This window comes from Arabidopsis lyrata (genome assembly GCF_000004255.2).
Source record: "Arabidopsis lyrata subsp. lyrata unplaced genomic scaffold ARALYscaffold_5, whole genome shotgun sequence".
Classification (NCBI taxonomy): Eukaryota; Viridiplantae; Streptophyta; class Magnoliopsida; order Brassicales; family Brassicaceae; genus Arabidopsis; species Arabidopsis lyrata.
The window spans coordinates 11515278-11621821 of NW_003302551.1; the positions used below are offsets into that span (position 1 = coordinate 11515278).

General features: G+C 36.0%; 12 protein-coding genes, 2 long non-coding RNA genes, 1 other non-coding gene and 1 pseudogene across 21 annotated transcripts; 9 read left to right on the forward strand and 7 right to left on the reverse strand.

The window, feature by feature from the left end:
- The first annotated feature begins 24405 nt into the window (after positions 1 to 24405).
- Positions 24406 to 24828, forward strand: LOC110228058. Its single transcript, XR_002331664.1, has 3 exons — positions 24406 to 24495; positions 24558 to 24650; positions 24735 to 24828. It is a non-coding gene; the product is annotated as an uncharacterized LOC110228058 (long non-coding RNA).
- Positions 24829 to 25252: 424 nt separating this feature from the next.
- Positions 25253 to 25886, forward strand: LOC110228746. Its single transcript, XR_002332286.1, has 3 exons — positions 25253 to 25353; positions 25585 to 25668; positions 25767 to 25886. It is a non-coding gene; the product is annotated as an uncharacterized LOC110228746 (long non-coding RNA).
- A 5142-nt stretch (positions 25887 to 31028) lies between these two features.
- Positions 31029 to 34972, forward strand: LOC9313438 (putative phospholipid:diacylglycerol acyltransferase 2). Of its 2 annotated transcripts, none has more exons than XM_002875652.2 (6): positions 31029 to 31658; positions 32361 to 32583; positions 32785 to 33071; positions 33228 to 33567; positions 33658 to 33923; positions 34325 to 34972. In XM_002875652.2, the coding sequence occupies exons 1-6, from the start codon at positions 31264 to 31266 to the stop codon at positions 34809 to 34811; spliced, it is 1998 nt and encodes a 665-aa protein (XP_002875698.1). In that variant the 5' UTR covers positions 31029 to 31263; the 3' UTR covers positions 34812 to 34972. The 2 variants fall into 2 exon arrangements, with proteins under 2 accessions (XP_002875698.1, XP_020882597.1); XM_021026938.1 differs by lacking the exon at positions 31029 to 31658 and adding an exon at positions 32165 to 32283 and having other exon boundaries at positions 32314 to 32583.
- LOC9311767 (probable S-adenosylmethionine-dependent methyltransferase At5g38780) lies at positions 34953 to 35633 on the reverse strand. The gene is made up of 2 exons (XM_021026169.1): positions 35567 to 35633; positions 34953 to 35458 (listed from the first exon to the last, which is right to left on the reverse strand). The coding sequence occupies exons 1-2, from the start codon at positions 35631 to 35633 to the stop codon at positions 34953 to 34955; spliced, it is 573 nt and encodes a 190-aa protein (XP_020881828.1).
- Positions 35634 to 36115: 482 nt separating this feature from the next.
- Positions 36116 to 39286, reverse strand: LOC9313439 (serine/threonine-protein kinase SRPK). The gene is made up of 4 exons (XM_002877325.2): positions 38810 to 39286; positions 37100 to 38071; positions 36954 to 37001; positions 36116 to 36753 (listed from the first exon to the last, which is right to left on the reverse strand). Exons 1-4 carry the CDS (start codon positions 39011 to 39013, stop codon positions 36331 to 36333), a joined length of 1647 nt encoding a protein of 548 aa, XP_002877371.1. The 5' UTR covers positions 39014 to 39286; the 3' UTR covers positions 36116 to 36330.
- A 3412-nt stretch (positions 39287 to 42698) lies between these two features.
- LOC9313440 (probable S-adenosylmethionine-dependent methyltransferase At5g38780) lies at positions 42699 to 44208 on the forward strand. Its single transcript, XM_002875653.2, has 3 exons — positions 42699 to 42881; positions 42979 to 43623; positions 43729 to 44208. The coding sequence occupies exons 1-3, from the start codon at positions 42813 to 42815 to the stop codon at positions 44059 to 44061; spliced, it is 1047 nt and encodes a 348-aa protein (XP_002875699.1). The 5' UTR covers positions 42699 to 42812; the 3' UTR covers positions 44062 to 44208.
- Positions 44209 to 44936: 728 nt separating this feature from the next.
- Positions 44937 to 47425, forward strand: LOC9311768 (pheophorbide a oxygenase, chloroplastic). Its single transcript, XM_002875654.2, has 7 exons — positions 44937 to 45461; positions 45717 to 45952; positions 46039 to 46165; positions 46250 to 46386; positions 46479 to 46638; positions 46710 to 46994; positions 47080 to 47425. The coding sequence occupies exons 1-7, from the start codon at positions 45048 to 45050 to the stop codon at positions 47332 to 47334; spliced, it is 1614 nt and encodes a 537-aa protein (XP_002875700.1). The 5' UTR covers positions 44937 to 45047; the 3' UTR covers positions 47335 to 47425.
- A 249-nt stretch (positions 47426 to 47674) lies between these two features.
- LOC9311769 (50S ribosomal protein L9, chloroplastic) lies at positions 47675 to 49582 on the forward strand. Of its 3 annotated transcripts, none has more exons than XM_021026467.1 (7): positions 47675 to 47899; positions 48155 to 48282; positions 48442 to 48487; positions 48625 to 48722; positions 48805 to 48852; positions 48989 to 49145; positions 49361 to 49561. In XM_021026467.1, exons 1-6 carry the CDS (start codon positions 47747 to 47749, stop codon positions 49107 to 49109), a joined length of 594 nt encoding a protein of 197 aa, XP_020882126.1. In that variant the 5' UTR covers positions 47675 to 47746; the 3' UTR covers positions 49110 to 49145; positions 49361 to 49561. The 3 variants fall into 3 exon arrangements, with proteins under 3 accessions (XP_020882126.1, XP_020882128.1, XP_020882127.1); XM_021026469.1 differs by lacking the exon at positions 49361 to 49561 and adding an exon at positions 49231 to 49324; XM_021026468.1 differs by having other exon boundaries at positions 47676 to 47899; positions 49368 to 49582.
- Positions 49583 to 49677: 95 nt separating this feature from the next.
- Positions 49678 to 52806, forward strand: LOC9311770 (cation/H(+) antiporter 4). The gene is made up of 3 exons (XM_002875656.2): positions 49678 to 50133; positions 50284 to 51342; positions 51459 to 52806. The coding sequence occupies exons 1-3, from the start codon at positions 49870 to 49872 to the stop codon at positions 52587 to 52589; spliced, it is 2454 nt and encodes an 817-aa protein (XP_002875702.1). The 5' UTR covers positions 49678 to 49869; the 3' UTR covers positions 52590 to 52806.
- Positions 52807 to 54484: 1678 nt separating this feature from the next.
- LOC9311771 (cation/H(+) antiporter 12) lies at positions 54485 to 57055 on the reverse strand. Its single transcript, XM_021026037.1, has 2 exons — positions 56788 to 57055; positions 54485 to 56660 (listed from the first exon to the last, which is right to left on the reverse strand). Exons 1-2 carry the CDS (start codon positions 56998 to 57000, stop codon positions 54489 to 54491), a joined length of 2385 nt encoding a protein of 794 aa, XP_020881696.1. The 5' UTR covers positions 57001 to 57055; the 3' UTR covers positions 54485 to 54488.
- An 11031-nt stretch (positions 57056 to 68086) lies between these two features.
- On the reverse strand, positions 68087 to 70843 carry LOC9313441 (annotated as a pseudogene).
- A 2951-nt stretch (positions 70844 to 73794) lies between these two features.
- LOC9313442 (cation/H(+) antiporter 11) lies at positions 73795 to 76602 on the reverse strand. The gene is made up of 3 exons (XM_002877328.2): positions 76300 to 76602; positions 75098 to 76123; positions 73795 to 75009 (listed from the first exon to the last, which is right to left on the reverse strand). Exons 1-3 carry the CDS (start codon positions 76510 to 76512, stop codon positions 73897 to 73899), a joined length of 2352 nt encoding a protein of 783 aa, XP_002877374.1. The 5' UTR covers positions 76513 to 76602; the 3' UTR covers positions 73795 to 73896.
- A 918-nt stretch (positions 76603 to 77520) lies between these two features.
- On the forward strand, positions 77521 to 79469 carry LOC9313443 (cell division cycle 20.1, cofactor of APC complex). 2 transcript variants are annotated; one of them, XM_021025963.1, is made up of 3 exons: positions 77731 to 77827; positions 78094 to 78189; positions 78276 to 79469. In XM_021025963.1, exons 2-3 carry the CDS (start codon positions 78137 to 78139, stop codon positions 79354 to 79356), a joined length of 1134 nt encoding a protein of 377 aa, XP_020881622.1. In that variant the 5' UTR covers positions 77731 to 77827; positions 78094 to 78136; the 3' UTR covers positions 79357 to 79469. The 2 variants fall into 2 exon arrangements, with proteins under 2 accessions (XP_002875703.1, XP_020881622.1); XM_002875657.2 differs by having other exon boundaries at positions 77521 to 77827; positions 78094 to 79469.
- A 2921-nt stretch (positions 79470 to 82390) lies between these two features.
- LOC9311772 lies at positions 82391 to 84322 on the reverse strand. Its single transcript, XM_021024026.1, has 2 exons — positions 84079 to 84322; positions 82391 to 83495 (listed from the first exon to the last, which is right to left on the reverse strand). Exons 1-2 carry the CDS (start codon positions 84127 to 84129, stop codon positions 82800 to 82802), a joined length of 747 nt encoding a protein of 248 aa, XP_020879685.1. The 5' UTR covers positions 84130 to 84322; the 3' UTR covers positions 82391 to 82799.
- Positions 84323 to 97218: 12896 nt separating this feature from the next.
- TRNAG-UCC lies at positions 97219 to 97290 on the reverse strand. The gene has a single exon. It is a non-coding gene; the product is annotated as a tRNA-Gly (tRNA).
- A 605-nt stretch (positions 97291 to 97895) lies between these two features.
- Positions 97896 to 99642, forward strand: LOC9311773 (SHUGOSHIN 2). Of its 3 annotated transcripts, none has more exons than XM_021024125.1 (8): positions 97896 to 98210; positions 98280 to 98317; positions 98404 to 98512; positions 98592 to 98615; positions 98685 to 98753; positions 98885 to 99008; positions 99090 to 99150; positions 99223 to 99642. In XM_021024125.1, the coding sequence occupies exons 1-8, from the start codon at positions 98076 to 98078 to the stop codon at positions 99500 to 99502; spliced, it is 840 nt and encodes a 279-aa protein (XP_020879784.1). In that variant the 5' UTR covers positions 97896 to 98075; the 3' UTR covers positions 99503 to 99642. The 3 variants fall into 3 exon arrangements, with proteins under 3 accessions (XP_020879784.1, XP_020879785.1, XP_020879783.1); XM_021024126.1 differs by having other exon boundaries at positions 99235 to 99642; XM_021024124.1 differs by having other exon boundaries at positions 97897 to 98210; positions 99238 to 99642.
- The last annotated feature ends 6902 nt before the right edge of the window (positions 99643 to 106544 follow it).

A 106544-nucleotide genomic window follows, 5' to 3' on the forward strand; every position in this document is an offset into this window, starting at 1 on the left:
CCCTAACAGTTTTTTCCACTACTAACGTATTTTCTCTCGACATTAGATATAGAGATATATATATATATATATATAGAGATATATATAATGTTGTATTTTCGCTCATCATATTGTTAAAAATGGTTGACTCAACTTACTTCTCAACATGAGATATTCAGACATTTATGTTCTCGTAACATGTACTTTACTGTGGTAGAAAAAAATAATAACACAAAATTAAACGTATACTAAAGATTGACCCGCGTACACCGTGGGACGATATTTTCTAAAAAAAATTTAAATTTAAATTTTAAGTTGCATTTGGTTTGTTAATATTGTTTGTTTTGTTTAGTGTTTAAGATTTTATAATTTTATTTTGATTGTTATTTCTAGAATTTCACCCGTGGTATACCGTTCCGTATTAATATCGATCCAAACCTGTCTAGACTTTTTTGTTTTAAATCAAAATTTAATTTTGTTAAAGGTTATTTATAGATATAAACTATTGTTCAATTTTTTGTTTTTAAATATATATATATATATATATATATATATTTGATATAGTGTACGATTAGTATGTTTTAGATTTCAAATTTCAAATATAGAAACTAAAACATACAGTTCATTAAGTAAAGATGTACATTTTAATTTAAATTTGAATATTTTATGTTTTTGTATTTTAATATCATATTTTTGAAATTATATATAAAAATTGTATATATACTATATTATATATCAAAAAATGATTATTTGTGTTTGTAAACTTTATTTTGAATAAATAAATAGTAAAACAATTCAATATAACTTTAGTTTTTTGTGCAAAGAAAATAAATCTGGTGAAAATGATTAATTATTAATGAATTATATTTATATTTTTTTGTATATGAGTGTTCTTATATATTTGGGCCAAATATGTGTGTCTTAAAATTTAAACAAATGAAAAAAAGAGAATCAATAATAAGAGACATATAATTTTTATATTTATACTAGATAAGGATCCGTTCGATGGACTGGTTTAATTTTTAAAAATTAAAATCAAATTTAACAAAAAATTAATTAACAACATTGTAAGTACAAATTTCTTTCAAAAGTAAAAAAAAAATATTTACTTTTCACAGTTGCATTGTTTCTTTAACCACTAAAATTATTAATTCAAAATTATTTCGAATGAAATATATATTACATAGCAATAACTCATGGTATAGTTATATGAAGAACTAAAATTAAAAACATTCATCATAAAGTTGGCGAATGAAACCAATGCTTTTTAATTAGACACGTTACAAATATAAAGATGATATATCGACTAAATCTTTTAGTCTTCCAAGCTAACGTTGCGGGTTCGATTCCTATATACTCGATTGCAATGACATTATGATCAATCAATTAAAATTGATAAATTCAAAAAATTATAACCACGAATATATATGGTTCTTATATAATTCAAATATGAACATAGAAATTTAGATAAATTTTTTTGAAATATTATAATTAAAATCAAAATATCAAAAAAGAAGAAGCATATATGGTTCTTACATATTCAAGAATTTCAAATAAAGAATATAAAACTTTACTTAAAATCATCACATATTTCTAATTCGAAAATAAAATTGATATAAAGAATGTAAATTTGTAATTTAAATCATGACACATGTCGCTGTCTAAAATCATTAGAACTATGATATATTGTAAATCCTATATAATTTAAACTAAACGTAGAAACTAAAATAAATAATTTGATGATACAACAGTTAAACTAAAATAAAAAATTATAAACATGATGATATATGAATCTTTGATAATTTAAATATAAAAAGAAAAATTAAAAGAAACAATCTAACAATACTACAATCATAATTGAGAACAAACAAAAAACACAGTTAAGTAAAAAATTATTACAAAAAAGAAAAAAAATTGATCTCTCATATTTCTAATTGAAAAAATAAACTCAAATAGTTAATATGAGGATTAGTTTAATTAAATCATTACATATTTCTTATTGGAAAAAAAATTGAGATAAATAATATCAAATTTTAAAATAAATCATGACAAATGATCAAATCTTTGACTGATAACAGTCTAACAGGTCAAGATAATATTAATTACTAACTTTGAGAAACAAAAATATATCATATTAGTTATATAATAAGATATATATATATATATATATATATATATATATATATATATATATTTTTAATAAATTTGTCTGATTTTTTTCTTGTTTTAGTTGAAATATGTATATTTTTAGTTATAAAAAACGTGTATTAGTTACTTAAAACTATCCTTATAATTATATTTTACATTTTTAAAATTGTTTAAATTTATAATTACTTACAATTATCTTTTTATATTTTAAAAAGGAAAATATATCTAATATAAAAACGTATAATTTCCTTATTATTATCTTTTGACATTTTTTAAATTGTTTACAACTATCCTTATAATTATCTTTTACATTTTTAAAATTATTTAAATTTATAATTACTTACAATTATCTTTTTTTATTCTTAAAAGAAAATTTTTGTTTTACATGTGTCAAAATCTAAGATCGATAGATTTGCTACGTTTCACGATCCTATGAGTTATTAACTTTGAAAATCATACTTTATATAATAAGATTTTGTGTAAAAGGCAAGATAATGACCCGCGGCACAATATTTTAGACTAAAAATTAAAAATTTAAGTTGTATTTATTTATTAATTTTGTTTGTTTTGTTTAAGGTTTGAGATTGTGTAATTGTGTTTTGATTTTTAATTCAACTTTGTCAATGTTTCAGGCTTGCACTCACCCTTTTGTATGTTCCTACGATAAATTTTTTGGTCTTATGAGTATACAAAATTTTTCTTCAAAAGAGGCGAGCTAGTATTCTTAAAAAAGCGGCGAGTATATATTATAAGTTAATGCCAGAAATTTGACAATGAAGGGAGGATTACTAGATGGAACACTGATTGCGATAAAGAAGCTATCTTCCAAATCATGTCAAGGCAACAAAGATTTGTAAACGAGATCAGTATGACCACTTGCCCCTGCAGGCTGCAGCACCCGAATCTAAGGCTAGCTAGAAGTAGTGTTCGATGTGATGATCATCTCCAACGCAGGTGATGACTTGCGATTCAAGCAATCATCTTTGTCTTCTGATTATGTGGTGTCGATTGTTACGTCATCCTCTGAATCTGCTTATGATCTGTAGTCCATTGTTTTTACTAGACAGTAGCCTAAAGCCATTGATTATATCTACACTAGTGTTTCTCTCGTTGTGGGCTATATTCGATTCCAGATCAAGTGTGAATTTATGGCTCATTTTGTCGTATAATACATAGTATATCCTTGAACATGAATTTAAATGCTTTCTTTGTAGTATAAGAACGAGTGGTGCGTTTACTTGGACTCTTTCTAGTTTCTACGTTTCATAAATGCTTTTTCTTTCTAGTATACGAACGAGTGGTGGTGCCAAACAAATCTTTCTACTCTCTTGACTCTATAAAAGTGAAATATCAACAATATTTTCCGCATATTATATAAATCTTTTGTTGAGGATAACATTGTGATTAACCAAATATGGTGTGATTAACCTTATGATTTTTCGATTTTTTTTTTTTCATCTAAGAAATTATAGAAAACGTATTCTAAACATCCTCAGATCATAATCTAAACAATAAAAACATAATATTTAATAAATATTCAGTTTCTTTTTTGAAAGATTCACTTTCTATATTTAAGAATTCTAAAGATTTCAAAAATTGAAATCTATATTATTTTAGAAAATGTATTCTAAAATAATAATACATTTTCTAAGGTAGAATGTATTTTCCGACAAAAATAAGAACATGGAGAAAAGCGTAGAATACATGTTCTAAGAATTTTAGGAAATTGTATTCCGATCTTCTGAATATGTTAGAACAGAAATCTAATCTAAAACTCGTAGAATATGTAGAAAAGTTTAGAACAAAAAACTCTGATTTTCGTAGAACATGTACAAAAGTTTAGAATAGAAACTCTAATATTCGTTGAACACTAGAAAACGTATTATAATAATATTAGACAAAAATTTATCCATAAAAAATCAATTTTTTTCAACTAAATAACCAATTTTTTTTACAAAACATCTATAATCTACATGTTTTTTTTTTGGTAAAACCATTCAAAAAATGCTTAAAAGAGGGAGTATGAGTATTTTGGTCCAAAATGACATTGTAAAAAAAAGGTGTATATGGTCAAACTTTTTTTTAGCCTCCTTTATTTCTAATTTTTCCTATTTTTATTCAGTCACATAAGGCGAACAAGTTAGTGACAACGGGATCAAAAGAAAAACCAATTTTTGGAAATACTCAAATGAATCTCTGGTTAATGCGATGTTGATCTCGCGTGATGAGTGTTGTTGGATGAACTTCTTAACCTTGATTTGAGGAACTTCAATATCATTTTAACATATCGTTCTAAAACTGCTTCACGAACGTTAATTAAAAACAATATTATCTGGAAACACTACAAGAGAAATGCTTGTTTACGTCGACTTATTAAAGTCATATATTTAACCGACTTTAAACTTTTGGAAAGAAATAAATTTAATTTCATTCTGTAAACCGACGTAACTCTTTTGATGTTAAATATTTGGCTCTTTACATATTAAATAATGATAAAAAAATGACAAGGTGCTAAAATTTTTTAACATACTTTCTTTTAAAGTTTCGTTTGCAACGCCTATTTATGTCATCTAAAACTGATAAGGATATGAGGTGGCATGTTGATTTTGAAAACAAGGATGGTAAGTTAAGACATCCAAGAGATGGGATAGCTTGGAAGACATTCAATCAACAATTTCCTGAATTCTCATTAGAGCCAAGAAATGTTAGGTTAGGATTAGCAACTGATGGATTTTTGGTACAATGAGTACAAGTTACAGTGTTTGGCCTGTGTTTCTATTTTCTTACAACTTCCCTCCATGGATGTCAATGAAGCAATCATCAACAATTCTTTCAATGATTATTCCTGGCAAACATGTTGGGGTCGGATTCCATCCTTTAGCGCCGAGCCAGACTTAGAACACTTCGGGAGTCTTTCAGCGATCACCTCGGGGCATCGCATCATTCACCTCGGGATATCCATCTAATCGATTTAGTATACCCGAGTCCATCGCCTCGAGGATACTTTAACAAGACGTTTCAAGCACCCGAGCCCATCGCCTCGGGCATACCTTTAACAAGTAGTTTCAAGCACCCGAGCCCTTCGCCTCGGGGATACTTGAACAAGACGTCTCAAGCACCCGAGCCCAATTGCCTCGGGGATACTTGAACAAGACGTCTCAAGCACCCGAGCCCAATTGCCTCGGGAGTTTCTGAGCCCATCGCCTCGGGGACACCCAAACAAGCCATCCTAGAGTGCCCGAGCCAGTCTTTCCTGTGTACCCGAGCCGATTGCACAAGTTTCTCCGAGGTGAAGTCTTCATCATCGCCCGAGGTAAAGACTTGGTAAATATTCGCTTTCAAAGTACCATTTCCAAGCAAGGTATCATTTCTGAACAAGAAGAATCATTTCCGATATACCCGGAAATGATAAGAGAGAATCTAGAAGGATCGACTCAAAATCAGGAAATCTCCCAAAGACTCCGAAAAATAAGGAAACTATCCTAATCCGCGATATTCTGAGCCGACTTCAAGATAAATGGAAATCTTCCGAGAATATCGCTGGAGAGGCGGTTTATCACCCCTATATAAAGAGACTCAAGGCTCAAGCAAAGCTAAGCAACATCGCTCTAGAATTTACACTACGCAAAGCTCTCACAGCACAAACATCTTTTTCCTTTTACGATCAAACTCTTGTACGATCAAAGTCATCTTTTTCTTAATAATATCAAGAACACCATCTTTGGTTACAATCGTTTATGTTGTTCTTTGAGAATTCACGATTATCGTATCCCTAAAATAAAACCCTAGACAAATCTTGATTGTGTTAGTTTCGACTTCCACAGTTTGGCGCCGCCTGTGGGGATTACTTTAGAATTCTCTTACTCTAAGACGCAGAACTCGATTACCGAAAAGGACGATGAACGAAGACGATCGTCAGACACCACCAGCCGGAGGAGGGAACCCGAACCCTCCTTCTAGTGCCACTCAAGCCGATCCGACGATTATAGCAACTCTAGCCGAACTAAAAGATCTAATGGTTAAATTCCAGAAGAAAGCTGACGACCAAGAGAAAGCTAACAAAACCTTGGCGCAGCGAGTCGACTAAATCGCAACACGTGGGCAACAAAAAACCACACGTTTCCAGACTCGGCCGCCACGAGCTCGGAGGGACTTGCCTGGCATCAACCCAACGAGACTCACGTTCGCGACACCAACCGGAAACACCAGAGTCGCAGTCCGAGCCAACCCTGCCAGACGCGAGAACCAAGATGATCCCATCGAGCCAGACGCAGTGGACTTGACGGACGAGCCAGATGATCTGCAAGATGAGCGTACCCAAGCCGGAGCTAACTCCGCCGAGCGAACAGATCTCACTGACGATGAAGAAACTGAGGAGAACATAAGGTGGGCCGAAGAATCCGAAAGAGAAGACGAGCTAAGCAAGATCCGAGCCTCCCTAGCCAAGGCGGAAGCCGATATGAAGCTCGTCAAAACCCAGATACATAGCGTCTCATCCTCCGCACCGAACATCGACCGAATTTTGGAAGAATCTCGGAATACGCCTTTCACCAAAAGAATTTCTGAGACGACGATGTCTAACCTGGGAAAGTTCAAAATCGACTCCTATAACGGATCAACCAACCCGAAGTGCCACATTAAATCGTTCGTGATATCTGTGGCCCGAGCCAGGTTCAAGCCCGGGGAAAAGGATGCGGGTCTGTGCTTACTGTTCGTGGAACACCTCAAAGGACCCGCATTAGAGTGGTTTTCAAGATTGGAACGAAACTCGATTGATAGTTTCGACGAGCTGTCGACATTGTTCCTCAAACAATACTCCGTGCTCATCGACCCCGGAACTTCCGACGCGGATCTGTGGTCTTTGTCCCAACAGCCCACCGAGCCATTGAGGGATTTCCTCAAGACCTTCAAATCGACGCTAGCCAAGGTCGAAGGAATTACAGATGTAGCAGCTCTCTCGGCTTTGAAGAAAGCTCTCTGGTACAAGTCAGAATTCAGGAAAGAGTTGAACCTATCTAAACCAACAACAATTCGCGACGCGCTGCATCGAGCCTCGGATTTCGTCGCCCACGAAGAAGAAATGGCGCTACTAGCAAAGAGGCACGAGCCAACAAAACAGGCACCCCGAACCGAGAAAACCGAGAAAGCCCAAGCGACACCTCCGGTCCAGAAGAAAACGCGTGAGAGCGGTACGTATACGCATCACGAAGGGCGCAATTTCTCAGGATACCATAGCTACCAGATTGACACGCCCCGAGGCCGTGGCCGTGGTAGAGGCCGAGGCTGTGGGCGTGGAAGAGAGTCCTTCACTTGGACGAGGGATCAGCCACCGAGCAATGATCAAGAATATTGCGAACACCACAAAATTTTCGGCCATCATACCTCGAGATGCCGAAGCCTCGGAGCCAAGTTAGCAACCAAATTCCTAGCTGGAGAGCTCGGGACAAACATTACTCTTAAGGACCTCGAGCCAGAACCAGAGCCCGAGCAGACCAACCCAGGAAGAGACCCCGAACCAAGGAACCAGGAGTCTCAGAAAAGAACCCGGGGGTCGGAAGACGAAGACCGAGATGGTACGCGGCAGAAGGTTCTTACCATAATGGGTGGATCGCCATACTGTCCTGACACCGTAGCGGCAATCAAAGCTTATCAACGCCGAGCCGAGACGCCTAGCAACTGGACAAGACGCTTCGATCGACCTAACGACGTGATCACATTCGAAGAAAGCGAGACAAACAGGCTCGACATGCCTCATAACGATCCAATCGTCGTCACATTAGCAATAGGAGACCATGATATTTACCGAGTATTAATTGACACCGGCAGCACCATTGACGTGATCTTTCGCGAAACGCTCCAACGAATGAACATCGACATGTCACAGGTGATTCCGACACCGAGGCCTGTCCTCGGATTTTCAGGGGAAACTTTGATGACGCTTGGAACCATCCAACTACCAGTCCGAGCTGGCGGGGTAACAAAGATAGTCAACTTCTCAGTCACCGATCGACCAACCATCTACAACGTCATAATGGGAACTCCGTGGTTAAATCTAATGCGAGCTGTCGCATCAACATATCATCTGTGTGTCAAATTCCCGACCCCTAATGGCGTGAAAACGATCTGGGGTAGTCAGAAAAATTCTCGGATGTGTTTCATGGCAGCACACAAACTCCGAAACCCTGTCACTGAAGCGAAGGCTGAAACTGATCACAAGAAATCAAAACTTGGCCGGAGTGAAGAGAAGGCTATATCTAAACAGTTATAGCAATTACAGATCGAGGAGGCGCGCGAGGAGAAGAAGCCTACCTCGGATGCTGTAATCTCCATTAGCCTCGACGACGAACGGCCTGAACGATGCGTGGAAATTGGCAGCGACTTAACCGAAGAAATCAAGACCAAGCTCATCTCATTCCTCAAAGAGAACATCGACACCTTCGCCTGGTCGGCTGAAGATCTACCTGGGGTAAGCATCGACGTGATCTGCCACAAGCTGAATCTTGACCCATCCTTCAAGCCCATCAAGCAGAAGCGAAGAAAATTGGGTCGGGATCGCGCAGATGCAGTGAACGCCGAAGTAGAAAAGCTCCTGAAGATCGGCTCGATCTCTAAAGCAAGATATCCGGACTGGTTAGCAAATTCTGTCGTGGTTAAAAAGAAGAACGGCAAATGGAGAGTCTGCGTCGATTTCACCGATCTGAACAAAGCTTGCCCTAAAGACAGTTTTCCGCTCCCACATATCGATCGTTTAGTGGAAGCAACCGCGGGAAATAAGTTGCTATCATTCATGGATGCTTTCGCAGGATACAATCAGATTCTCATGCATCCCGACGATCGCGAGAAGACAGCATTCATCACAGACCGAGGTATCTACTGTTACAAAGTCATGCCCTTCGGACTCAAGAATGCTGGCGCAACGTATCAACGGCTCGTCAACAGGATGTTCTCCGAGCAGCTCGGGAAGACGATGGAAGTTTATATCGACGACATGTTAGTCAAATCCCTTGAGGAAAGCGATCACATAGCCCATCTACGCGACTGTTTTCGCCAGCTCAACAAGCACAACATGAAGCTCAACCCGACAAAATGTTGTTTCGCGGTAAAGTCGGGAGAATTCTTGGGATATCTCGTAACTCACCGAGGCATCGAAGCAAACCCGAAGCAAATCGATGCTCTACTGAACATGCCCTCACCACAGAACAAGCGCGAAGTCCAACGTCTCACCGGGAGAGTCGCAGCCTTGAACCGATTCATCTCGCGGTCCACTGACAAATGCCTTGCTTTCTACGATACTCTGCGCGGGAACAAGAAATTCGAATGGACCGATCGCTGCGAAGAAGCTTTCCAGGAACTGAAGAAGTATTTGGCCAATCCACCGGTGTTAGCGAAACCAGTCCCGGGCGAGCCATTATTCCTGTACATTGCAGTCTCTAATACGGTTATAAGTGGAGTCATAGTCAGGGAAGACAGAGGGGAGCAGAAGCCGATATTTTATGTCTCGCAAACTTTCACCGACGCGGAAACACGCTACCCGTAAACTGAAAAGCTCGCACTCGCCGTAGTAATGTCAGCTCGGAAGCTACGGCCATATTTCCAGTCTCACTCAATTGTCGTCATGGCGCCCGTATCACTCCGAACCGTCCTGCACAGTCCGAGCCAATCGGGACGCTTGGCCAAGTGGGCGGTAGAACTCAGCGAGTATGACATCGAATACAGAAACAAAACATGCGCGAAATCTCAAGTCCTGGCCGATTTCATCATCGAGCTGCCAACAGAGAACGTCCGAGAAGAGTCATCCAACGCTTTTTGGATCCTCCACGTCGACGGCTCATCCTCAAAACAAGGTTCTGGCGTCGGAATCCGCCTCGCATCACCAGAGGGTGAAATCCTTGAACAATCCTTTCGGCTAAATTTCGACGCGACTAACAACGTGGCTGAGTACGAAACGCTAAGAAGCTTGGTTAGCGTTTTTAGAGTCAAATATGACGAGATCTCGTGTGTATGATTTGGTATAAGAACTAGAACCGCTGGAGAATACGCGGCTCGCGACGAACGAATGGAAGCGTATCTTGCTCTCACGCAAGACTTGGCGAAACAGTTCGGAGAGTTTGAGTTAGAAGAATCCCACGAGGTGAGAACACATCGGCCGATGCCTTAGCGGCTCTAGCTTCAACCTCAGACCCAAATCTGAAGAGGATCATACCGGTTGAGTTCATCGAAAAGCCGAGCATTGAAGATAATAGCAAGGATCAAGTTCTAACAGCTCGGGAGACAGAAGAACCGGAAGAAATGGACATCGAACAGCTAGACCAGCAAACTACGGACGCAACCGAGCCCGAATACAGAAGCGACGCCAAATGGATCGGAGCCATCCGAAGCTACATCGCCGATGGAGAAGTTCCTACTGAAAAGTGGGCAGCTCGGAAGCTTAAGGCCAAAGCGGCTCGGTATACTTTGATCAACGGAGAGCTCTTTAAATGGCGATTTTCTGGCCCCCTCCTTATCTGTGTCGAAGGAAATGAAGCTCGGAGAGCCATGGAAGAAGTACACGGCGGATCTTGTGGAAACCATTCTGGCGGAAGAGCCCTGGCTATAAAGATCAAACGCCACGGATGTTTTTGGCCGACGATGGTTAAGGACTGCGAGAAGTTTTCTCAACGATGTGATAAATGCCAGAGGCACGCACCAACCATTCATCAACCCGCCGAGCTCCTCTCTTCCATCACTTCGCCTTATCCATTCATGCGATGGTCCATGGACATCATCGGACCTCTACACAACTCCAAGCAGAAGAAACTTGTCCTCGTACTGACAGACTACTTCTCCAAATGGATCGAGGCGGACTCCTACGCCAGCATCAAAGATGCGCAGGTCGAGAACTTTGTCTGGAAGAACATCATATGCCGCCATGGGATACCTTACGAGATCGTCACAGACAACGGATCGCAGTTTATTTCGGCTCGGTTCGAAGGATTCTGCGAGAAATGGGGAATTTGCCTCAGCAAGTCTACGCCTCGGTACCCTCAGGGAAATGGACAGGCCGAGGCGGCAAACAAGACGATTCTCGACGGAATAAAAAAGCGCCTCGACGTGAAGAAAGGCCGCTGGGCCGACGAATTGGAAGGAGTATTATGGTCACACAGAACCACGCCGCGGCGGGCTACGGGAGAAACACCTTTCGCCCTTGTCTACGGCACGGAGTGTGTGATTCCCACCGAAGCCGAGATCCCAGGACTGAGAAGACGTTTTCTCCCCGAGCAGGAAAATTCCAACACTCAGATGATGCTGGACGAGCTGGACTTAATTGACGAGAGAAGAGATTCAGCTTTGATCCGTATGCAGAACTATCAGAATGCAACGGCTCGGTACTACAATTCTCACGTGAAGCATCGCCGCTTCCACGAAGGAGAGCTCGTACTGCGCAAAGTTTTCCAGAATACCGCTGAACAGAACGCAGGTAAGCTCAGTACGAATTGGGAGGGACCTTACACGATCGCAAAGGTAATCCGTCCCGGCGTCTACGAACTCATCAACATGAACGGCAAAGCGGTACCTAGATCCTGGAACGCAATGCATCTAAGGAAATATTACCGCTAAAAACCTAAGGTACGCATGTACTTGAACTACGGGGTGGCTTGATCCCTGAAAAGGGTACGTAGGCAGCTCGTCCTCGGACGAGTTCAGCTACCCCCCCTAATTAAAAAAGGGGGGAGTGGGTCCGTATACATATATACTCCCACTAAATTTTTCAAATTCTCTAAGTTTTTACCCTTCGAATTATCAATCTTATCCACCTCGGAGATTTTAACGGTCATCTTATCGACCTATAAAGCTAAAAGTTCGTTCGGACGACGGCCACGTCCTCGGACAGAAAAAGCTCTTTTCACCGCCTCGGTTACAGCGCGCTATATAAACAGTCAAGACGATTCGGTCGGAGATATCTTGCCATAAAGAAATTGTCTTCAGAAAACCTAGTTGACTTCGACACTGGTACCCCAGTTCGCTTCTAAGCACTGGCTTCGACTATATCAGCTCGGGTCGCAACCGATAAAGATTAGTCCTACTTAACCAAAACCCAGTTATCCTAACACTGGTGCACGATCCATTTCACTTTCGGCTCGAAAGTTAAGACGTTTGGATTTACCTTCTCAACAAGCAAATCTTAAACCCGGTTAACTTAACACCGGTGCATGATTCTTTTCGCTCTCGGCTCGAAAGATAAATCCAGATATTTGACATTAGTTTTGGATTCAGTTCGGAAAAATTTTTAAGAAAAATACTTGACATAATATTCAAGGGATAAAGCCGTCCAGGCATGTCTTACAAAAAAGAGAATAAAAAGACATCTCGGGATCAGATCGAATCTTGGTTAACCGGCGAAACTTGAGCTACCTCGGTACCTCGGTTCGAACCCGACTGGTCGGCAACGCCTATCGCAGCCGCGGCACCCTCGATCGAACGATTCCCGAAGCTATCGTCGACAGAGTCCGGGGAAACCGGAGGAAGCTTCAAGTCCTCTCGCAGCTCGGTCCCGAGACGGACGTACTCATCCTCGGCGTCTCCATATTCAGTCGTCCATTGAAGGACCTCGGCCTTCTCATCCTCCACCTTTTTCCCTTCCTCCAACTCGACTATCAGCTCGGCATTGGTGTAATGCCCGCGATCCTCAATAGGATCGTCGGATGAGACTTGGTCCGAGAAAAGGAGGAGAAAGTCGGACAAGTCTAGATTGGAGCTGCCCATCAGCTCGGATAAGGAGAATAATGAACGTTAAGTAGCCAAACCAGCTCCCGTATAGCTCAACTAAGCTCGAAGTACTTCCGGGTAGCTTAGCTAAGCTCGGGTAACTGTCGAGTAGCTCAGCTAGCTCGACCAGCTGCCGGGTAGCTCAGCTAAGCTTGGGTAACTGTCCGATGGTTGGACGGTTAGACGGTTACAGAAGGACGGTTGGGCGGTTACGGAAGAGCGGTTGGGCGGTTACGGATGACGGTTACCAACGGGCGGTTACGGACCGAATGGGCGCCTTCTAGAGAACGGTTAGAGAAACGGTTTCTGAACGAAACTCTATAAATACAAAGCGTTTGGGACGATTTCAGACACGGAAAAACTTAGGGAAAAATACAGAAACTCTCGGAGAACATCTTGAGAGAAAACACTTAAGAGAGAGTTACGATCGGTGCGAACGAAGGTGAGACGGTTCTAGACTTTGTGTCCGAACCTAAGGAGATTTGATACGTACGATCTAGCCTAGGGATTGTTCCGATGACTTAGAAGAAGTCCGGAACGATTAGGGTGATATTGTAGTATCGGGGAATCATTCATATCATGCATAAAACTTGGTTCGAACGGCGGATCGGTTGAAATGGGGATGCGGCTCGGCGGAGGATCGGCGGATCTGTGAAGATGTACCCCGGGTCTAATAAGATGTACCAAGACCTAAAAAGGTATTACCATTGGGTGGGAATGAAGAAGGATGTAGCCGAATGGGTTGCAAAGTGTTCGACGTGCCAACTTGTCAAGGCGGAACATCAAGTACCAAGTGGGTTAGTACAGAACTTACCCATGCCTGAATGGAAATGGGACCATGTAACGATGGACTTTGTTACCGGGTTGCCTACGGGGATAAAGTCTAAGCACAATGCGGTTTGGGTGGTGGTGGACAGATTGACTAAGTCCGCACACTTCATAGCAATTTCCGAAACGGATGGAGCCGAAGATATAGCCGCAAGGTATATCGAGGAGATAGTACGATTACACGGAGTGCCGGTAAGCATTGTGTCGGATCGTGATACACGGTTCACATCGCATTTCTGGAAGGCTTTTCAAAAAGCCTTAGGAACGTGGGTGAACTTAAGTACTGCTTACCACCCGCAAACGGATGGGCAATCTGAACGGACGATTCAAACCCTTGAAGACATGTTGCGTGCATGTGTCTTAGATTGGGGTGGGAATTGGGAGAAGTACTTAAAGTTGGTGGAGTTTGCCTATAACAATAGCTATCAAGCTAGTATTGGCATGTCACCTTACGAGGCGTTATACGGACGAGCATGTCGGACACCGCTATGTTGGACACCAGTAGGAGAACGCATGTTGTTCGGTCCGAAGATTATGGATGAAACCACCGAAAAGATGAAGTTCCTAAAGATCAAACTAAAGGAAGCACAAGATCGACAGAAAAGCTATGCGGATAAGCGTCGTAAGGAGTTGGAATTCCAAGTAGGAGACTTGGTGTATCTTAAGGCCGTAACGTATAAGGGCAAAGGACGATTTTCAACAAGGAAAAAGTTGAGTCCAAGGTACGTTGGCCCATACAAGGTGATCGAACAAGTAGGGGCTGTGGCATACAAACTCAAACTTCCGCCGAAGTTAGATGCGTTTCACAAGGTGTTCCACGTTTCACAACTAAGGAAATGCCTAAGTGAACACGAGGAGCGAGTAGAAGATGTTCCTTCGGAGTTAAAAGAAAACTTAACGGTGGAAGCAAATCCAATTCGGATCGTTGATCGAATGGAAAAGGGGACAAGGCGGAAAAAGACAAGCATGATAAAAGTGTTATGGGATTGTGGAGGCCGCGAAGAAACTACTTGGGAAACCAAAAATAAAATGATGGCTGATTTTCCTAAGTGGTTTAGAGAGATGGGTAAAGATCAACTTGAGTCGGATTCGGGGACGAATCCCATTCAAGGGGGGGAGACTTGTAATGCCCGCGATCCTCAATAGGATCGTCGGATGAGACTTGGTCTGAGAAAAGGAGGAGAAACTCGGACAAGTCTAGATTGGAGCTGCCCATCAGCTCGGATAAGGAGAATAATGAACGTTAAGTAGCCAAACCAGCTCCCGTATAGCTCAACTAAGCTCGAAGTACTTCCGGGTAGCTTAGCTAAGCTCGGGTAACTGTCGAGTAGCTCAGCTAGCTCGACCAGCTGCCAGGTAGCTCAGCTAAGCTTGGGTAACTGTCCGACGGTTGGACGGTTAGGCGGTTACGGAAGGACGGTTGGGCGGTTACGGAAGAGCGGTTGGGCGGTTACGGATGACGGTTACCAACGTGCGGTTATGGACCGAATGGGCGCCTTCTAGAGAACGGTTAGAGAAACGGTTTCTGAACGAAACTCTATAAATACAAGGCGTTTGGGACGATTTCAGACACGGAAAAACTTAGGGAAAAATACAGAAACTCTCGGAGAACATCTTGAGATAAAACACTTAAGAGAGAGTTACGATCGGTGCGAACGAAGGTGAGACGGTTCTAGACTTTGTGTCCGAACCTAAGGAGATTTGATACGTACGATCTAGCCTAGGGATTGTTCCGATGACTTAGAAGAAGTCCGGAACGATTAGGGTGATATTGTAGTATCGGGGAATCATTCATATCATGCATAAAACTTGGTTCGAACGGCGGATCGGTTGAAATGGGGATGCGGCTCGGCGGAGGATCGGCGGATCTGTGAAGATCTACCGTGAATCGGCCGAACTGATGCGCATACTTCCACTCTCCGATCTGTTCTTTGTTCCGGGTGGTTAAAAGGCCTAGAGAGCATTGCATGGACTTGCATATAATAAGTAAAACGGATACTTATGCCTCTTTGACTTTCAGGAAAGGATGGTGATCGTGGGAAGGACTTGGCTTAGGCGTGAGAGACTCAAGGCCGGGAAGATGGGTGGTGATGAATCGGGTAGAATAGGATCGATTATATGACTTGTAATAGCTTATATGCAAACTCATAAGTTGTATCGAATCCTTTTAAGTATCTAATAAAGTATCCGATTCTTTGTTTACTCTATAATCGCATATTGACTCTAAGTAATGAATCTCAGAATATCGTAAATCGGACTGTCTTAAGGAAATGGCCCTAAAATTTGACCAAGGATCGGATCACTTAATTATTTGATCGGAGAGAACCTCTACGGACTTAGGCAGTCCGGATCGGGGTCTTTCAATTGGCCCGCGCTTGCACCAAGTACATATAGCGCGTAGACACCTTCCCGTACTGGTCCATCTTCGCCTTGATAGCCTTGACCTTCTCGGCAAACTCCCTTTTGGCTGCCCTCCGCTCTCTGATAATCTCCTTCTCCCGGAGAGCCTTCTCTTCGGTAAATAACCGATGAAGGCGTGCAATCTCGGCCTCGAGCTTTCTCTGAGTTCGCAGGCTATCCTCCGAAGCCTTCAACCGCTCCACCTTCTCGGTCTTGGCCGATGCCTCGGCCTCTTGTTTAGCCGCAATCGCCTCAGAAATCCTAGCCTCTACTTCGGCTCGGGAGATCTCCGACTTTTCACGAGCAAGCTCGGATTTCCGAGCTCCAGAATCGTAGGCTCGAACCATGGAATTCATCGAGTTGAAGGCCTGCAATAGAACGAGAATCGTCAGCAAACACGTATGGAAACGATAGAAAAATACGCAAGGAACGAATCTATACCTTCAGAAATCCAGCAGCGGTCTCACGGTAGTTTTGTGCCTCCAGCAAGGCCTCGGGAGCGGAAAGCGGCGGACCCGAATAAGAAGCGATAAGATTAGCCGAAGCTATCTTATCCTTGTAGATGGGAACCTCACTACGGCTCCTCTTCTCCCTTCTGCGTCCTCCCGAGCTATCACCTCGGGGCCTCTTCCCTTTCGCTTTAGCCTTCGCCTCGGTGCCCAGAGCTACAATCGCCAAAGCCCCTACTGCGGCGGGAACTCCCACATCCGGCCGAACATCACCAGAGGCCTCGGGTCTGGACAAATCTGCAGCGACCCAAACCTCCTCAGTCGCCTCGGCACCATCGGCAACCTGCGGATCAATGTTAACCTCAGGCGGAGTTGACGGTCCGAAAGTCGCCTCGGAAACCCTTTTTTCCTCGGCCGCCTTTCTTTCGGCAGCTTTCTTCGCCCTCAAAGATTGCGCAGCTCCTTGCATTTCAATGAGGTGATCTAGACGGTGGTCGGATGATTCTGAAGAAGACTGGCAGGGAGCTCCGTGCAACAAACGCAAGGCTCTCTCAATCCTTTCCTGGGAGAAGTGCTTCGTCCAATCGCACTTCCGAGCTATTAGTTCGTCGTGGAGGTCTAGAAAGCCTTCGGGAACGTCTTCGAGAAATGACGGGTTCCGATCTGCATAGACAAGAAAGCACTCAGTGAAAAGTTTAAAGCAAAACAAAACGGCAAATACGGCTTCGGGCGTAGTACCAATTTTTCTCCATTTTCCAACAACTCTCCCTAAGTAGTCCTCGTGGACACTATACTCATTCAAGGCTACGAAGAAGAAATGGTCGGTGTATTTCTCATCCTTGCTCGGAAAACCACCGATAACCCTCCTATTTGGCCTCGGAGATATGTAAAATCTCTCAACAGGGCCTGGTATGCGCCGGATCTCTAGGAGATTCCTTAAGTGGCTAAGGTCGACAAGGTTAACCGTCTCAATACTTTGGACTAGAATCCCTATAAGATGGCGCAAGCCTCGGGTTGTAATCTGAGACAAAGCGATCTTGTACGACCATAGGAACGCTAAAATCGGCCTCGGGATCGGAAGCCAAAGGTAGCAATGGTAGAAGAACCCCTCGTAGAGGGTGAAAAACCCCTCGGGCGGATCATCTGCTCGCTCGTTCGGAGTTGGAAGTCTTAGCTCAATTCCCTTGCTAAAACCGAACCGGGCCTTGAGATCCCGAAGGGAGTCCTCCGTGCATAAGGTAGAACCCGGGGGATCGGGTTTCCTAGCTTTCTTGGCTCGTTTTCTCTTATGTTGACCCTTTGCCGCTTGGACTTTAGCTTGGAGCAACCTAGCCGCCTCGTCAGAATCGTAGTGAACCTCCTCGACCTTAATAGGAAGTAGAGGCGCCTCGGGGGCATTTCGCCAGCACGAGACTCCAGCTTCACCAGCTGCCGGTGGATGGATCCTCCTTCTACTCAAAATCGCCTCGGGATCATTAGGCAAATCCTGATCCCGAGCCATGTTTGCAATCGCGTCTTCCCGAACGATGAAACGGCTCGGGTCTTCTTCCCGTGAAGCCGACTCTGCATCACTACCACGGTACAACACGATCTGATGGTCCGTGGTATCCGCCTCGGGGTCGCTCGAGGAACTCCAGACCATCTTTCTCTTGTAGACAGGGAGATGAGTGTCACCTCGGGGCGAATCGCTGCAATCAGATAGAGACATTTTCTGGCCTCGGGAGATTGAAGAAGTTGATCGGAGGAACAAAGCTCGACAGATCGGAGAAATCAACCTAGATCTAATGACGGTGGCGCTACGACGGAAGTATAACGGAAAAAGTAGAGAAAATGCAAGAACTCAAGATCAGAGAAAGAAGAGAACGAACCTTGAAAATTTTCCTTAGCAGTTGCGAAATGAGAGAATGAGTCGGAGACTTAACATTTATAGGGACTTAAGGCGCGTCGGGTACGAACGAGCCAAATAAAAAACATCGCGTCCGCGTCTAAGGCGCGTCGGGCACGCATAAATCAAATAAGATACTTCGCATCCGCACGAATCTCGGGAATCAGCGAAAGGACCTTTCCGCTTCTCGAGAAGGAATCCCAACCGTCACACGCCAAGAGAAGATGAAACGACAGAGGAATTCAAATCGCCAAAAACTTTAAAGGGACCGAACTGTTCAAAGTAAACGGCTCGGCCTAATTGTCATGAAGCTCGTCACGCTTGGTTCTCCAAACTAACGAGCTGGGAGGCTAACTGTTGGGGTCGGATTCCATCCTTTAGCGCCGAGCCAGACTTAGAACACTTCGGGAGTCTTTCAGCGATCACCTCGGGGCATCGCATCATTCACCTCGGGATATCCATCTAATCGATTTAGTATACCCGAGCCCATCGCCTCAAGGATACTTTAACAAGACGTTTCAAGCACCCGAGCCCATCGCCTCGGGCATACCTTTAACAAGTAGTTTCAAGCACCCGAGCCCTTCGCCTCGGGGATACTTGAACAAGACGTCTCAAGCACCCGAGCCCAATTGCCTCGGGGATACTTGAACAAGACGTCTCAAGCACCCGAGCCCAATTGCCTCGGGAGTTTCTGAGCCCATCGCCTCGGGGACACCCGAACAAGCCATCCTAGAGTGCCCGAGCCAGTCCTTCCTGTGTACCCGAGCCGATTGCACAAGTTTCTCCGAGGTGAAGTCTTCATCATCGCCCGAGGTAAAGACTTGGTAAATATTCGCTTTCAAAGTACCATTTCCAAGCAAGGTATCATTTCCGAACAAGAAGGATCATTTCCGATATACCCGAAAATGATAAGAGAGAATCTAGAAGGATCGACTCAAAATCAGGAAATCTCCCAAAGACTCCGAAAAATAAGGAAACTATCCTAATCCGCGATATTCTGAGCCGACTTCAAGATAAATGGAAATCTTCCGAGAATATCGCTGGAGAGGCGGTTTATCACCCCTATATAAAGAGACTCAAGGCTCAAGCAAAGCTAAGCAACATCGCTCTAGAATTTACACTACGCAAAGCTCTCACAGCACAAACATCTTTTTCCTTTTACGATCAAACTCTTGTACGATCAAAGTCATCTTTTTCTTAATAATATCAAGAACATCATCTTTGGTTACAATCGTTTCTGTTGTTCTTTGAGAATTCACGATTATCGTATCCCTAAAATAAAACCCTAGACAAATCTTGATTGTGTTAGTTTCGACTTCCACAAAACACATGCTTAGTAATGATATTGACATATATCTTCAACCTTTTATTGAAGAACTAAAAGACTTGTGATATAACGGTGTACCAACTTTTGATGCCTCAAAGAAAGAGACCTTCTGTATGCGGGCAGCTCTGTTATGGACCATCAGCGATTTTTCAGGATTTGAAAATTTGTCAGGTTGGAACATATATACTACAAAGATTCGTTTACATAATAGAAAGAAAAACTGCTTCATGGGACATCGCCTGTTTCTTCCTCCTGACCATAAATTTAGAAAAGATAAGCAACATTTTAATGGTTGTATCGAATCTAGGCTTCCTCCGATCACACAATCAGGCTCCATTATTTTCCAACATATTGAAAATGTCAATGTTACATTGGGAAAGATTAAACATAGTGGAAGAAAAAGAGGACGACAAGATGCTGGAAGTAGTGAAGTACAACAGTGGAGGAAGAAAAGCATATTTTTTAAATTGCCTTACTAGAAACATCTTCTCTTGCGACATAATCTGGATTTTATGCATATAGAGAAGAATGTATTTGATAATCTTGTCTTTACATTTTTGGATAACAAAAGCAAGTCAAAAGAAAATCTTAGCGAGAGAAAAGATCTTCAAAAACTTGGTATACGTGAAGTACTGACAGTACTGTACTGTCGCCTGATGGAAATGAGAGATATCTCTCTGCCTGTTTTACAATGACCACCAATAAAAAAGATATTGTTCTAACATTTCTAGATGTGTTGATATAAATCAGAGAAAGATGATGAGATTAGAGAGTCATGATTGTCACATCTTGATGAGTCAATTATTGTCTATCGCAATACGTAATGTGTTACCTCCTGAGGTTGCATTTTTTGTAGTTGAGCTATGTAACTTTTTCCGAGAAATATCTTCTAAAGTACTTGATGTCAACAATCTGGATAAGTTGCAACAGCATATCACTATCACTTTATGCCATTTAGAGATGGTATTTCCTCCCTCTTTTTTCACAGTAATGGTGCATTTGACTGTTCATTTAACAGAATAGGTAAAATTAGGAGGACCAGTCCAATATCGATGGATGTACCCTGTTGAGAGGATGCTTGGACATTTTAAATCTTATGTTCGAAATCGAGCAAGACCAGAAGGTTCAATCTGTGAGCAATTTATTGCTGAAGAATTTTTAACATTTAGTTCCATGTATCTTTGTGGAATTGAAACACGATTTAACCGTGTTGGGAGGACGGATGATCGTCAAATGTTTGAGCATGTATTAGGTTCAGATTCACAGATTCCACTAATATTTCCTTCGATTAGGAAATTTGTTGGTGCTTCTACGTTGGATACTCTTAGTCATGTAGAGTGGCAGCAAGCGCATCGATATATCTTATTCAATTGTCCTTTCTTGGATGAATATCGCGAGTAAGAGTTAGACTTATTTTTTTTAAAAATCCATGGTCTTTAAGATATTATAACTGATTTTTGTTTATTGGAATAATGTATAGGAGATTTAAGACTGAGTTAAGAAGTTCATAGTTAAGACGTCAAAAAAGAGTAATGTTATAGATATTTATCGACATGTGCATCTCTATTTTGGTAAAAGGCTGAAAGATAAAGTAAAGAAAAATGATATTAACAATATATCTGAGGATATTCGCTGTCTTGCCCATGGTCCATCTGAAAAAGTGTTAAGTTTTCTGCATTTAATATTAATAATTTTAAGTTCAGAACTACAGAAAGAAATCAAGAGCTAAAAACTCAGAATAATGGAGTGTTTGTCTTTGCTGAAACTATTAGTTATTGATGTGCGTAGAATTTCACTTCACAACTTTTACCAGAAAGACTACACGTTAAACTGCAAGTAATCAGAATAGTATTTAAGGATCGATCCCACAGAGAGTGTAGCTACGGGTTATTGAATTCAAACAAGAAGATTTAGCTAAGACAAAACTAAACTTTGGGGGTTTGGTTTCAGGTTTCCTAATAACTAATGTAATGTAAACTAATGAAAGCTAAGATGATAAACACTTGTAAGCTAATATGACTAAGGCGTTGGGCCTTCTAGGGTTTCTCCGAGGATCATGATTTTCGACTAACTAGGGTTTAGCTTTCTAGGGTTTTTATGTTTTCGTTCTAGCTCATAACTACGAAAGGCGAATGAACGAGTTATCCTAGGTCATAGAATAAGCCGGCAAATCTCTCTATACTCTGTTACTCAACTGACGCAGGCAACGACGCATAATTCGTTGCATTAGGGTTGGATTCGCTAAGTACTGTAAGTACTGTAAGTCCTGTTATCAACTTACGCAGGCAACAACACGAAGGATTGGTAACACTTATGTCCGAGATTAGGTTTACCCGATTAGAGCTCCTAACCTCTTAAATCAGCGTTTGGTGATCAATCCAAACACATGCATTAAGTAAAAGATTTCCTAAAAATCTAAGTATAAACGAAATAATAGATCTATAAACATAATATGATTTGAACCATAAATCCTCTTTGAATCACCCCATAAAACCCAACAAAGAAAACTACTCGCTCATGATGCTAAGATACGACATGGAGATGAAGTAGAAAAACATAATAAATGAATTCGATAAAACAAAGGGGGTTCAAAGAAGTCTTCTCTAGTATCACAGAAGATACTTGTCTCCCCAAAATTCTTGAAAGAAAGAGTATAAGAAAGAGTAGAAGAAAAAACAATGAAGAACAAAGGAGAGAGCTTCAAAGGACGACTTCTTCGATGGCAATAGCTTCAACGAGGTGGAGCTAGGAGAGCTGAGAGTCTCATCGATGGAGGCTGCGGGATCTAGGTTTAGGAGATGGTGAGGAAGCTGTGAAGAGGCCGTAGGGTTTCTTCAACTTGTCTCAGTATTTATAGGCTTCGATTAGGTCAAGGGGCAAAACCGTTATTTCCCACGAATTAGGTTAAGTGAGGCTCGAGCTTCTGGATAGGGCATGACTAGGTATGACCGGGGTGAGGTGTGAAGGCCAGCCCGGGCTCGGGCTCCATGACCGGGGGCCCCAAGAGGCGCCGGACCGGGCGCAAGGCTGTTTGGCTGGTCCGGGACATGTCTTCACTCCTCGGGTCATAAATTCCGAATGGATTAATGAAATGGTTTGATTCCATTTTGAGGCGAATCATGACTCTGCTAGATTTCCACAGCCACCAATATCTCTTGATTTGGTAATCGGGAAAGCCTCGAACGGATGCCATACTTCTGAGGTACAGAAACTGTCTTAAAACGGGATTTGATCGACTTTTACTCCTTTTTGCTTGAAAACACATTATTCATCCTTGAAACATAAATACTTGGAAACATCCTTGAAATATCCAATATCTCTTGTTTTCTTCATGAAAAACCTAAATAAAACATAGTTAAAGTCGGGTAAAATACGATTTTATCAGTTATGCAAGTTCAAGTGATACCAACCCAAGAGCTGGAGATGTTTCTTATCATGGGAAACTAGTTGAAATAGTGGAGTTGAATTATTATGATTATTTTAGAGTTATATTGTTTAAATGCATATGGGCTGATACCCGTGATTTCAAAGGCTATAAGAAGGATGGTTTTGGTCATGAAGCTGTAAATTTTTGTCGTCCAATTCATATAGTGGAGATGGTGAAGAAGATGAGCTGTATGTATTGGCTTCTCAAGCAAGATTAGTTTATTTTGTGGAAGATCCGCAAGAAGAAGGATGGAATGTAGTAGTACGAGTCCAACCAAAAGATTTTTATGATATGGGTGATCAAGATCCTCAAAATATCATCATTGAAGATTCTGATATTCAAAGTTCGATGTTGATTTCCGATAATGCACCTAATATTACATTAGTGAGACAAGTGGAAGATCTTTACAATTCTTATGCTCTAAATGATTTAGATGATACTATAGAGGTATGTTCATTAGATTATAACGTTGGTTTGAGTTTGTATGATTTTAACGTTGAGTTTTGACACTTGAGTGTTCTGGTTTTTTTTTTTTTTTTTAAGTTTCTACTTTAGTTGTCTGTATTTTGAGTCCAGAGTTAATACTAATGTCTTGTGTTTCTAATTTTAGGTCTAAATTCTACAGATGGAAAATCTCTTTGCTCCACCTCCTCTTGAACCAAAATTAGCAAGTGGGAAGTGGAAAGTTCATGTTAGAAGTTTGTATAATGATACATTTGTAAGAAACTACTTGTATGTATATATGGGATGTTCTTATAATTAACATGATCCTGGATTTTAGATCTACATGGGTATATTACAGAAGAAAATGTCTCAGGAAAGCAAGTGTGGAGCATGCAAAATCGTCGTGTTATAGTTGATTTCAATAGAAAAGGACTACCTATCAAAGATTTAGGTGGCTTGTTGGGTTCATGGTTGAGATCACTCAGCTATGATTGTAATAGCTTATCTATAAATTACACTGATTGGAGAATAGTTCCTCACTATAGGAAGGAGATGGCATTGAAAGTGATTCAGGTATTGTAGAATAGATTATTTCATATAAATAAGATGGTTTTCATTATACTTTTCTTTTAACCAATAGTTTTTTGTTTGAATATAGAGAAAAATCTGGTTCGATGACCCAATTATGAGAAAAAAATATGTGATATCTACTTTAGGAAACCGATGTAAAGATTTAAAGCAGCGTCTTTGGAGGAGGTATAGAAAAAATAAACTCGAAGAATCACTTGTGGCTCGGCCAGCCTTGGTTCCAGAAGATCAATGGAGAGATTTCGTTCATGATCAATTCAGTGATAAAGCAAAGGTAAATATGTACAATATTTATTAAGAAAATTGTAACATTTTTGTTATATTATCTAACTACAGAAAATGAGAGAGCGTAATATTAAGAGTCGAAGCAAACTAAAGATACCACATGCCCTTGGAAAAAAGAGTTTGGCAAGAAAAGCTCATGAAATAGTAAGCTTACATAAGTAGCTTTATGGTTGTTCTCATTCCCAAGTTTCAGTGCTGGTTATAAATAACTCTTTATATCTGTTTCAGGAAGAAGAGACTGGTATTGAACCAAGTCGAGCAGAAATATTTATTGCATCACGTATAAGAGTAGATGGAAGTATGATTTGTGAGGAGCAACAATTTGTGCGGTCAGTTCTTTGTTTCTTTGAAACTATGTTGTTAAATTGGTTTCTTATTCTATATTATTAGTTTATTGTGTTATAGCTTTTTGCATGTTACAGGATAAACTTAAAGAAGTTATGAGCCAGAAACTGTCAAGCGATATGCCAAGTAATGATGTTGTTGCACAAGGTTTTGGTCCTGAGCACTCTAGACGAGTTCGATGCGTAGGACGTGGCCCGACACCATCCAAGTACTTCGCAAGCTTTGAATCTACATCAAGTAATCTAGAGATGGTCGAGATGAAGTCCAAAATTAAAATACCTGAAGACAAATTGATATTGTTGCTAGTGCTCTTCAGGTTTTTATTAAATCCAGAGACATCCGATTCCTAGTAAGTGAATCTATTCTTATAAGATTAGCAACGTTAAGAGTACTATAATTTTAAAATACATTACTTATATAGGAGAATGAGAATGGTGGAAACATAAAGCTTGCTAGTTCTCTTGAAGTTCTTCTTGAAGCTTGCAGAGACATTCAATTCCATGTAAGTAAATGAATGTTCTAAGAATGAGAATTGTAGTGGTGGAGTATATATGATTAACAGTTCTAAGATAATGAGAATTGTAGTGGTGGAGTATATATGGTTAAGAGTTCTTATAGAATGAGAATTGTAGTGATGGAGTATAGTGATGGAGTATAAAAATGAAAATTATAGTGGTGGAGTATAAGAATGAGAATGTCTTATATTAATATGTTCATTAATTAATTGTTATAGGAGAATGAGAATGGTGGAGACATAAACCTTGTTACTGCTATTAACATATGGCATCAAGTATCATCTAGTATATCAAGTGACAAGGTAACAATCTAATTTAACTCTGTTTTGGAAATCTATGACTCTGAAACTTTTATGATAATTTCAAATTGTATAATTTTTGAACTTGTCTCTAATTTCAGGCAAGATGAAGTGTGTATTACAAAAGCAGCAATTTGAGAACTATGGAGAGCCATAGATGAAGATAAATTTGTATCTATCATATTGATTTTGTGACATTTATATTCTATGTAAAACAAATTCTTTTGGTTAATTGAATTTTTATACAGATTATCATTTGAAATTGTAATTGACTAGAGTATTATATATAAAATAATAGCATAAGTGATAATTGATAGCATAAAATAATTGAAAAATATTAGTTATTAATTTATTATATACGTCGGTTGTATAAGTGATTCAAAGAGGAAAAGAGATTTTAACTTTGTGAAAAATGTCGTTAAAATCCCCGACTTATTCAAAACGTTGATTTAAATCCTCAACTCATGACGAAACGAAATAAATATCAAACTTATGTTGACTTTCCAAATAAATATCAAACTTCTGTTGAATTTCCAAATAAATATCAAACTTCCGTTGACCTGGCCATATTAGGTACGACGTTAAGTGGGTTAATAGATCTTGTTAACGGAGTTAATTTTCTGTTAACATACATGTTAATTGATAACAATATCGTTTCATATAACAACAAAATGACGTCGTTTTGTTGTAACGATTGAATTAAATCCCTAAAGTCAATCTTAGATCCCCAAATTGAGCAAAATCCCTAACCCTAAATCTTCATATGATATGAAACTCGGGATTTTATTGAGCAGTTACGACAAAACAACGTCGTTTTATGTTTAGAAGGAAGACTGTCATTTTTAATTAGCGGGTCTGTTAACAGAAAATTAATCCTGTTAACATGGTCTGTTAACTCACTTAACGTCATGCCTAATATGGCCAAGTCAATGAAATTTTGGTGTTTATTTGAAAAGTCAACATAAGTTTAATATTTATTTGGAAAGTCAACATAATTTTGATATTTATTTCGTTTTGTCGTGAGTTGAGGATTTAAATCAACGTTTTGAATAAGTTGGGGATTTTAATGACATTTTTCCCTTTTAACTTTGAAGTCACAAAAACCGATGTTATAATTTATAAAACTGACGCAAAGATTCGAACGTTAAAATACATGTCGGTTGTGTAACTAATGTTAACATTTTTTTGGCGTCGAAGGTTATTAAGTCGGTTTAATAACCGTTGTCAATCGTAAGTGTCATAATAAACCGATGTAAAGTACCGTATCTCTTGTAGTGAAAGAAGCAGTTTAAAAGAAAAACTTTTGTACTTTGTATCTTTACCCGCTGCGTTTAAAGTTATAAACGTGTTGAGCCCTTAGTTTTTACAAGTGTTGGCGCTTAGTAATTGAACAAAACGTATGGACCCGGATTAAATTTCTGAGATGAAACAATGATGTCTTCCTTTTTGGCTAATAATTTAATCTAATATTAATATAATTTTTTTAAATAGACATTGATTTCCAAATAGTTGATAAAAACGGATACATGAGCTTCTTGAATCCGTTCAAACGAGAGCTTATTATTATTCATATATCTTCTAATACAATTAACACTATCTTTAGAGTCTCTCCCGATTGGAAAACTGCTGAAATGTTTTTTTAATGTAACAAAAAAAGTTTATTTAGCAAATAAACGTACGCATGTATAATGACGTACAGAAGCCTTTATCAGAAATTATATTTTGTTAGCACAAACGTTAACATTTCATGTCGTATGCATGATAATATCTTCTTGTAGTATGCGATATGCCCCAATGATTGACTAAAGAGACGTAGCACAATCTTTTCGATGATCTCATTTTTGGCCTTTGGATTCTCTGACTAGTGACTACCAAATATCAAATTGTTAAAACTTCTGCAGCACCTCTTTGAATCACTATTTTAATGTAGGGACAAACTGAACAAAACAAAAAAAAATATCAAAAAGGCCAAAATATGTTTTGTTAAATACATACTAAAATAATGGCAGCAAGAAACCTGATTGAACGGTGAACAAAAAGAAAAAGGTGGAGAAGTTTTGGTGGCAAGTGATCTGCGAAAATGGGTTTACGTGTTTGGATCAGTTTCCCACTTTGTCTACGTGCTCCACTACTCATCACGCGTCTTCGTGCCTCACGATGCCAATCTATAGTTTTGACGGCGAAAAATAATCTCTTATTAACTTTAAAATATCAATATGATCAATCACAAAAATGTTATGATCCATTGAGAATAAGTTCTGCATTTATTTTAGAGTTGTATTACAGAAATGCACAGTATTTACATGCATAGAGTTCGATCTAGCATAACAAAAAAGTAGCAACCAAGTGGTCGTGGTCTAGTGGCTTTCACTTGAAGAGGAGTCGCCCTGTTGGTCTAGGCCAGAGATCGATTCCTCTCAAGCGCGAAAGTGCTAGTCATTTCCATTTGGCCAGGGGCTTTCACCTGGTCTTCCCCGGACCCTGGGGGGATTAAGGGCTTCGGCGCCGAACCTCCTGGTTATCAAAAAAAAAAAAAAAAAAAGTAGCTAGTAGTAACCAGTTAACTATGGATCCTAAAATGGTCTAGTAATAACTATTAACCCATCACTGATTTAATTCAGTGTATAGAGTTTACTTGGTACTTTTTACAAAATATACATATATATATATATATGTTTTAAAAAGCTTAGTTATTGGTGACATATAATGTGTAATTAACAATTTGATTGTTCCAACTTCCAAGGTTATAAATTATAAATTTATAAGTAAAATATGTATTTTTTCTGAGTAAAATTTGTATATATAGATAATAATTTCTATTAAAGTGATTCAAAGTAAAACTCCCTCTGGTTCAATTTATTTGTAGTTAGGGAATTTTTTTTTTGTAAAATAAGTAATGTTCTTATTATCCTATGCAAAGAAATATTACTTTTTTATATATTATTTGTATTCTACAGAGTATTTTCTTATTTGTTGAATATGTTATTTATTGGGAGACTCACAAAAATGCCCCTTTTTCAATACCTATTTTCAAAAATGCCCCATTTGGCTGTCCATTTTTAAAAATACCTCTTTATATGTACAAAATGACTAAATTACCCTTCTTTTAATAAAAGATATCACAAATATATAAGGAAATATAACAAAATTAGGTCCACAAAAATATTTTTTTGGCGGGAAAAGTGATCCCGCAATTTTTCCCGCCAAAACACTTGTAAAAACTTGTAAAACCATTAAAATACCTTGTAAAATTTTCCAGTAAAATTTTTTCCCGCCAAAAAATTTTCAATCCAAAAAAATTTTTTTGCGGGAAAAGTGATTCCGCAATATTATTGGCGGGAAAATTTTTGGCGAGAAAAATTTACAATGTATTTTAAAGGTTTTTTACAGGGTATTCATAAGGTTTTAAAATGTATTTTAAAAAGTTTTACAACGTATTTATAAGGTATTTATAAGATATTATAAGATTTTACAAACTATTTTATAAGGTTTTACAAGTTATAAATACCTTATAAAACCTTATAAGTACCTTGTAAAACCTTTTAAAATACATTGTAAAACCTTACAAAACACTTGTAAATACTCCGTAAAACCTTTAAAATACCTAGTAAATTTTTCCCGTCAAAAATTTTTCGCCAAAAAAATTGCGGAATCACTTTTCCCGCAAAAAAATTTTTTTGGCGGGAAAAATTTTTACGGAAAAATTTTACAAGGTATTTTAAAGGTTTTTACAAGTGTTTTGGCGGGAAAATTGCGGGATCACTTTTCCCGCCAAAAAATATTTTGTATTTTGTGGACCTAATTTTGATTCAAATAAGGGTAAAATGGTCATTAAAAATTAAAAGAGGGCAAACTTAAAAATGGACTCTCAAAAGGGGCATTTTTGAAAAAGAGTACTGAAAAATGGGCATTTTTAACAATTTCTCTTATTTTAAATATAAAAAGAAAAAATATAGAAAAAACTAAAGTATGATATAAGATGACACGTTTAATTTATTTAAAATACTAGTTTACAGCCCGCGCTATGCGCGGACAAATCTATATCTACAAAATAAATGCATAATATAAGAAATAGAATAAGTTAATGAGTTTTATTTGGTCAGACAATTACAGAGTTTTCGATAATATGGTGGCATGTACATTATGTGTATACAATCTCAACAAAATAATATATTAGTTACAACAATAATAAGTGACAAATGAAACGTAGGTAAGAAGAAGAACAATGAACAAAAAAATTGTACCATTAATAGCAAAATAGGTGAAGTAAACAAAGGCTATCAATCTAAACTAAATTCATGTAGTTGGATTAACCAGAATGTAAAACTTCTAAGAAATCACAGAATATCAAAAACATGTAGTTAGCCTAAAATCTCAAATTGATATGACATTTTCGTGATCCAAAATAAAAAACTGAGATTAAAGTTTTTAGTTAAATGTTTAAATACATAGATGTACCTTAATTGTAATATATTCTGAGAATTTCTCCATCTTCTTCTTTTCATTGATCAATCGTTTCATGGAGAAGAAAGTGGAAGTCAGTTGAAAAAAATTGTGAAAGTTTGTTATTATTTTCTTACAAATTTGTGGAATGTATTAATCGAAATTTGAAATGATTGTGGAGTTGAGGATAAAAGAAAACTGTTTTGCCCAAATAAATTATAAAATAAAATATATTATATTAATTTTATTGTTTTGACATGTCAGATTTTGTGCACGTATTAATCAGAAAATGATCTCTTTTTATTTTTGTGAAATACTTATTTTTGTTATAAAAGAAAGTAAAAGATAAGAAATTGAGACTTATGACACGTGTCAGATGGAGAGATAATCAGTTATTGTAAAAGTGAATGTTGGTTTAGTAGATATAGATTGTGATCACTTGAAGATGTATCTTAAAATGTGTTGACAAAAAAGAAAATGGTCTAACGAATGGTACAAAATTTTAAAGATTAATCGAAAACCACTAACCACTGAAATCAGTACAGTAATATTTAAGGAAACTAATTACTTTGTATTTGATAGAATATAAAACGAAAGAAAAAAGGAAAGTTATAAAATTAAGTGATTTATAAAGTTCGTAAGCTATGTCACTTGAGTGTGTAGTCTGTAGTGAATAAAATACTTTGGTCTTAAAGTATTCATTTTGTAGTAGCAACTATAAACTGATTACTGTCACTGATTAGTATGGCAATAGAAAAAATTAAACCAAAACTGCATGTAAAAATAAAGACAAGTGTCCTAAAGGCAACACAATCTTCATGCTTTTCAGTTTTCACACACTTCTACTAGCTTACAAGTCACCTCCATCGAATATTCCGCCCATCAACATAATAAATGTTGAAATTTCATACTACTATTAAAACACACAAAAATGGCGGCGTAAGCAGGAACAATATTAACCAAAATCTCATTCTCATTATTTCCATCTTGAAAATTTTTCGTGAAGCTTTTTAAGACCAAAATTGTTCTTTCCTTCTTTGCATTTTCAATATCTATCATTTAATGCCAACAATTTTCTCCTAATGAAATGAAATCTTTATTATTCGTTTTTGAGTTATATAATTTGTTTTAGCTCATAATAAAACACATTGTTCGATGCCTCCACTTCTCCGGTTTAGAAAACTATCGTCCTTCTCTGAAGAGACCATTAGCCCTAAAGCCAAACAATCGGCCACCGTCGAGAAACCAAAACGTCGTCGTTCCGGGAGATGTAGCTGCGTTGACTCATGTTGCTGGTTGATTGGTTATCTCTGTACGGCTTGGTGGCTTCTTTTATTCCTCTATCACTCTGTTCCGGTCCCGGCGATGCTTCAAGCTCCGGAGTCTCCGGGAACTCGGTTGAGTCGAGACGGTGTCAAGGCGCTGCATCCGGTTATTCTTGTTCCGGGGATTGTAACCGGTGGGCTCGAGCTTTGGGAAGGTCGGCCTTGCGCTGAAGGACTCTTTCGTAAACGTCTTTGGGGTGCTAGCTTCACCGAGATTCTTAGAAGGTAACAAATTGGACCGTTATGTATCTCCGGTTCGAGAAATTTGAGACCCGGTTAGGTATTGGTTTGGTTCGTCCGGTTAGGGTGTAACATAATCTCGGTTAAGTTTATTCTTCTTGAATTGGCTTTACGTAGTGTCATGGACTCATGGTCAATGAACTCATGGTCTTTGGATTCTCATTTGGTTATGTTTGAGATGGTTCGTTGGGTTTTCTTATTGTTCCGCAACTAGTTTTGTCAGATTTTGAATATTCAATTCTGAGTTTGATGAATGATTTAAGGAAATTAATAATTATTCGTAATTTTTAGGATATCCTTTTGAATGTCATTGGAAATGGAAACCGTAAGATTTGATTTCTTTATAGTAAGTCGAAAATCGTCCTACAATACTATAGAATATATTATGTCCCAAACATGCAATTACGATAGCTAGATTTCATTGCATTTTAGAACTTACTATATTTAGAATGTCTGTTTTTAACATATTTTTTTAGTATTTTAAAATTTCAGATAGTTATAGTTATGGTTATAGATGGATTGTAAAAGAAAAAAGAAAGAAAGAATCAAAGAAAGAAGAAGATGGATTGTTACGGTTTATTTTGATTTAAATGAGTTTTCTGGTTACCATTTAGATTTTCTCAACTCTGAATAAATCCAGTTTGAAGTGTATACTTGCTCGATTAATTGTTGCAATTTGATTTATAGGCCATTGTGCTGGTTGGAGCACTTATCTCTGGACAGTGAGACTGGTCTCGACCCACCGGGAATCCGAGTCCGAGCAGTCCCAGGACTGGTGGCTGCAGACCATTTCGCACCGTGCTACTTTGCTTGGGCAGTTCTCATAGAGAATTTGGCGAAAATTGGATATGAAGGCAAGAACCTTCATATGGCCTCTTATGATTGGAGACTCTCTTTCCATAACACCGAGGTATGCTCAGATTAACGGAGTTGGTATTGATTCCTATATGATCATTTTGACAACACTGGTCTAGAGAACTATGATAATGATATATAAGACATTGATGATTACTCTTAGCTGCATTAGTATATGTAGTTACAGATTGTTGTATAGATTGGCTTGTGTTTGGACTTTGGACTAATCTATACTTTTTGGATTGGACCTGAGCAGGTACGTGACCAATCGTTAAGTAGACTGAAGAGTAAAATCGAGCTAATGTATGCCACCAATGGGTATAAGAAAGTGGTGGTGGTGCCTCATTCAATGGGGGCTATCTATTTCCTTCACTTCCTTAAGTGGGTGGAAACACCTCTTCATGATGGAGGAGGTGGTGGTGGTCCAGGTTGGTGCGCCAAACACATCAAAGCCGTCGTCAACATTGGACCCGCCTTTTTAGGTGTCCCTAAAGCCGTCAGTAATTTGCTTTCAGCTGAGGGCAAAGACATCGCTTACGCCAGGTTAGGTCCATCAACATTTCGAAGTTACTTCCACTTGTTATATATTAGTATTCATAAGAATTGTAAACCATCGATTTCTTTTAACATTTTTAGGCTGTCTACTGATTACTTGAATTGGCTTAATGGATTTTGACTGGTCATTTTTTTGTGGTTCAGATCGTTAGCACCCGGTCTCCTGGACTCGGAACTTCTCAAGCTGCAAACACTCGAACATCTTATGCGGATGTCACATAGCTGGGATTCAATAGTTTCTTTATTACCAAAGGGGGGTGAGGCAATCTGGGGAGATCTTGACTCGCACGCTGAAGAAGGCCACAATTGTATTTACTCCAAGAGAAAATCATCGCAGCTATTGCTAAGTAATCTCCATAGACAAAACTACAGCGTTAAACCGGAGTCTTGGGTGAAAGAACCCGCAAAATACGGAAGAATTATAGCTTTCGGAAAACGAGCATCTGAACTGCCTTCCTCACAACTCTCTACGCTAAACATCAAGGTTATATTAAAAACATTGCCATGGTTCTGCCTTTTCCGGGTCAGTAGAATCTAACTCCCCTTTGCTCTTTTTATTGTTTATGGTTAACAGGAACTGTCAAGAGTAGACTGCACTTCAAACGACAGTACATCATGTGGAGAATTTTGGTCGGAGTACAATGAAATGAGCCGAGAAAGCATAGTAAAAGTAGCAGAAAACACAGCTTACACGGCCACCACTGTTCTTGATCTTCTCCGATTTATAGCCCCTAAGATGATGAGACGAGCTGAAGCTCATTTCTCTCACGGCATTGCTGATGATCTCGATGACCCTAAGTATGGACATTATAAGTACTGGTCTAATCCACTCGAGACAAAGTAAGTCCAAAACATAGTCCCATTTCCTTTATGTTTACAGCTAGTAGGGATGCTATAATGGCCAAATGGCTTTGCCTCACCCACTTTAAGTCTTTTATTTTAAAATATTTTATCCCGGCCTGTTTTGTGCTGGAGGTTAAACATCAAACAAAGGATAGATATTGGCGTCTTGGCGTGCAAGAAGGGGTAGGTCAGTCCCAATTGTCCTATGTCGGTCTTAGCAACATACTCGGTGGTTGGGATTAACACTGATATTTATGAGACGTGGGTCAGCCTGTTCATGGCTCGTCTGTGGACATCTTTTTCCTGTGACAACATCCCTAATAGCTAGTAAAAGTAAGTACTCAGAGAATAAATCTACAATAGCTGGAATTCTGATACCTTGTTCTTTTCCCTAACAGATTACCGTATGCACCAGAGATGGAAATGTACTGTCTTTATGGAGTAGGGATTCCGACAGAAAGATCTTACATATACAAGCTCGCAACCTCTTCCAATAAATGCAAGAGCAGCATTCCCTTCACGATAGATGGATCTGTGAATGGAGATGACGTTTGTCTTAAAGGAGGAACTCGGTTTGCGGATGGAGACGAGAGTGTACCGGTCATAAGTGCTGGATATATGTGCGCAAAGGGGTGGAGAGGAAAAACACGGTTTAACCCGTCGGGGATGGAGACATTCGTGCGGGAATACAAACATAAGCCGCCGGGAAGTCTACTGGAAAGTCGAGGAACGGAAAGCGGAGCTCATGTAGACATAATGGGTAATGTTGGACTCATTGATGATGTTTTGAGGATAGCTGCCGGAGCTTCAGGCCAGGAGATTGGTGGCGATAGAATTTACTCGGATGTGATGAGGATGTCGGAGAGGATTAGCATCAAGTTGTGAAATAATCAGGAAATTAGCCAATTTTGTGTTGTCTTGTATTAAATAATCAATATAAAGAGTCGTTGAAGATTAATTTGGTTAAGTTTTTTTAGTAGATCCCTTAAATAAAAACATACATCACTGTAATGATCTTGAAACAAATCAAATTCTTCGAAGCACGATAAGATATTGCATCCCTGGTTTGGCATTGGCAAGTTGAGGAATCATTTCTTGTGTATGTCCAGTGCAGTGTATGTCCTTGTTCCATACATGAGAATCACGGTCTTTAATTTCTTTGGAAATCTTGGATACGAAATGGAGTGAATAAGAAGAAACTCCGACATGAAGACTTCTCCTAGGAAGAACACGGCCAAAGAAAGAACCCGGAACTCCAGTTACAAAATATTTTCTAGCCGGAGGAAGTGTCTCGAAGAGAGTGTTGAAATCGTTGTTTGAAGAATCGTTGAAGAAAACTTGGAATTCTGTTTCATGGAGATAATACTTGTGTTCCACGGCATCTATTATGGTTTGTACCGCTCTGAAAGTGTTAGGTCCAGTGGAACAACCAAAATCTGCTATGTTAACAAGATTTGAAGTGAAGACGATGTCGAGTTTCATAGAGATGGCTTCGTTGATCTTCTCCTTTGCTGCTTCAAGCAATCCTCCCTATGAACCATCAATATTTTGCAATCAATATCTTCAAACTGAAAAGGGTAATGTTGATAATAAAAAGTTGAAACTATATTTCTACCCATTCAAACTTTGCTGCTTCAAACTATATTTTGAATGCTTTTGGTAACTCTCGGGACCTTCACCGCCGATCATCGTGAATGAAGTCGACATGACTATTGTTTTGTGATAATTTTTTCGTGTCTTTTTGTTGTTGCTGTTGTGATGATTATATAAGGTAGAAGTGCAAGACTTTGTATTTATGTATGAATTGGTCTTCCTTTAGGGTTTGTTGAATAGAATTTTATTATATGGTTACAAGTTACAATATTAAAACACCGTGTTTGTTACTCCAGTTAAAATATTTTGTGTAAGCAGCCTCTCACTATGGACTTTTCTTCCAACTTTTTTTTCAAAGGTTAACGAACTAACCACAAATTTAATATATCGTAGGAGTTAATGAATAATATTAGGAAGAACTAATCAAGCTATGTGATTGGTACAAGGAATAATTAATAACGAAATATACGTTAAACTAAAGCCAGTCAACACGATTTTTAGTGTCTAGAATTGTGTGATTAAGAAAAAAGGAGTAACATTGAGAAGACTAATGTTATGGGTCTGATTTGTTGTTCTAATGAAGTAGAGAATGTTAATTAGTAAACTGTGTGGATTCTTCATTGAACCCATAATTTGTGTCTCCATGTATTCTCACCACTTCCAATCTCAATTGGTTCGAAGCAACAAAATTCTGAATTTTACCGTCAAACAGCGAAATGAAACACAAAAGTCTGAATCTTTGATTCCCCAAAGAAAGCCAAACCTCAAACAACAAACCGGAACAAATAATTTTCGGGCAGTTTTCTCATTTTTACGTGCGTGGATCCCGTCCATATTGACGTCCTTCTCTTGTTGCCACCTTCGGTTCAGAGCCATCAATAGCGATATTCCCTACACCAGCCTCCATTGCCTCTCTTTCGTCCTTTTCCTTTTCTATGTTCTCATTTGCTGGTCCTTCTCCTTTCGGTTGTTGCGGTTTCAATGATGGTTCCAGTAATCTTGGGCCTGTATTGAACCATGGGTGTGTTAGGCATTGAGCGGCTGTTGGTCTCTTCTCAGGAACAAATTCAAGAATTGGGACTAAGAAATCTGCCATGTCTTTTGCGTCCTGCTCGCTGAAATCATATTTCTCCTTCAAGACTTTGCTGATGGGCCAAAACCGCAACCGCCGGATGTGCCTTAGTTCACCTTGTCGGTTGAAAAAATCCCGAGAGTATCGACCGCCTAATGCAATCTACAGTTGAAAACAAACATAGCTCATCAAAACGAAATTAGGTGCTACTGTTTATCTGAGTTTTAACCATCAAAATTTGCAGTCGAATGTAGCCGAAAAAAACTAATATCCAACTTTAGAAAGGATTCGATACGGGATAAATATGCACATGCAATATTCTTATATGGTCACAACACAACGACTATGTTTACCAGCTTTACCTTTCGTGGCATCATCCCGAGAAGCTCCATCATCAATGCCAGGTGATCCTGAAACAAAGGCAACCAGTTTAAGACTGTGCATAAGAATGATACAACTTAGCTCTGCATACAAAACAGGCATAGAAAGTGAATATATATGAAGATACCTCATCCCGGTCATAGTTTTCACCACTGTGCGGATCAAATAGGACATCTCCGGTGGCCAGCTCGAAGCAGATACAAGCAAAGGACCACATATCTGCAGAGGTTGAGTATTTTGATCCAAGAACAACCTCTGGACATCGGTACTGTCTTGTCTGAATATCGCTTGTGAACTGTTTATACGTCCAACAAGCATTCCCAAAATCTACTAATTTGCATTTGCACTCTATGTCACTCAGTAATTTCTGCCTTGTGGTTCGGCTTCCTCTCCTACTACCCCGACCATTCTTTTTGTTAGCCTTCTCTCTGGCTTCTTCATCTTCCATTAATCTTGTGGAACTTCCTTCCGATCTCTCTACAGTGGAATTGCCATTTGTTCTTGCTTCAGAGTTAGAATCTCTTTCATTTTCTTCTAAAGCTTCCTCTCCACCACAATCTTGAGCCACCACCACCTTCTTCGCTTTCTTACGAATCTTCTTTTTCTGATTCTTTGTCAAATCCCCATCATACGTATAACTCTTAGTTTCAGGTTTAGCAGCAGCCTCAGAAACAATTTTGTCCTTGGCGGTTGGCAGAACAAGTGGAACACCCGACCTCCGAGCATCTCTTGATGGATCAATCGTAGACAAAAGCAGAACATTCTCCGGCTTTAAATCAGTATGAATAATAGAGAGCTCACGATGAAGATAATCCAACCCAACCAAAATATGAAAACAGAGATCTTTAACCATTTGAAGAGGAACCCCTCGGTAATCACTGTACTTAATAACTGACAAAAGGTTATCTCCCAAATACTCAAAGACCATACAAACATGTTTCCCATTAGGACCCGAATGCTTGAAATGATCCAGTAGCTTTACAACACATTTCTTATCACCCGGGTCACCTTCAGCAATCTGTTTCAGAATCTTTATCTCATCCATTGCTGCCTCTGTATAGTGTTGAGCGCTCTTCTGAACTTTCAAAGCTACATAACGCTACACACAAATGAACTTTCAAACCTCACACATGAAACTAATATCCCAAATGATCTATGAATAACCAACCCATCCCAGGAAATCTAACACTAAAGATTCAACTTTCAGCATTTTCCTACGACAACTCGAACAAGCATTACAGTCAATAGAGTCATATACACTGAGAAACCTCATAAAGAAATCATTTTTATGCTCTAAACTGGTTCTCTAGCCTTAAAAACAACTCATCCCGAGTAATCTAAGACTAAAGATTCAACTTTCAGCATTTTCCTACGACAACTCGAACAACTTGCTCAACCACATTACAGCCAAAGAGTTTATATACTGAGAAACCTAATAAAGAAATCACTTGTATGCTCTAAATTGGTTCTCTCGCCCTAAAAACAATTTATTCCGAGTAATCTAAGACTAAAGATTCAACTTTCAGCATTTTCCTACACCAACTCGAACAACTTGCTCAACCAAATTACAGTCAAGGAGTCATATACACTGAGAAACCTAACAAAGAAATCATTTTTATGCTCCAAATTGATTCTCCAGCCCTAAAAACAACTCATCCCGGGTAATCTGAGACTAAAGATTCAACTTTCAGCATTTTCCTACGACAACTCGAACAACATGCTCAACCACAATACAGTCAAAGAGTCATATACACTGAGAAACCTAACAAAGAAATCATTTTTATGGCCTAAATTGGTTCTCTAGCCCTAAAAAACGAAGAGGGTATAAGTCACATACCGATTCTTGAGTGTCCCAAGCAAGCCAAACAGTGGAGAAATGTCCCCAACCAAGCTTACTCTGAATCACATAAGCTCCATTTTTAAAAGTATCACCAACTCTCACGGCATGGTATCCTCCTTTCTTATAATCCTCTGTACCTTCGTCCTCCGATGAGTATTCAGTTTCGTCGTTCACACGTCCGCCGTTTTTTTCCTCCGCCATAGCCCTAACTTAATGGTTTCAGAGAGAGCAAATCTGAATCTCAATTTCAACAAAACCCTAGAAAATTCGTGTATAACGAATTGGAAAATTGGGTGATGATACAAAAAAGAATCTGATGAAATCAATTTCGCTAAATCAAGAAAATAAATTACAATGGAGCAATAAGACAATTTGGTGAATCGATCGAAAATTGGACGAAGGTGATGATTGGAATAGTCCAGAGAGAGGTCGTTGGTGTTGTCTCTCGTTGGTTTGGTAGTTAGGAATTTGGTTTGCAAATTAGGGTTTTTCTTTCTTCGTTTAGTCTCAACTCTCAAGAGAGAAACTGTTTTGGTTGGACCGGTTTAACCGTTAAAGTAGCATATGACTTGGTTTAGTCCACACTCCACACTATGTTAGACCATCTCGAACGGGAGATCTAAATAGGGTGTCTAAACCCAAAAGATCTCAAAATTAAATCAAAAACTGAATAAACACATTAGACTCGTTTCTATAATTAAATTAATTTGATTTTTAGAACTCTTTTAGATATGCATACGTGTCAATTCTTGGTTGATGGGAGTATGTGTATTAGACGGAAATTTTTTTTGGCTCGTGTTTTCTCTCTCTTTATACTTTCTTTCGCGACTCTCTCTCTCTCTTGCTCATCTATCGCCGATGGCGAAATCGGAAAAAACATGTCTGAATCCATTGATTTGAGAGCCGAAATGAGTCTCAAATGGTGTTGTCTAAGTGTATGTTCTACCGTTGTCATCATCTCCACCGACTCCGGTTAAAATCAGAGAGTTTGGTTTCTACCGTTGGAGAGTGGTTCACTAAATCGGGAGATTTGTGTTCAAGGAAGCTCCAATATCTTTCAAATGGAATGAATCTATCTGTTTTGATGTGTAGTTCGTCATAAAATCTTGTATTTTTAGAAAATCAAAATTGTAAGGGTTCTTTGAGTTTAGAAAAATTAGGGTTTTTTATTTATTTTTATTTTAGCGAGATTAGGTTATTTTGAAAGATTAAGCCGCCTCTGTTGGTAGTTCTTAGCCATGATTGAAGACGAATTTAGGCATTGTTGCTTGAATTCGATAAGTAATTGCTTTCGTCCGCATGATTAGTTGGTATATTTGAAGCAAATGTATAATTAAAACATATAATTTGAAGTTTCTTTTAATTTCGGTATATTTGAATCTAGACTTCTTATTTTGGAGATTACCAGTTAATGCATATGAGAGAGGAAAATCTCATTGTTTCCCATGGATTTTATGGTTCTTATGGAAGATAGAAACAAAAAATAGTCTTTAAAAGTCTGCATTATGAACCTTTAAAAATAATAAATCACGTTACGGAAAATATATATAATAAATCATGCCTTAAATGAACAATTATTGTGGAAAGAAGCTCAATTGAATCTGGAGAAACAATTCAAATTAGAAAAACAATGACTAATTCTTCTCACACACTAAGATGTCGGATCGACGGCTCCTGAAAACAATCAGATCCAATAATAAGTTTAGGATGGTGGTGCTTTCGGGGAGACCATCAAACAATACTACTTGGAGCAAAATATCAACGGACGAGTGCCTCTCCTCTTCACGCGGAAATATATGCTCTTTTATTGGCAATGAAAAGTGTTCTCTTAGAAAGGATTGATTAGCAGGTGTTTGAAACAGACAGTATACAGCTAGTGTCAATGATATATGCGCTTGATGAGTAGCATGTTTTCTCCAATCTACTAGATGAGCTTGGTTAGCTTCGTGAATTTTTTTTCCTTTTTCTCGCTTTAATATTCCTCGCTCTTATAATTCTCAGGCCGATTACTTAACTCGTCACTCGAGAAGTTTATTTTTTGAGATTTCATTTGTAAACTCGTTTCCTCGAGATTGCCTACCAATCATGAAGTGATTTTTAAATTAATGTGTGGTTGACAAAAAAAAATAGAAACATAAACACAAATAACAAGATAATGCTTAGTCGAAGGCCTTAAGTCATAGAGATGGTGGTTTTGTATGTTTGATAGGCTTCTATAGAAGATCGTAGACGTTTTGTTCTTCCTAGAAAAATCTTGAATATCTTATGTTTTGTTGGTCTTTCTTTATATTAAAACTCAAAAGCTATATCCAACGAACATCTTTTACTTCATCTACTATAATTTAAATTCTGCAAGAAAAAAAGATAAAAGATTTAAATCTTATCATTTATAAGAACTTATTCCAATGCTATAAAATAAACCAACATTTGAGAATATGTTTAACGTAAATATGTATAATTGCATATGTATAGACTCCGTAGGATAAATTAATGAACGAAGAAATTAGTCCATATGAAAAGTGAAAAGTATAGAGAAAAGCAAGCATGATTTGAAAATATAAAGAAAGTGAAAAACACAAATATAAAGAAAAAAAATTATCTAGAAAGAATGAGAGCAAGAGAGAAAACGAGAACAAGATAAGTTGATCTTTAGAAAACAGAGATGATTTTTCTATTTGATTTTAAATTAGAGTAAACAGTTGTAGAATAAGGTGTTATAGAAGGTGAGGGAAAACAGCATTTTTCAACTCAAACTCCGACCTCCTGTCTTTCACAACACAAACCAAAACAAAATTCAAATTGCAAAACAGACTTTTATGAAATTTAGCCGATTTAAACATATTTCTAAACTGTTTAAGCTTTCAAATTCTATAACTGTTTTTGGAGAAGGAGTGAAGGCTCACTTGATCGAGTCTTATATAATCCTCTTTTGGAGGCTGCTCAACCCTCACGAGTCACGACGAGAACCTCATTCTTGTCACCTCCTCTTTTATCTGCCTTGAATCTCTCTCCCTTTCGTCCTCCGCGGATCCAGCTAGCTTCTTCTTTATTTTCTCCTCTTCTTTCTCTTCTTCTCTTCTAATGATTTTTCTCTCTTTTTCTCTGATCTAGGGGGCTCAGAATTGAGGACATAAAAACCTAGATCCCTTATAATATGTATATATATGTCTCCAATTTTCTCATTAAACTAGGTTTAGCATTCTTGTATATTGAAAGGAAGTTCTTCGTGTTTTTGGTTTAAGCATATATGGTTTTCTGTATGTCTACTCTCTACCAAATTAATTTGTTGATTAGTTATACATTGTGTTCCATGTTTTATGAGTTATGGTTAGTTTATAAGAGCTGAATAGCAAGTCCTTGATGATTTATGTTTATATATAAAACTTGCGGTCTGTTGATTGCGAAAACTACCAATCTCTTTTTTTATGTTTCCAATCGCTAAATTCTCGTTTGTACCTATACAAAATAGGTAATTTTAGAGGTTGATCTTATAGAACTTTTTGGAAGAGATAGATAGATAGACCATACTGAATTACAACTTTGACGATAGAATCAAATAATTGTATAATTTGGTTATATACCATGCTCAACACCATAAAAACCAATACATTATAATCAGTTAATCACACTTTTTATGAACGAAGATCCAGTTTGAAGGAACAAATTACTAGTTTTGTTCTTGTCCGGATATTTTGGCATGTCTTAAACTATATTATATAATAGTATTAGTTTTCTTTTATTGGCACGTTTTCTTGATAAAAAGGTTGGAAGAAAAAGTCAACACCAATCGGCTGCCTCAACAAATGTTTAAATATTATTTATATGATTAGTAAAACGTGACCAATAAGTTTATTGATTAGTCTATTTGGCTATACCCCAAAGCCAGGCTGACCGATGGATACAATAAATAGGCACATACTACATAGTCTTGCAATCAAAACAACAACAACCAAACAAATTAAAAAAGGAATTATCACAAGACAAGAGATACAAGAGAAACATGTCGACTTCTTTCACAATGATCGGCGGTGAAGGTCGCAACAGTTACCAAGAACATTCGAAATACCAGGTTAACTATTACTATATGATATTGTTTCTACTAATTATCATCAAATAAAATAATGTTATAATTTTTATTTGTGTTAAAAATCACTTATGGTTCACAGGGAGCACTGGTTATAGCTGCAAAGGAAAAGGTCAATGAAGCCATTTCCATGAAACTCGATATCGACTTTACTTCAAATCTTGTTAACATAGCAGATTTTGGTTGTTCCTCTGGACCAAACACTTTCACAGCGGTACAAAACATAATTGATGCTGTGGAAAACAAGTATAAGAAAGAAAGTACTATCGATGGAATCGAGTTCCAAGTTTTCTTCAATGATTCTTCGAACAACGATTTCAACACTCTCTTCAAGACACTTCCTCCGGCTAGAAGATATTTCGCAACTGGAGTTCCAGCTTCTTTCTTTGGTCGTGTCCTTCCTAGAAATAGTCTTCATGTGGGAGTTTCTTCTTATTCACTCCACTTCGTTTCCAAGATTCCTAAGGAAATCAAAGACCGCGATTCGCCTGTTTGGAACCAGGACATACATTGCTCCGGATCTTCAAAAGAAGTTACGAAATTGTTTCTCGATCAATACAAGATCGACTTGGGGAGTTTCTTGAACGCGAGAGCTCAAGAGCTCGTGTACGGTGGATTGCTATTGATTCTTGGATCATGTCGTCCAAATGGAGTTCAAATGTTTGAAACGGTCGAAGGCATGATGATTGATTTCATTGGAAGTTCTCTTAATGAAATTGCTAACCAGGTAAACTTCAAAACTCATATAAAACATTAGTTAACTTGTCTATAATATATATTAGTACTAATAATTATTGATGCTAACATGTTCTGTTTTTTTTTCTCTTAAAAGGGTCTAATAGATCAACAAAAGCTTGACACTTTTAAATTGCCTATCTATGCTCCACAAGCGGATGAATTGAAGCAAATCATCGAGGATAACGGGTGTTTCACGATTGAGGTATTCGAAAAAATTAGTCACTCAAAGGGGGAGTATCCTTTAGACCCCGAGTTTTTGACGGTCTCGTTTAAGGTAACGGTTGGAGGATCTGTAGCTTCAATATTTGGCCAAGATGCGATGGAGAAAACATATGAGCTTGTGAAAGAGAAGACGCAAGAAATGCTTCCTCAATTAGCCAAAGCCAAACCCGGAATGCAATACCTCATTGTGCTTCGAAGAAACTGATTTCCATGGTCAATGTAGATCTGTGAAATGAAATAAATCTGAGACTTTAATAATGTGATTACAATGATGTGTTCTTCTCATTTTTAATAGTCTCTATCGTTTTTGTGTATCACATGCTACACATATTACTTTCAAATGTCTTCTTGATTTTTTCTTCAACCACAAAACATTTTACTTACAATTACAAGAAGATCTCACTTCTTTTACCTTACATTAATATAATTATCAATTTTTTTTAATGACTAAATAATGAGAAATACCCATATCACATTAATGTTCAAATGCATAGCATTTTTGAAAATTACCCAATAACACAAATCCAAATACTGAAAACACATTTTTGATCATTTTGATTGCAAGCAAAGTGTATGTGCCAAAAAATTAAAAATCTATGTGCCATTATTAGAAAGTCTCACATTGCTTGGGATTAAGATCTTTGGATAGTATATAAAGGATGTGGCAATCTTTTAACTCTTGAGCTAGCTTTTAGGTTAAGTTAGGCCACATTCCTAATATGGTATCAGAGCTCAAGGTTGGCCCAACAAGAAATTCCCACACAAATGGTTTCTCACCTATGTGGCCCATATAAGTGGCATGTCTTGTTGTATTTCCGAGATGTTGGGCTTGGGCTGTTTCCCGTTGGACCGTTTCCCACCCACATCTCGAGAAGGCCTATTAGAAAGTCCCACATTGCTTGGGATTAAGATCTTTGGATAGTATATAAAGGATGTGGCAATCTTTAACTCTTAGCTAGCTTTTGGATTAAGTTAAGTCACATTCATATTTGCAATGTGCCAAAATCCTCCGCGTGTTAAATCCATTTGTTCACAGTTTCTCGTTAAAAGACAACAAATGGTATCAATGTCCACGGAAAAATTGCATACTTGCACGCAATCTCTTCTTCTTCTTCCTTCTTCTCGTAGCTTCAAATAGATTCATCAAAAAAAGAGTAAACAACATCAAAATCCACATAACCAAATCAGAAAATGTCAGTAGTTTTACTCTCTTCTACTTCTGCAACAATCACAAAATCCCAATCCAAAAAGATTCCCTTTTTATCTCCCACCACAAAATTCCCATTCAAAGTCTCAATTTCTCCATCAAGATCAAAACTTTTCAACAACCCTTTACGCGTGGCGGCGCCACCGTCAATACCCACTTCGGATCCGGCGGAGGAGAAGCGGATCGAAGAAGAGTTCGGCGGAGATACGGAAGAAGAAGAGTCTGAGTTTAAGTGGAGAGATCATTGGTATCCAGTTTCTTTGGTGGAGGATTTGGATCCGAATGTACCAACCCGGTTTCAGCTCTTGGGTCGAGACCTTGTCCTCTGGTTTGATCGGAATGATCAGAAATGGGCCGCCTTTGATGATCTTTGTCCTCACCGGCTCGCTCCTTTATCTGTAATCTCTCTCTTGGAATAAATAGTTTAATTAGTTATTGTGATTTGGATTAGAAGAATAAATTATTAGAGATGATTGTTTATTAGTGTAAAGTTTTGATTTTTATAAGTATATCAATTAGGTCACAGCTTCAATATGAATATAATATTAGGATCAGAATCAGGACAGTTTTGTGTTGTTTATTGTGATGTTATGTAACCAAAGTTTTGAGCTTTAATTTATGGATGTATGTGTTGATGCTTTGTGGTTATGTAGGAAGGAAGGTTGGATGAGAATGGACACTTGCAATGTTCGTATCATGGATGGTCCTTTAGTGGGTGTGGATCTTGCACTAGGATTCCACAAGCTGCTACTTCAGGTCCTGAAGCTCGTGCTGTTAAATCCCCGAGAGCTTGCGCTATTAAGTTTCCGACAATGGTGTCTCAAGGTCTTCTCTTTGTGTGGCCTGATGAAAATGGTTGGGATAGAGCCAATTCAATTGAACCTCCTAGGTAACGAGCGAAATGATTATCTTCTCTGGCTTTCATGAACATAGCAATGTTCGTTACATTAAATGCGGTGGTCTTAAACAATTTAGGTTGCCAGATGATTTTGATAGACCAGAATTTTCGACGGTGACAATTCAGAGGGATCTTTTCTATGGATATGATACTCTCATGGAAAATGTATCTGATCCTTCCCATATCGATTTTGCTCATCACAAGGTGTTTCTCTCTCAAAGCTCCCAATGTGTTTGCATTTTCGCTAAGGAAAATTATCCTTAGGTGATGAGTTCGTGTTGTTAACAGGTTACAGGAAGAAGAGACAGAGCCAAACCATTGCCGTTCAAGGTGGAGTCAAGTGGGCCTTGGGGTTTCCAAGGTGCGAATGATGACAATCCAAGGATAACCGCAAAATTTGTTGCTCCATGCTATTCTTTGAACAAGTGAGTCTTCAGTTTCCTCACAATAGATAATACATGGTTAGGACTTAGGATACAGCTTCATACTTAATGGGGTTTTGTATGGTTGTCTACAGAATTGAGATTGATGCAAAGCTACCAATCTTCGGTAATCAAAAATGGGTAATTTGGATTTGCTCATTTAACATACCAATGGCTCCAGGAAAGACCCGTTCCATTGTTTGCAGCGCCCGTAACTTCTTCCAATTCTCTGTACCAGGACCCGCTTGGTGGCAGGTAAATAAACTTTGATTGTGCCTCTTCATCTGATTTGCCAACATACGTCTTCTGATGCTTTCCCTCGTTAGGTTGTACCGAGATGGTATGAACACTGGACATCAAACTTGGTCTATGACGGAGACATGATCGTACTTCAAGGACAAGAGAAAGTATTCCTCTCTAAATCAATGGAGTCACCGGACTACGACGTGAACAAACAGTACACAAAGCTCACATTCACTCCAACCCAAGCAGACCGTTTCGTTCTAGCCTTCAGAAACTGGCTAAGACGGCATGGCAAGAGTCAGCCTGAATGGTTCGGCTCCACCACAGCTAACCAACCTCTCCCTTCCACTGTCTTAACCAAGCGTCAGGTGAGCCATCAATCATGCCTCCTAACATCATTTTGATCTTTATATATATACAAACACCCGTCTGACTATGTGAAAATTTGAACAGATGCTTGATAGATTTGAGCAGCATACACAAGTGTGTTCCTCCTGCAAAGGGGCTTACAACAGTTTCCAAATCCTCAAGAAGTTTCTTGTTGGCGCGACGGTTTTCTGTGCCGCCACAGCTGGTGTTCCTTCTGATGTCCAGATTCGACTAGTTCTGGCGGGTTTATCACTGATATCAGCTGCTTCTGCATATGCTTTACATGAACAAGAGAAGAACTTTGTGTTTAGAGATTATGTCCATTCTGAAATCGAATAGATGTATATGTATGTATATGTACAATCAAAATCCAGAGAAACTTCTAGCAATTTACATCTACACTTGTATAAGTAAGTAACCTTATCCCGTACCTACATTTCGAAAATGAACATGAAAACGGTCAAAATCAACCCGAACAAAATGCGATGCGTCTTTCATACCCAAATTAGAAAAAACTATCCAACATTTGCTTTTCATACCCAAATTAGAATAAATGATTCAACTGTTAAATGTTGGGTACTCAATTGAACTTTAAGAAACATTTAACAAGAAAACAGAAAAGTAGAATAATTACGGGGTCAAATTCGAAACATAAGAAAAACATTCGTCACTCTTGTTACGCCGATAAGAAGATAACAACACTAAAACTGTGCGCTCTTATCTCTGCTTTGAACTGAAATCAGCATTTGCAATGGCTTCTTCTACAGCTTTGTCTCTCTCATGGAGCTCCTCTCCTTGTTGGTCACACAGCTTCAATAGCGGTGCAAATGAAACCCTAAAAGTATCTGAGCGAAGGTTCAAATTTGAAGTTGTTTCCCAGAAGAAAGCTAAGAAACTTCGCAAGGTAAAGTCATTACCTTTCATGGGTTATCTTCAAGAATTGATTTGGGTTTTAGTTAGTTTTTGATTTGAGTTCGTGTTTTGGGAGAATTTTGGTGGAGATGAAAGCAAAAACTTGAAGATACTTAATTTTATGGGTTTAGTACAAAAAATGTCGTCTTTATTCTTGTATCTTGTATTTTAGTTCTTGATTCCTGGTTTTGGATAAAGAAATGGAGTAAATGAAATGCAAATGGTAATGTTGTTTTGTTTCTTTAAGGTAATCTTGAAAGAGGACGTGACGGATTTGGGTAAGCAAGGGCAATTACTTGATGTGAAAGCTGGATTTTTCAGAAACTTCCTTTTGCCTACGGGAAAGGCTCAGCTTATGACTCCACTTCTGCTTAAGTAAGTCACCTCAACTTCGGAAGTTCCGTTCGCTTACGTATGCTCTTACTATTTGGTTTATAAGGCCTTGTATTTCGAGAGACTTTGCTACAATGTTGTTGTAAGATCGGCCAGAGATGCATCATTATCTGTTTTTTGTGTTGTTTTTTTTCTTAACAGGGAATTGAAAATGGAAGATGAACGGATAGAGGCAGAGAAGCAAAGGGTAATCTGAGATAAATACATTGATTCTTTTATTTGCTCAATTTGTAAAGTTGGGTGTTTGCGTGATTTAAAAAAACTCTTTGGTTATTGAGTTTCACCTATTTGTTGTTTTTCTCTTTGCTTGGAACCTTTTTGCAGGTGAAAGAAGAGGCGCAACAACTGGCACTGGTATTTGAAACCGTTGGTGCTTTCAAGGTTAAACGCAAAGGCGGTAAAGGCAAACAGATATTTGGATCGTAAGTCCTGTTTAAGCAAATCTAGATTTAAGAGTATTGGGAATCATGTCTAGCCTGTACTTAACTTTAAATTTTCCTGCAGTGTCACAGCACAAGACCTCGTCGACATCATCAAAGCGCAGCTCCAAAGGTAACATAACACAGAACATTGTACAGTTCCACATAAAAAGCTACAAGCTTTCTCATGTGGTTTAGTTTTCTGCATTTGGTTTTCACTGTTGTTCGAAGAACCTAATATGGTTTTCTCTGTGGCTGGGGTTTGGCAGAGACATAGACAAACGCCTTGTCTCCCTCCCGGAAATCCGTGAAACCGGAGAATACATAGCCGAACTCAAGCTCCACCCCGATGTCACTGCTCGAGTTAGGATAAACGTTTTCGCCAACTAACCCTTCAACGATTCAAGACTCCTACTGCATCCCAAGGTATTTCTCGATTCTCCATATCATGTGTCTATTTTTTCTTAACTGAAATGAGACATTAGTCTTACCTTAATTCACATGGAAATAGGTAGTTAATCCCATATTCGGACTCTGAACATTGGTCGGGAATCTTGGCCGTCAAATGGCGTTTTGCATTTTAAGGTTTAGCCGCAAACGCAGATGCTAATTGACCATCGCATTGTGTTTGGTGTTTTGAGGTTGCAGGAACATACAGAGAGGGAAAAGAGAGTCGTCTCTTGAGGTTGCAGGATAGTATGTGAAGTTTTTTCTTGTAGATCTTTGATGCATTTGTATTTTTGCTTATTTTTGAATCTGGAAATGTTCAAAAAATATAATATTTTCTTCAAGTTATTATATTTTCTTTAAGTTATATTGTATTCATTTGTCTGTTGAAGTTATTCATTTGTCTGTTGAAGTGATGAGAATGCTTAAATTAACACTAACAAGCTGTTAAAAAAAAACTAACATACAACCAGAAATCTGTAAAACTATGTCGCCGTCTCTTGTTCCCTCAAGATTGACTATTTTTAGAGAGTTGTTGTTCTTTAATGACAAAACCCAGATGTTTTTTGTTTCACTGCTTCTCTCCAATTCAGTTACCAAAACTTGTTTTGTTTAAAACAGTTATAGCTCTTAATTCGATTTTTTATAATCATATAATTGTCTTGTTTCTATCATCTTTGTTCTTGTTAACAAGTTTTGTCCAATGGAGTTGGAAGGTGATAGGAACGTTTACCTGAGAGACACATGGAGAGAAGCAAACATGATCTGCGGTATCTTGCCTATTAACCCGAGCTCGAGCGGGCTATGGCCATCCCCGAAGATCCCAGATCATAGAGCGAACATCAAGTTCTATGATTACATGTTTCCACATGTTCAGATCATTTTCCTTATCGTCACCATTCTCTGGCAATTCTTCCATTTCTTTCTCAAACGTCTCGGCATGATTCGTTTCACCTCTCATATGCTTGTAAGGACTTGAATCTTCAAATCTTTCTTCTTCTTAGTTTGCATTGCATATGTTTGATATTTGATTGTTTCAAAAGTCATACCAAAGTTTGTATCTTTGTATGTGAGTTTTTTCAGGTTTTCTTCTTTTAACTCTGTGTGTTTTTGGCAGACTGGGATTCTCCTAAGCAAGTCGTTTCTGAAGGAGAATACACCCGCGAGGAAATTTTTCTCGACGGAAGACTACAAAGAGACTCTATTTGGTCTGGTGGGTGCGTGTTCCTACATGATGTTTTGGTTCTTGATGGGAGTTAAAATGGACTTGGGTCTGATCCGCAGCACTGGGAAAAAAGCCGTTGCTATCGGTCTTTCCTCAGTGTTACTCTCTATAACGGTTTGCGCCTTTATCTTCTTCTTGATCTTAAGAGATGTAGGGACGAAAAAGGGAGAACCAGTTTTGAATTTCTTTGAAATCATTTTCATCTATTTGATCCAATGCCTTTCGTCGTTTCCCGTAATTGGAAACCTTCTTTTTGAGCTTAAGCTCCAGAATTCAGAGCTTGGCCGTCTTGCTATGTCCTCTGCAGTGATCAGTGACTTCAGCACCTCGATTCTCTCTGCGGTTCTAGTCTTTATAAAGGAACTCAAGGATGAGAAAACTCGGCTAGGATCCGTTTTTATCGGCGATGTTATTGTTGGAAACCGTCCTATGAAGCGTGCGGGCACAGTGGTGTTCTTTGTTTGTTTCGCCATATACATATTCAGGCCATTAATGTTCTTCATTGTCAAGAGAACGCCTTCAGGTCGTCCCGTAAAGAAATTCTATGTATATGCAATCATCATTCTTGTCTTTGGATCTGCCATTCTTGCGGACTGGTGCAAGCAATCTATCTTCATGGGACCTTTCATCTTAGGTTTAGCTGTTCCGCACGGTCCACCTTTGGGCTCTGCAATCGTCCAGAAGTTCGAGTCTGCGGTTTTCGGCACATTCCTTCCCTTCTTTGTGGCTACCTCCGCGGAAGAGATTGATACTTCGATTTTACAGTCTTGGATAGATTTCAAGAGTATTTTCATCATTGTGTCAATATCGTTTGTTGTCAAATTCGCTCTCACGACTCTCCCAGCCTTTTTATACGGTATGCCAGCAAATGACTGCCTTGCTCTCTCTCTTATTATGTCATTCAAAGGCATTTTCGAGTTCGGCGCTTACGGTTATGCGTATCAAAGAGGGGTAAGTACATCTATAGACATATTTCCTTCAAAATGTATCTAACACATTTTGATACACTCTGCCACTGAGCTTAGTATTTATACGGCATGAGACCTTCATTTTCATTTTCATTGCAGACTATTCAGCCGGTGACCTTTACGGTTTTATCTCTGTACATCTTGTTTAACTCTGCAGTCATACCTCCGATCTTGAAACGCATTTACGATCCTTCGAGGATGTACGCAGGATACGAGAAGCGGAACATGCTTCACATGAAACCAAACTCCGAGCTCAGGATTCTATCGTGTATCTACAGAACAGACGATATCCGTCCCATGATTAATCTCCTTGAAGCTACTTGTCCCTCAAGAGAAAACCCGGTAGCTACTTATGTCCTTCACTTGATGGAGTTAGTAGGACAAGCCAGTCCAGTCCTCATCTCTCACCGATTACAAACCCGTAAAAGCGAGAACGCGTCTTATAATTCTGAAAACGTAGTTGTCTCATTCGAACAGTTCCACAAAGATTTTTTCGGCTCTGTTTTCGTCAGCACTTACACGGCTTTATCCGTCCCGAAGATGATGCACGGGGACATCTGTATGCTGGCTCTCAACAACACAACGTCTCTCATCATCCTTCCTTTTCACATAACTTGGTCCGCTGATGGATCAGCCATTGTTTCAGACAGCAAGATGATCCGGAAACTGAACAAGAGTGTCCTCGACCTCTCTCCTTGCTCTGTCGGAATCTTCGTCTACCGAAGCAATAATGGCCGGAGAACAATCAAAGAAACAGCTGCAAACTTCTCATCTTACCAAGTCTGTATGCTCTTCCTCGGAGGTAAAGACGATAGAGAAGCTTTATCACTCGCTAAGAGAATGGCCCGTGACTCAAGAATCAACATCACCGTGGTTTCACTCATCTCTTCCGAACAGAAAGCTAATCAAGCAACCGATTGGGATCGAATGCTCGACTTAGAACTACTCAGAGACGTTAAGAGCCACGTTCTTGCTGGTGCTGACATTTTCTTCTCCGAGGAAGTAGTGAATGACGCAAATCAAACATCACAATTGTTGAAATCAATTGCAAATGAATACGATCTGTTCATAGTCGGAAGAGAGAAAGGAAGGAAGAGTGTTTTCACGGAAGGGCTTGAAGAATGGAGTGAATTCGAGGAACTTGGCGTCATTGGAGATCTCTTGACTTCAGAGGATCTTAATTGTCAAGCTTCTGTGTTGGTAATACAGCAACAACAACAGATGATTTAGGGTTTTAAGAAATCAGGAGATGACGAATCGAACGAGTGTTTCTTGGGGACAGAAACATCGATTGATCAAGCTGGAAATGGCAACGAGACTCCATTAGGACTTGGGGAAGTTGCGTCGGTAGATATACAGAGTTGTGAAGCGCCTGTTGTTACCACTTCATGTTAGGAATTGATTAGAAATAAAGAATTTCTTGAGCTACAAGTAACGATTACAATGTATATATTTCAACCTTTTTCGGTCTGTGGATAATTTGAGAAGTTTCCTTCCGAATTTATGCTAAAAAAGGGTTACTAAGCTTTTTTGGGGGTCAGAGAACATGCAAAGTCAGTTTTGTTCTTAAAATACAAATTTCTATACATTTCAACTAAACAAACCTCTTTAAGTCTAAACTAACTGTATGTATATATATAACTCGTAGTAATTATAATAGAAAATTAAAAATATAGAATATTACGTTTTGTAATCTTTTTAAGATGTTAACGAATATACTTATCAATTTATCATGCATTATATTTCATATATCATTTCAAATTTTAGTTTTGTCTTATATATAAATCGAACACTTTTAAATTATTTTGATTTAGGCTTCGAAGGGTAAAAGTAGTTCAAGCGTTGCAAATCTTGCAGAAGATGCAGGACAAGTGCAAAACATGTAGGACAAGTGCAGATAATGCAGATCAAGCAGTTCAAATATGAGTTCGAGTGGTGAAATAAAATTAATTTAATAAACTTATAAAAGGCAATATAAATTTACTTTTTTAAGCCACCAAGCTGTATTTATTAGAATATTGCAAAGTAAAGATGTAATAACAAATTAGAAAGGTAAAAATATATATTTGGAAGAAATTATATTGATAGGTGAATCTATATATGATTAAAAAATGTTTATTTATATTGTTAGGCTAATATGTTCACTAATATTCTACTTCATGTAAACACAATCTTGATCTCCCTTATTGCAAGAAAAATAAGAAATATTCTATCAATACATTAACATCAAAGAAAATTATAACAAAAAAAACAATGTATACTTGTAGACAAAACTTTATGTGATCTTCAACGTCAATATTTCCACATGAACCAGCACACTGCCACATGAATATTTTATGAGAAATAGTATTTTTACCAATGTAATTATTAATACATAAAAATTCAAAATTAAAAGAAATTCTATGAATTTTTTAAAAATCTTAAAAATATACCAAAATGACATACATAAAACTGATTTACTAATTTTTTTAATCTCTATATTATAATACTTTGAAAAAAATAGACTAGTAATAGAAAGTAGACAATCATAACAATTTATGAGAAAGATAATTTTATACTATATCTAAATAAATAAATACCATAATATTTATTTATAATTTTCTGAAAAAGAAAAAAAAATATTTTCTAAAAAGAGAGAGCAACGTACAAGAGGGAGAAAGCAATTTTTTTTTTTTATGGTTTGTGGTGTGTGAAGTAAGTACAAAGGAGATGTGTTATTTTATAGAGGATAAGAAAGACTATTTAATTAAATTTTCGTTTTAAAAAAAAAAGAAAATTAAAACTGCCGTTGGACCACACCAATTATCTGGTGGGTGAGAACTGCATTGATTCTCCTACTTTTATCACTAAAAAACAAAAATTTATTACTCTGCATGCAGTCAACTCTGCTTTTTATCTTTTTTCTGAATGGCTCATTAAAAGCAGGAGAAACACATTCATTGGTCATCTGCACTTTATCTGCTACGCCATTCAGTGCCTTATTATATGACTATGTTGTTTATGTGTAATGGATTTTGTACTCCTAAAAACTTAAGAATGATAATTTATGAACAATCTTCTAATAAATATATTATACATAACAAACGGAACATTGGTTTACAAAAAAAAAAAGAAACAAACGGAACATTTTCACGTTTGTTGCTGTTGTTGGACTACCAAAACATTAACCCTAGAGTCGAGATCTCTAGCAGCTAGCAAATCTCCGATAACACCTAGCTCGGGTAGTTCTATCCACTCCTTGAGTCCATCAAAGTCTGGTGATGCCATTCCATGATCTCTCCCAACCACCATAAGATCATAATCCTCAGAAAGAGATCGAACGGTAGTGGCTACTTCAGGACCTCCAGCCACAATCCTCTCTGTATATGCAATACAATTTGTGGCATCGGTATCTTTAAGATCCTCTAATACCTCGTGATCAAGAATGTAATCCCAATTAGTCGATTCTATTTCTCTGCTAGAGATGAGTCGAATCACAGTGATATTTACTCTAGGGTTATGCTTCATCTTCTTTACCAACGAGAGTGCTTCACGATCGTCTTTGCCTCCAATGAAGATCACACCAACATTGATCTCGTATCTTCTTGTTCCTCTCAGCGAGAACTGTCCACGGTCCACGAGAATCCCTATAGAACAAGATGCACTCTGGAGTAGTGACTCATTGAGACGTCTAATAGCCTCGTCCTCTGACTCAAACGTCCCATCTATGGTCCATTTCCTTCCCGAGGGGACGATAATAATCGATGCGACTTGTTCCAACGCGAGCTTGCAGATTTCATCGTGCATTAGGTTCTCGTGCGTGAGAGCAGTGAACATGGTCATGGTCACTGACTCCAACTGGCTGAATGCAAGGTGTGCTGTATGGATGTAGGAGTTAGTCACAACACGTTTTGATTTACTGTGGTGTGAGATTACCACGGGGACGATTTTGCCAACAAGCTTCACGAGATGGAGGACTGTGACCACGATGGTGGAGGGTAATAATTGGAGAAATGAAATGGCCGCAGAGATGTTCTCAGGTTTGTGTACACAAGTCAAGATCCGGAGATCAGAATTTGGTTTTAGATTCATGATGTTCTTTTTTTGGTAACCAACGTACTTCCGCTTCGGATCGTACAGTCCGGCCAAGGCCGTTGGGATAATTCCAGAGTTTATTAACGCACAAGCGATCAAGAACGTATATGTTGCCTGCGATATATACTGCAAAAAAACAAACCATATAAATATGTGAAGATCATAGCGAAATGGAGTGTGGATTGGGAGGGAAATTACCGAATCGTCGAATGTTGATTCGTAGAGAAATATCTCGGAGAAACTCTTAGAGCATAAGAGTAGGGAAGCGGCTATTGCCTCCTTGAGTGGTATCTTGCAGTACAAGCAAGGTACCAGCCCGGTCAGCATTTTCAAAACGCCCGTAAATAACATTAAGAAGATGTTGTACCCAATGTCATCATATTGGTAGACGATCTTCATCACGTCGCATCTCATCGTGCTGAATGTAATTGAGATCGGTGTAAGCACGTTCATTGTGAGAGCCTCATACTTGGCTTCCAAGGCGGATCCTATAGGTGGACCTTCGGGTATGATGAGGCCGAGTAAGAATGGTCCCAAAAGGTATTTCATATTGAAAAATGTTGTGTATGCAGCGGAAGCAATTACGCTCAAAACCGCAGCATGTACATACACATCTGCCACAGGTTTTCCTTCTGGTGTGCGTTCTACTATCCATTCTACGACCGGCCTTAAAACGCAAAAGACTACGAGAATCAAAATAATCACCGCTATAAGATCACGGTAGGCTGTCATTGGAGAGATATTCTTGTACGTTCCCGCAAGATAGGCTACTATGCTGACAATAGAAGCGAAGATGTCATTGATAAGGGATGCAGACAACACAAGGCGACCAAGCTCGGAATTGAGGATCTTGAGTTCCGACAGGAAATGAACGACAGTCGGTAAGAGAATCGAGGATTGGCTTGAGATGACCACAGTTCGCTCGGCAAGGACTTTACTCGGCGACAAGTATTGAGGGTCTATATTGTCTGTGTGGAGGTTTCGCACACAGAAGCCACCCAAAAAAGGAACGATGAAGCTCAAAACCCCGATCACGATTGGTAGCCATCCGTTGTTGAATGCTAATCGACGGCTGATTTTGACTGTCATCAAAAATGCAAGCATAATGTTTCCACACACCGAGAGGCCTCTTAGTGGCCCGTTTCCATCCAGTGCAGGATCCCACGATAATTTCCGCGATAATACCTCCCTAAGATTGAACAATTGAGGCCCCAGAATCAGACCAGCCTGAACATAATATACATTTCTTAGCACGCATAATTGTTAAATGTTGCTTAAAACGTTTTCGTGCTAGTCAAGTTACATCTATTTTTCTCTTACGTGACCGTCAAGTTACATGTGCAAGGATACTTACCAACATATAAGAGGGAATCGGGGAAATGCCGAAGCTTCTAAGAAAAATGTGAATCATGATGATGAATACAAATATGAGTAATATCTGAAATTCCATGAGAGGCAATGAATACCCGAAAATCACATCCGGCGATTTTAGGTTTTCCCAAAATCCATAAGAAGAGATGTTGAACACTAAGGGTATGCAACCGCGAATATAGGTCGTTGTATTCATAAATTGTAGAAACTTGGTGTATCAACTCTGGAGAATTAAGAAAACAAACAAAAAAAAAAAACTTCAAAGAACATGTGAAAAATCTATGGATATGAATTTCAGTGGTGATCGTGTCAATTTTGTTGTTTACTTTGTTTTGGTCTTTGATAAGTTTTTGATATTTTTTTCCTAAGAGTTAGTTAGTTAGTCAAAAACAGTTTGGATTTTGATTGGTATGATTTGTTGGAAGAATTACGAGCTGGAAAACCTATAAATATGTCCATATATATAAAAGACACAAAAAGTACAGAGTTTTATTATGTTTAGTTTGCTGACAACAACAAATATTTTCTGTTACTAATGGAACCTCAAATTTAGAAACACTTATCCACACACAAAAGAAAAAACTAGTTCTAAGATTCTATCAATTATTTGTTGAAAAACGTGAATCTACGAATATGGAGAATTTGATTCAGCCGTTAAAAAAAGCAAGCATTAGGTTAGAACTCAATTACTTATCGTTATGTCCAAATTTGAACAAACTGTTCGAGAAATGAAATGAAACTCAATTACTTATCTTGTGTCCAAATTTGAGTTTGATCCAACGGTGGAAATACTTTCACCCAGCACAATCGTTAGTATTCATTTGCATATATCTTTCATCATCGTTTTGCTTAATTTCATAAAAAGATGTCTTTCCGTTAAACGTATTTGAAACAACAACAAAGAACACACCAAAGAAAATCTATATATAATAGCAATCTCAATAAATGTCATTTGCACATCTGAACGGTTACGTCTTTTGATCGCAACCTTTCGTTTAAGTATTGGTGGTTATTTTCGGTTGGGTTTTTTTTTATCGCAACTCTTAGTTAAAATATTGACGGTTACTTTTTTGTTGACGGTTATTTTTCGGTTGTGTATTTTATGGCAACTTTTTGATAAAATATTGGCGGTTACTTTAATTTTTTTGTTTGTCTTTTTATCGTAATTTTCCGTTAACATATTAATGGATAATTTTCCTCAGTTGTGTCTTTTTATCGTAACTTTCCGTTAAAATATTGACGGTTATTTTTTCTAGGTTGTGTCTTTTTATCGCAACTTTTCGGTAAAATATTGACAGTTATTTTTTTTTCGGTTATGTGTTTTTATCGCAATTCTTTGTTAAAATATAAACGGTTACTTTTTTCGTTGACGGATATTTTTTTGGTTGTATCTTTTTTTCGTAACTTACCATTAAAATATTGATGGTTTTTTTTTTTTGTATCTTTTTATCGCAACTTTCCGTTAAATTATTAACGGTTATTTTTCAGCTGTGTTTCTTATCACAACTCTTTGTTAAAATATTGACGGTTAATTTTTTTGTTGATACTTATTTCTTGGTTGTATCTTTTTATCGCAACTTTCAGATAAAATATTGGCGGTTACTGTTTTCGTTTGTGTATTTTATCGTAATTTTCTGTTAAAATATTGACAGTTATTTTTTTGGTTGTATCTTTTTATCGTAACTTTCTGTTAAAATATTGACGGTTACTATTTTCTTTTGTGTCTTTTTATCGCAACTTTCCATTAAAATATTGGCGGTTATTTTTTCTCTGTTGTCTCTTTTTATCGTAACTCTTCGTTAAAATATTAACGGTTACTTTTTTCGTTTGTGTCTTTTTATCGTAACTTTCCATTAAAATATTGACGGTTATTTTTTCTAATTTTGTCTTTTTTATCGCATCTTTCGTTAAAATATTGACGGTTATTTTTTGGGACAGTTCTATTTGTTCAATTAGAGTCGTATTTTTTCAGTTTACGGTTGTATCTTTATAGTTGCATCTATTCATTTAAATACATTTCTTCACTATATTTTATTGCATTTTTTTGTCACAACTTTTTGTATGAATAGTTGTCTATTTAAATGTTAATGACTTTTGAACTCTATATATTTATCCTTCCTAAGTAGTTCCGAAATTTTTGTTCTTCAACATAAATTATTTGTTTCATGATGAATCCAAAAAAAATAATCTGAATTCTTTATTCTCTAAACTATTTCTAACATAGTACTTCATTTTAATGTGAAAGAAATTCTTCTCATTCTTGATATAACCAAAGTTTTTTGGAATGATTATAAAAACGGAAAAGTTTTAATCAACTTTACATATATAATTCTTATGAAGATACCAACAATTTTTTTCTTAGAATTAGACGGATTATATAGTGAATTTTTTTTAATTATTTGATATGGTAACAATGATGCTTTCCATCTTAAGGCAATATATATATGGGTTTTATATAAGGAAATATTGATGTTGCGTTAACACTAATACAATGTCCGAATATGAGAAGACATCCTCATGTGACGCTTGTGATTGGGCGTTTTAAATGTGGTAAGCGTCAAATGAACCGTTTCAAATGGTATAGTAATCCAGAAGTTATCTACATTGTTAGGAAAAAGCAATGATTCCAATTCGGCACATGAATATTCAAGGAAGAAGTTTTTTTACTCAGTTAATTTATCAATATAAATATAAATTTATGAGATCTTGTAAATGTTTATTTTTTTGTTATAGATGTAATTTACGTAATCAAATTTTATATTTTCTCGAATATATATAACAGAATAAATATTAATTTTATATTTAAAGAACAGTGGACAAACAAAAAACAATAGTTTTCGGGCAAAGTTTTTAGTCACCCACAAGTCATTCTGAGTACCGACTCCATCCGATTTTTTAGTTTTTGACCCGCTATAATTTCTCATCTCTATATTATAACTCTTCGTTATGTATTTTATCACTTAGAAATAATTTTATATTCATAAAAAATGTTTCAAAAGTATTTTTAATCATAATTCTTCTTTTTTACATTTTTATTCATAAATTGCTTTAACAGTTTTAGAAAATATTTACGATATAACTTTAAAACATAGTTAATTTTATGTAATAATTCATATATTTGAACATATTATCATAGTAATTTAATACATAAACACAATCAAATATATTTGTTGAAAATGAGTTTCCCCGCGACATCGCGGGGTTCATAACCTAGTAAAGAAAATAACAAAAAGGAAAATAAGAGAGAGAATATGATGATGTGTTAATATGAGTTTAGTAATGGAGTTAGAGTTGTTAAGTTTAGGAATACAGTAAAATAGAGTGAAAATGTTAGAAGCAACTTAATTTAATCTCCTTGACGAAAAACAAAATCTCATAGAAATGGAAATTTAAGACTTGGTGATGAAGAACATTTTTTTTTGTTTGAAGGATCTTTTAGAGTTTTGAAAACTAAAGAAAAATTTAGATTGTAATTTTTTTTAAATATGTCATCGTATAACAATGGAGTGCCGATATATTTTTTTTTTGATAACCGTGGGATCCCAAAGGCTTTCTAGGCCCAAAAACTAATCCACGAGTGCCGATATTGCATGAGATTTGAAAGGTTAAAGACTCAACTGGTGTTTAATTCAGATTTTATTTTTTATTTTTTTGTTAAGTCAACTCATGATTAGTTTATCCCTTAAATTAACATGTTAATGTAGTAGACCGGAAATGTAAATAAGAAAACAGTTTTGTCTGATCTACGTATTTGCAAGTAAACAAATTTTGTCATTCTTTTCTTTTCTATATTTTTTTGTTTCTAACCTCATCCAATATTTCAATATATAGATATATGAATGTATATTGTATTTAAACAAATGACTGACTATATATATATATATATATATATATATATATATATATATATATATATATATATTGATAAAGTAACAGTTGGTGCAAGAATTAGCACCCCTCAACCGAGAACGTTCCAAATTAAACTGAGCAATTCAGGTAAATCGGAGAATCTCGGTTATGCCCGTTACCAGGCTTATGGGCAAAAGCCCACAAAAGTCGCCAGCCGACCTCTCACCAAAAAGGAAAGGTCATCTTCAAACTCTCTATATCCAGAGAATAGGAACTTACCTCTTCAACAATGGCAAACATTTGAAGAAAAAGGCAATTCAAAGATCAAACCCTAAAAACAAAGAAATTTAGCTTATCTTTAGATCGTCTTCATTTCGTATAAATAGAGGAGTTTGTCCCTATTCGGGGGATCCACAATTTTCATATAAAAACCTTAATTCATTCTCTGTTCTTGAGAAAAAACCTTAATTCATCAAGAGATTAAAAACTCCCTTTGTAATCAAGTCTTTGATTGAACTTTTAATAAAGAGAGTTAATCAGATTTGTTTTCCCTCTTAAAACAAATTTATTGTGTGAATTCTAAATTCAACAATAACTATATATTTATACATGTTATTTTTTTCTAAAAACTTGTCCTAAAAAATAAATAGTCATGCAGTCAAAACGTGTCACGTTTGTTGTGTTGTTATTGTTGAACTACTAAACCGAGACCTTAGAGGTGAGATCTCTACCCGCCAGCAAATCCCCGATGACACCTAACTCTGGTAGTTCGACCCACTCCATTAGTCCTGACAAGTCTTGTGATGTCATATCATGATCTCTCCCGACCACCATTAGATCATACTCTTCGGCGAGCAATTGGTCACAAACCTCTATGTATAAACAATATCTTTGGTGTCTTCGGTACTCTTCAAATGCTTTAAGCCTTCGTTATCAAAATTGTAGTCCCAATCTAAATCTATTTCATGGTCGAAGACAAGTCGGATGACGGTTACACGGACCCTCGGGTTATGTTTCATCCTCTTCACCAATTATATTGCATCCCTATCATATCTTTGCCTCCAATGAATAGCAGATCGACATCTATGTTGTACCTATTTTTTCTTGTCACATTGCTTTCCGCGAGAACTGTCCACGGTCTATTAGAATCCCAATAGAACAAGGCGCACGGTCGAGTAATTAATTACTGGCTTAGATGTCTTACAGCATTGTTTTCAGACTCAAACATCACATCTATGCATGGTCCATTTCCTCCCCGATGGGACGATAATCATCGATGTCTAGCCCTGCAAAAAGGAAAAAAAAAACAATATCAGATTAACAAATTATATAAATAATCTCATATATATATCATGAATATTTACGCTCTATCAAAATCTAAATATTGTTTATATTTCCTCTGATATTCGATATTCTCCATGAGCTGTTTTTAGCTTCTGGTAGTCGGAAAACTTTTGCATGTGTCAATAATTGAAAAAGATTATTTGTCATCACTCGTCCGATATCTCGAGTAACATTTCCCACTAAAAATCTTTCCTTCAACAATAAATTTTATATAAAATATCATATGATTTTTTTTAAAATGTATATGCTTAAAAAATTAACATGATTTAAACCTAAATCATCTTTGAGCTGTTTTTCGCGTCCAGTGGTCTGAAAACCTTTGCAAGTGTTAACAATTGAGGAAAAATTATTTGTCTCAATCGTCCGATATTTCGAGGAACATGTTCTCTTAAAACTCCTTCCTTCAACAACAATGTTGGATTTTGAAGACAAAGAGAGCATTCTCTCCCAAATGTATATTGTTGGCTCTAAGAATCTCCAAATTCTTTTCTACATCAAGAGTCTCCACATACTCGACCATATAGGACAAGTACGAGAATTGTGCTTGTGAATAAGAAAAAAAAAAAGTAAAATAAAGCTAAAAACGCTAATTAAAACATGATACATCAATAAGAGAGAATGATGATGATGTGATCAAAATAATAAAGTTTTTCACAACGCTGTGAAAATTCGGGAAGCTCAAAACACAATACGAGAGATTTGCTGTGAGGATGGTACAACTGTTTCAACGCAAGAGGAAATCAAGAGTGAAGCAGAAAGGTTCTTCTCGGAATTTCTTGGTCTGGTACCCAAGGAATTTGAGGGTATAACTGTGGAAGAGTTGGAAACTTTGTTACCTTTTAGATGCAATGGCGATAATCAAAACATGCTAGAAAAGGTGGTAACAGAGGCCGAAATTATGGAAGTGTTATTCTCAATGCCTGCAAATAAAGCTCCCGGTCCGGATGGTTATAGTAGTGAATTCTTTAAAGCAGCTTGGCCGGTAATTGGTAAAGATTTTATAGTGGCAATTCAATCTTTTTTCACTAAGGGTTTCCTTCCAAAGGGAGTAAACACCACTATTCTTGCGCTAATTCCCAAAAAAGAAGATGCAAAGGTAATGAAAGATTATAGACCAATCTCATGTTGCAATGTTCTTTATAAAGTGATATCAAAGATTTTGGCGAATAGACTAAAGGGGCTGCTACCGGAGATTATTTCACCTAACCAAACAGCTTTTGTGCGAGACCGTTTATTGATGGAGAATGTCTTATTAGCTTCAGAATTGGTTAAAGACTATCACAAAGAAGAGATTTCTCCTCGTTGTGCGATGAAGATAGACATTTCGAAAGCTTTTGACTCGGTCCAATAGTCCTTCCTCCTGAACACGCTACATGCTCTTAATTTTCCACAGAAATTTATCCATTGGATTCGATTATGCATTTCCACGGCATCTTTCTCTGTACAAGTAAATGGGGAACTTGCGGGTTTTTTTGGCAGCAAACGTGGGTTGCGACAGGGTTGTGCTCTATCTCCTTATTTGTTCGTGATATGTATGAATGTTTTATCCCATTTGATTAACAAGGCAGCAGTAGAAGGCCGTTTTGGTTATCATCCTAGATGCCAAGCTCTCCTTTTAACGCATTTGTGTTTCGCAGATGATCTAATGGTTTTTGCCGAGGGAAATAAAACATCAATTGAGGGTGTCATCTCGATATTTGATGATTTTGCGAGATGCTCGGGTCTTCAAATCAGTCTGGAGAAGTCAACTCTGTACATGGCAGGAATATCAAACACTGAGCAGGAAGAAATTCGAATCAATTTTCCATTTGAATCAGGAGAGTTACCGGTACGCTACCTTGGGCTACCGTTGATGACCAAATCAATGACAACACGTGATTGCTTACCTCTAATCGAGAAAATAACTCAAACCTCTAGAAGGAGAAATCAACCCAAAAGCCTGGACATTAATTAAGACAGAGAAAGTCACAGTTGAAACAGCTACCATGATCCACTGAACCCATCTATGATGAAACCCAAGAGCTTCCAGCAAAGCCTTAAGATATCCCCATTCAACCCTTTCATAAGCCTCGGACATATCAGACTTAATGGCTATGAACTCTGTAGAAATCTGCTTATGCGTCCTCAACCCATGCACCACTTCATGAGCAATTAGTATGTTATCCGAAATCAGCCTCTCAGACACAAAAGCCGATTGATTAGGAGCCACCAACACATCCAAAAACGGTTGAAGCCTCTTGACCAATATTTTAGAGATAACCTTGTACATCATAGAACACAAACTTATTGGTCTCAAATCTGACATAACTGAGTGTAATTCCACTCCTTAGGCATGATACCAGTCAGAAAAAACTGCTGCACTTCTAAGGTTATCTGATCACCAATAATGTTCCAATACTTCTGAAAGAAGAAACCAGTAAACCCATCACCACCTGGCGCACTTGAACCTCTGATAGAAAAAAACTGCTTCTTTTATTTCCTTTTTTGAAATATCAGCAATCAGCACAGCATTCATCCCATCAGTAACAGTCGGAGGAAAATCACCAAAAAAATCCTGAAAGTTGCCCTGATCCACAGACTTAAACAAATCCGTAAAATAAGCCTCAGCAATAGCTCCCTTAGAAGCTTCAGCTTTATGAAAATTTCCATTAATATCTTTCAGTTTCTCCAAAAACTGCTTCCCCCTGGCAGCTTTCACAGAGGCGTGAAAGAACTTAGAGTTCTTGTCCCCCCCATTCATCCACTTTTGTCTACTCTTTTGACTCCAAAAAGTCTCCTCTTCCTTATAAGCGAGACAAAGATCCCTCTTTAAAGATTTCATCAGATTAAAACGGGGAAAAGAAGAGGATTGTTCCTTTTCCAAACCGACTTGACACTGCTTAATCTTGGACAGAGAATTAAGGTTATTCTCTTTTTTCCATCTACTCAAAGCCTTCCTGCAGGTCTTCAACTTATCAGACACCAAAACCACATCACCACCCTGAGGAGATAACCAAGCACCAGCAATGGCTTCCTTAACCTTAGGTTTATTGAACAGCCTTTTATCAAACCTAAAACAGCCTCTATACTTATCCCTAGTAGTAGTCAGCCTGACAAGAACCGGTCGATGATCAGACTCTCTCTTATCCAAAAACTCTTGATTAGACACAGGAAACTGTCTAAACCAATTCTTATTCCCAAAACAGCGATCCAACTTGCTTTGAATCCACAAATCACATCTTTTCCCTCCCCACGTGAAAGGGTTTCCTTTACTAGGAAGTTCAGAGATTTGACAAGTGTCTAACATATCTTTAAAGGGAAGAAATGAAGCATCACCTCTCCTTGGCCCACCAAGCTTCTCTCCATTATGTAAGATTGCATTAAAGTCACCTAACATACACCAAGGTTCCAGTCTTTGAATGCCAATCCTAACAAGCCTCTCCCACAAAAGATATCTTGAACTGTGATAAGGATCTCCATACACACAAGACACAAAAAATTCCAAAGAACCAAATTGAATGTGAAAGTCAATTAAGTTCTTATCCGCAAACTTGATATTTACAACAATACCTTTCTTCCAAAACACTGCTAATCCTCCACTAAGACCAACTGGATTCACCGTAAACACTTTTTCATACCCAAGCCACTCTTGTAAAACAACCACCACATTACTGCAATTTTTAGTCTCCATTAGAAACAAAACTTCAGGGAAATGCTCTTTCCTCATTTCCTGAAGACGAAGAATCGTCAAGTCTTGAGACCGTCCCAAGCCTTGGCAATTCCAACTGAGGATGCTCATTACAGATTGGACGGTCCCTCATTTGGGACCACCTTTTTGGTGCTGCGCTTGGCAACTTTTGATGGGACTTTAACTTCAGCAGGTGCTTTCCTCTTTGACAAACCCTGTTGAATTCTATCTGAGACAACCTCACTTGGAGACAGAACTACATGCACACTTTTTCTTCTCCTTGATTTAAAGGGCCTCTGTCTTGGTTTACCATTCTTCAGGAAAGAACCGGAAAAACCAGTCTCAGAGAGACCAGCTTTAAATACCGTTGGACTTTCCTGAAGAAAGTTAGACAGTATAGGGGTTCCCAGAACTTCACCTGTAGACAAAACCACATCTCCACAGGGCACACTTGACGAATTCTTCGAAGAACTGGCTTGATCAACTTTACTCCCAGCAGCCAATTGTTCTCCATAACCAAACACAAAACCTTTGTCTTTGTTTAAATTTGAGGAGATGGTAGGAGAAGGTTCTAAACGCAGCATAGTCTTTTCACCTAGAGGATCCTTCCTTAGATCCAAAAGAGATTTTTTTATTCTCTCCTCTCTAGCCAATCTTTCTCCTCCTTCAGCAACCATAAGATATTGCCGCATCCCATCAACCACTTCTTTAGCAATCTTTAATCTCCCCGTCACGGGATTGATTCCAACTTCTTCTTCTGAAATCACTCCAAATAGTGGGTCAGACTCCTTGATGATCTTCTCCTTAGCAACGACACTTGTCGAGCCCGTCCCTTTCGCAGCACTCTTCTTATCTTCTAGCAGCTTGATCCTTAAAGGACAAACCTCTTGTTCATGAGTCAACCTTTGACAAGAAAAGCAACGTTTTTGAATCCTTTCGAAATCAAAAAGAATTTTAGCAGGACCTTCTTTAAAATTCACCACTTTGAATCTTCGCACCGGTTTACAAACATCAAACAACACCTTCACTCTTACGAAGTCGAATTCCTGCGGTTTATCTGGATCAAAGAAGACTTCCATGACCTGCCAAATTATCTCACCCAACAAAGTGATTGCCGGAATGGTATAATGGTTCACTGGAATGTTACGGATCTGAACCCACACCGGAATAAATTGCAGATAATCCGCCGGAGGAAACTCCACCCACCGATCAATAGCAATCGTTCAATCATTAAACGTATGGACACCTTTATTAAGCACAGCTTCCATCTCATGTTGATATTGGAAAATAAACTGAAATCTCTCGAGAGAGAGAGCAACTCCTCTTACTCGTTCATAGATCTGCCACTTCCTTGGAAGATCTTTTATGAGACTCGACATCTTCTGACAGCTTGGAGTAAGCAGCCTACCCATGATACTCATAACATTTCTTTCGCTAGAACAGAACTCAGGAAGATCTGGCATGGTGAAAGGCTCATCTACCTCTTCCAAAGACATCTCCATTAAAGCACGGTCAATACTCGCAGACATCGAACCAAATACTTCAATCTAACCACACCGACCAACGAATCCGAAGGATAAAAGGAAACAGAACCCAGAAAAGCTTTTGAAGAAATTCTCGAAAACTTCAATAAACACCGCCGCTGAAGAAGATTGAGGCCAAATTAGGTTAAAAACACACTAAAGGGGAGTGAAATAACCCACACAAAGTTCTATTCTCCTTAGTTGAAAGCCTCTAAATGAGAAAGAGAGTCTAAAGCCCAAAAAAGAGAAACCTTGTGAAATCCAAATTATCAGAATCTCTCACTAACAAGTATTTCAATTATTAGATTTGAGGAGAAATGTAATAAAAAGAAAAATAAATAAAAGATTAAAAAAAAAATTTGAGATGGAGCAGAGAGAGAGACGATGGTTGGAGAATGAATGTATGGCAATTAGGTAATTGCATATATCCTATTTTTACTCTATTGAAAAAAAAATCGACGGCTGAGAACACGCCACTTCATCGGCTCTCATACAACTCAAAATTTCTTTCAAGAGAGTTGTCTCTCTTAGTTTTGATTTATTTTTGAAGATTTTTTTCAAGAGAACCTGATGTGAGAGCCCAATAAAACATCTATTGGAGATACTCTTAGCCTTTGAGGAGAGCTTCTATTATGAATAGTAAATTAGGGCATTTATAAATTATGAATAGTAAACTGATTATTTTGCTAATCAAGTTTCCAAAACAGACTATTTTGCCAGGTGTTATTGTTCTTGTGGCCGTCATAGTATAACATTCGATTTTAGAGATGTCGAGATTGCAGGAGATTTGTATGGATATATATATATATATTATATATTATATTTAAACAAATGAATGACTATTTATACATGTTAAAAAATTTCTAAAAGTTTGTCCTAAAAGAATGCATAGTCCTAGAATCAAAACATGTCACGTTTGTTGTTGTTGTTGAACTACTAAAACCGAGACCTTAGAGTTGAGATCTCTAGCCGCCAGCAAATCCCCAATGACACCTAACTCTGGAAGTTCGACCCACTCCATTAGTCCTGTCAAGTTTTGTGATGTCATATCATGATCTCTCCCGACCACCATAAGATCGTACTCTTCGGCGAGCAATTGGACAGCGGTGACTACCTCAACACCACTGGTCACAATTCTCTCTATATAAATAATATCTTTGTTGTCTTCTGTACTCTTCAAATCCTTTAAGCCTTCATTATCCAAAATATAATCCCACTCTGACTCTATTATATGGTCGAAGACGAGTCGGATCACGGTTACACGGACCCTCGGGTTATGTTTCATCCTTTTCCCTATCATCTTTGCCTCCAATGAATAGGACACCAATATCAATGTTGTACCTTCTTTTGCTTATTACATTACTTTTCTGCGAGAATTGTCCACGGTCTACTAATATGCCTATAGAACAAGGCGCACGATCTAGTAATGACTGGTTTAGATGTCTAATGGCATTGTCGTCAGACTCAAACATCCCATCTGTGGTCCATTTCCTCCCCGATGGGACTACAATCATCGAAGTCATCCCGTCAAGTGCAAGTGTGCAAATGTCTTCATGCATCAAGTTCTCATGCGAGAACGCGGTGAACGTTGTCACGGTTACAGAGTCTAAGCTTTCTAGCATGAACTGTTTAAAGGCAAGGTTTGCGGTATGGATGTACGAGTTTTTGTTAAGCCGTTTCAACATCTTGTTGTTTGAGACTATGATGGGGTTGATCTGACCAACGAGCTTCACAAGGTGAAGAACTGTGACCACGATAGGGAAGTGAAGGTTTGGTGAGGACAACAATTAGAGAAATGCAATAGTCTCAGAGACATTTTCATATTTGTGCAAACAAGTTAGAATTCGAAGATCTGAGTTTGGTCCTAGATGCAGTATGTCCCTTTTCTGGTAGTTAAGGTACTTTCGTTTCGGATCGTACATGCTCCTTAAGACCATAGGGACACGGACAACCCCGGCATTTAGTAGCGAATAAAGGATTAAGAAGGCGTAAGTGGCCTGTGATATGTACTGCAAAAACAAACCATAAAAATATGTTTAGTTTTGTGACAAAATCAATAATAACAATAATACTCTTTTAGGAGGTTACCTTGTCGTCTAATAAGCAAAACTTTTGTAGCTCAAGATGAGGGAAACAGCCATGGATTCGCTAAGAGGTAACTTGTAGTACAAGCAAGGTGCAAGGCATGCAACCAGTTTTATGACAAGTATAAGAAATGTTAGGAAGATGTTGAAGAAGATGTCAGTGAAATGATTGAGGATCCTTACTCCATCACATCTCATCGCGCTGAATGTGACTGAGATTGGTAAGAACACATTCATCGTGAGCCTCTCAAACTTAGCCTCCAGAGCCGATCCTAACGGTGGACCCTCAGGTATGATGATGCCGATCATTAGTGGTCCTAAAATGTATTTCATGTTGAAAGACACAAAATAAACAGCGGAAGCGAATGCGGTCAGAATCAAGGCATGAATGTATATATCCTCCACCGGCTTGTCTTCCGGTGTGCGGTCTATGACCCATTGCACCATCGGCTTAAAAACAAGAAAGACGACGAGAAAGAAGATGATCACCGCGACAATGTCACGATATGCTGTTGCATGTGAAACATGAATGTAGGTTGCTTGTCTAGAGGCGGCTATCATGGAAAAAATCCCCAAGATGTCGTTGATGACACATGCAGACAATGCAAGGCGACCAAGCTCGGAGTTGATGATCTTGAGCTCTAGCAAGATATATGTAGTGGAAGGCAAAAGTATTGAAGACTGAGTTACGACAATCGCAGTGCGCTCGCCCAGGGCTTTATCTAGAGGCATGTAGTGAGGGTCGATGTTGTCAGAGAAAAGGTTCTGGAAACCGAGACCGAACAGAGGAGCAAAGAAGGACACAATCCCGATTACAACGGGTAGTTTTCCGCTATGGAACGCCACTCGTCTGCTGGTTCTAACAGTCATTAGAAACGTAAACATTAGTGTTCCAAACACCGAGATGCATCTTAACGCCGCAGTTCCATCTAACGCAGGATCCACCGATAGTTTCCCTGAAGATTTCTCCAGTATATCGAAAAGCTGAGGCCTAGAATTATTCCAGCCTGCACACAAATTTTTGTAAATATTATCATTTTTGGAAAAAAGTATCACATTGTCGGCTATATAAAACATTTTACGTACGTGCATGTTAAGTTACATCTACTTTTGTATTCCTAATAATTACAAATCTCTTATGTGTTTGTCAAGTTACATAAGGAAAGCTGCTTACAATCATATATGAAGCAATCTGGGAAATGCCAATGCATCTGAGGAACATGTGAGACATGACAATGCAGAAGAATATAACAATTATTTGAATCTCCAGGAGAGGCAGCGAGTACCCGAAAACTACATCGGGCGATTTTAGGTTCTCCCAAAATCCCTTAGAAGATATGTTGAAGAATGATATTCGGCAATCCCCAATGTAGGTAGTCCTGTTCATGAATATAGGCCAAGAAAGTAGCAAAACTTGGGGATGAAAATGCGTTTTTGGTGTGATAAAGTTTAAGTCTCTTGAAAATTGAAGAAAAAAAGTTCGAGTCTTTGAATTTGGGTTTTGAAAAAAGTCGTGTAGTTTTGTTGTTTAGTTTTATTTTTTCTGGTCTTTGGTAAGTATCTGTCATAATCTCTCTGGAACTAATGGAACTTTCCAAATTAGAAAACAACAAAAAATACCACAGAGAGGAAAAAAAAAAAAAAACAGTTAGTTCTTTCATTTTGTTTGTTGAAAACGTTAATCTAAAACATGGAGAATTTGCTTTGCTAATTAAAATTGCAAGCTTTGAGGTTTGATACACTGCTCCTAAATTAGCACAAAGTGTCTGTTTGGGGACCCAAGTTTTGGTCTAGATAGCTTAAAATCTGAATTTACGTTTATAGTCTAGGTAGAAATTTTTTCCAACTGCTTCGATCTATGATCTATCTAAGTTTATGATGTTTTTTTCCCACCCTGGATAACACTTATAAATTTATTTATTTCGGTCTAATAATACATATAAATTAGATTTTAATATGTGATGTACCGGAGGACGATTTGTTTTTTAAAATTAGTGATTTTTAAAATTTAATGATTATGAATTATATTGCAAATTGTATCATTTTTATAAGATATTTAGTTTTTATAGTTTACAATTGTTATTAAGTAACAGTATACTACATGACAATTTTGTTTATACAATCTTATCAAAATCAGGCTGATTCAATATGTTTAAGATTGGTGATGTTAAAAGATAATAAAATGAAGATTTAACCCGTATTAAAGCGGCGGGTTAAAAATATTTTAAATTTTTATTAATATTGATTCAAACATGTCTCGCCATATAAACTTTGTCATGCAATATAACCCGTCCCATATTATTTTAATTTTTTATATGTTCAAATGTTCATAATATTATAAACTTTTATTGATTTTAAATATATGAATTTTATTATTTCAAACTTTAAAAAATTTAAAATTTAATATTTCCAAATTAAGCAGTTTAACTAAAAATCAAATTAAACCGTATACAAACTTTTAAATTTGGATGCTTGTAAAGTTAAGCTTTTTGCTCATTTGGATCTAACATTTGATCTTATCATTTATCTTATAAATCACAAGTCACATAGCCAATAAAAATCTGCCATATCATCAAACACAATTTTTTAAGATTCCATTTTTATTCAACAAAAAAGAACATGTTTATATATATTTTTAATAAAAAAATTAGCAATTTTCAATCAAAATTAAAACTAATATTTCACGTTCATCTTAACTGCATACCACATTGCCCACTCTTCTATTACAAGCTCCACTACCCCCTCTTTAAAGAAAAAACTACCATTTTTTTTTTATTTCTTTTACACAAACCGTCATCGTATGTATATATATATATACTCACTTGGCCATTTACAAAAGGCAAAATTTTCTACTTCTCATTCATCAATTCGCTCTATTTCTTCAAATGTAAACAAAATTATTTTGTATTTATTTTTTAAAACTTCCAACGTAAATTAATTATAGTGTGAGTTCCAAGGGTATATAGAGAAAGTCAAGAAGCTCTTCAAGAGCCGAATAGTTCAGCCTCCAAGCAAGTCATTGTCCTTCCACACCATTTATATCAGCTAATTTATATTAATTACTCTCCTTCCACACCTGAATTTCAAATTAAGATCTTGCATTGCTTTTTGGATCAATTATGATTGTTAGATTCTGAAATTAAAAAATAAAGAAAAAGATCGTTTTGTTTATAGATCACATTTTAAGTTGAAGCAGAAGGCATAGGGCATAGAGTCATATATCATATATGAATCCAATATATTTTCCAAATCCTTTAAAAATAATCTGACTTTTTTTCTTGAGAAAATTAACATATATGCCAAATTTGGCCCAATTCTTTTTCTTTCTACCACATTGCAGGCCCATTTATCACTCATACCATAATTGAGGTGTGTAATGACCATTTTTCCCTTTCTTTTGTTTGCTCAAACTTCGGGGACAAAATTTATTCTTTGAGCACACAAACTGAAGTTTACATACAGTTTGTCCCCGAAGTTTGAGTCTTCCACAATTTCATCTTATTTTTGCATGTTAGCTGGTTTTTGTCTCTCAATTTTAATTCATTGTTCTTGGATTTTAGTATGTAAACTCTAATTGTGGTTTTTTCATTTTGTTTGATGTTTATATTTCGTTTGATTATTGTCCCCGAATGGGTTTATTGTCCCTCAGATACTTGTTCCTAAATGTTACATTTTATCTGCCACATCAGCTGAGGAAAAAATCGTCTTTTTTATACCACATTCATGTGGTATGAGTGGAAAAAGATTATCAAATGTGGTAGAAATAGAAAGGCTTTGGTCAAATGTGGTAGAGTTGACCAAATTCCCTTTTTTTCTTTTAATCTCCATGATCACCTCTAGGCTCTAACACCATATAAAAAAAATCAAATTAATTTATATGAGAATCAAAACATTTCCAATTATTTCCACGAGATCCTTACAATGATATATCAAACAACCTCATTACCTCAATATTTGGGAGAAAGTTTTTTTTTTCCAATCAAAATTGACTTTATTGCAAAAAATTTGTATTTCAATTTATCTTTTCCGTACGTAGTATGAGTAGAATACTAGTTTATAAGATAACTCTGAAACATTTTAGCCAATGTGGGATGTTGAACACACATTTTTCTATTAATTGAGTAATATATGTCCATTTTTTAAATTTCGAATCACAATATATGTAAAAAAATTGAGATTTTTCTTAATTTTATTTATTATATGATGATTCAAAACAGTTAAAAAATCAAACAAAGATAATATGAGAATCATAATTTTATATCTTAACAAAACCTTCTAAATATCTATATTGTTAGTTATGGATTATCCGGTGTAAGAGTTCGGTTTCTTATAATCCGATCCAAAGAAAAATGTGTGAAGTATATTTTGTAACTCGTCGATACCAAAAATCTCCCATAAATTTTTAAACCACCCGGTACAAAATATACTTCAAAAATTCTAATATAGATTTATTTATTCTGGGTCTAATAATACTTGAAGAGTTGAATAACTTGGCTGAGAAATGTTAAAAATAACTCGGCTGAGAAATGTTAAAAATAATTGTTAAAATGAATGACTATTTTCACATGTTAAAATTTTCTAAAAGTTTCTCCTAAAAGAATGCATAGTCCTGCGATCAAAACATGTCAGGTTTGTTGTTGTTGTTGTTGAACTACTAAAACCGAGATCTTAGAGCTTAGATCTCTAGCCGCCAGCAAATCCCCGATGACACCTAACTCTGGTAGTTCGACCCATTCCATTAGTCCTGATAAGTCTTGTGATGTCATATCATGATCTCTGCCAACCACCATAAGATCGTACTCTTTTGCAAGCAATTGGACAGCTTTGACTACCTCAACACCACTGTTCACTATCCTCTCTGTATAAACAATATCTTTGTTGTCTTCAGTACTCATCAAATCCTTTATGCCTTCGTTATCAAGAATATAGTCCCAATCTGACTCTATTTCATGGTTGAAGATGAGTCGAATCAGGGTTACACGAACCCTCGGGTTATGTTTCATCCTCTTCACCAATGATAGTGCCTCCCTATCGTCTTTGCCTCCAATGAATAGTACACCGACATCAATGTTGTACCTATACTTGCTTGTTACATTGCTTTTCCGCGAGAACTGTCCCCGATCTACTAGAATGCCTATAGAACAAGGCGCACTATCGAGTAATGACTTGTTTATATGTCTTATGGCATTGTCGTCAGACTCAAAGATCCCATCTATGGTCCATTTCCTCCCCGATGGGACGATAATCATCGATGTCGTCCGGTCAAGTGCAAGTGTGCAAATGTCTTCGTGCATCAAGTTCTCATGCGAGAAAGCGGTGAACGTTGTCACGGTTACAGACGCTAAGGTTTCTTCCATGAACTGTCTAAAGGCAAGGTTTGCGGTATGGATGTACGAGTTTTTGTGAAGCCTTTTCAACTTCTTGTCGTGTGAGACTATGATAGGGTTGATCTGACCAACTAGCTTCACAAGGTGGAGAACTGTGACCGTGATAAGGAAGTCAAGGTTCGGTGAGGACAACAATTGAAGGAGTGCAATGGTCTCAGAGACGTTTTCTTGTTTGTACAAACAAGTTAGAATTCGAAGATCTGAGTTTGGTTCTAGATGCAATATGTCCCTTTTCTGGTAATTAACGTACTTTCGTTTCGGATCGTACATGCTCCTTAAGACCATAGGAACAATCCCTGCATTTAATAGTGAATATATGATTAAGAACGCGTAAGTGGCCAGCGATATCAACTGCAAAAACAAACCATAAAAATATGTTTAGATTTACGACAAAATCAATACTAACAATAATAGACTCGTTTGCGGGTTAGGAGGTTACCTTTTCCTCTAATACAGATTCATAGAGAACGAATTCAACAAAACTTTTGTAGCTCAAGATGAGGGAAACAGCCATGGATTCACTAAGAGGTAACTTGTAGTACAAGCAAGGTGTAAGGCATGCGACCAGTTTTATGACAAGTATAAGAAATGTTAGGAAGATGTTGAAGAAGATGTCAGTGAACTGGCTAAAGATCCTTACTACATCACATCTCATTGCGCTGAATGTTATTGAGATTGGTAAGAACACGTTCATCGTGAGCCTCTCAAACTTAGCCTCCAGAGCCGATCCTAACGGTGGACCCTCAGGTATGATGATGCCGATTATTAATGGTCCTAAGATGTATTTCATGTTGAAAAACACAAAATAAGCCGCTGAAGCAAATACAGTCAGAATCACGACATGAATATATATATCCTCCACTGGCTTGTCTTCGGGTGTGCGGTCTATGATCCATTGCACCATCGGCTTAAAAACAAGAAAAACGATGAGAAAGAAGATGATCATTGCGACAATGTCACGATAGGCTGTTGCATGTGAAACATGAATGTAGGTTGCTTGTATAGTGGCGACCATCATGGCAAAAATCCCCAAGATGTCGTTGATAACACATGCAGACAATGCAAGGCGACCAAGCTCGGAGTTGATGATCTTGAGCTCTAGCAATATATATGTAGTGGAAGGCAAAAGTATCGAAGATTGAGTTATGACAATCGCAATGCGCTCGCTCAGGGCTTTATCTAGAGGCATGTAGTGAGGGTCGATGTTGTCAGAGAAAAGGTTCACGAAACCGAGACCAAACAGAGGAGCAAAGAAGGAAACGATCCCAATCACAACGGGCAAATTTCCGCTATGAAACGCCACTCGCCTGCTGGTTCTAACAGTCATTAGAAACGTAAACATTAGTCTTCCAAACACCGAAATGCATCTTAACGCCGCAGTTCCATCCAACGCAGGATCCGCCGATAGTTTCTCTGAAGAATTCTCCAGTAAATCGAAAAGTTGAGGCCCTAGAATTATTCCAGCCTGCACATAAATTTATATATATTATTTATTTTTTGGAAAACTATCTTCAATAGCACGCATTATCTTCTATATGCCTTAAACAATTTACGTGCATGTCAAGTTACATCTACTTTTGTATTTCTATTAGCTACAAATCTCTTATGTGTCTGTCAAGTTAAATATGGAAAGCTGCTTACAATCATATATGAAACGATCTGGGAAATGCCGATGCATCTGAGGAACATGTGAGACATGACAATACAAAAGAATATAAGTATTATTTGAATCTCCAGGAGAGGCAACGAGTACCCAAAAACTACATCGAGCGATTTTAGGTTCTCCCAAAATCCCTTAGAAGATATGTTGAATAATGATATTCGGCAATCCCCAATGTAAGTAGTCGTGTTCATGAATATAAGCCAAGAAATTAGCAAAACTTGTAGATAAAAATGCCTTTTTTTGTGTGATAAAATTTAAGTCTCTTGACAAAAAGACGAAAAAAAAATTCGAGTCTTTGAATTTGGGTTTTGACAAGGAGCGTGTTAGTTTTGTTGTTTTGTTTTGGTCAAGTCTTTGATAAAGTATTTGTCATCATCTCTCTGGAACTAGTGGAACTTTCCAATTTAGAAAAAAAAAAAGTCCACACAGAGGAGAAAAAAAACTGTTAGTAATTCTTTCATTTTGTTTGTTAAAAAAAAAGTAAATTTAGAATTTGCTTTGCTAATTAAAATTGCAAGCTTTGAGATTTGATACACTACTCTAAAATTAGCACAAAATGTCTGTTCAGGAACCCAATTTTAGGTCTAGATATCTTTAAATCCGAATTTACAATCACACTCTACAAATATTTTCCAACTGCTTCAATCTATATAAGTTTACTTATGATGTTTTCTCTTTCGCTGGATAAATACTATTGAAAACATGTATTACTATATCTGTTCTTGTCAGAAATTAATATCACATCAAAGAGTTGTATTGAAAACTTACAAGTATATCACGATCCTCAACTACAATTAATGAAAAAAAAAAAATTCTCTAACATTTCGTTAACAAAATTATTTTTCTGTCTTAAAAAGTTACCATTTTCATTGACGAACTTATAGTCAAAACAAAAATTCATTAAAATTTAGTTGAGATTTAATATGAATTTAGTGTTATTTGAATTATTATTATTTTTTTTATACATCTAAAGAAAATTTATTGAATATCAGAAGTAGCATTTTTACAAACCAGCGTAATTGAAATCTCCGGAAACTGAACCGGTGGAATTGAAATCTCCAAACACTAAACCGGCGGATATAAAAATCCCAAAAAAACAAAGTCGGTGGTAAAAAAAAATTCGAACGGGCCGTGGGCTTCAATTAACATTATCGGCCCATTAAACAACTATATAAATAACCCTAAAGTTAGTAGCTGTTTCACATCAATTTCAATCTTGTGTTGTGTCCTCGTCTCGCATCCATCAGCCACGAAACAACAACTCTTCGCGTCTCTCTCGCTCGAATCTACGAATTTGTTTAGTTACTCTTTGTCTACTAATTCATTCTCTGCAGGATCTTCTAATCTGTTTCGTATTATATATCAATCTCTATCGTTTTTTGTTTTGGATTTTCTCTGTGATTTTGTATAATGGATTCAGGTATCAACACTTCTTCTCGCTTGAACCCTCAAGCTCGATGCCCACTTCAACGAAACTTCCTCCCCAAGAATACTTCCAAAGAAAACGTATGTTTTTTTATTTGCTTATGAATTAGGGTTTCGTTTTTTGGGCTTTGTTCAATTCTTCTGAAATCGATTCCATTATTTGATTCCGTTCTGTTTTTAACAATTAGGGTTTCGATTTTCATCTGTTTAGTGTTTCATACAATTGTTGATTCTTCTGGTTTTGTCATAAAAATCGTTTTTTTTTGGTTATGTCATAAAAATCGTTTCTTTTTGTGATATTGAATGAATTTGTTGTACTGATTGATTTGCTTATGTCTTTCCAACAGCCTGAGAGATTTATACCAAACCGATCAGCCATGGATTTCGACTATGCCCACTTCCAGCTTACGGAAGGAAGAAACGAGAAAGACGAGGCAACAAAGGTAAGATCATCACCATCAAGAGAAGCTTACAGGAAGCAATTAGCTGAGACAATGAATCTGAATCGGACCCGGATTCTCGCCTTCAGGAACAAACCTCAAGCTCCGGTCCAGTTACTTCCCAGAGAGCACTCTGTTTATTCTCTTTACCAACAACCTAAATCCGTAAAGCCGCGAAGATACATCCCTCAGAATTGCGAGAGAGCGTTGGATGCACCTGATATTGTGGATGACTTTTACCTTAACTTGCTTGATTGGGGCAGTGCTAATGTTTTAGCTATAGCTTTGGGTCGTACTGTGTATCTATGGGATGCTTCTAATGGTTCTGTTTCTGAGCTTGTGACTGTTGATGAAGATATGGGACCTGTTACAAGTATTAATTGGGCGCAAGATGGTCTTAATCTCGCGGTTGGGCTTGATAACTCTGAAGTCCAGCTTTGGGATTCTGTAGCTAGTCGTAAAGTGAGAACGTTGAAGGGTGGTCACCAGTCAAGAGTAGGATCATTGGCGTGGAACAATCATATCTTAACAACGGGAGGTATGGATGGGAAGATTATTAACAACGATGTACGGGTTAGATCTCACGTTGTGAAAACTTACAGGGGTCACACTCTTGAGGTTTGTGGGTTGAAGTGGTCAGAGTCTGGACAGCATTTAGCAAGTGGTGGAAACGACAATTTGGTTAACGTATGGGAACATTCTACCAGGCGGTCTTTGCATAGGTTTGAGGAACACACATCTGCGGTAAAAGCTCTGGCTTGGTGCCCTTTTCAATCAGGTTTACTTGCAACTGGTGGTGGTGGAGAAGATAGGACGATAAAGTTCTGGAATACTCGAACAGGAGCTTGCTTGAATTCGGTAGACACTGGCTCACAAGTTTGTTCTTTGATATGGAGCAAGAAGGAAAGAGAGTTGCTTAGCTCACATGGGTTTACTCAGAACCAGCTTACACTTTGGAAGTACCCATCCATGGTGAAAATGGCTGAGCTCAATGGTCATACATCACGCGTTCTATATATGTCACAGAGTCCGGATGGTTGTACCGTAGCTTCAGCAGCAGGGGACGAGACTCTGAGGCTTTGGAATGTTTTTGGAGTACCAGAGGATGCTAAAAAAGCTGCTCCAAAAGCAGTTCCCCAACCATTTTCTAATGTAAATCGTATTCGTTGAAACTGTTGTGAAGCCATTGTATGTGCTATTTTCTAATGTTTATTTTTCTAGGATTCATTCTTCATCAACTGTATTGATTATCCAAGTGCATATATTTACTTAATTACTCTCTTTAATCTTTGTCACTAAGTACAAACACTCTTTTAACTTAAAATCTTGTGAGAGATTTAAGACAATGAGCAAGAAGATGAGAACAATATGCATATCAAGCTAATTAAGGCAACGAATAGTAGAATACTTAGTTAACTAACTTTGGTTCAACGAAACCAACAGCGAACCAAACCCAAATATAGGTTCTTGATTTCTATAAATTTAATTTAATTTTAAAAAGTTATATTTATATATGTATGACTATGTGTATTATTTTTCCTTCAATAAGTTTTGTTAATGTTATTTTTCCATTACAATTACCATATAAAAAGAAGGAATAAGCATGATCATGACTTTGTAGGGTATCAAAAGAAAAGAAAAAAAAAAAAAGATTTTCTCGTACAATCGAATTTTTTCTTGTCTGAAAAAAGATAAAAAAAAGTAATTTAATAGTCTTGAAATAATTTGTAAGCAACACCAAGTATTGGACTTTTGCTTTAAGGAAAAGACCAATTAATAGAGAGTATACAATCTATATATAATCACTCTTAACTTTTCCCTTAAGTATAATAAATTATAACCATTAGTACATGAAAATATATTATTAAATTGCATACGGAAGAGTAAGATTTTGAGTTCTAAGTATCTATACTAGTATTTTTGAAGTAAACTTTTAGCGGATGGGACAAAATGCATTTAGATATAATGAATATCCGACCTGTTTACAAATTTTGGTCATAAAACGTTTGTTGGTCGGATTATATTTAACCCAACTCATACACCGGATATTCCGTATTTAATAATTTAGATATTTAGAAGATTTGATTAAGTTTTAAAATTATGATTCTCCTATCATCTTTGTTTGTTTTGTTTTTAATTGTTTTGAATCATCATATAATACATTAAGTTAAAAAAAATCAATTTTTTTTTGCATATACTGTGATTTGAAATTTAAAAAACGGACATATATTATCCAACTGACGAAAAATGTGTGTTCAACGTTCCACATCGACTAAAATATTTAGACAATGATTCGAAATCATATCATAAATAAAATAAATATTAATAAAATAAATGAGTTTTTTAGGAGGAAGGGTTTGGCGGGATAGGTTTTTGAATCAACAATAATAAAAAAATTAAAATATCATTAATCCGCCGCTTCAATACGGATTTAATTTTTTTTTTTTAATAACACTAATATTAGACATAACAAATTAATCAGTCTCATTTAGAAAAGATTATACAAAACCAAAAATCCCGTGGTATAATGTCTTAGAGAATGATACAATTTGCAAACTTTTAGATATAATAAATAATCGTTAAAATTTTAAAATTACTACTTGTAGAAAAAAAATCAGGGAACGGATTAAAAAATTATAGGACGGATTATATTTCGGAACGGAGTTATATGGTGGACGGATTTGAATCAATATTTATAAAATTATAAGATATCATTAACATGCTGCTTTAATACAGATTAAATCCTCAGTTTATTAAAATATAAATATCGTAGAGAATGATACAATTTGTAAAATTTTATATATTAACATGCTACTTTAATACAGATTAAATCCTCAGTTTATTAAAATATAAATGTCGTAGAGAATCATTAAATTTTAAAGTCACTACTTTTAGAAAACAAATTACGGGACGGGTTATATTTCGGAACGGGTATATATGCCGGACGGGTTTGAATCAATATTTATAAAATTTTAAGATATCATTAACATGCCGTTTTAATACGGATTAAATCCTCAGTTTAATAAAATTTATCCCGTAGACTCATGGTCTATCGTTACTTAATAACAATTGTATACTATTTGCAAAATTTGCAAAATTTTATATATAATAACTTTAAAAAATAAATCATTCTGCGGTATACCGCGGGTTAAAATCTAGTATAATATTACAATTATAGCACAAGTGAAATGACCATCGTAATACTTATGATAGTGCGCATGTAAATGTGCACTTTAGTTACCCTTCAATTTGTCACAAATTATATTCATGTATACTTTTATATATTTTTTGTAAATTTATACCCATCTATGTAATATATGAAAGTAATAAGAGAAACTTAAACAAAATTTCCCCTCCACATCAATTTAGTAAATAATTTTTTTGGTTATAATTGTTTTCCCAGTTCCCACCAAATTTGGGTGTCCATCTACTAATTTGAAAGTCGAAAACACACCATATCATTGTTTCAAAACTATTATTTGTCAATTTACCATCGCAGAATATTATATGTAAAATTTTAATGAAATATGACTATTATTCAAAAAAAAATTGTGTTGTTTTTAAACTTAATAATTTTTTCTCTACTTGTAATTATTTTTGAAAAGATATTTAGATAGAATTTTTTTTAAAAAATTACAAAATTAGTAAAGTCTCTCTATAAATTAATAATTATTAATTTATCGATAAATTAATAATTATTAATTTATCGATAAATTAATACCTCTCTAAATTAATAAAATTTTATAGTCCCAATATTATTAATTTATAGAGGTTTTACTATAAATAAAAAATTCAGGAGGCCCATGCAATAATATTTAGCGTTTAGCAAATAGACAAAAGATCCGGTTTAAGATCTTCAGGACCCACCCGGACTCCAAATACCAAAATAAAACATCAAATCCTTTCCGGTTGTTGGCTTACCCGTCGACTTTCCGGTTCCCACTTCCCACTTCCCACCCATCTCCCCTTGAAAAATAATATTCAATATTGCATTAATATACCTTAAAAAAACTTTTAATCATGAATATACCTTCAAGTTTCCAAATTCAATTAAACACCCCCAAATTATAGACCTCTTTAAGTATTAAATAAATTAAACATTAAACATAGTATTTTTATACATCACATTTCCTTAAAAAAAAATCACATTGCCTTTAGATTTACTATTTTACACCAAGGTGAAAATGGATTACAAAAAAAGAAAGACAAAACACTCCAACAGTTTTACATTCATGGAGCCAAAACATGAATGTGACATTGGGTTTAGAAAACAAAAACAAGAAACCAATAAGCAAAAACAAAAGAAAAGTAAATAGTAAAACTCTCTCACTTGGTAAAAAAACTCATGTTTGAGTATGAGTTAAACCAGGGGGAGTTTCATTCCCATCACTCTCTAAATCTAAACCCTAAATGGATCAGATTCACTCTCCACAACTTTAAATCAAGCTCTATTTACAGAAAACTGACTAAAAAGATCACTCTCACTAGTACCCTAAGTGAGATTAATACTGAAAAAGTGATCTTGTATATGGTATATTGGAAAGACTATATATTAGTATTTTGTTGAGTAAGGATCAAAGATCAGTAGCAGCTCGGGCCGGCTTAATGTTTGGTTAATGGAGAAGAAGTTTCTGATACTTAGTCTCTGAATAAGTTTCATCTGAGATTGAGAATGCCCTTTTCTTGTTGGAGTTCCCACAACCATTGTTCAGAAACTGAAGTGGTGGGATGGTGACAGGAGGAATCTCGGAGGTCTCGAGTGGAGGCGGTGGGTGGCGCCATTGAGGCAGAGGACCGGCTAAGAGGAGTGTTTGAAGCAAAGGACCTGCCTTGATAACAGCTTGTAAGAGTTTTCCCTTTTCAGGCAGTGGCTTTTCAGGCAACAATGTAGCCATCAACTCATCTCCTGAGACTTCAATCTGTTGGTTCATTGTCACCGGATCAATCACTGATGGTGACATGATGCTTTCTTCGGTGTCTGAAGACGAAAAGCTCTTGTTTGAGTTAAGCTGCGGCTGCTGTGGCTGTACTTGCTCGTCTTCAATAATGCTTGAAGCTCCTGATAAAGGAGGAGTGATAAGTTCTTGTTTCTGATTCTGTTGCTGTTTCTGTTGAAGTAAGAGATTGTTTAGGAGGAGATGATGACATTTCTCTAGAGCATCGTCTCTTTCTTTGAGGGTTTTGGTTAATACATCTTCTAGATGGATCAATTGTTCATCTCTCTTCCTTAGTTCATCTTGAGCCACCAGCTTTGTTTGTTCTAGCTCCATTGTTGTGTACACAAGAGTCTGTCTTAGCTCTTCCGTTGTCTGAACAATTCCACAGAAAAAAAAAAAAAAAACAATCAGACACAAGAACAGAGAAACCCCTAAATTTGAGCATTTATTTGCAGATTCATATCAAAATTAGGGTTTTGGTCACAAAACACAACAAATTTCCCCCAAAAGTCTTGTCTTTTCCAGATTAATTTACATACAAAATGCAGATTCAAACAAAGGAACAGAGAAACCCTAAATTTGAGCAGAAATGTCCCCAAAGTCTTGTCTTTACCAGCTAATTAACTTAAAAATGCGAAATTTAGACTAAAATTTTGAGATTAAGAACACCCATTAAGCAAAATTAAGCTAAGAAAATGGCAAATGTATCCAAACAGCCAAAATTAAAGGATTTTAGTAACACAGTAACAGAGTATGAGTGTTTTATGCAAATTTGTCATAAAAATCAGAAATTGATGCAAACTTAGAGTATAATCACACAAACGAAGAAGAAGAAATAAGAAATTTATGATTTTGGACACACATTATGCATAGATCTAAGAAAAATAGTGAACCCATCACAAAAGTTCAGAAAAAAAACAGAGGAAGCCAAAATGATGGAAGAAAAAGTCTCTACCTTTCCATGAGAGAAGTAAGTCCAGCTAAGAAGAGCATTGCTTTGGTCCATGAGATATTACTAAAATTAAGAGATCTTTAGATTATGTAATGGGTTTAAGTCTATGGAAGAAGAAGGAAGAAGAGGGAGAGGGTTATAAAGTAGTGAAACTTCATGGACTGGTTAAAGGAAGCATATGCCTGTCAAATAGAGAGCTTTCAACACCTTTTATCTTCAGTATCCAATATACAATTCTACAAAGTTAAAACCCCACCCACATTATATTATTATTAATATTATATTCATTATGTTTGTTAATTTATGAGAAATTGTAAAATATAAACTTGATATCACTTATTACGAAAGGATTAGAAAATTATGATTAACTATATGTATGTTTCATTTAAATAGATTATCATGTATTAGATATTATAGAGTATAGACTATAGACTATCATTTACACCAAAAATTGAAAATTTATCAAATAACATAACTATAAACCGTGGAATTTACAAATGTATAAGTAATCTACTGGTTTGTCCGATGTCGTTGGTTATGTTATTACTCGGGTTCAAGTCTATAGTATAAAACATATTGTTGATAGTAATAAAAATGAAATTTATAAAGGCTTTGATTGGTGAACAAAAATAAAGTATTACAAGTAGTACAATTTTTATTTTTACCAATCACAAAATTTTTATCAAAAACGTTACTAAAAATTTTACTTTCAGTTTTTTTTTGTACAATTTTTTGTACAGCTCTTTCATACAGTTTTCCATTATTCCGGTAAATCTTACAGCTCCAACTAACAGCTAAAAACATGTTATATATTTTGGTTACCAATCAGACGCAGAGTTTATAAAAGTAATATTTTAAAGGTCAAAAAAAAAAAGTTCAATATGTTCGAATAAAAAAATTCTTGTGATTAATGATCGAACGTCTGAAACAACAGTGGTCGCTTCATATTTATTATTCAAAACCTAAAACAATATTAGTTTTCAAAATGTTTACATAAAATGAAAATATAACTTTCGTAGTAAAAAAAAAATGTTAGTGGCACTAAAAATATAAATTTTACTTAAGAATTTCATGTCCTTAAAAACGAAAAAGAAAAGGGTGATAAGATCTTTTGTTTAGCCAGTTTATTATTCGAATTGGTTTGTGCACCAAAATAAATAATACATTTAACTTTTATAATAGTTGGTTTTAAATTTATGTAAGAGGCAATAGTACATTTAAAATTCTACAAAATAAAAATTAGTTACTTCCACAAAAGTTTTTTTTTTCCTTCTAATAGTTACAGTGATCGAACTATTTATTTACTGTTCCTACTAAGTACTTAAGCATATGTCAAGGGTTAAGGGTTTGGTGCAATGACCAATTCCGTAGTTTACGTACTTTCTGGGTCTCATTTTCTTGGAGTATTTTTGTTTTCTTCCATCGTGTTGTCAATGGATACAACAGCATTTCTTTGTCTTTTACCCAAAGACGAAACAAGTTTACGAGAGTAATGTCTTCATATCACACCCATTTCACACTGGGGTTATTGTCTAAATAGGCATTTGTTCCTAAAAAACTTTGAAATTAGGCATTTTTTTCCGTGGTATCGATTTTAGGCATTTTTGGAGAGAGACAAATGACGGTTTTACCCCTGTTTCTCCCCGCCTTTGTCGTAATCGCTTCTCACCGTCTTCATCGTCTTTGCTCGCTTCTCACCGTAATTCCATCGTCTTTGCTCGCTTCCCACCGTCTCCATTACTGCTCACTTTTCCGGCCATAACCGTCGCTTCTCATCGTCTTAGTCGCTTCATTAACATCAACTCCATCACCACCATCGTCTTCATCTCCGACTCACAAAACATCTCTGCCACCAACACCATCTCCTCCGATGAATTCAATAAATTCAATTGATTGTGTTTTGAATAAAGAAATCTAAACCCTAAGGAGATATAGTGTATAGTGAACCCAAGGGCTCTAATTTTAAACATTGATCGTTTTCAAATTTTCTTAAATTAATTAACCCAAACTCAAAATTTTGATGTTATTGTTTACAAAGCGAATCAAAACCTCCAATTCATCTTCAAATTTGAGAACAATCTAGGAGCAAAAATGGAAGAAATTAGGGATTTTTGTTACCATTGAATTAGAAAGACATGAAGTGTAATATTGCAGATCGGACACAAATTTATCCGCCGCTAATGCCATCTCCAATGAGTTCAATGTATTCAATTGATTCAATTAGGTTCGTTTGAATTAAGAAAACTAAACCCTAGGAGTATCTACTAAACCCAAGGGTTTCAATCAAAACTTCCAATTTTATCTTTAAATCTAAACAAAAAATTTCTTCTGATCTCATCACCACCATGAGAAGCTGCGGCGGTCTATAGGAGCAGAGGACTGCGGAGATACAAAGCCATGGATTAGATGTTTTTTCGTTCTTCTGTTAATTGCTATGCGCCGTTATTTCTCTTCATCCACTAATTTTGGCAAATCGAGATGCTCAGAACACGTGAAAGAAGCAATGAGAATCGACCGGAGGAGACAGAGTTCCGAAGGCGAGAGATGGTGAGAAGAGAAGCTGAAGTCTCCGCCACAACCACAACTCTGCAACGTTTTCGTCTAATGAAGGACAGAATTGTAATTTGGCCATCAGAAAAATACCTAAATACATAAGACCGGATAAAGAGTCCGAAATTGGTAATTTTTGTGGGAAAAAAGCCCAATCCGGTAATTGATTCTTTCACACTACAAGTCTACACCGAGAAGAATTCTCTATTTCAATATTTAGTTTTCTTCGCATGTGTGTGTATATATGCATTTCATTATGTATGTGCAGTACTGTGTATGTGTAACTCAGACACGCACCTTTTTTTATTTGAATCCGAATTAAGACACGATAATGGTATTTATATAAATTATAGGCTAAAAATTCCGGTCTAATTAGAATTGTTTCATTATTTTATTTTAAACAATTGTTTTTATGGGAAAAACAAAGTGTCCACTTGAGAAGAGTACTAGTAGATACATTTCTTAAAATATTAATTATGCATATATTTTACATATGATTCTTAATTTCTATATTGAAATCGAGGTTACAAAAGATCTAGCAGAGTCATATTTTTAATCTAAGTGGACTTACACTGTTTCACATTGCTTTAAGTTTACTTTTTCTCCTCTTAAGACTTTTTTTATTTTGAACAAAAATCTTATATATTTAAGAAATGAAAAAAAAAAAAAAAACATAGAAGCAGAACTTCCCGTAAATTTTCCATTGCTGTGGATCTCATTGCGAATTATTTTCCAAAATTCATAGTAGTCATATCAAATTTTACGGTGATACTGAATAATAATTCTTAAATGTTATTAATTCACATATTTATATATATCCAGCTTTACAAGGAAAGTGGTCAACAAACATTTCTGGTAGACTTTGGACCAATTATGTTTTTTTCCATAGAAAAATTTATCGATAATAATAGTAAGTAATCTCCAAAAATCATGTGCATGCAGCACCAACCAAAGAAAGTCACAGGTTTTGTCTATATGAAGGAAACAGGTTTTGTCGCCGGCCTATATTTATTGAAATACATATATTTTGAAAATAAGGAAAATATAATTTGACTTGTGGATTGTGGGTGTTTATTTTTGAAATTTAAGAAAAAATCTGACTAAATCAGATGAAAAGTAATTTTACCTATAAAAAGAAAAAGAAAATTATTTCGATAGAAGATCTCAAGGATTTCATTGTGTAGTTGTAGTTGTATGGATCGTTTATACATGTACAGAGTCAAAGATGATGTGGATTCCATTGTCAGCAAAAGAAGCTGGTAAGTAAACATTTTCCACCAATATTTTAAAAAGTTTATGGAATCCCTTTTCAATTATGAATCTCCACACCAGTCTTGGCTCCCAAATTTTCACTTTGGTATTTAATATTTTCAATATCTAAACAAAAAAATAAATTTTCTAAACTGTATTCCATAAAAAAAAATTGAAATCATTCGATGATAGTTAGTCGAAATTACTGTGTCATTTTTTTTCGGTACGCAAAAAGCGATAACTTAGAGAGAATTAAAAAATAAAGCAAGTAACCATAAAACTTTAATAATGTAAATATAGCCTTTGATGTTCACATTTGTTAATATAAAACTCTGGCTAGAGAGATACTTACCAAAAAAAAAAAAACTCTGGCTAGAGAGATACTTTTTGCATAGTCAACCAACTTTCTCGCTATTTAACTAATTTAGAATCTTTTTCAAAATTAATTTGATTGTATACTATAATGATTTATGGTTACCATCCAACATTTTTAATGTGTAGTGATACATACATCAAAACAACAAAATGTTTTTTTTTTTTTGGTAATCAACAACAAAATGTTTTTGAAGTGGATAAACATAATTTAAAAAACGAATTCCGTTATAATAGACCGCAAGATGAGAAATAATGTTTTTAATATTTTTTTCCTAAACAAAATTGAAAGATTATTATAGAAACTGTGTAGTAATTTCATGTATATTGAAGCATTTTGTTGGTACCATTTAAATCTTTGATTTGTTGTGATACATTCATTGAAACAAACAAAATCTGTTCAAACGTAGTAAAAAGATAGAGACCTCAACAAATTATTTCTTAGATTAAAGAAAATGGTAAACAGACTAATACGAAACTTTCAAAAAATAACTTGATCCTTAAACAACTTTCACACGTTAGACTTGTACTCTTGAAACCTTCAACGGTTGGAGGTCTCAGTCAATCGAAAATGCTAATATTTCTCTAATTTATTTTCATATATGAAAATTTTAACCAAATATTACTTTTTAGTGATGCATAACACAAAGAAATAAGAAATTTGATAAATTAATGCTCTATGGTATGAAAATGAAATTAGAAAATTTCCAAATGAATAAATGGGTGTAAACAAAATTTGATGAAATTCTTTTTTCTATTATTATTGAATGATAAACAAATATTTTACATAATAATTAACAAAATAAAGATTTATTTTTGCAAATTAAAATAAGAAATTAATTTATTTCCAAATATTTTTAAGAACGTTTATAAATTTATCTTCGTTATAGTTAGCAACAACATAAGATATAATGATTTTTTAAAAATGCTAAGAAACTGAAAATTTGTTAGTAATTAATTTATATACAACGTATGTTATATATTTTGAAATCGTCAAAAAATCAACTTTCAAATTGAATGAGTAATTTTTCTGGGTCAACAAAAGAGTTTAATTAATGTCCACTTTTTTCTAATGAAAAAGGAGGAAAAAAGAAAAAGAAACACTAAACATAAGTGGAAGTAAGTAAGGAAAATTATATCTCTATTTTTGGCTACTAAAAATAATATCTCTATTTTTGGTTCTTGGAGCAAACGTTAACATCATAAAAATTACAATTATGATGGTCATGTTAATGGGTATCACATGGTAATATTTTTATTAGTTATGATGACTATATTGAAATAGAGGCTTTCGTATTGTCGATGAATTATAGCTCCAATTTAAATTAGCAAATATTTTTTTTTTTTTTGTGAACGAGCATATTCTATTTTATTGATAAAAAAAAAAAGAACTAATAAGATAAGGGTGAATTGTAAAAATAACACTTTTTGATAAATTAATTAAGAAACTAACACTATAATCTTCAAAATATAGTAACTAACCATAGATGGTAGTATAATGAGGAAATTGGCCTCTTTGGTGGTGTGGAGATGGCCGTAGGTAGTGATGGCCGGAGATGGTGCGTGGTGGCTAGAGGTGGTGGTGATGGCCGCAGTGGTGGTGGCTGGAGGTGGTGGTGGCCGGATTTGGTGGTGGTTGTGGGCGGAGGTGGTGGCCGTCACTGGTGGTTGTCACTTGCCAAACATGGTGGTGGCCGACGGTGGTGGAATTGGTGATGGTGGTAGTGATAGTTTTAAAGAAGGGTAAAAATGTATTGATATACATTTTACACAAAATGTTATATAAATATTTTGTTTTGGTTATTTACTTAATTTATAAAATTTTGCACGTTATATTTTCAAATTTCCTCAAAGGACTCTCTCCTCTCTCCCCCTTCTCTCCTCGAGTTCTTCTTCGTCTTCCTTCTTCTTCGTCTGGGCAAAGCTTCGGCCAGCGCGTGACGGCTCCCACAGCGTTAGCGTTGGTCTCGTTTTCTAGTTGTCTCTTTAGATTTCTTTATCGTTTTGTTTTTGTTGTTTTTGGAACATGGAGTTGAGCGACGAGGTGTAGATCTACTTTTGGTCTTCTCTGTTGGGATCCTCAAAGACATCTGACATCGGCCGGCTTTTTCAGCGGTGGTGGTCAGCTACGACTCCGGCATCGACCGACTTCCACAGCGGCGATGGCTGGCTTTGCTTCCGGTGGTGGTGGCTCCGTACGCATCTCCATCCGGCTATCTTGTGGCATCTATCGACTTCCATAGCGATGGCTGGCCGCCTTTACTCCGACAAAGGTGGATACAATATCACCTTCTGGTCGCGTTCTTGGGTTTTAGGGTTGATAAACGGATGAACGAAGTGGATCTTCTAAGTCAAGTTTTAGGATTTCAATGGTCGAGGATTCTGCAGAAGTTTCGGGTTTGATTGGATTGCACTCATGGCTCCGCCGGGTCCCGCGTTAAGTGTAAAGGTTCTTGGGACGGGGATTAAGTGAGAGATTCAATTATTCCCTATTTAATATTTTATTTTGGAGTTTCTGTTGGATATCCGCTATCGTTGGTTTCTCATTAGGCTTGATCCGTTTTTTATGTTTGGTTTATTGTTTCCGGGGATTACATGTCTTCTGCCTGTTTAAACTCCGGGAATAAGTTTTTATTCTCCGTTTTGTATGCTTGTGTTTTGTTTATCAATAATAATCAACTGACAAAAAAAAAAAAAATTTCAAATTTCCTATAAAGTAAATACTTCCTTTTATATATTAATTAGAAATTGACATATTGTGTTCTAACCTTTTTTTTTATTTTTGTTTTTGTCTTATTTAATTTTTTGATCATAAAATTTTACCCAAATAGAATTAGACATTTAAATTTTTAATCTTTAATATATATTATACTCCTTCCGTTTCAATGAGCTCTTGGACATCAAGAAGCTGCATCAAATCACATCAAACGGCTGAGTTTCTGACCTGGATAAGTGAGCTGACGTGGCGGAGCTGGGACGGTTGATGTGACGAGTCAAGGAGCTTTGCTGACTTAGCGTGGAGATCAAAGACGAAAGTCGTTGAGAAGATTTAGTGAATATTCTTCTCACCAAATAAGGAAAGAGATAAGCTTGAAAATCAAAGAAGATCCCTCTCATTGATTCTTGGATATCTTAGGGATTGTGATACTGGAGAATAGTATAAATATTCTAAAGGGTTGGCCATGATCCGCTTAAGCACTCTAAAATATTGTCATACGTTTATAAACTTCGAAGCCTTGCAAAAGCTTATAAGGTGAGTGTTTATTAATTCCTTTTGTCATCACGGGTGAGTAATAAAAAACATAAGAGAAAATTAAGCTTAAATTTGTTCTTAGTCGGGTTTTATTATTCGAATAAAATAGATCAAGTAACTGCCGAGATAAAGAGGCCTTTGTAAAAGATCTTTATCAATAAAAACAAGTTTTTAAGTGTTAACTTGGCGCATTTTAAGTATAATCAGTGTGTTGTGCACTCTCTATACCCTAATGACCAAAACCGGCCACCACCAAAGAGGCCAATTTCCTTATAGGCTTATTTTTGCTTGGAAGAGCATGCTACGCATGTTGCAACACTAACGTCCACATGAATTGCAACAACTTAACCATCGTTAGAGACTTAGAGTAATCCTCAACGTTACATGACTCCACCATCGTTTAAGTTGATATCATAGTTACATTATTTTCCACAAGACCTCCATACAAAATAATTATAAATCTCTTTAAAATAAATTCTTCCTAACATTATTTTTAACTGATTTTTAATCATTTTAGACATTAATACACTAATTTATTTCCTCTCTTTTGTAAGAACGTTGATTTTGAAAGAACCTAAAAACCCGAAAAAGAGATCAAACACAATTTCTCACCATATCAAAGTTTCTATAAATAATAATTTATTGATGACATTTACTTTGAATATTTTAAGTTAAAATATTAAGTCAAATTTGGCTACAAATAGCTACAACCCCTAGCAAAAACCATTGTTAAAAGAAAATAAAGAAAAATTACATGTGACAATCGTAATCAATCCTAACAATTGACTATGGGTCGTTTTGGCTAAATACGTAACCACATTACAACAACAAATGACCAATTTGACAATACATGTAAATGCTTGACTTCATACTATCCACCGCTAATTCCTCCGTCATGTGACCACAAATTGGTTATTGGATTACTACTCTAGCTAATTGCACACAGATTGTGTCGTAGCCATCCATTGTCAAATTAGTAAAATTTGCCTCAACTTAGTTTTGGAATGGCAACAGTAACTCTTTTTAAAAAAAACTGCGTAGAATAAAAAAGAGAGTAAAATGACTGAATCTATCTTGTAAAAGATTAAACTTGTATAGAAGATTTGATTTGAAAAAGATGATAACTCTCAAGTTCTTTAATTTAGGACAAACCGTCTTAAACGCTTGACAATGGATTCTATGTAACATGATTCATGTCATGATCCAGAAAATAGTTTAAAGCTCCGAATATAAAAGACAAAGACTTTGACGTTGACTTCTTGCTCCCAGAACTGCCCGTTATGTTTTCTTATAAATAAAATCATCACTAACCTTATAGCATAAATTTTGTATTATGAGTTAATATTTTGATCGCATATACCAATTTATTTTATTTAATGATTTAGATAATATATGGCATGTTTTAGTAGATGATTAAGTTATCATTCTAATTAAAGAGTAAAATAAAGTTAATTTTCTGGATTTTAGACATTACTAGACGTATAACAAATTGGTTATGGTTCTGTAAACTTCTCGATGGATCTAGGCGCTTTTTTTACGAATGTAGAAAACTAATCTAAACAATTCATGTCGAGGAAATGTACAGCAAGAATTAATTTGAGTTATATTTGGTTAACTGGATATATTTTCACAAGAAAACGAAGTGATTCTTGAAATTTTTAACGTTCGATAAACTCATAGACATTTCATTTTCGCTCGACATTATAATATATTACATGAGAATGTCCATACATGTATTATGGATGAAGGCCCACATTATCCAATATTCAGTAACGCGCAATGAATATGATCGTGTTGGCAAATTGACAAACATAGATTATTCACACTTATTGGTTAAGGTTTGTGCTCGAAGCCACATAAATGGAAGCTTGTATAAATAAGCATAACGAGACATGCTTTGCGTCCATTTTGTTCAATATCAATAATCATGAAACCGAATTTAATAACTTTTATGTGCGCGCGTTTTCTATCTAATCACGAGAACAAGGCAAACCAATTGCATATTTTGTCGGCCAATAATTTCCCATGATGTTCTTAAAGGACAATTACTAAATAATTAATGAAACATAGTTTGTAGGAATCTTAACTATAAATATGATAGGAAAAAGAACCGGATTTCAGTTTTGGCAGTTAAAGAGGTATCGATTCTACGGAAATGCCTTTAGAGAATTATATTGTACCATTATATAAAAATAAAATATATATGTATAGTGTTTTAATTTATACCTTTGACACTTTGACTGACGCTTTGAGTAAAGTGGTTAATGTTTCTACGATGATATAATTCACTCTTCAATGTACTTATATATAATTTTGATGTGATGGTACGAAATTTTTGTTTTGATGTATTTATCTTCTCTCAGAATGTTTTTTCATTATTTACTTTATGGGATGTAATAGTGGTTCATCTATTAGGTAATTTGGGAGTGTAAAACTGTTAAGTTTGACATTAAAAGTTTAGTAGACTCTAAAAAAATATTTTAAGTAACCGAAAATTATGGACTTTCGACCCATAGTTTTTGTTTAGGTCAAGGATAAAAAAAATGTAAATTAATCTCCATTCAAAAGCTCCTTAAAAGCGAGAGGTAAAGCTACCAATAAATCTAAGATAATATTTAATGTTTTTTTCCCATCACATAAATTATGTAGATTTGAATGTGAATGGTGGCACAACAACATGCTCCTTATATTGTACACAACATCAATACTAATACAAACACCTTATATATTATATCATGGTCCTTAATATTACTTCCGCATAATAGTCTCAGGCCTAAATGATCTATTCATCTATGTTACCAAATCCCATAATCAGCATTCCTTCCCATAAATAGATATTTTATAAGAAAAAGTAAAATAAAAAATAGTGTTGAGAGATAGCTATATTTTGGTTTTAACCAATATGAGGTAAGATTTATGGTCGTGAAATCTAACTAAGGTCGTGAATGGTGACCACACAAAAAGCGGATTTCATGTTTTTTTTTCTCAAAACCACAACATGTCACCAATCACTTATAATTGGTTATAAGCTGCGGTTTTCTAAAAAAACAGGAAATATTGTTTGCGTTTTTCCATGTCGAGTAATATCCATTGGACCGCACTTCATTTCTCAACCTATCAATTACCCAGCGTTTTTAATCAATTCTGCAGGGGATAATACAAATTATCCTTTTTCTTTTTATTTTATCTTTTCTTTAACAACCAATTATGATTGATAAAAAAAGAATTAATAACCACCGCACATTTTAACAAATAACTAATATATACATAATGAGTTTTCTTTTTAATTTAACTTGTTAATAATTCTCATAAATGTTTTACTTTTAAATGTGGTTTTATGAGAAAAAAAAATTAACTTACTTCATTATTTCTTCACAAATTATAAAATAATCAGTTTTTAGAAAGAGAAAAAACAGATATGTAGAAAAAAAACTGTAGTACAATTTTATTAAAATATGGTTAAATTATTTCATATAAATTGTATAATATATATTTTAATTAGATTTGAAAATTTTAGAAAACAATTATAGTTTTTTAGTTGTTATATTAATTTACACCAGTTGTTCTATTTATTTTTAACTGTTTAAAATATTTAAACAATTGTAAATATCTTAAGAATTTTTAATATGTATCACATTGTATTATATATATATATATATATGAATGTTTAATTTATAATTATATTAATATTACTAATATATTTATTATAAATTATTTAATTATAATCTGTATTCTGCACCGCTTTTGATTTTTTTACCAATCAAACATTATTTCGCACCGCTTATTTACAAAAACTGCATTTGTTTCGTATATCGCATGTACCGCAGTTGAACCGTACCGCACTCTTAATCCGCTTTTCTCGCACTATCAAAAACGCCGTTACCATTCAGAGTCTTAAACATTTACCCCATACTTATATATATGATGAACGAGATAGCAAGTAAATTGAATGTGAGTGAAACTGAAACCTTATTTTGACAAAGATTAATTAATAAATAAATAAAGTAAGTATTATCAGTTTACCAGTATTAATCAAATCAAGTTTTAACTTCAACTCCAAAGTTTCCATTACAATGTTTATTTTTGTAAGTCTGCAAGAGATACGTTATACTCTTCACCATATATTTATTAACAAAAAAAAATAATTAATTATTAATTTATATATATAATTATATATAAAACCGCACTTATCCCGCAAATAACTTTTTTCACCAATCAAATATTATTTCGTACCGCTTATTTTATACAAACTGCACTTGTTCCGCAAATATATTTCTCCCGCACGTCCCGCAGTTGAACCGTACCGCACTATAATACCGCATTTCTCCCGCACCGCAAAACGCGGTTACCATTCGGAGTCTAAATGTAACTTTTTGAATGCTTTGTGCAAATAGATTTTATCCACCCTAACGAGTGGGTCCGAAATATAAAACATTATGGATGCCAACTTTTTTATTTATGCATATATTTTACTAGAAACCGTGTGGGTCCATTTCATTTTAAACATTTTCAATTGAAAACTTCTATCGACAATTGGTCCATCAGCCACGATGTATGAACTTTTTGGTGGGTCGTCAATATCAAACATGACCGTATCATTTTTTGGGGATCTTCTAGATTCTTAACGGTCGTTGTTTATAAACTTTATAATTGTCCAAATATGTTTTCTCGTATATCGATTTTTATAACAAAAGTAATGTTATGAGTAAAGTGATAAGCTATATCCCCTAAGACACCCTCGTTAGAAAAGTAGAAGATAACAATGAATTAATAAAATTATTCAATACGTAAACCAATAAGAAAATGTTCATGTTTCTGATTTGTTCGTTCGGTAAAAATGATATTTTCTAAGAGATAAAGGGTTCGAATCTCACGTTTACGTTTTATATTTTCTTAGCAAAAAAAATGATAGTTCGTTCGAGACAAGACCTAGGGCATAATATAATTCAAACAACAATGAAACTTATTTTTCATTTTACTTTTACGAATAATTTAGTTATATATCCTAATCTAATTAGAAATTTGAAATCTACTCAATAATTTTGAAGAATTTGACTTTGAAACTGGAGCATGTAAATTCTTTTATATCATCACTACTAATTAACGAATTGTATCAAATTCCTATAAGCTATAATCAACATTCACGATGATATAGCTGGACCTTAGGACAATATTTTTTTATACATTTGTTATAAACATTGTATCCAAAATAAAAGTATTGTACAATGATTTTCTCATTGGCATCAAGGATTCATTCTCCTGCTATTAGAGAGAGAATAAAAATAATACCCCACGAAAGGGGCTTTGTAGAGCCTGCCACGGCCCATACACTAAGGGGGTGTTATTAGTTTGTTAATTTGTAAATCCATATAGAATTTGAAAATTTCTATTAATTATGAAATCAAGATATATGGATTTTGAAATAACATGTGTTTACCCATGGATTTGAATCCTTCTATTTTTATCTTTCAATTCCATTCAATTCCATTTAAAACATAATTTAGATTCTCAAATCCAAAAACAAATGACTAAACGAATAACATAAGATTTTAACTAGTATTTATAAATCATAGAACCAATAACACATGAATTTAATTAGGATTTTAAAATCAATGATTGAATAACAAATGATTTTTGTTTGGATTTCTAATTCCATATAAATCTATGAACCAATAACCCCTCCTAAATATCGGCCTATCAGAAATAAAAATATAATATGCGTCTGCCGGGAGTCGAACCCGGGTCTATTGCTTGGAAGGCAATTATCCTAACCGTTGGACTACAGACGCTATGTGTAAATGATGTATTAACAAGTTATATAATTTATTTTAGTTTTCTTTATTCTGTAAAGTTTTAATATTATGGGGTCATAGAGTAAACCAGAACTGACACCATTTAAATTGATTGTTAGCTTCTTAACTTCTGTATAATGTTTTTTTTTTCTGAATTTTTCGAATAAATGTTTTGATAAATTTAACATCGAAAATATTTTGCCGTTTTTTTTTTTTTTTGGATCGACAAAGCCCGATCCATAGTCAATCCCTACTACGCGGGGTAACACGATTTAGTGGAGTCGAACTCTTGTGGAGAAAGCGGAGCCAAATGGACTTAACCACTTGACTAAAGGCACATCCCTAAATATTTTGCCGTTCTAATTACTGCTTTTAAAAAAAATCTATGGTAGGAGCTCTTTTTTTGTTGGCATCAAAAAAATGAAAAAACAACATGTAGTCTCTAGCCAACGAATATAGCTGCTACAACATAAGGTTCGGAACTTCAAAATCAAGGTTCGTATATCAATTTCTTCCCAACGCCTTTTTGCTTCGGAGAGCCGTTGCCACAACGAACCTCCACCCGAACCTACTTTTAAAAAACCCACTTTCTCTTCTTTTCGTTTTTTTGGCTCGCTTCTTCATTTCCCTCTCAACTTTTCCTTTTTATCTAGAAAAGAAAAAAGAGAATCTTCTTCTTCGTTTTCAAGAAAAATGTGTCTCTGCTTTTATTTACTTCTTGTGTTTGTTTCAAATTTCGAAACTTGAGTCTACAAATTCTGTAGTTTCAAGAATAAGGGAGGATGATGAAAAGATCTTCATTTAGTCGCAAGATGAGGCAGAGTCTCTCTGATATCACTAACTCTCAGTCTCAAGAAGAGTTTAATCTTTACGGGGTCGGTTCGGAGCCGAGTGAACACGTAAACCGGCTAATGAAGGTTGCAATCTCTAAATTGTTTTAACTTTTGATTTCAATTATTATCATTGACTGAATTCAATTTCTACAGGAGAAAGTAGCATTGGTTAAGCTTCTTGAGGACAGAGAGTATCCTTTTGTTCCATGTAGCTTTGTTTTTGGTAACTTGTTAATGTAATGATGTCAAGAATCGGTATTTTCTTTAACTATCAAAGTAAAACTATTGAGTTAAGTAGATACGAACTGCGGAATCTACGCGAAGGCATATACAAATTGCAAGTACAGAATTGGAGCCTTGCTCAATCCAATTCCCAATTCTTAGGCGTAAGATTCGTCGTCCGCTAAGCTTTCTTGATTTTCTCTTTGATTCAAAGTTCTGATCAATACCAATTTTTTTTTGTAGGAGATCAATTTAGCTAGAAACAAGGTGAAAACATAACTTCTCTCTGGTCACATGTTTTGGATTTTCTTTGTCTAAATTTGGATTATGTTTCAGGTGAAAGCTTTGCACCATGAGGTTACTTGCAAAAATGCTTTGCTTAAGTCTAAATGTTTTGAACAAGAGGTTTGAACATGTTTTTGGCGTTTCTCTTATTTTCTTCAAGTTTTGTTAAAGAATTTATACTGAATTTACTTATTCATTATAAACCAAAGTTGGTTATGTGTTTGCCTATATTATTCACACATTTGGATCAGAAAGGTGAAAAGACAAAACCAAGAAATGCCCTAACAACTGAGAATGTGCTAAAGATAAAGGACGAAGACTCACCGTCACCGAAACCTTATGTACCAACCAGAAGGCGATTCATCAGAAGCAAATGTATATATCTCATCATCTTCTTGTTTCTTCTGTAACTATTTATGGTTGATTTTCTATTTTCCTTGACGGTTTTATCAACAGCCTTAGGAGCATCTACTGCAAACAAGAATGAGGCAGAAAAAGAGAAATCTGAAACCAAAAGGTTTTCACTTTAACACTTATAATTCCAATTTGGCTACGCTCCATCCATGGTTTCTTGATTGTTACGTTACAGGAGGCACTTAAGAAGGAGATCAGCGAGAGTGAGATCAGCAGATCAAGAAATTACAGAGAATCTGTTTGAGATCGAAGATCTTCAGCTTACAATGCCTAATAACATATGTCAACAAGATAACTCGACAATGGTATCACATATCCGAAAGAAGAAAGCGGAAAAGGAAGATTTACGAACAAGACATCTGGACTGTAAGGTCTATCGATCACCAGTCGATCAATCATTGCGTAGAGAAGCTGAGAGGATACATTCTTACAAGGAAGTTTTCTCTCAGTACTAAGATGGGATGGTCCTAATACATTAGCAAAACGTTTGTAACTGTGATGGTTTTGTTTTGAGATTCTATCAATCTCTAGACATGTGTACTTATTAGGTACGAGATCACTAACATATTTATCTATATATTGTTTGGGAATGTGACTTAAATTCTGTATAGTATAGTTAGTTTAAGATCAAAAGTATATTAGAAGTAGTCACAACATTATTCCAGCTACTTAAATTCTGTTTTCAACCGAAGATCATGTTATCATTTTAATTTCCAACATATATGCATTATGAAATATGTAAAAAAATTGAAACAAGTTATCTTATCATAATTGTAATAAAAAATTTTGAAACAAGTTATCTTATCATAATTGTAATACTCAAATAAAAGCAATCTCTCTCCGGTCGGTTCTACTGTTAATGGAAAAATAAATAGAAATCTTAATAATAACATATACAATTGACCATGATTATAAATATATGTACATACATTTAATCATTTAAATATGTAAAGTTTAAATATAGTATACTGAGTTTTCCTTTTCTATTTAGTTATAAATTTCTTGTGATTTGTATGACTGGTTTTGTGATTAGTATTACATGTTCTGATTGAGAGTAATTTGGTTAATTTATTTCGAATCTAATATAAATGTATTACTTTTTTGTAGCATGATATCAATTTACCGGTGCAAGGCAATTATGTGTTTTGGACAAGCATCCACTCAAACGATAGAAAGTTTAACCTTCACTAGGAAGCTAAGGATATAAACATGGTCACGAATGGCCGAATAATCCAACACATTAATATTGGTCGAACAAATGGTAAAACTAAAATCTACAACAATTCTAAAATAGAGACCTAGAGATAAAAGTGAACTCACAAGCTCATCAACCAATCCAAACAAGGACAACCGATAAATAAAACTTCTTTACCTTGGTAGTCCTGGGCGAAACCACAAAAAGGAAGAAACAGAGTCTATTGTATTACAACAGTCAGAATCAATGAACCGAGGCTTGGCTTAAATCTAATATGTTTGGAAACCTATATTTACTATTGTATTCTATGGCAATGTACCTCTATCATAGTTACCATGTGTTACTAGTTCGACTGAATCGTTGTCGAATATATTATTTTTGTGCAACTATATATATTTTTAATTACTTTGAGATAGATATTTTAATCTGTTTGTCGGAATAATTAGATATACGTGCATCAATATGTGACTATTGTTTGCAACGAGAATAGAGCCAAATCTATATATATATAATGGGAGAGTTTTCTCTCCTCTTAGAGTGTCTACATCATCACCAAATTAATATGATGGATCCCACCAATAATTGTTTCAAAATATTTAATTTTATAGTTAATTACATCTAATTATCTAAGAAGTAATCTTTAATTAATGCACAATTTTAAATAAAGGTTACTTGAATAATAATAACACAAGTGAAACATATATAAATATAAAACACTTAAAATTAATTTTTTGCTAATATATAACTTAAAATGAACATAATACCTAAATATATAATTAAGAAATAAAAAATAATAATGAAAATTTCATAGAAATACCATTGTTATTTAAGAAGGGCAAAAGGATTCTTAATGAAATTTATTATACAATTACAAAAAAATGATAACTTATTAAAAATAAAAAAATAAACGAACTTTTAAAACCTATCATTTTTAAGAATAATAAGGAAACTTCAAATATAATTTAGGATGAACAAAAGAATTGAATTAAAATAGAAAGCTATAAGAGTTTTTTTTTTAATAATAAGAAGATATTCATAGTTCCAAGAAACATTAACTTAAAGAGATGATAATGAAATGGAAAAAATCTATTTAAAATAATATTATTTTTTAGATTAAAAAATAAATGGTTAATGTTATAGTAAATTTATGATTGTATAATTTTTTTTAAGATATAAGAAATAATTCATTTTTATAATTGGAAATTATATTTGAAGAAAGTAAAAGTATAAATTCACATTGACGAAAAAATAGAAAGATTGATTGTATCTTAATAATACAATTAAAAAAATACAAATATATCTATAATATTGTTTGCTTTCTAAATAAAAAAGGGGAAAATATTTAAATATAGGTAAAATATAAATAAGTGTTGAGACAATTTTCATAAATATATATCTTCCGTAAAACTATATTACGCTCAAGAATGAAAATCATATAATTAATAAGAGAAAATAGGCTAAGAAGATGGAAATTAAAAAAAATAGTTTTGAGTTAAGAATGAATTCAAAGTTTTTTTTATTATATGTAAGTGAGCATAGAAGATAAAAGAAAAGTAGATGTTAGGAGGCGAATAAATACATCATAGAAGATGACGAAAAAATGAAAGTGAAAAAATGTTTGAAGAGAAATTGACTAATGCTTGAAGCATCAGATATATATATGCACATGCCTAAAATAAATTCATCGGATATATGTATGCACTATCGGATAGTTTGATTTAGTAAACCAAACTATCATATTCAACATTGGGTTAAACCGTTGAGCCATGTATAAAGCGTTGTAGGATAGATAAGATAAGATAAAGACATTCATGATTTGGTCAAAACTTTCCTTAATGCATGATTGTCTTGCTTCAGTAGGTAAATTGTGCTCTCCAAACCTATTGAAGCGGCATGAATATTACGTTTATACATTTTCATAATTTGATGTTCAAACTCAGCAAATTTACTTTTAGTATGGGATAAGATTAGATCAAAACCTCGAGATAGATATTTACAAGATCTGTTTATAGAATAAACTCTCTTTTTGAAAAAAGTTTATGGATGGCTACCGAAACTGATTCATATTATATTACTTTTGTTATTACGTGGTACATACCAAATATTTTTTATAATTTCTATGTTGTATACTGTTTTGTAAAACAAGTATGAATATATATATATATATATATATATATATATATAGTTTTGAAATTCAAATGATTATGAATATTGTTAATATTTTGTATTGTGGTCAGTTTAAATTTTGATATCCCGCGCAACGTGCGGGCAAGTAAATCTAGTTAATACAAAGGTTCAAGTATATACTTTTGCTTGTTGAACGATAGTTAATTGCTTGTGCTGTTTAATCTCTACAAGTTATTATCAAACTTATTGATGGTAATTGAAGACATCAGTAAATTTACTTTGTATTTTTTCTTACGTCACTTTGTATTTTTGTTAATAACTCAAGAATTCTACTCCCTCTGTATCAAAAGAATGATTTTTGAGGTTTTCTTCTTGTATCAAAAAGATTGATTTTCTATAGGCCTGGGCGTTCGGATATTTGGGTCGGGTTCGGGTCGGGTTTTTCGGGTTCTGATTTTTCGGGTTTAGAAAACTAAGACCCGTTCGGGTATTTTAAAACTTCGGGTTTGGGTCGGGTTCGGATCGGGTATTTCGGGTTCGGATTCGGGTTTACCCGAAGTATCCAAATATTAGAAATTTTGTATCCGATTCTATGCAAAGTATTGAAAAATACTCAAAAAAATCTATAAAACCCAATTATTTTAACCCATATCTAACCCAAAGTAGTTAAAACACCCGAAAATATCTTAACATCCGAATAATTTAGGCACTTAGGTTATTACAAGTATAAATATTACTAATATATTATAACTATGTACTTATATTTTGGGTATGTTCGGGTACTTGTTCGGGTTCGAGTTCGGGTCGGGTTCGGGTTCGGGTTTTCGGGTTGTGAAATTTAGAATCCGTTCGGGTATTTTAAAACTTCGGGTTCGGATTCGGATCGGATTTTTCGGGTCGGGTTCGGTTCGGTTCTTCGGGTTCGGGTATTATGCCCAGGCCTATTCTATAGTATATTTAATGTATTTTTATTTTCAAGATCAATTGATTGGAGTAAGTGGAGTAAAAAACAACTGATGACTTCCGACCAGTATATGCGGCTGCTGCTACTTGGGAACAGCTGCGATCACGTGGAATAGCAAAGGAATGGTGTAAGATTGTTTGGTTCCCGCAGAATGTCCCTCGGTATGCTTTTATTACCTGGTTGGCAATCAGGGATAGACTCACCACAGGGTCACGGATGAGAGCTTGAGGTGATAGCCAACCCTGCCTTTTATGTGGAGAACCTGAGGAAACGCGTGACCACTTGTTCTTTGCGTGTCCTTATTCATTCATGGTGTGGATTTATGTTGCAGGCGATCTGTTAAAGACGGACCCGGATCCTGATTGGACGGAGACAATTCAGTGGCTAGTAACACATTCCTTTGAGAGGTCTGATTACATTCTCATCCGGCTATGTTTCCAAGCTACTGTCTACTATGTATGGCGCGAGCGAAACAAAAGGCGACACAATACGCATCATCGCACACACATCCAACTGGCACGCACGATTGAGAGGGTGATAAAGACAAGGATCATGTCTTTGAGCTGCTATGAGCGACAGAATCTGCGAGGGTTGATGCAAAGGTGGTTCAGCTCACGTCTTACTCAATAGGTGGTGCCAGAGCCGTAGCAACGATTATGAGGGCCGCCCGCAAAAAAAAAAAAGGGCCGTTCTAGAAAAGTGTATACTTATAAAAAAATTTAACCATAAAAAAAAAAAAAACCCTTCTCTCACGCTTCAGGTGATTCAAACTCATGACCTAAGATATGTGGTGTATGACATAATACCACTAGGCTACCAAAACACATCTGTATTTGAGGGCCGAAAATATTAATAACTTCTCGGAGGGCCGCAGCTCCCGCTTCTCTTGCTTCTATCCAGCTACGGCTCTGGGTGGTGCTCTGTTTTTTTCAAACTTGGATTTTGCTCTGTTTTTCACTCACATTTAGCTTTGTCTTTTATTTAGTTCCACTACGTCATCTCAGTTGTAAATAACTATGATTCTTTCAATTAATTTAACATTTCATCAAAAAAAAAAAAAAACAACAACAACTTGAAATTAACTTCTTAAAAGATATAACACAAAAGTAACTAATTAATGTACATTGTTTATTTTTTTATTTTTTTTTTTCTCAACAGCTTTATTTGATTGGCTCAAATTAGCCAATGTGTAGGCATATTGTTTACATAAGTAGAAAGATGCGGTAAGGTACGAACATTTCGTGCCAATTTATCCGCTTTCATATTCAAATTTCGTGAAAAAAAATCAAACTCTTCTTTGTCGCTCTGAATCGCCTCCAAGTAAGTCGTGAACGCTGGCCACTCTTGCGGGGAAGACACCATCTTCACTAGGTCGGAGCAGTCTGAAAGGAAAGCTACTTCTCTTTTGTCTTGGCCGATCATACATCTCATCGCCCAGATTAGTGCTTCAACCTCTGTGTGGAGTGAGGTCAAGCTTCTTCGAGTATTTGCAGCTCCCATGTCGTGCGTTTCTTCATTTGGATAAGAACAAAACCATCCTAACCCTGAAAAACAGTCGCTTTCTTTCCAAGAACCATCTAAGCAACAACGATAAACTGATCCACGTTGCTCGATATGTTCAACTCTAGAAGGAAGTTGAATATTTGTTACCACCGTTTTTATGTTATCATCCGAGATCTCTACCTGGGCCAACTGCCATGCTTGCTCTTCATTTTCTGCCAATCTTAAAATATCCGTTGGGCTTTGGTCCAAATTATTAAATACCTTGTCATTCCTGGCTTTCCACAAATACCAAATAATCCATGGAAACATCGCAGTATAGACCTCTGAGGGTGTTCTCCAGAATAAGTAATCTATATTAACGTATAGGGATCCTGATGTTAACGTACATTGTTTATTATTTTCATAATCTTAGTAAAAATTCAGAATCTTAATAAAAACTGAGAAAATCATTTTTTCTGATACAAAAGGAATATCAAACTTTTAGGGCGTTACAACCAATTTCTAAACAGATTTATAAACTAATCCTGTTGAATTTGCATTCCACATTGAACTAAATGGAAAAGGTCATATTATCGAAGACAATATTTTGTTCTATCTAAAATTAGACCTCAAAATGATTACTTCTTACCAAAGAAATTCTAGGGAAATGGGAACCAAACATGGCGGATGATGTCTTGCAAATAACCGTTCTAACACATTCAGAGTGTTCTTTTCAGCTTTTTTTTTTTTTTTTTTTTTTTCTTTTCCATTTATTACAATTAAAACTTTAAAAGTCAGAACGGTTATGTTTGTTTTCCTTTTTTGACATAAAAAGGGAAAAATATCTAGCTCGATTCGTCACTATGGATACTTCCAAATCATATACAATAGAGGTTTTATTTTGCAACTTCCACCTTTGGTTACAAAGATCAAGATTAGTGACAGTCTAAGCTTCAGATTATGAATCAGATGAAGATTAAGGCACAAAATCACAAATAAATGGTGAAGGGACGCAAAGAAAAGCAACAAAATACGAAGAAAATGTGTAATTTCTGGTAACTTCATTGATTAGAGAAGGTGATTATACACAATTGGTAATCCAATAAGTTAAAAAAAAAAAAAAAAAAAAAAAAAACTGAACTAAACCAAACCAAAATGTATACACATTATAAATATAGATAGTCATGTCAATTGGGGTAACTCGGTCCGGCCCGAAACCTGCATATATTTGAGTTCGGCCCGGTCCGGTCAGTAAAAATTCCGAACATATATCTTAAAGCCCAGTCCGACCTTTCTAACAGGGCTACAAGACTTTTTTGGACTTTTATTTCGACAAAAGAAACAAACTTATAATTTATAATAGGGAAAAATGTCGTTTTATCTCCCAACTTTCAAAAAGTGGTCATTTAAAACATGAAATAAACGTTGACTAACATTTAAGACATGAAAATTCGTTGACCAGGCCAAAATAGACATGCCGTTATCAGTCGTTAACGGAACCTCTAACGCCCGTTATCACACTAACGACTCTGTTAATCAACTTTCAAATTGTGGCCATTTTAAACATCAACTTCATATGTGGCCATTCAAAACATGAACTAATCGTTGACTAACATTTGAAACATTATAATTCGTTGACCAGACCAAAATAGACATGTCGTCATCATTCGTTAACAGAACCTATAACATCCGTTATCACTCGATAACGACTCTGTTAGTATGTCCAAAA

Bases quoted from the DNA above. Each gene is read 5' to 3' on its own strand.
- LOC9311768 (XM_002875654.2), top strand. From the start codon at position 45,048: ATGTCAGTAGTTTTACTCTCTTCTACTTCTGCAACAATCACAAAATCC. The intron at 45,462-45,716 runs GTAATCTCTCTC...GTGGTTATGTAG, and splicing joins ACCGGCTCGCTCCTTTATCT to GAAGGAAGGTTGGATGAGAA. The intron at 46,995-47,079 runs GTGAGCCATCAA...AAATTTGAACAG, and splicing joins CTGTCTTAACCAAGCGTCAG to ATGCTTGATAGATTTGAGCA.
- LOC9313440 (XM_002875653.2), top strand. From the start codon at position 42,813: ATGTCGACTTCTTTCACAATGATCGGCGGTGAAGGTCGCAACAGTTAC. The intron at 42,882-42,978 runs GTTAACTATTAC...TATGGTTCACAG, and splicing joins AAGAACATTCGAAATACCAG to GGAGCACTGGTTATAGCTGC. The intron at 43,624-43,728 runs GTAAACTTCAAA...TTCTCTTAAAAG, and splicing joins TTAATGAAATTGCTAACCAG to GGTCTAATAGATCAACAAAA.
- LOC9311770 (XM_002875656.2), top strand. From the start codon at position 49,870: ATGGAGTTGGAAGGTGATAGGAACGTTTACCTGAGAGACACATGGAGA. The intron at 50,134-50,283 runs GTAAGGACTTGA...TGTTTTTGGCAG, and splicing joins GTTTCACCTCTCATATGCTT to ACTGGGATTCTCCTAAGCAA. The intron at 51,343-51,458 runs GTAAGTACATCT...TTTTCATTGCAG, and splicing joins GTTATGCGTATCAAAGAGGG to ACTATTCAGCCGGTGACCTT.
- LOC9311767 (XM_021026169.1), bottom strand. From the start codon at position 35,633: ATGTCGACTTCATTCACGATGATCGGCGGTGAAGGTCCCGAGAGTTAC. The intron at 35,459-35,566 runs GTTTGAAGCAGC...TTGATGGTTCAT, and splicing joins CCAAAAGCATTCAAAATATA to AGGGAGGATTGCTTGAAGCA.
- LOC9313438 (XM_002875652.2), top strand. From the start codon at position 31,264: ATGCCTCCACTTCTCCGGTTTAGAAAACTATCGTCCTTCTCTGAAGAG. The intron at 33,568-33,657 runs GTTATATTAAAA...TATGGTTAACAG, and splicing joins TCTCTACGCTAAACATCAAG to GAACTGTCAAGAGTAGACTG. The intron at 33,924-34,324 runs GTAAGTCCAAAA...TTTCCCTAACAG, and splicing joins TCTAATCCACTCGAGACAAA to ATTACCGTATGCACCAGAGA.
- LOC9313443 (XM_002875657.2), top strand. From the start codon at position 77,732: ATGGATTCAGGTATCAACACTTCTTCTCGCTTGAACCCTCAAGCTCGA. The intron at 77,828-78,093 runs GTATGTTTTTTT...TCTTTCCAACAG, and splicing joins AGAATACTTCCAAAGAAAAC to CCTGAGAGATTTATACCAAA.
- LOC9313439 (XM_002877325.2), bottom strand. From the start codon at position 39,013: ATGGCGGAGGAAAAAAACGGCGGACGTGTGAACGACGAAACTGAATAC. The intron at 38,072-38,809 runs GTATGTGACTTA...ATTTGTGTGTAG, and splicing joins CTTGGGACACTCAAGAATCG to CGTTATGTAGCTTTGAAAGT. The intron at 36,754-36,953 runs GTAAAGCTGGTA...TTTCAACTGTAG, and splicing joins TCGGGATGATGCCACGAAAG to ATTGCATTAGGCGGTCGATA.
- LOC9311772 (XM_021024026.1), bottom strand. From the start codon at position 84,129: ATGGACCAAAGCAATGCTCTTCTTAGCTGGACTTACTTCTCTCATGGA. The intron at 83,496-84,078 runs GTAGAGACTTTT...GGAATTGTTCAG, and splicing joins CTTACTTCTCTCATGGAAAG to ACAACGGAAGAGCTAAGACA.
- LOC9311771 (XM_021026037.1), bottom strand. From the start codon at position 57,000: ATGAATACAACGACCTATATTCGCGGTTGCATACCCTTAGTGTTCAAC. The intron at 56,661-56,787 runs GTAAGTATCCTT...TATTATGTTCAG, and splicing joins CGATTCCCTCTTATATGTTG to GCTGGTCTGATTCTGGGGCC.
- LOC9311769 (XM_021026467.1), top strand. From the start codon at position 47,747: ATGGCTTCTTCTACAGCTTTGTCTCTCTCATGGAGCTCCTCTCCTTGT. The intron at 48,283-48,441 runs GTAAGTCACCTC...TTTTCTTAACAG, and splicing joins ATGACTCCACTTCTGCTTAA to GGAATTGAAAATGGAAGATG. The intron at 48,723-48,804 runs GTAAGTCCTGTT...ATTTTCCTGCAG, and splicing joins GGCAAACAGATATTTGGATC to TGTCACAGCACAAGACCTCG.
- LOC9313442 (XM_002877328.2), bottom strand. From the start codon at position 76,512: ATGAACACGACTACTTACATTGGGGATTGCCGAATATCATTATTCAAC. The intron at 76,124-76,299 runs GTAAGCAGCTTT...ATTTATGTGCAG, and splicing joins AGATCGTTTCATATATGATT to GCTGGAATAATTCTAGGGCC. The intron at 75,010-75,097 runs GTAACCTCCTAA...TTGTTTTTGCAG, and splicing joins AATCTGTATTAGAGGAAAAG to TTGATATCGCTGGCCACTTA.
- LOC9311773 (XM_021024125.1), top strand. From the start codon at position 98,076: ATGATGAAAAGATCTTCATTTAGTCGCAAGATGAGGCAGAGTCTCTCT. The intron at 98,616-98,684 runs GTGAAAACATAA...ATTATGTTTCAG, and splicing joins TCAATTTAGCTAGAAACAAG to GTGAAAGCTTTGCACCATGA. The intron at 98,754-98,884 runs GTTTGAACATGT...CATTTGGATCAG, and splicing joins CTAAATGTTTTGAACAAGAG to AAAGGTGAAAAGACAAAACC.